General features: G+C 45.2%; 1 long non-coding RNA gene across 2 annotated transcripts in view; it reads right to left on the bottom strand.

The window, feature by feature from the left end:
- Positions 1 to 142,718: 142,718 nt before the first annotated feature.
- The window catches only part of LOC128346960 (uncharacterized), a 26,753-nt gene continuing 25,292 nt past the window's right edge, over positions 142,719 to 144,179 (bottom strand). For both annotated transcript variants that reach the window (XR_008317319.1, XR_008317320.1), the window contains one exon: positions 142,719 to 142,837. This is a non-coding gene — a long non-coding RNA (uncharacterized LOC128346960). The remainder of the gene's footprint in view (positions 142,838 to 144,179) is intronic.

Raw genomic sequence — 144,179 nt, 5'->3', positions numbered from 1 at the left:
AAGCACCAGCTTCAGATTCCCTCCATATCTCAGGCTGGGGGAACCTCAGGTTTCATGTTATGTCTAAATTCAGCTAATGGAATGAGAAAATGGTTATGTTATGGACTATGCTTGATGGAGAAGACTGGGTTGTTGATTTAGGTAACTCTGTATAATTTAGGTCTACTCTGCATCACTGCAGCTGGAAGGGAACCTCTAGTTTTCAGGCTTAGTTATCCGATCCTTCACCACCCTGGAGATTTGTGTGCATCTCAAAAGCACTTTAGATGATTGACTGTTAAAGGACTCATATCTTGGGATGAACCAGGCATACAGATTATCTGTCCATGTGATTGTTTGTTTAATTCACTGGCTTATTTGCCTTTAATTTGCTCCCTGAACCACCTATAGCTCAGCAGAATGTGCCATTTTAATTTTTTTAACATATAGGAAAAAATTATATAATCTAGGTTATCCAGTCAGTATATATATAAACATACAGGTAACTAGTGCTAGAGGAAATAAAACATATGAAGTATAGATATTTGTATGGAAAGTCCATATTAATAAAGCTGTTTCATCCCATACCAGTGAGATATGGCGTCCATATACATGTGCATAAACTTATTCTCTGGCTGTTTCTCTATTCACTGTTCACTGCTAGTGTTGTCAACCTTCCAGGAACTACTGAAAGCAAGCCTGGGGATTTTAATGGCTTGATATTGTGAAAAATATTAAAGTGGAGTGGGGGGGGCTCCATACAATAGGCAACCCTATTCCCTACTAGGATCTTACTACAGCTTAAAATCCTTTCCCCACCAAGGATCAGAATAGATGGCAAGTGCAGGAGGGAGCAATTGTGGGCTTTATATGACCACAAACAGCTGATACTGAATAAGCAATATCAGCGGGGGAAATATGCAGCCTAAGGCACACATGTATTTTCTTAACTTGTGAACTTCCACAAGGAGACCAGAGAGAGAGAGAGAGAGAGAGAGAGAGAGAGGAGACCCTCAGAAGCCTAACAGTGATCTTTAATAGTCCCAGTGTGTTTCAATTCTAAACCCAACATCTGTAACCAACTTCAAATGCAAAAGAATCTGGATATATTATATCACGAGAGAAGATTCTATAGTTCCTTACAAAAAGGATTTATTCCACGTCTTCTAAAGTTTTTTCAACATGGTCAGTGCACATGTGTGGTGGCCTCCAAAATGGCCACCACCAGTGCAGAGAGGCCCAGAATGAACCATTTTAAGACTGAGGGGGGAGGCCAGTAAGGGGAGAGGGAACCACTGGAGACTCACCCCCCCACCCACAGCCATAGCAGCAACCCCTCTGAGGCAGGAAATGTTTTAAAAAAACATATTTTTTTCACGTTAGAAGCCCTAAACTGACTTGCATTCGAGCTGGGCAGTGGGGGTGGTCTGTTCGGGGGTAGGGGGACTGAACATGCCTGGTTCTATTCGAGTCCAGTTTGGGCTTGAACCGAACCGTGTAAACCAGTTTTGCGCACACTCCTACTATGTAGGTATTTTCTGATTAGATGTTATTTAGCATATCTCACGTTCTATTAGTTGGTGTTTTTTTTAACTTTGTATGGTTAATTATTAGTACTATTTCTGTATGAGTCTATGAATAATACAGTCAAAGCTCAATATATTTCATTTATCATGCGATTTTAGTATTTATTATATCATTGGATTTGTGGGTTGTGATTTGAATTCTTAGTTTCAGATCCTTTTACGCTAATTGTGTGGGGCAGACTATGCTGACATTGACAGGTTTGGGCAACATAACCAATGTTGGCGTTTTGCTTCTCCCCACCAGAAGTCAGGCCCACTGCTGAGGTCCAGGAACTGGTGGCTCACTGTTTCTCATGCTATCTAAATCCAACCATGGTCTGACCTGAAGTCCTTCCCCTTAAAGTCAGGGTTCTGGTAGGGACCCCGGAAGTTTTACTTATGTCCCTTTTGCATTGTCAAAGCATGTCTTAAATACACAGTCTTTGCCCATAATCCCACATGTTTAGTTCTGAATGATAAGCACCGGGTAATAATACACCCTCTTCTCTAGGCTGATAATGGAGGGGAGAGGAGGAAATCACACTGAAGTTCTTATCTACTGCTCTGGGCTTACTGGTTCATTGGGCACATTTCTGTTTCAATATACTTCCATTGGTTGCCCCTAGAATTTTTCAGCTCTTTACAAATTTCTCTACATTTTAAACTTATGAATAAGGAAAAGGAGCATAATTATTTCCACTCTGCCCTATGAGTAATGGCTGCATGTGTGTTTTACCACAATGACCTTTTCAGTATGTTGCACTTTGATTTGCTGTCTGCTGTTTTTATTCAACAACATTGTCGTCCTCACCTAAGGGGGAGGAGTGCAGTGACAAGCCAATCAAATGACAGAATACTGAAAAGGTCAAAGCACTAGTAAAGCATGATAATGAAATTTACCCAGTAAACGCAGAAGAGGACACTGTAATAATGGCAGTTTTCAGAGCGAGGATTTCAAAGAGAGCTTGAAGGATCAGGGCAAGGGCCTACAAATCTAAAAAAAACACCCAAAGTAGTATTTAGTTAAAATGTTTTTGTCCTGCCTCTCCCAGGCTCAAGGCAGCTCATAAAATTAAACCCAATAAAACACACACAGTTCATCCATACAATAAAAATATAGTAGCAGCATGAACTGCAATAAGAGCAGCAAGAGCAGCAGCCCTCTGCTTTTCAAAGGAAAGAAACAAGGAAGGAGTAGCTCAGCACCTCCTCAGGCCCTTGGAGCAACTGCAGCAAAGGCCATACTTCTTGCAACTGATGTTCTGATCTATGGAAGAAAGGCACCACAAAACAAAAGTGTAGCATTAAGGATGAAGGCTCTTGAGAGCATGTGGCACTTTAATGGCAAGCATCAGTACCTTGGAGCTGACGCAGAAGCAAGTTGGCAGCCAGTACAATTTTTGTTGCACACACACATTCCCTCCCTCTCCCTCTCTCTCTCTACACACACACACACACACACACACAATGTGCACGAAGATCTTCAGTGCCGGCGGAGGTACTACTTTAAGGGTGGGGGAGGGTGTACTCACCCCTCCCTCCGTATTCCCCCCGCCAGCGCTCTGTTATTTTTAAGCCCCTCGGGGTGGCAGCGTTCCTCCCTGCCCTGTTCCCCCCATCGGCCGGAAGTGGCCGGAAGTAGCAAGCGTGCATGCGCCTGTTGCAAGTGTGTGCATACCCGTCTGCCGTCCGCACGTGCATGCACGACGGGCACATGTGCGCTCACTACTTCTGGCCACTTCCAGCCGATGGGGGGAACAGGGCGGCAGGGAAGAACGTTGCCGCAAAAATAACAGAGCGCCAGTACGGGAAATGTGGCGGGGGGTTGAGTACACCCTCCCCCGCCCTTAAAGTACTACCCCCGTCGGCACATAAACGCCGAAACACCCCACACACTCACACCAACGAAACATTTCGGAGGCCTTCATAATGGCCTCCGAAACATTTCAGGCACATGCCTAACACACACACCTGAATATACTCTCACCTGTTGACATTCATCAGGAGGCAAGAAATTGAATGTTGGGATCTCCTGTTGCTTCATGTTCAGACTCCTTTCCAAGGACAGCCCTATGTAGCACACTTTATGGTAGTATGGTAGTCCATCCTAGAGGTTACAAAAGCATGGCTAGCTATAGAAAGAGAGACCGTCTCTCCAAGAAGAGGTGGAGACTGTACAATACATGCGTTGATTAAAAAAACTTGGGTTTATGTTACACAGAGTGGTTCTCAATGAAGTGCAGGTATAAAATTGCTTTGAAGTATCAGATCCTTGGTTCAACAAGCCCAATATTGCCTTCTCTGACTCGCAGCTGCTCTCCTGGATCTCAAGCAATCGACTCTCATAGAACACGCAATAACTTTTAAATTGCATATACAGTATGGGAGACTGAACCTAGGACCTTGTGCATGCAAAGTCTGTGCTATATTACTGAACCATCCTCAATACAATAGGCCAAAGAGGCTGAGATCTTTACAGATGTCATAAGCAGTGGAACCAGTTGTTGATGAACTGTTTTGTAGGGTGTGTCTATTAGGATATTGGTAAGTAAAGTTTTCTCCCTGCTGAGCAAAGAGGCACCTTTTAAAGTGGTATTTCTCTTATATTTAGCAAGGGGAGAGCAACTGTTTCTATACAGCCCCAACAGAGCATCCCTCCAGTGGCTGTTGCTGGTATCGACCTGATGTTTCTTTTTGGATTATTATTATTATTTATTATTATATTTTTAATTCAATTTTTATACCGCCCTTCCAAAACTGGCTCAGGGCGGTTTACACAGAGAAACAATAAATAAATAAGATGGATCCCTGTCCTCAAAAGGCTCACAATCTAAAAAGGATAAGGAAACATCTTGCTTTTTTATTATTTGTTTTTCTATATAAACCATTTTGAAGACTTTTGTTGCAAACAGTACATAAGTATTCATAGTCACAGTAAAATTCGAATTCACTATAGCACAATCCACATGTTATGCTCAATATACATACAATGAGGTTATTTACCCAGGTTTGGGAGCTGTCTGTGTTAGGGATGTGTGAGCCAGCTTAGTTTGAGCAGGTCTTGACATCGAACCAGCTCATTTCAACAGGTTTGGAGTTGAACCGGACCAAACGAGGTCAGTCTGAGTTCAAACTGAACCGGGCCTGGTTCAAACTGAACTGGTTTGGAGCTCTGTTGGTAAAGGGCAATCTGGTGAAGATTCACTTTTACCAGTAAAGGGACAGGGGAGCTTCCCTAAGACTAGAGGGGGTGGGAGGGGAGTGCATTACTATTTACAAGTCCCATATGTTATGGTGGTGGCTGCAGGGGAGGCAGCCTCAGGGGTGGTGGTGGCTTCCCCCCACCCCCTCCGGCCTTCCCCAGAGTAGCCCAAGCTGGCTGTTTTGGGCCTTCTTTGGCCCAGTTCAGGCCTCTGTGCACATGTGGGGGCTATTTTAGTAACCTCTGTGCATATACAGAGGCCATTTGCATGACCATGGCCTCTTCTTTAAACAAAAAAAATTCACTAAATGGTTTACAGGCACTATGCTGCACTGGAATTGTTACACAATATTATTCACACAATAAGGTCATTCACATGGCCAAAGTGGCTGGGCTGGGAGGGCCTACCTGCCTTCCCTCAGTGGTGGCCACTGAGGGCAGTGCCAGGGGGACTGTGAGAGGTACGTCTAATAAGTAATTACCAGCGGCAACACCAGCACCTGCAAGCCGCCACGAGCAGCAGCACTCCACCTGACATCCCACACAGAGGCTATTGTGGTCCTGACACTCACCTGGCCTCTGTGCCAGGTGTTGCTGACTACACAGATGGCTTCCGCACATGTGCAGAACCACAATAGCCTCCGTGTGGGATGCTAGATGGGGCATCACTGTTCGTGGCAGCTTGCAGGTGTCAGCAGTGCCGCCAGTAATCACTTATTAAATCTCTCTCTCTCTCTCTCTCTCTCTCTCTCTCTCTCTCTCTCTCTCTCTCTCTCTCTCTCTCTCACACACACACACACACACACACACACACAGCACTACCCTTACCTGCCGGCACTGCCACAAACCCTGTAGTGTGAGTACAAACAATGGAATGAGGCATTATTATGACAGCGGTGTGTGTTTCTCTTTTCTCTCCTATGGCCAATGGCTTTTTAAAGGTTGACTTTAGAGGTGCCAGAGGTCTGCCCTTGTTCAGCGTAGGGCAGTGCAATGACAGCAGAGACCCTCTTACCCCTGGACTTTGGGGCCGAAGTCCAGAACCTCCACAGCCACTGGGGCCCCCCATATTCTCTTTAGTCTGTCCTGGGTGGTGTGGTTGCCTGGCAGAGCATGATGGTGCTTAATTTGCAAGGGGGGGGGGTGTCCAAAGGCCTTTAGGTCCAGGCTCCAAAATTACCTAGGTGCACCTCTGAATGGCAGTAGCGCATGTGGCTCCTCTCACATGCCCCTGTTCTTGGCCTGGAACAAGCACTTGATAGCAAGGGCAGCTGGCAGCAGCGGTAATGTGGGGAGGGCAGTATGAGGAGCCCCACAGACAAGTGGAGACAGTGAGCTGGTGCAACACGTCTTGAGAAGGTTCTGGGCAAAGCTGCAATAATAAAGCAGCATTTGCGTACACCAGCAAGTGCTGAAATCATGAGAGAATGAATGAAAGTCGCAGCATCACACAGAGCATGACAGGCCATTCTTGAGAGGTGGCTCATTCAATGGGCCGAGGCTCTCGCTCTGTAAAAGCAAGCTCACCACTCTTGCAGATCTAAGCACAACAGCATGCAGTGGATAAAGATTGAATTTAGATAAATTCATCCCTGAAATAAGATGCAATTTCCTAGCAATGGGGATAATTAAGTAGTAGAATATATTGCCAAAGAGATGGCTGACATACTTTATCTCGGAATCTTTATAATTAGATTACCCAGCTTTATGAAAGATGCACTTGAGTCCAGTCCAGCTGGGCTGAATTCCACAGACTCTTCAGGCAGGAGGTCAGGCTATGAAATCACAACACAGAATCGCTAAAGACAGGAAGCAATACAGTTATGAAATGGCTAAGAGGAACAAACCTCCAAGCCTGAAGTGTAATCCAGGGCCGTCCTTAGGGTGGGGCGACCGGGGCCATTGCCCCCAGCCCTGCATTGGGACAGGCCCTGCACTGCAGCAGCCTGCCCTGCAGAAATTTATCTTCCTTCCCCAGCCCAGGTGACCAGTTCTGCTGCAGGAGCTGTGGGCAGGCTTGCCTGCTGTTGAAAGGCTCCCTGCAGGCTGCTACAGCTCCCTATCCACCAGGACTATCAGCTGCTTGGCGGTGGGCAGGGCTTCCAGAGAGAGGCCTCTTTGCCGGACTCCATGAAGCCCTCCAGTGCAGAAGTTCTCCATGGGGTGGGGGTGGGGTGACAGAGTCCCATCTCCAGGCCCTCGAAAAGAGCCGAGAGAGAGAGAGAGAGAGAGAGAGAGAGAGAGAGAGAGAGAGAGTCATACCTGTGAAAAGGGAAGAACGGCACATCATTCTGAGGGAGCAAGTGAGGGCTCTGCACTGCACTACTTGCAAAGCAATTCATGTGCTGCTGAGCTCCTGTTGATTTCCCCCCATCTCCAGTAATCCAGTCTTTCACAGGCTCGGAAAAAACCCTGGATTTGCATGGGAGGGAGGAGGAAGGGAGGGGTGAAAGCACCTTGATTTTTCCTGTCCCTCACTCTCAATCTTCCCAAAGTTTAGAGCAAGCATGGAGCTGGCGGGGTGTTTGGAGCAAGCAGGGAGCTAGTGGGGTGTGAGGAAAGACCATTTGTCCTTTATGCATTCAAGGATTTCTGAGAACTCTGCTACAGCTAGAGGTTCCTAATCTTCAGAAATGCGGATCCCTCTGGATTTTTCCACCTGTCCTTCTCCACTGCCTCTCTTTTCAAATCCAGCCTTTTGCAAGTTAAAGTGTACAATAGAGTTTTGGGTGAGAGAAAAACTGTCTAATGAAAATAAAGTCTAATTAAAATAAAGTATTATTATCATATTAGAAAACAGCAATTCAAAAAAATTTGTCTTTTAATAACCCTTCCCATACTTCCCAACTTTGAAAACAATGTTTTTACTAATTTTTTTGACATTCTAGTCATTGCTTTTGCTTCACATATATATGTGGTACAGTATATGCAACCTATCATATATCTGCTGTTTTTAATGTCCTCACTATTGCTTTGGCATTACTGTGTAAGGTGTTGAATGTGAGTCTGCAGTTTACTGTCAAGTGCATAGAGCATGGATATGCAAAACCGGTGAAAATTATTGCCTCAGTCCAGAGTTCTGCTCATACAGATCCTGCCTTGTTCAATTCAATATTATGGAAATCCTCATATGTTGGTATTTGTGCGTGTAGCTTTCCATGACATCCATGTGAATGGGGGTAATCCAAGCTCACATGGAGTTCCTTATATACACCAGAGCCCCTAAATGTGGAATAGTGTGTTTGAAGAGTCTCAGTGCACAGTTCTACTCAGAAATACAGAGCCAGAGAAACACAGAGCAACTGCAGCTCTACCTTGCAAGTCCACCCACTAAGTCCACCCTGAGCAGAACACAGCTTCAGCTCTAGATCCAGTGAATAGGTTTTATAGCATATGGCTATTAAAAGTGTTTTATGGGAAGTTTAGCAACTTAACTAGCCACAAGAAATTATGGAATCCGGCTGATAAGAAAACATCTCTTCCTCCAAGGAAAACATTTTCTTTAAATCTAAAATCCAGACATCTTCCACATCTGGTTATCTGAGTCAACCACTTTTCTACTTTAATAGGAGCAAATAGTGGGTTAATGAATGCAAGGGATGTAAATCCTGGGCCCACCTGGATTTAATGTATTTCAAAGGGGAGACATAATTTGTACAGTTTAAGTCAAACTTTAATCAGTCTTTTTTTTTAATACAACCACTGGTGAATGCACAATAGAAAATATGTTAGCAGCAACTAAAATGCTTGCTGCTCAAGGAAGGAAGGATGTGCATTTATTGCCTCTGTGTTGGAAGAATGGTTTGCAAAGGTTTGGAGGGCAGCAGAGATTGTCCAAGCTGACTCTGTCCATTTGAGGGTTGGTAAAGAAGCTGAAGTTCAAAGCAAGGAAGCAACCATGCAGTGAGAGGAGCAGATTAGCAGCACTTCCAGACTAACTGCACTGGTGCAACAGGGAAGCAGGAATTTTTTATTACTTCCTCTTCCCCAGGATGCCCTTTGTGCCACCCAAATATATGTCCCCAAGGGCTACACAACCCACAGGGACATATTTTGAGTGGCACAGAGAGCTTCCTGGGAAAGTCGAGGTCATCAAAAATCACCCATTCCCAACTACATGAGTGTAGTTGATCTGGAAGTGCTTCTGGTCTGCTACTCTCACTGTACTGGCACTTCCTTGCTCTGAACATCAGCCAAACAAGAACATAAGAACAGCCCTGCTGGATCAGGCCCACGGCCCATCTAGTCCAGCATCCTGTTTCACACAGTAGCCCACCAGATGCCACTGGAAGCCACAGGCAGGAGTTGAGGGCATGTCCTCTCTCCTGCTATTACTCCCCTACAACCGGTACTAAGAGGCATCCTGCCTTTGAGGCTGGAGGTGGCCTATAGCCCTCCGACTAGTAGCTGTTGATAGACCTCTTCTACAGTGCCAGTACAGTGAGATAATTTTAGGACTGCATGGCCACTTTTAATTGAGTTTATAAAGGATATATACAAGTTGGAGGTGGTCAGGTAGAAGAGTTTCTCTTTAGTATGATTTCTTTTTAAGTGTATTTAGTGTATGCAGTCTGATTATTTTTTGTATGTATTACATTTTGTAATATTACATTGCTCCACCTTAAAAACTCTGTGGCTCTTAAGGACTCTCTTGAAGACCAGTATTATCACTATTATCAACATAAAAACAGTAGTGTGGTTCTCACTACCCTAAACAGGGTCTGAGGAGTGCCCAGCCAGGATAGGAGAGCCATACACGCTCCTGATTGGTGATCATTTGTTTGCAAAGAACAAAGTAGCAAGAAGGGAGAGTGATCTTGTGGGAATCAGGAGCTGGGTAGGACTGCTTTTTGTCCACCCTCAATAAAATACTGGGCACAAAATGTGGGTTTGCTACACCCATCCTACCCAGCTCCTGGCTACCACACAATCACACAGCTGTCAATCAGGAGCACACATGGCTCTCCTGCCTTGGCTGGGCACTCCTCCTACCCTGATTTTGATTGTGAGAAGGAGCCCAGTGAATGTCTGTGTTGATGATAGCAATAATAACAGAGCAGGCAAGCGAAACTGTGTTACTGCTGAAGTCTGAAAGTAATGTAGAAAAGGACCCTACAAATGTGGATGCCTCTACATTCAACATGGCAGCTATTGCAGTAGAGAGGAGTTATTTAGAGCTGCTTTCAGTGTAACATTTGGTGTTCACAGGACGCTTTTTTAAAAGCTATCCCGTGAACATATTCACAGAGAGAGAATGGTGAGAAAATAGATATTGTAATTAAATATTATTGTTGGAGAATATGTAGGTGAGCTTCTAAGAACCCTGTCTCAGAGAGGGCTCTTTGATTTGAATGTAGAGTAGGTTTGCTGGCGTGACTTTACCACTTCATTTTCACCTAGGGAGGCATGTGTGAGAAATAACCCCCCAATGTGAGAAATTCCAACATGTCAGAGAAAACACTAATTTTCAAGTGTTTTCTCTGAAGTTGTAGCTTATGAGTTTTTCACATGGATGCTAGTTCACAGAAATGACTCCCCACATGAAAATGAGGTGCTTATTGTCACTATGTGTGGATTGTACAACCTGAAAAACAACAGTGTGAAGTGGGCGTTATTTGAGCTTTTCTCCTTGAAGTCCCTGTTGTGGTGGTTGCTCTTCTGAAACCTCAGAGTCTTAGATATTGTACTGGCTGGCTGTACCTTGCCCACTGATAGCTTTTTGCTATGGTCCCCATAATCCCTTGATCTTAAGCGGTATTCTACCCAGACAGAGTTTAGCAATGCATCACCAATCTCTTCTATTTCCTCATCCCTTTTGGGGAGCTATCCACTTCAGAGCCTTGCTAATTTCCATTCAACATCAATCCTAAGAAATCACCCCGTTCCCTTTGGGCATCTTATATTATTGCTTGTGTTCAATCTTTTCCTCCTTAAACTGCTCGCCAATGTATTCAGACAGTTCCTTGCATATCCAGCAGCTCTGGCTCTGCTCCATATTGCATTCTGGGCTTGGCAACACACATTGCAAAGTAGCGTTTTATCCACCCCCATGGATTCCAGTTTACAGCCTTCCTCAGTCAATAGCAAATAGAGTAAGTTTTTCAAAAGCAACGGTGGACAGAAATGAAATGGTGGTGTACTTTCTGCTTTGTGTTTCCAGTACTGCTGCCTGTTGTTGTTTCTGTTGCCAGGTTCACTTCAAGCTCGTGCTTTTAGGCATATCTTCCCTTTGTTGGCTCCAGAGCTATTCTTTGTAGCATGGGCACGGACATTTCAAAGAAGTGAAATTTGAAGTGAATGTTAGGGCTCCCCTCAAGGCAAAATGTTTGAGAATTTTCAAGCGAAGCCAAATGAATTTCTGTATGACAAGTGAAATTTCTCAGAGGGGTTCTTCACACACCTCTCTTGTAGAAACACCACAAAAAGTTAAATGTCTATGACAAAAGATTAAGATGTTGACTGTTGACAAGGTCTGTCTCGTGTTTTTCTCAAGTCTCATATCCCCTAAGTCATTTCCTGTCCCTTTTTTTCCTGTGGTCTATTCCGTCTCAGAGGTTGTATGGAGTGCCACCTATATGGAGGCTAAGTTCATTCACAGAACCTCCCAGGTGAACTCTTTAACTGACTCACAGAGCTTCTGCCAGCCTGAGCTCTCATTGGTAACTGCCCCCTCATCATTGGCCAGTCTCTTTTTATATACAGTAGCTCTTGGCAATCACAGCAACTCTCGCAAGAGCTCAGGCCAGAATTTGGGAGATGTCGGGAAATCTCAGGAGAGTCCCTGCAGATCATCCAAGGCCCTAGTCCTGGCCACACTTGTGGTCATCCCTCTCTGTTTGGGTCGGTTTGGACCATCAGGGGTACCATTTCCCCCATGTCAGGACAGTGGCTGAGGCACACAATGGGCTAATTGGGCTCTCCCCAACAATGGCGTAAGTGTCTGTGTCTCTTCTCACCCACAACCCCCATCTACCAACAGTTATGTTCTGTATTACTATCTCTGTATAATAAAGGATGTTTTGATTTTCTGGAGAGGAAAGGGGACTTTCAGAGGGCAGTGATGGATGTAATCAGACTCTTTAGGGTATCATCAACCCAAGTCATGGACGGAGGTGGCCTTTCTACCCATTCTCGAGGTTGCTGCTCATATGTCCCAGTTTTTGTTTGAAAATGGAGTTAATAGTTCTCATAGTTATTGTAGCTTTTCTGATGGTCTTCCAGACTCATTTTCCAATCTTTTAAGGAAAAAATGGAAGAGACTTTGTTGCCTGGATTGCATGAACATCTGTCCTATTCCTGAGCAATGAACTGTTCATTCAGATCCGTCCTTAGAGATCTAAGGCTGAAATTTCTTACAGACTGTTTTGTGGGGTATGCCCCATTGAACTCAGCTTCACACTTGTCCATTCTATATACCTGCAAACATACAAGGTAAAGGATATGCAGAGGGAGCTTACTTGTGTACAGCCTACATGAATGACATTTCTATGCAGAGATTCAAATCAAAACATGGAAGTCTAATGCAGGGGTGTGGATCCCCTCTTAAGCATTTGAGGAATTCCCCCCTCATATTAGTGAACTCTCCTGCCAAACTTTACATCCCATATCTCTTCTACAAAAGTGCCTTTCCTTCCACCCCAGCCCCCACCCCACCTGCCAAAAAAATTAAGCGAGGAGTGGCTCCTCAAACTTTCCTTCTGTCGGCACTTCTGGTCTGACAACAGGGCCAGTGGATGTGATATTGTGCCCTTTGCCCCAGCCACACTTTGATTAAACACAAATACGTTGCCTGTGTTGCCCACACAGGGCTCTTCTCTTGTCTGACCAGTTTCTCTTTCTTGTGGATCTCAGAACACCCACCTTGCAGCTGAAGAAGTTTGAGATCCATGCTGGGTGCCTCAGTCCACTTATCTAAAAACAATTTATGAAGTCAAAATTGTGATGAGGCAGAAGGAATAAAGGGAATTTCTTTCTCATACATTTTAAATGGCACTCATTTCCTTTATATAGAGCAGGGTGGGAGAAAGCCTGCAAAAGAGTAGCACTGAAGCTCCAAATTAATGCCCATCTTTTGTACTCTGGGTAATGAAATGCTCATAGCCCATCATTAAGTGTACTTCCAATCTATCTTGCAGGCACCCCATTCAGAAACACTTGCTGCATCAAATCCTCTCTATAAAAAGAAGGTGAAGACTGAAGAGGCTATCCTGAAATCTGAATTCATCACTTTAGTAAAACAAAACAGTGGTTCTGCAGTATTGCAAGCATGATGGAGGGGCTTTCATAGAAACGTAAGTTCAGCCCTGATGGATCAGGCCCAAGGCCCATCTAGTCCAGCATCCTGTGGCACATAGTGGCCCACCAGATACCTCTGAGAAGCCCACAGGCAAGAGGTGACAACATGCCTCCTCTCTTGCTGTTGCTCCCCTGCAACTGGTATTTAGAGGCAACATGCCTCTTATCCCGGAGGTGGCCTATAGCCCTCAGACTAATAGCCATTGATAGACTTGTCCTCCATGAATTTATCTAAGCCCTTCCCACATTTTGAGGCAGAGAATTCCATAGGTTAATTATGTGTTGTGTGAAAAAGTACTTCCTTTCTTGGCAATCAGTTTCATGGGATGACCCCTGGTTCTAGTGTTATGTGAGAAGGAGAAAAAATTATCTCCTTTAACTTTCTCCACACCATGCATGATTTTATAGACCTCTATCATGTTGTCCCTCAGTGGTCTTTTTTCCTAAACTAAAAAGCCCCAGGTATTGTAGCCTTACCTCGTAAGGAAGGTTCTCTAGGCCCCTGATCATTTTGGTTGCCCTCTTGTTCACCTTCTCCAGTTCTATAATTTGTTGTTGTTGTTGTTTATTCCATTTCTATACCACCTTTCCAAAAATGGCTCAGGGCAGTTTACACAGAGAAATAATACATAAATAAGATGGATCCCTGTCCCCAAAGGTCTCACAATCTAAAAAGCAACCTCAGATAGACACCAGCAACAGTCACTGGAGGTACTATGCTGGGGGTGAATAGGGCCAGTTACTCTCTCCCTGCTAAATAAAGAGAATCACCATGTTAAAAGGTGCTTCTTTGCCAAGTTAGCAGGGGGTTTTGAGGCATGGTGATCAGAACTGAACATATAACTCCAAATGTGGCTGCACCATAGATTTCTATAAGGGCATTCTGATATTAACAGTTTTATTTTCAATCCCCTTCCTAAAGATTCTAAGCATGGAATTTGACTTTTTCACAGCTGAAAAGGTGTCGGCACATTGTATTGGCACTTTCAATGAGCTGTTCACTACGACCTCAAGATCCATCACCTGGTCAGTCACCAACAACTTAAACCCCATATGTGAAGCTGGGTTTATTTGCCCCAATATGCATCACTTTATGCTTGCCAACTGAACTGAATCTGCCATTTTGTTGCCCCTTCACCCAGTTTGGAGAAATCATTTTGGAGCTCCTTGCAATCTGTTTTGAATTTCAGTACCCTAAATAGTTTGGTGTCATCTGCTTACCCCTACTTCTAGATCATTTATGAATAAATTACAAAGTACTGGTCCCAGTATCTGAGGGACCCCACTTCTTACTTCCCTCCATTTAGAGGACGCTCAATTTAAACCTACCCTCTATTTCCTATCCTTCAACCAGTTACCAATCCACACATGAACCTGTTTCTTTATCCCATGTCTGCTAGGTTTTCTCAAGAGTCTTTGATGAGGAACTTTGTCAAAAGCTTTTTGAAAGTCCAAGTATCCTGTGACAACTGGATCACCTTTATCCACATGTCTAATGACACTCTCAAAGAACTCCAAAAGGTAAGTTCTTGGTGAGGCAAGATTTACCTTTTCAGAAGCCGTGCTGGTTCTCCTTCAGCAGGGCCTATTCTTCTATAAGCTTAACAATTTTATCTTTGAGAATAATTTCCATCAATTTGCCTGGCACAGATGTTAAACTAACCATCCAGTAATTTCCCAGATCCCCTCTAGATCCCTTTTTGAAAATCAGTGTTACATTGGCTACTTTCCTTTCCTCTGGTACAATCCCTCTGATTGTAGGGATGAGTTACATATTTTTGCAAGGAGGTTGAAAATTCCATATTTCCATTCTTTAAGCACTCTCAGATGGATGTCATCTGGCCCTGGCAATTTGTTAATTTTTAATTTTTCCAGACAATTTAGAACATCATCACTCGTCACCTCGATCTGACTCAGTTCTTTAGCCTCTGTCCCTGAAAAGCTCGGTTCAGGCACAGGCAAATGCTCTGTATCCTCTGTCATAAAGACAGATGCGAAGAACATATTTACCTTCTCTGCAATCTCCATATCCTCCTCAATATCCCTTTCATTTTCTCATCATCTAACAGACCAACCACCTCGCTGGCAGGTTTCCTGCTTCTGATCTATTTAAATACCTTGATGCTTTTAGCTAAATCTTCCTCAAACTCTCTTTTAACCTCAGAACCCACTTCTGTATTGCATCTTTAAGAGGGCAGCTCTGATGAAAAAGCTATGTAAGTGAATGGAAAGAAACAATATTCCAGGTTATAGGACAAGCCTGTGTTAGTGGTTTCACATATATGACCTCCTTAGGGGCCTGGACAGACCTAGACTCAGATGAAACAGGAGCTTAGAGACACACCTCAGATAATTTGTGAATGTAGCCCCACCAACAACTCTTAAGTTTTATACAGTAGGTGTTTCCAGTGAGCTGTGAGCAATAGATATTGAATTATTTTAATCATTTATTAAAAGAGGTTTCGCTGCGCTGCTGTTCTCACATATCTAACAAAATATATGATGCTCTTAAGAGAGAGTTTACAACTGACATTCCTAGAGTGAGTCTAACAGTAATCTAACTGTGAGACTCATTCCTAACAGCTCCTAACATTTAATGTAGGAATATTGGAAGTCCTGACAAGATGTGGGTGCATGGAACCTCATTTCTAAAGCCAGCATAATATAGGGGACTGTACAAAGTCTTTACAGCTTCTATGGTGCGGACATTACGATGGAAACCTTAACTTGTAATTTCCATGCTTTTTAGAGCATGTAAGCCCATCTTAACTCTCATCTTAAATGGGAAGTTTTTTAAAATTATTACTACTGAACACCAATAGTTTGATTAAATATTTCACAAGGAATGTGGAGAAACCATGTGAGAAAATTTATTCTGGGGAAATCCCTGAAATTCTGAGATAATTTCTACTTTGGAGAAATGTCTTCATAGCAACATAATACCAGTGGGAAGGAGGTACCTATAATTCCTTATTCAGAGCTGCTAATGCCTGTTGACATTGATAGCTCCTTGCCATGCACCTGGCAGTAGTCCTCTGAACCCAATTTATATCTTTTGAACCAATTTTTCTAGTCAGAATGGGGAATATATGAAGCACATATTTAGTATGAATAAAGTGGAAACTGTATTGATTATTTAGTGCAGGAGTTCCCAACCAGTAGTACTCCAGATTTTATTTATTTATTTGTTTGTTTGTATTTTTTTTATACTGCCCTTCCGAAAAGGCTCAGGGCAGTTTACAATTAAAACAGAAACCATTAAAACCAACAACAATTAAAACAGAAATATAAATATAAACACCAATTAACCTGTTGCTGACAGGGGCGTAACTATAATAGGGCAAGGGGAGACAGTTGTCTGGGGGCCCACTGCCTTGGGCCCCCCCCAGAGGCAAGTCACATGACTGACTCCCCCAGCCACGAACCCGCCTGGGCTTCCTTCAGTTGTATCCAACCTCCCAAATTGATGTGAGTCTTAAGACCTGGAGCTACCAGAACAGCATGTCTTTCTCTAGTACCATTAAATGACTTTCATCATCCACAATTTACAAAACCTTTTTAAAAAAAAATTTAGGATGTTGCTTTTTGTTACCACTATTCAGCCTCATTTAAGATTTCTTTACTTCATGAGCTGAGCTTCGGGGGGGGGGGATTTTTAAAAGCTTATCTCTGGGCCCACTCCAACCTTGCTACGCCCCTGGTTGCTGAACTACATGTTGCTGAAATACAACCCCCATCATCCCCAGTCACAATAAATTGGAGCTGGGGAAGATGGGTGCTGTAGTTTAGCAACATCTGGAATTTAGTGACCAGTATTGCAAGGCTGCTGTAAAAGTTACAGCAGACCTCACAATTCCTTCATTTCTTGCCACCTGCTTTGCAGGGAGAGTGGGACACAGGCAGAGGAAGAAGTTAGAAAACCTAGGAGGACTGGAGTCCTCCACAGAAACCTGTGAGTGACAATACAACGCCTGAAGGGAAATGTCCTACTGGGGATGTGCTATCTCCGTCTGGATCAAAACTTTGACAGTGACTGGGAGTTGCAGCAGGAAATCAGGGAGGCGTCCAGGAGAGGCAGGGCTGTAATCATGAGTGACTTCACTTACCCACACATAGCCTGAGTAGATTCACAGTCAGGTCATGACAAAGAGGTCAAATTTCTAGATACGCTAAATGACTGTGCCCTAGAACAGTTGGTCTTGGAACCAACCAGAGAGAAGGCGACCTTGGAATTAATTCTGAGTGGCACCCAGGATCTGGTGCAGGATGTCAGTGTCATCAACCCTTTAGGGAACAGTGACCATAATGCAATCAAATTCAGCATACATGTGGGGAGAGAATCACCAAGGAAGCCTAACACAGACATTTTGAATTTCAGAAGAGGAAACTTCTCTAAAATGAGGAGTATGGTGAAAAGGAAGCTGAAAGGGAAAATCAGGAGAGTCACTTCGCTCCAGAATGCATGGAGTTTACTCAAAACCACAGTACTAGAAGCCCAGTTAGATTGTATACCCAAAAAGAGGAAAGGTACCACTAAGTCCAGGAAGATGCCAGCATGACTAACAGGTACGGTCAAGGAAGCCATAAAAAGGAAGAAGATTTCCTTACGAAATTGGAAGGCCTACCTAAATGAAGAGAACAGAAAGGAACACAAACTCTGGCAAAAGAAATGCAAGGTGACAATAAGGGAGCCAAGAGGAGAGTTTGAGAAACATTTAGCTAAAAGCATCAAGGAGAATAACAAAAACTTCTTTAAATACATCAGATGCAGGGAGCCTGCCAGGGAGGCAGCTGGACCATTAGACAATGAAGGAGTGAAAGGTATTATTAAGGAGTATATGGAGGTTGCAGAAAAGCTAAATGAGTTATTTGCATCTGTCTTCACGGCAGAGGATGCTTGCTGAGCATATACCTGTTCCTGAACCAGGATTTTTGGGGATGGAGGATAAAGAACTGAGACAGATGGAAGTGACACGAGATTATGTTCTAAACCATCCGGAAAAGTTAAAAACTAGCTAATGGCCAGACAGCATCCACCCAAGAGTACTCAAAGAACTCAAATGTGAAATTGCTGACCACTTTGCAAAAAATATCGTATCCCTACAATCAGGCTCTGTACTGGAGGACTGGAAAGTAGCAAATGTAACACCAATTTTCAAAAAGAGAGCCAGGGGCGATCCGAGAAATTACAGGACAGTTAGCTTCATGTCTGTTCCAGGCAAATTGATGGAAAGGATTCTCAAGGATAAGCCCTTAGAACAAAAGGCCCTGCTGGAGGAGAACGAGCATGGGTTTGGCAAAGGGAAGTCTTACCTCATGAACCTTTTGGAGTTCTTTGAGAGTGTCAACAGGTATGTGGATAAAGGTGATCCAATTGACATAGTATACCTGGGAACTATTCTGACGATCAGTGGAAAGTGGGCTAAGGGTGCTTAGCCCGCTTTCCACTGATCGTGAGACTCACTAGGCTCGCAGCCGAGCCCGGTTGAGTCAAAGCGGGTCACCGGCTTACGTAGCCCTCCCCTAAGCCCGGGTTAGCAGAGCAAGCGCTCCACTAACCTGGGCTTCCCGATTGTGAGTTGCTGCGACACCGTGCAGCGCCACGGCTTTTCCTGAGTAGACCCCCGGAGGGGAGGTGAAATGCCACCTCCCGACTCCAGGGGTCTTTCCAGCATGCCCTGCTTGCTTGCACAGGGCTTGCTGGAGCTTCTGGGGTCCGATCAGCCCCCACTCCTCCCAGCACTCGCTGGCTCTGTTACGGAGCCGGCAGATGAGTGGGCAGCCGGTTCAGCAGCCCAGAGCAGACTGTCTGCTTGTGTGCTAAGCCAGGCTGTTCTTATGTTCTTAAGCAACAGAGACAGAGAAGCACACCACACCCCCTGCCCACCATCTAATGAGGCAGGAGGTATGTTGGCTGTACGTGGACTCACATTTCATATTTGAGGTGGCTGATTCACACATACCATTTATTGCTTAATTTGTAGGGAACTTACGTGTGTAGGAAGAAACTTGCTTTGCAGGAAGAAACTTGGGCAATATCCAACCCATTGATTCTGTGCTTTACACCAAGACAGCCCTATTGAAGCCATGTCAATAGGAGTACACTGGTATAAGTGCTTACTGAATTGCTTTCAAATGATGAAGAGTGTTTCTGTTCTATGGTGCCATTGTTAAAGCAAATGCGCTGGGCTTTTTGCTGCCCTCCCGGGTCATTTCCTGCTGGGTAAAAATGGCTGGCAACCAATCAGATAGCCAATATTGTCGTGTCAGTTCTGTAATGAATACTGCTGCAAACTTCGTTTATTGTGATTTAATTAGTAATGCTGCAATAATGTGACCACCTGAGCACAGGGTTGCTAATTTATATAAATAGCTACGTTAATGTTCTTTAGAACCAAGTATTAAATGTGTGAGTTGGGTTAGTGGCTGGGATATTTTTTTAAAAACCCACAGCATTTTGCTTGATGATTTTCTTTTAAAAGTAATTTTTGATCTCCTGCTTGTTGTTTTTAAATAGGAAAGAGAGGCAGCCATGTAAGGACTGGAGGGATTTGAGTAATATAAGCCAGCTGTATTTGAGATTCAAATCTCCCCCTCCCCCCGCCGCCCTTGGATCAGCGGTTGGAGTCTTGGATTTTTTTTAATTTATTCCGTTCTTCTAAATAAATAAATAAATAAATCTGAGCAGGTTTGCATCAGCAGTTCCAATTTGCCACAAAGGGAAGCTGTACACATGAGAGATCCCCTGTGTAGCCAGCAAGCATTTTATTTTGAAATCTGGAATTGAAGCGGGTTGAGCAGGGGGAGGAATAATACCAAAGGGTCCAGGGAAGCACAAGAGGGATTTACATACATCAGGCTTCTGTGTGCAGATCAAGGCATCTGCTTTGACTTAAGGTTTGGATGTGCAGTACCAGGAAAGAGCAATTACATTGAGCCACATAACTGCTGCATGCATAAAATTCATCCTTCCTTGCACTAGTGGTGACTCTGATAAGGATAAGATGACAAGCGGCACTCTGGGCATGTTAATGGAGATGGGGCCTAGCTTGGTGGTAAAGCATTTGCTTTGCATACAGGAGGTCCCAGTTTCAATCCCTGGTAGCTCCAGGTAGGGCTTAGAGAGACTCCTGCCTGAAACCTTGGAAAGCGGCTGCCAGTCAGTTCAGACAACACTAAACTAAATGGACCAGTGGTCTGACTCAGTATCAGGCAGCTTCCCAAGTAACATATGTTGCTGCCTTACACCATCAGTCTATCTAGCCCAGTAACGTCACTTTAATGGGGTCTCAAGGAGAGGTCTTCCTCAGCCCTGGTACCCGAGATCCTTTACCTGGAGATAGCGGGGACTGAAGCTGAGTAGTTTTCATGCAAAGCCTGTGCTCTACCAGTGATCTACAACCATCCCTTCCTCCCACTGTATCAGGACTTCACAGCCTCCATTCATTTCATCAGGATTTGCTCTGGTGCTACCAACGCAACCCCTACTGAAATGGTATGGTAAGGAACAGCTATATGTGATGGAGCTGCCACCCTCCACTCTTCTTCTACCAGGGCTTGGTATTGAGAGTTATTGAGCAGCTGTTTTATGAGCTTCTTTTAAATATAGTTATATGTATATATATATGTGTGTGTGTGTGTGTGTGTGTGTATGTGTGTGTGTGTGTATAAATAAATAAAATGTGTGTGTGTGTTTATGTGTACTGCTGTTTGTTTTATAAGTTGCTCTTTAATGATTATGATTAATCTTTTATAGCTAATCTGATCTTGTATTTTAAACTGTTTGTTATTTTTAATGGGTTTGGGGGGTTTTTTTGGGGGGGTATATTGGTGTACTGCTTTGGGCACTTCGCAGAAAATAGACCATAAACAAATCAATATGCAGAAGTATGTAAAGGACCAGGCAAAGAAGAAGGAAAGGACCATTCAAATGGAGGATTATTTGCCACTTTCTGATGTGTCACGTGAACCATACAACAAACTCTACATTTGCTCACATTGTTCATTGCTCACAGTGAACGTGTGAAGATACGTTATGCTGAGCCAGATCGTTAATCCATCTGTGGTCTACACCGACTGGCATGGCTCTCCAGGGTCTTGGTCAGGGGTCCTTCCTCAGCCCTACCTGACAATTTCAGGCAGGTCAAAGTGTTTGTTCTACCACTGAGCTACAGATTCTCTCCAGTGGAACTAGAAGTAAGGGGCGCCATATTAAACACTCATGTTTATATCTGTGTATAGCCTGTTATCTGTTAAAGACTCAGTAGGTAGGAGGATTCCAAGCATGTAGAGAGTATATCTCCCTGCCCAGAAGCCTTACATAATCAAGACAAAAAGCATAGGGTTTTGAAGAAAAAGATAAATCAGCACAAAAAATGGCCCTTTCCACTAATGCCATGGTATAATTCTTTACTATGGATTTACTATGGTTGTTTGGATCAGAAGTAGACTATTGGATATGTCTGTTTGGGATAGGGATGTGCATGAACTGCGGTTTGAACCACGATTTGAGCTTTAAGAAAAAGGAGATCAGGTCCTTACCTGCTCTCTGCCACCCCATACAGCGCATCCCAAGAAGCCCCACCATAGTGCTAGCACACACATGGTGCCTGTGCATATATGGGCGCCATTTGCATGGCAAGCATGGTGTGGCTGACCATGGAAATGGCATGCATAGACACCATGCAGGGCTTCTTGGGACATGCACTGCCCCTGCAGGTAAGGACCTGCTCTCCTCTTTCTTAAAGCTCCTGCACTGTGCTCAAACTGAGGTATGAACTGTGGTCCATGCAAATTCCTATCCCAAACCCGCCAAAGCCCTCGGATAAAAGGATCTGTCAGTGCTCATCAAGGGGGTTAACATTTGATTTTGGAAGCCAGAGCCCTGGCAAAAAAACATGTCAACAATGAATGAAGAAAGCAAAATAACCTCTTCATTGGTGGGAATAGTTTCATCACTACAAACCTAAAGGAAAAATACTGGACAGGTATTAAAGTCTCAAGCGACAATTGAAGAAAAAGTTACATTCCTTTCTTTGGATCCCAGCCAGAGAGTGAAACTTATAAATTGCCTTCGTCTCCCAGGCAAAGCAAAATAAAATTGGTATATGGGATACTGCATTGTTGATGAAGGCACACATGGTAGCATTAACTCCAATGCAGCGGGCTTAACACAAGATTAGAGAAATATCTTAATAGGCACTGCAGCTCTTTTGGGTAACCTTGAAGAAAACGACTGTTCCCAAAAGCTGCAGGAACATGAAAAGAAATCAAGATTTGATTCTTCCGCTGGCAAATCTGATGTGTGAAGCTTTCCCTAACGGGCTCATGAATGGTGAAGCAGGGGATCAGGATATATGGTGGTATATAAATGGTAGCACCGTGAGGAGTTGCGACCAAGTCCTAGAGCCTTTTCCTCCAGATGTATTTATGGCCTCTAATCTTCCTCTGGCTGCAATCCCTGTTCAAACTCTATTTCAATCCACAGCCTATGCAGGCTCATTTCAGTAGGCTTTCTTTTCTTGTAGCTATACCAATGATCAACAGTTATATATGTGTCTGTTTAGCAATTCAGCCCCTGAGCTGAGCTGCTTCTCAAACAAGTGCCAGAACTGGGGACTGCTGGGAAGAAACTGGGTTTGATGTGCTGATTATACTAGACATTTACTGAAGTGCTAGTTCCTCTTATGGCTCCACAGATTCCACCATAGGCACTGAAGAGCACATGCGTCCACACTTGGTCTTAATTCACATCATTTCTGCTTGTAGAGAAGGCTCTGTGCACAATATCACTTCACAGTTCATTCTGAAAAGCTATTCAATGCAGCAGATACAGAGGTGCTACTTCCACCGATTTGCCCATGTTGAAGTTGCACATTATGACCATCATTCAACCATAGTATCTCATGGGGGGTGGAGAGAGAGAGAAAAAACATTGGTAGGGCAGCTACAGGAGTATGGTTGTATCACTCCAACATGCTTTGTGTATCTGTTTTCTGTTTCAAAGTAAAAGCCAAGCTGTGTTGAACCATTCACAAGATCAGAGTAAGGCATGAGTCAGTAAGGCTATTCTCACGATGCGGGAAACCGGGCTAAAGAATCCTAGCCCAATTTTCCCCCATTGTGAGAGGCACCGGGCTTGCAGGTGAGCCCAGTGGTTCTCTGGCTGCTAGCCTGCCCAAGAAGACCTTCCCTTAACCCAGGTTAGGAGAGTGAGCTAACCCAGGTTTTCTGATTGTGTGCCGCCGCAGCGTGGCTCCATGCGGTGGCGGCACACGAAAAGACCCCTGCCAGGAGGCTGAAACAAGCCTTCTGGTCCTGGGGGTCTCCTGCACTCGCACGGGGCATCCTGGGACTTCCAGAGGCCGGGCAGCCCTTGATCCCCACCACCCCAACCAGCTCTGTGACAGAGCCAGCAATCTTGTGGTTGGCTGATCGGCCACCTAGCGATGGCTCGGCGATTGACTGTGGGGAGGGGTAAGTTAACCCGCTCTCCCTGCAGACCAGCCAGAAGCTCTTCTTACTGATCGTGAGAAGAGCTTCAGTAACAGCTAGACCTGGTTTCTAATCCTATTATGGATTCACTAGGTGGGCAGATTGTTATTTCCTATCCTTTAATCTTCATAATAAGACTATTAAGAACTTTCTCACAAGACATTCAAGAGGATAAGAGCTCTAAAATACCTTGTATATAAATAGTGTTGGAGCTAGGACCCTGGCAGCATTAGCTCTCAGCTGTAATGTCTCATAGTGACCACTGGGGGGGGGCAGATTTAGAGTCATGGATAAAGGTGCTGAATTCCTCCCCTCTTTGTTCTTCCAGTGTTAGTCTCCATTTTGTTTCTCCAGAGGTTGCTGTTTGTTTGGTCTCTCTCTTCAGCCATGAGTTACTGCTGAAATTAAACTGCAGGCTTTTTCACATTTGTTTGTAACTTTTTCTTTAAATCAAGCCGTGTTGTTCTTCAAACTTAAAGAACTGTCTCCAGATCTCTTGCTTGGCTGAATTCTCCCCAAACTGGCTTTGCTCTACTAATGGGAGTTGAACTGCCATTCTTCTCCTATAAATAGTGCCTATATAAATGATTACTACTACTGCCAATCCAGTCAACCTGAATGAAAAAGCCAACACCATTAAAAACAACAACCCAGACCTTAACGAATAAGGGCATCTCTATACCACAACTGGTTGTATAGTTATTTTCTCTTCATAGAGAATCTTGTGAATTGTAGTTCTGTGAGAGGAGTGAGTTCTCTAACAATTCTAGTGAGCTCTCAGTTCTCACACCAAACTACATTTCCCAGGATTATTTGGAAGAATCTATAACAGTGTTTTATAAAGCCAGTATAAGTGTGTAATGCATCTATGACCTAACAGTCTTTTGCGGGGGTCCAAAAAAAAAGATCAAATTATATTTGTTAATCACATATTCCTGAAAATCTGCACTTCTTCCCTGGAAGCTGCACTTCTGTTGCAGGAATCTAGATCTTCTGATTGCTAAAACTTTATAGGTTACAACCTATAAAACTCTAAACAGCTTGGGCCCTGGGTGTTTAAGAGAACATCTTCTTCACTATGAACCACACTGCCCACTGAGATCATCAGGAGAGGTTTGTCTGGGCTTTTCCCAGATTGCATGCTGCCATGTGTCCCATAAGTGCTCCTCCATTGTTTTGTCTGTGTATTGCCAGTGTTTTGACGTCACGCTCGCTGTGCTGTCAGCAGGGTGCCGTCCATATTTCCAATGCCTTGTTACGAATTTTAATGATGCATTATGGCTCTATAATGTGCTAATCGCATTGCAGGAAAGTAGCTGTATTATTCCATGGTAGGGAGGCTTGCAACGGAGTTTATGCATTGCAGCGTATTGCAGTATGGGCAGTATACTCCCCCCCCCGTTCTTGCTTCCTCCCCCCCTTTGCCACGGGGAGAGAAACTCGGCTTTCCCCTCCTTTTCTCCCCACAGATCCCAAACCCCACGCCTCCCTCATCCACTGTTCCCTCTAAGGCGTGCGCACACTCGCAAGTTTTCGGATGCCCTCGCAATTCAATTTAGATCCCGCTCAGGTTGAATCAGGAAGGCCCCATTCTGAATGCAGGTGTGCACACACTGCCTTGATACTGCCACCCAGAACAAAACTCATTCTGCACAGAGATGAAAAAAAAATAGAAGGACCACTGCCCTCATCATCTGCTTGTTTCCAAATATAAGAAGCTTGTCAACACAGAAGGGGAGGGGAGTACAGCTTAGCAGATTTCTGAATCCAACCCTTTCTCATGCACTTTTTACTGAAGAGGAAGCCCATTGAACTAAATCATTTACTTCTGTGCAATCCCACTTGCTTACTACAAGGCAAAGAGCAGGGGGAGAGAGCAGTCACTTACTAAAAGAAAGCTCATTGAACTGAATCATGATTCATTTACCTCTGTGCAATCCCACAGCCCTCACAGCCTTCCCCCTCCCTCCCATTTATTTATTTATTTCTCTGGAGGTGCACCAGTTCCTGTCTTTCTCCCTTCCTGGCTTGCCACAGGATTTCCTTTCTCTCCCCGCTCCAATAAGCAGTCCCCTTGTTTTGTCACTCCAAAAGATCTCCTCACGCACCCCACTCCCCCTCTTTTCTTTTTTAAATTTCCCCCTGGTTTTCCTTACACAAAACTGGAATGATGCAAGACAAAGTTAGATTTTTTGTTTTGGAACAGCGCTTCCCCCCTACTAGCAGATTTGCGCAAGGCAGCAGATAAGTTAAAAAAAAAATTCACATCACCCCCCCCCTCTGGCCCACACCGCAGCTCTGTTGGCCCAAATGGAACAGGAGGAGGGGCAGATAAATGCATTTCAAGGGGAATATGGACAATCCTGCCTTGAAAACACATTGCAATGGATGGAAAATATGAATGGCCACCAGACTACAGCAAAGCATTGAATAACGCTTTACTCTCGGTTTTAAACCATTGCACTATTCCATCACACTTTGTAATGCTTTAACTGTTGCAAATCTCATAGTCTGGAAAACGCCGTGCAGTTGCCATCAGCTCAGGCCTTCTCCATTGCTGCCCCAAAGTTTTGGAACACGCTCCCTGCTGAAATAAGAGCCTCCCCATCTCTTACAACTTTTAAAAAGGCAGTCAAGACACATTTGTTCACCCAGGCTTTTAATAAGATACTGTATTAATAGTTTGATTATTTTTAATAGTTTTAACATTGTTTTAAGTTTCACATTGTTGTAATGTGTTAACCTTTTTACTTCTTGTTTTTATTGTTTTTTTGTAAACCGCCCGGAGGCTTGCATTTGGGGCGGTATACAAATATGTTAAATAAATAAATAAAACCACAATATTTTATGCCTGGAAAAATGTAATACTAATGCCCCTTTGCCTGCATTCGATAATATCTCAATAATGAATTTGCCCCCTCTACCAAATTAAAAACAAAGACAAAAACATCAGGTTCTCAAATTACACATCACAATAAACTTTTGACTTAAAAAAGCAAACTTGCACCTGTAACTATGGCTGAGTGGAAGGCTCTTATTTGAGAAATTTTGGCTCTAATTTTGCGGGCAGTAAATCTGCCCCACTTTCTTTTCTTTTCTTTTTTGCTGTGGCCTTCTTTGCAGTAGCAGCACTTCTCTGGGCTGTCTCCAGCTGGCTGCCATCCCCTCCCCCTCTAAAGTCCCCAGAATGGTACTACATGAGGACATTGTTTTGCTTTGATTGGAGGCTTGGCGGGGGCCGGGGGGGGGGGAAATGGGGAGCCACAATTCTTTTCTCAGAAGTCCCCATCAGAACAACTCTGTGCCATCATGTAGCAACATCCTGGGAGCTTTGATGTGGGAGAGGAAAATAGCTGCCAGCTGCCAGGAGGGCTGCCACTGCTGTGCTCCCTGCCCCATTGCACAAATGCCTCCCATTTCACCACCTGCAAATGGGGCGGAGAAATGGTGGGTGGCATTTCAGCACAGCACCCTAACTACAAGCTATGTTGTAATGAGTAAAGCAAACTCTACCACTACAATGTCTTCAGTCCCCGCGGCACACAGACGGTCTTACAAAAAATAATACCCAGTACACATACGTATACAATATATCAATTGCAAGTCTCTAGCCACCAGATAAGTGCCCTCCTCCATTCTTGCCCCTTTTCTCAGTGCTTGGCTGTACTGTGTAACTCTGATGCCCCCCTCCCCTTACCGGTCAGACTTGCAAACAAATTAACAGGAATCCCAATTAGAAGTTCCAGGCTGCAGACCCAGCTCTTTTCTGCGCAATTCTCCCTTGTGCTGGGTTGACTTCGGAGTTTGCCCTTTACAGTGGAAGAAAAGGGTAGGCGATTGGGGAATGCCTCTGATGGGGCAACTTTATGCATTGCTCATCTACTCGCTGCAGACTGATCAGAGGCATTTCCCCAATCTCCTGCCCCCTCTGTGTTTATACAGAAACGAACTCTTCACTATTTGTATTAAAGTGACAGTAACATGGAATAGACATATGGATGAGTGATGCTACTGTTTTCACTGGCTTAGGGTTTGCAGTACAGTAGTTTGATGCAAAAAGAGAGTTGCAGTTGAGACAAGGCACATTATGTCTGACCATTCTGAAGGGTCCCCAAATATTTTGTTACCTGACATGAACAGGCCTAGAAAGCACAACACGTTAGAAGGAAGAAATGCCACCTAGTGGCAACCTTGCAAAACAAACACACAGTCAGATATTAAAATCGGAGGCAAAGTCTGCCTGAAGAAGAGTGGGATGACAATCAGTTCAGTCACATGGCATTCCTAGGCATACGTATTTCTAGATCCATCCAAGTCAATGACCATCCCTAATCACTTCTAGCCTAGGAGGCTAAAGCGGTTACAGACCAACAGTATTGTGATATTTATCCTTCAGGATGCCTACAGATCCTTTTTATGGCCTTCCAATCAATGTGGTACAGCCAGTAGAAAAAAACACATCTTGTTTGGAGTTGCTATCTTGGCATCTCCCCCCACCGCCATGGCCAACCTTTTTTTTTTTTTTTTTTGGTTTGCCTGTTTTAAAATATCTGATTTTTTAACAGGGATATGCACAGGTGTTCCACATGTGTTCCAGCTATGTGTTCCACAGTTTTGTAAGAGTTTGCATGGTACAAATATCAGGGCTTCTATCTATCTATCTATCTATCTATCTATCTATTTATATAAATAAATAAAATAATCTTCCGCTCGCTGCCACTTCCTGAACCGACAACACTCCACCCAGCTATCTTCACATGCCTTCAGTACTCTCCTCCAGCTGCCCCCGAATGACACCAGCATGCACATGGCATCTGCACTTGCGCAGCGGCCCTTTGCATGGTCAGCATTGTTGCTGATCATGCAAATGGCTGCCATGCATGTGCGGAGGCCATTTGTGTACTGGCATCATTTAGGGGCAGCTGGGGAAGAGTGCCAAAGGCATGTGAAGATAGCTGGGAGGAGCACCGCCGATTCAGGAAGTGGCAGCGAGTGGAAGAGGAGCAGGTATGCACCTGCTCTCTTCCATTTTAAAGGTGCAGGGGATGTGTTGCGCATCATGCTCCAAATCGCGATTCACACATTTCCCTACTTTGTAGGAGCCCTGATACTTGTACCATGGAAACTCTTACAAAAATGTGGAACACATAGCTGTTGATCACGATTCGCACATTTCCCTCCTTTTAGAAGCCCTGATTCTTGTACCACCGAAACTCTTACAAAAGTGTGGAACACATAGCTGTTGATTGTGAGCTGCACTCTTTCCAGAGCTTACAAAGTCGTTGACATACTGCATAATACAAGATGGGTGGCAGGAGCTCCCCCTACACACACACACACACACACACACACACACACACACACACACACACCTGCATCAGTGTAAATACTGTCAACAGAGTTGCACACCAGGGCAGCTCTACCCCAGCATAATGTCACACAAACACAGTTGCATAATGGTACACTCATTATTTCCAGTGGGCATCCTGTTGCACAACTGCATTTGCCCAACATTGCACTGGAATGGCACTGCTCTGGTGCATAATTCTATTGATGGGGTTGACAGTGAAGCAGCCACATGGGCAGGGCTCCTTCCACCCATGTTGCACCGGGTGCAATAGAGGCACCTATGAGCCACTATGCCCAACTTCCTATGACTTTTCCTGTTCAATGGTCAGGTTTCCTGATTCATTTGTAAGAAGCTCTTAAATTCTGGACTTCAGACTGCAGGGGCTTAGATGATAGAATAAAAAAGAACTGCTGAACATAGAAAACTAGCATGTTAGGGAAGGATCCTGCTAGGATGGAATCCTTCTCTCTGATAGCTAGGTATTTTATCTGCAGGGATTTCTTTTTGTATGATGGGAAGAAGGATTTAGTTATGTTTAATATGCCCCAGCTGCAGTATCCCAATTGCAACCTGCTTTGACAACAATCTTCTCCACTAATATCACCTGTTATGTGAAATAAAATGATTGAGGTCTTATGATGAACAACAGGGTACTGAAATTTCAAATCAGCAAAATTCAGAATAAATGTCAGGGTTCCTCCAAAGGGGAAATATCCATCTGATAATTTTTAAGGGGAAATAAACGAGTTTCCATAAAACAAGCGAATTTTCTCAGGAGGTTTCTGCACCTCCCTATGACAGACTGGAATTATGGCTTATTTTAATTAGGACTAAAAAGACGATGGGACAGTCAGGACAGAACAGAAAAGGCCGTGGCTGAAAGAGAGACAGAGAGAGATCACGTACAGCAAAAGAAACACTTTAAAGAGCGGTAAGTTGTTCCTCTTCATATTGGCACTGCAGTGTTTGCAGCAGGGCTTAGCATGCCTCATCCTGTTAAATAAATATTGTGACAGTTCTAATCCTAGCAAGCGGGGATGTAACCAGAACTTGGATTTTCACTGAGGGCAAACAGTAATGGGTGCACTTTTAAGTATTTCAAATAAGCATCTAATTTAGATCTACAAAGTCAGTGCTGTTAGTTAAATAAATACCCAAGTCATCTGGTACAAGGCCAATAGCCATGGTTAAGGAAGATGTAGCAAACTAACAGATATTTAATTCCACTGTTGGGTGAGCCCGCTCAAGTATCCCAGGAAGCAGCTTTTTAAATTTCATTTCAAGCAACAGCCATGGCAACCAGCAAACAAAAACAGGACCATTCCCCCCTCCCTCTTTAGTTAAGGCAATCCCTCCTTCAGGATTTTGAAGGCAATCAAAAGAGACAGCTCCAGCACGGCAAGGGAATTAGGTATCATTTAATTGCTGAAAGGCAAATGACAAATGCTGGTTCATAACTAACACGCTACAGCCACTTTGTAAAATGTTAATTGGAATACCTTGCACTTCTCCAAGGCCTTTAATGAATTAATGGTGATGCCACTCTCTATTTATGGGCCAGTTAATTCCAAGGCAAATCCATTTACCTCTTGTATATTATTATTAAACTTCATATGTCTGTTACATAATCAATAAGCAGCCCTTTCATTAATCTAAATGAAGGCCTTCCAGGAGACCATTATGTGAAGCTGGAGCCCCTCTCCACAAGGGTTTATCACACTTTTGGTTTTGTAGAGCTGCTGGGTTCCTCTTTTGTCTGCTAACTTAACAGTCGGCAATTATAATTTTATTTTCGTTTTAATTTTACAACAAGTAAAACAAGTTTTATTGCAGGGAAATTTGTCAGCATCTTTTTTTCTTAAAAAAGTAAACATCTCCAGATGGCTGGGCTGCTGTAGAAACATGGAGTTTTATTGTTTGCTATGCTCCAGATCCCTCTCAATTTGATCTGGTTGCATGCATCTTTCCCATTCCAGGTAGTCAGGAGGGTGATTTAATTTCTTTGGAAGTAATTTTTAGAAGCTTGCCAGGGATGTCTGGGAGGGAAAGCGCATTCCACAGACAAATGCTGTAACTGTGATCAGAGTGGGCGTGAGGCTTCTGATGCTGAATTCAAGTACAGAGTTCCCCGGTTTTTTAAATATCTGAAGAGGGCTAGTATGTACAATGGATGTGTGGAAAGGGTGTTGGTTTCATGCCCACTGGCTGTGTGCCATGTGTTCATCAGAACTTCTGAACAAAACGTATGTGCATATAAACACTGGCCGCATTCTCACTTAATGGGGATATGGAGTTGCAGGGAGCTGTGGTTTCCTTACCATTACATCCGATGCCTGCAACTCCAGTCCCATCCATTGTGCAATCCAAGGTTGCACTCTGGAGACTTCAATTTTAACCCTCAGTTTGTAGTGAGATTCACTGCTACAAACCAAGGGTAAATGAGGCCTCCATTCTGTCTGAATGCAGCGCTGGAAACTGCATTCAGCCGGATTGGAGTTGAAGAAGGAAGCTCCTCCTTCTCTCCCTCCTTGATTGGCTGTGTGGGCTGTCCTTCAAGCAAGAAGAAAGCCCACACAGCCATGGAAACATAGGAAGCTACCATATACTAAGTCAGACCATAGGTCCATCTAGCTCAGTATCCTGTACACAGATTGGCAGCGGCTTCTCCAAGGTTGCAGGCAGGAATCTCTCTCAGCCCTATCTTGGAGATGCCAGGGAGGGAACTTGGAACCTTCTGCTCTTCCCAGAGCGGCTTCATCCCCTGAGGGGAGTATCTTACATTGCTTATACATCAAGTCTCCCATTCATATGCAACCAGGGCAGACCCTGCTTAGCTAAGGGGACTTGCTACCACAAGACCAGTTCTCCTCTGAGAGGATGCTCCCCCTGTTGTCCTAATGTGGGCAGGAAAGCAGGAAGTGGGGGGAGCAGAACCATGGGTCTGTTGGACTCACAGTTCTGCATGATGTTTGAATGCAGCTTGTATGTCTGTGAGCTCTGTCCTTTGACACAGTCTATGTGGTAGCAGATTGTGTGAACAGAGTCTATGCTTCTACAGTTTGTCTGCCCAAAGACTGTTGAAAAGTGATGAATAAGGAGATGCGGGGCATGTGCCCCTGGTGGCGCAGTGGTAAAACTGCCGCCCTGTAATCAGAAGGTTGCAAGTTCGATCCTGACCGGGGCTCAAGGTTGACTCAGCCTTCCATCCTTCCGAGGTCGGTAAAATGAGTACCCAGAATGTTGGGGGCAATATGCTAAAATCATTGTAAACCGCTTAGAGAGCTCCGGCTATAAAGCGGTATATAAATGTAAGTGCTATTGCTATTGCTATTGCTATTGCTATGTGGGTGCAGTCCTACCCCCCTGCCACATACTGAGTCCTTCCTCACAATTGGCAAGAAAGTGCTTCAGGATGAGTGGGGAGGAAACCTTGAAATGCTTACCTCCATGCAGACGATCCTGGCTGCTGGTCTGGGCTCAAAGATTGGGCTCCCAGACATGCAGCTGCCCTCTCAGGCAGTGTGGAGGGTCAGAAGCCGGGGTGTGTCACTCTCCCCCCTTCACGAACTCCTATAATGCATTGTGAGAGTGGGAATCCACCTGATGCCAGCTGGAGCTCCACAGTCTGGCAGATGATCCAAAAAATTAGGTTAAGGGGGTGCTTGCTTCCTTAATCTCATTTTGGAGGTGGGCTCCGGAGGCGGGCTTGCCGCCACAGTGCCTCTGGGATCTGAGTGGCTCCCGGTGGTTCTCACACACAGGGGAAACTGGGCTGGGCTTCCTTAGCCCAGGTTCCCCTTAACGTGAGATCAGCCTCGTTCATTCTACATGCCATATTGTATGGACCGTATTAGAGAGAGACGAAAGGAGAGACCCTGTCATCTCATTTGAAGAGCCAACAAATCTAGGTTTTCAGAAATTATATACAGTTTTACAGATGATTGAACTCCTTATTCTTGACAGTCATTCTCTGATCAATACACAGTTTTCCTCTTCATTTACTTGACCTAAAGAGATAAGATTTACACGCCATATATATCAGATGACATCCTTCTATTTTGGCTTCATACAGAGGGCTATTAGAGCCCACAATAGGTATGAGTTTTGTCAGGCCCTCAGCAGAATTTTGCTTGTACTGCCCTAGGTTCAAAAGGTCATGTTGAACTGAATTACTGCTATTGAATGCACGCTGATGTCAGCTGGGATTGACTGCTGGCACCCAACAGCAACTGTTCCTAAAGATTAAGATTGCAGCTCTAACTTCTCCCACTTCATTGACTCTGAAGGATATAGGGTGGCACAGCCCACAAGGAAATATTTTTTAATCCAAAAAGGGCTTGGAGGGGTGAAAGAGTAGTGAAAAATGCTCCCTCCACCCATATCTGTCTGCTTGAGAACACTCAGGGAAGAGCTCTGATTTCTGCATACAAACTGCTCTTTTTCGCCTTACTAATGCCTTTACTAGGGAATCGACAGAGGGAGTGTGACTCTGTTGGTTCTTTTGGATCTCTCAGCGGCGTTCAGTACCATCAAACATGGTAGATTGCTTGAGGGAGTTGGGGATAGGAGGCACTGCTTTGCTGTGGTTCTGGTCCTATATCTCAGGCAGATTCAAGATAGTGGAGCTTGGTGACGGTTGCTCTTCGAAACAGGAGAAACAGTTGCTCTTCGAAACCAATGCTTTTTAATATATTCATGAAACCACTGGGTGAGGTCATCAGGAGATTTGGTGCAGGTTGTTATCAGTATGCTGATGACACCCACATCTATTTCTCCTCCTCAGGAAATTACATTTACTCCCTAAATGCCTGCCGACAGGCAGTAATGAGCTGGATGAGAGATAACCAATTGAATCTGAATCCAAGCAAGATGGAGGTGCTCATTGTGAGGGATCGGAATTTGAGTGATGAGTTAGATCTTCCTGTGCTGGATGGGGTTACACTACCTCAGAAGGAACACAGCTTGGGAGTGCTCTTGGATCCTGGCCTCACCCTGGTATCTCAGGTGGAGGCTATGGCCAGGAGTGCTTTCTATCAGCTTCGGCTTATTCGACAGCTGTGTCCATTCCTTGAAGAGAACGATCTCAAAACAGTGGTGCATCAGCTGGTAATCTCCAGGCTTGACTATTGCAATGTACTCTATGTGGGGCTGCCTTTGTAAGTAGTTCGGAAACTTCAGTTAGTCCAAAATCTGGCAGCCAGACTGGTCTCTGGGGTAACCCGGAGAGACCTTATTATGTCTATTTGTTACAGTTGTGCTGGCTGCCAATATGTTTCCGGGCAAAATACAAGGTGGAACATAGGAAACTGTTCTTCAAGGTTTGCAGGTTCAGGGTTCAAGGTTTCTCCAAGGTTGCAGGCAGGAATGTTTCAGCCCTGTCTTGGAGATGCCAGGAAGGGAACCTGGAACCTAGATGCTCTTCCCAGAGTGGCCCCATCCCCTGAGGTGAATATCTTACAGTGCTCACACTTCAAGTTTCCCATCCATAAGCAATCAGGGTTAGGGTTAGTTTTAGGGTTAGGATTGGGGTTAGGGTCTGCTTAGCTAAGGGGACAAATCATGCTTGCTACCACAAGACCAGCTCTCCTCTCCCAAGGGGCTGGTTATTACCTTTAAAGCTCTGAATGGCTTGGCTACCTTAGAAAGGTAGCCAAGCTACCTTAGAAAGTGCCTTATTATGTATGATCCCCATCACACATTGAGGTCATCTGGAAAGGTCCGTCTCCAGTTACCATTGGTACGTCTGGTGGTGACTCAGAACTGGGTCTTCTCTGTAGCTGTTCCTGGTCTATGGAAGGCACTCCAAGCAGATATCCATAGTTTAGGCTCACTGTCAGCCTTTAAGAGTGCCCTAAAAACTTACTTGTTTGGCCTGGCCTTCCAAAGTTTTTAAATTGTTTTAGGGTATTTTACTTGGTTTTAAATGGTTTACATTGTTTTAAAATTGTTTTTATATTGTTTTAAGCAGTGTGTTTCTAGATGGTGTTTGTTTTATCTCTTTTTAAACTTGTTGTGCACCACCTGGAGCCTTTGGATGGGCGGTCTATAACTGTGTGTGTGTGTGTGTGTGTGTGTGTGTGTGAGAGAGAGAGAGAGAGAGAGAGAGAGAGAGAGAGAGAGAGAAATAATGCTGTACATAATGTGAAATCTGATTATTTTATTTATTTGCTGCTGTGCAATAGAAATGTTTTCAAACAGATTACTTAGGAAAGAAAATAAGAAAATGGTTCCCTGTTCCACAAAGGCTCATAGTCGAAAGACTCACTAATATGAATAAGCCACAATTTGCATATATTGAAAGGGTGGGGAAAGCTCTAATTAAATATCCCCATTAGGACTCTTTGCACATTCCTCTCCCCATACGCTCACTGAACATGCAGAGGGAGTTTGCCACCACCTAGGGACGTGGAGAAACCGTCTGAAAAAATGCTCCAACATATCTTGGGGGGGGGGGAGAAATTTGGGGGAATTTCAGTCTCTGCTTGGGGAGCCCTGAAAACTCTTAAATTTGGGATCAATTTCGGTTTTGGAGGAATTGGTCCTGTGAGGGCAAAGCCACGTCTGCTGGTGTCACTCCCCTGATGTCCACACATCCAGCATCAGTATGAAGGGACTCAGTGTTCATACAGCTGTATTTGCATAGAACCCCTCTCACAGTAATGTCGAATGCAGAGATGTCAGTGGGTGAAGCCAGCAGGCGCGCCCAGCAGGCAGGGCAGCAGGTGCAGTCCAGCTCACAGCTTTACATATTCAGTGAATGCATGGAGGGAACGTGTGAAGATCCTTATTATGAACATGGCAGGGTTGTTAAAGGGTGTCAAAGGGGAACTAATGGATGTTAAGATATTGGTTGTTATTTTTTTTTAAATGTACTTTGCAATACTTGTTTGTGTTGGCTATTTTAAAAATGTGCTGAATTTACTAGTGCTGAAGCTGAAATTAAATAAGTAAATCCATAAAAGCACCAGGCAGGCAGATTTAAAACAAATGCATTGGAAATGCTACCATGAATCCTGTTTCAACTTTCCTTATTGTTTTGCAGACTCCCCATTTCCCTGAGCAGTGAAATGTTTCAGGGGCAGCACTACTAGGATTTTGTCTTCCTTAGGAGGAAAGATCACCAGAGGCTTAGGGTGGCTTTGTAATATTTTGTTTATTTACACATATTTATACTGAGAATTATGTGGAGCTGGATAGCAGTGTGCCATCCAAAAGCAAGAACAGCTTACAGCAGATTCCCAGACAATAAACCTTGTACCCAAATGTGCCATTAAGCATCAGCTGTGTCTCTCTTCACTTCTTCATCTCTGTCTGCCTCATTCAGAAACTGCCTATGATATCTGCCATTTCTTTGCACTTCTCATACACACATCCTAGGCTGGGATGGCAGGGAGCAGGAAGCATGAGTCGGCTTTTTTTGGCTTAGCCACCACGCCCCCCCTGCCCAAATTGGCCAAAACTTAGGCCTGTGTGCACAGCCCAAAATGTCAGGATTCCAACCTGACCTGATACACAACACTGGCAACACAGTTAGATCATGTCTGCAGAGAGCTGCTCTAGTGGTAGCAAACATGAATTGTCCCCTTTGCTAAGCAGGGTCTGCCCTGGTTTGCATTTGAATGGAGACTACATGTGTGAGCACAGTAAAATATTCCCTTTAGGGGATGGGACCACTTTGGGAAGGGCATCTGCATGCTTGCATGCAGAAGGGTCCATGGCAGCATCTCCACGATAGGGCTGAGAAAGACTCCTGCCTGCAATCTTGGAGAAGCCACTACCAGTCTGTGTAGACAATACTGAGCTAGATGGACCAATGGTCTGACTCAGTATATGGCAGCTTCCTATGTAACTCTGATATTCAGTCAGACCCCCTGAGCCACTACTGCCTCCTTTCTCCTCCTCCCCCTCCCCCCCTTTATACTGGATGAAGGCAGGGGCAAACTCCAGAGGCAGGCAAGGACAACCAGAGGCTTCATTTTGAATATTCCCCCTACCCCACAGCTGTGCTTCTATGTGCCTGAGTATGTCCCTCAGGGCCACTCAGGGTCCTAGAAAAAAAGCTGTCCTGTGAGGTTCTCAAATGGCCCATCTGCTTCTGAATTACCTAGATGGACAGCAAAGGAAAAGGGTCACTTTAAACAATGAAGCTTCTGGTTGTGTGTTACCTCCAGAGCCAAGAGGAAGCAATGCAGTGTGTCCTTTCCCCCTCCCTAGTTCCAGGTAAGGAGTAGAAGGAGGGGGAAAAGGACGCACCAGGGTAGCAGGGATATTCCTAAAGATATATCTTTGAGTGCTGGAACAACAGCAAAGCTCTGAGTTGGAGTTTGGACTCTCAGAGACCCCTGCTGTCATTGAGGGAGTTTTCCTCTGATAGCCCCCCAAAGAGGGGTGTCAGCTTCAACATGTCTGTTGAGCTGATAGGACTGCTCAGCCCTACCAAAAAAAAAAATACATGCACTACATAGATGGTTAACACCCAATAAATGGAAACTGGGTTGCATCTAATGTTCTTTCCAGATTTTTGCAGAGCTATTACTGAGCTCCATTTCCTACCCAACCACTAACTTGCCCACTTGCTTCAAACCAGGGTCCAAGCCTGGTTAAAATGGAATCCCTGGTGAGCTTTCACTGTGGCTAGCAATGGTGCTGATGGATGGTAGAGCCATGGCTAAGGCTGACAGGCAATGGAAGGGAGAATTGGTGCTGCAGCAAATATAAGGGAGGGGACAGATGTACATTCCAAGGCTAGCTCCTGATTTGCATGCGACGGTAGGAAGCACATGGGTGAATACTCTTGACTATTTACCAAGTGGGAATCTACTGTTAGCTGCACATAACCACATGGTGAGCTGCTGTCTGTGTTGGCCTGCCAAGTGATGAGGAAATTCTTACCACATTTCTGCACTTGAACAGAAATTCAGGGAAGTGGGGTGGGGCAGGGGTAAGATTTCTCTCCAATTTAGCAAGACACTGGCTGACATCTTAACTAAGCATGTGCTCACACTGCAGAGCACTTCACTTAGTTGCACATTGCCGGGCATATGGTGGCGGGCGGGGGGGGGGGAGTGAATTTCACCAATCTCATCTTCCCCTGGAAGTGGCCTGTGCATCACACAGATATGTAACAAAATTAGAGCCTAAGAACATAAAAACATAAGAACAACCCTGCTGGATCAGGCTCAAGGTCCACCAGATGCCTCTGGGAAGCCCACAGGCAAGAGGTGCTGTTGCTCCCCTGCAACTGGTTTTGAGAGGCATCTTGCCTCTGAGGCTGGAGGTGGCCTATAGTCTTCAGATTAGTAACCATTGATAGTCCTCCATGAATTTATCTACACCCCACTGAAAGCCATCTAGGCTGGTGGGTGGCTGAATGGGGATTTGAACTCAGGTCTCCCCGGTCCTAGTCCAGCACTCTAACCATTACACCACGCTGGCTCTGGCAGATCCCATCAGCGTTTATGTGAAGTGGGGGTTTTTACCTCAGTATGCTTCACTTTGCACTTGCTAACATTGAACTGCATTTGCCATGTTGTTTTGCCCACTCCCCCAGTTTGGAGAGATCCTTTTGGAGCTCCTCGCAATCTCTTTTGGATTTCACTGCCCTAAATAGTTTGGTGTCATCTGCAGTTTTGGCCACCTCGCTGCTTACTCCAACTTCTAGATCATTTATGAATAAATTAAAAAGCACTGTTCCTAGTACAGATCCCTGGGGGACCCTACTTCTTACTTCCCTCCATTGAGAGCCAGCGTGGTGTAGTGGTTAGAGTGCTAGACAAGGACCGGGGAGACCCAAATCCCCATTTAGCCATGATACTAGCTGGGTGACTCTGGGCCAATCACTTCTCTCTCAGCCTAACCTACTTCACAGGGTTGTTGTGAGGAGAAACTCAAGTATGTAGTACACCGCTCTGGGCTCCTTGGAGGAAGAGCGGGATATAAATGTAAAAATAATAATAATAAATAATTGTGAAAACTGTTCATTTATTCCTATCCTCTGTTTCCTGTCCTTCAACCAATTAGCAATCCACACATGTATTTGTCCCTTTATCCTATGACTGCCAAGTTTTCTCAAGGGTCTTTGATGAGGAACTTTGTCAAAAGCTTTCTGAAAGTCCAGGTATACTATGACAACTGGATCACCTTTATCCACACGCCTGTTGACACTCTCAAAGAATTCCAAAATGTTGGTGAGACAAGATTTACCTTTGCAGAAGCCATGCTGGTTCTTCCTCAGCAGGGCCTGTTCTTCTATATGCTTAACAATTTTATCCTTGAGGATGCTTTCCATCAATTTGCCTGGAACAGATGTTAAGCTAACCTTGCTGGGTCCCTTTTTGAAAATTGGTGCAAAGAGTGCTCCAGTGGAGAAGAAATTGGCAAAATTCACCGCTCCTCGCACAAGCACCCTCATACAAGGGAGGATAAGGTTGCTGTGCTTTTAACAGATGTGTAGAAAAGAAGATTTTGAGGAGTGTTACTTAATTATTTTTAGGGAGTGTGACAAAGAGACTCTTCTACATTACTACTGAAGAAACAAATATTTTATCCTATGTAAAATGGAGGAACTCAAATGCAATCATTATTTCAAAGAATATGCACAACAGCCAATGACCAGTAAACTGCAAGTATCCTGAGAGCCATAGACCTCACTGAATTGTATGAACTAGTTTGAATGAATAAATTAATCAATACAGTTAAAGGGCTGGTGAATGTAGTGACTTGATTTCAGATTTGAAACAGAGTTCTGATTAATCAGAACCAGCCATCTGGGCTCCCTTGCTGCTGCTGTCGTGAGTGGATGTCCTGTCTCATCATCTCTCTCTCTCTCTCTCTCTCTCTCTCTCTCTCTCTCTCTCTCTCTCTCTCTCTCTCTCTCTCACACACACACACACACACACACACACACACACACACACACACACACACACACACACACATCAATGTGCATATATTCCCTAGCTTTTGCATTTGGGACATGTCATTTTAGCAGAGTGATCCACATCTCCACATCCCCCTCAAAAACAATTGCAAAAGCCCTAGTGGTTATTGCGAGTGAGATTTTTCAGAGTTCTTTTAGGTTGCTTGTAGGATGTCTCTCTTCCCCAAATTTGGTACCTCAAATTACTACTCTGGTGATGAAAACAGCCTATCATATGTCTCTCTAAGAATTATTTAAAGGAGGGCACCAATTTGGGAGTGGGGATACAGTACCTCAAACAAAGACTTTGCATGCTGCATTCTCCATCACTGTCCCAGTTTGTTTGTACGTTTGTTTGTTTCTGTGAGATCAGCAAATTTTCTCTACATTCACAAAACATTCCATCCCTCCCCCCCTCTGCTAACAAACGTCAAATATGTTTTTGCAAAAGGAAAACTATATTTTCCAATTAGGCTGTGTGCGCATTGTTTGCAAAATAAATAGTTCTCCAGAACTTTGAAAGATGTCATGGTATGATGCCATTTCCTCCCCTGTCTCTTTCTCTCCCATCTCTGTGATCCCCCCACCCCACTCCTCCCCACTATGTTTTTGACAGAGGACTTTGCACATTAGTTTCTTTTCCAGAGACTTGAGATAAACCTCTGGCTGCAATTACAAGTGAAAATGAATTTATAGTCCTCACCCTCCTCATACGTCTACACCAATTCAGGCTGATGATGCAAGTGAAAATGAATTTGCCATTTTTGCCTTTCTTTTTTCTTTTTCTTTTTGTTTGTTTGCACCAATAAACCATTGTGCAATTTGGCACAGTTTGTTGTGACTGGAAGGTTCCTGCTTAGAAGATACTCAGAGCAGAGCAGCAGAAGACAATTTTGTGGATCATGCCACTAACTTTGCCTGTGGGTATAGGTGAGTTTAGGGGATGGGACAGGTTTCCAGTGCTATCTTGTCATTTAACAACATGAGAATACTGCATGTCAGAATTGTAATTTTTCAGTGTTTGTGGTTAGCACTGAATGGATAATACTCTGATATAGATGGATATACATTTATATCAGCATGCTCATCCAGGATAACCTCATGGATGGCTGTGGTCTTTGTGGTCAAAGACCCCATCCATCCAGGAGATTATCCTGGATGAGCACGCTGATCTGGTGGGCATTACGGAGACCTGGTTGGATGAGAAAAGGTAAAGGTAAAGTGTGCCGTCGAGTTGGAAGGGGCATGTAAATTTCTCCCAGCTGTGCTCCCCTACGGTTTCCAGGTGCAGCATCAGCCAAGGTGGGGTGGGTAGGGAGGTGGGGTTGCCTGGTTCATCGAGAGACCATCCCCCTTACCAGATGCACTTTCCACCATTCAGACCAGTATGAGTGCCTGCATGCAGTGCTTGGACCACGAGACGTTGTTGGGATTCTGTTGGTAAACTGCCCACCCTGCTGTCTAACAGTCTCCCTGCCTGAGGTGCTCAAGCTTGTCTCAAATGTGGTGTTGAGGATCCTATGACTGTTAGTCTTGGGGGACTTTAATGTCCATGCTGAGGCCATCTTGTATGGTGCACTTTGGGACTTCATGTCCTCCATGATGACCATGGGTTTGCCTCAACTGATTTCTGGTCCTCCACATGTGGCAGGCCATACACTTGACTTGTTCTTTGGGTCAACACTGGACAGAGGTGCTCGGTGGATAGTCCAGGGGGCCTAAATACCACTGAAGATTAGACTGAGAGTGGACCCAATCAGGGCCAGTGCTAGGGGTTCTGGTACCCCCCTGCAACTTATAAATCAGTGCCTCCCTCCCTCATCAGTTTTAACGGTAGGCTATACCCCCTTAACCCCAAACTCCTTTACGAACTCTCAGTTTTTTGTTCAAATTGAATGTTGTAATAAGAAAATTGCAGTGAAAGGGTGAATGCATAGTCAGAATAAAAAACAAGTACTGAGCAGTAAATACTTAGCATTGTATGAAAAGGCTGTCATAGTCTGAGAGTTAATATGGGTGTTCCAGAGGCATCCGCTTGACTACTGTACAAAATAAACTGCTGGACTTGGTGAACCGAGTGGCGGATTTAAGGAAAAGCACAGTAGGCACTTGCCTACGGCAGCAAAATTTGAGGGGCAGCAAATTTTGCTGCTCCTCAAATTTTACCGCACCTCTCTGGGGGCGGCAGCGGCTAGAGTGAGTAGCGGGGAAAGCTGCCCCCCTTTACATTCATTTAGCTGTGGCATGGCACCAGTGGGATGGGGCAGCAGCAGCTGTAGCAGGGAGGGGAAGGTTCCCCCTTTTAGCAATACCCTCTGTGGTCTGGAGTGATGGGGCGGCAAGGGCAGTGAGGGAGAACTCCTTCCATCTCCCCTCCTTCCTCCAAAATGACTTCATACCCCAGCTGCAGTCCATTATGGGCTTTAAAGGTTGTTGTTTTTTTAAAGGAAGGACTAACAACACTCGCTAAGAAGAGAAATATTAACAGTAGGGGTGTGCATGGAACCAGCTGGTCCAGTTCGGATAGAGTCTGGACCGGACCTGAACCGTACTGGGCCAGTTTGGTCCGGCACCCCCTCAACACACACACCCCTGGTCCAGGGGTTTTTTGCAAACATTTTTTTTTAATTACTTACCCCCTTTGGGGGAGTTGGAGGTGGTAGGGGGGTCTGTGGAGGTTCCCACTCCCCCCGCTGGCCTCCCTTCATGTCCATACCAGCCATTGGGCCAGCTCTTCAGACCTTCCCCCTCTGGCACAGTGGCCATTTTGGAGGCTGCCGCACATGTGTGACCTCTGTGTTACCCAGGCTGGTATGGGCATGAAGGGAGCCTGGCGAGGGGAGGCGGAACCTCCGCGGACTCCCCTGCTGCCTCCAACAACTACTCCGAAGAGGGTAGGTTTTAAAAAAAATATATATATTTATATTTATTTATTAATTAAATGTCTGAACCCCCTGAACAGTCAGGTGGTGTTTGGTCCTGGGTCGGACTGAACAGGGGATGGTTCAGTTTGACCTCGAATGGTTGAACCGAACCGGTTTGATGTTGAACCAGTTCGATGTTGAACACCTTCAACATCAAACCTAATTAACAACCTTTATTTGTTTATATTTATTGGCCTCTTTTCTGCCCAAAGGTCCCTGCAAAATGGCTTTAAATTACAACCAATTAAAACATTATTCCACATAAAATTCAGTACAATAAAGTTAAGTATGCAATAAATAAAACCTTACCAAAAAAATTCCTCAGACTAAAACCAAAAACGACACACCGCTATTCAAAGACAATAGCAAATATCTTGACAGCAATCCAGCAAGGGAAAAGACAACTATTAACTCTCAAAGGTGCATCAAAATAACATACTCTTTACCAGATTATGAAAAGCTGATAGTGAAGTAGCCAGACCTGCTAATTGTGACAGGGACTGCTTAGTTCCTCTGATCCATGAATCACTTAGGGAGAGTCCAATGTAGTAAGTACCTCCAGTACCTCCAGTGACTGTTGCTGGTGTCTAGCTGATGTTTCTGTTTAGATTGTGAGCCCTTTGGGGACAGGGATCCATCTTATTTATTTATTCTTTCTTTGTTTAAACAGCCCTGAGCCATTTTTGGAAGGGCGGTATAGAAATAATAATAATAATAATAATAATAAGAAGAAGAAGAAGAAGAAGAAGAAGAAGAAGAAGAAGAAGGCACTACCTTGACCCCCAGTGAGGCACTACCTTGACGTGGTTGTGGGGCTTGTGTGCTCTGATGAAGGTGAGAGCTATGCCAGAGGTCCAACCATACTGGACAGGTCTCACCAGAGGAGCCAGACAAAGAGTGCCTCTCCCATCAACATTATGGTGAGACGTAACTTTAATAAATCTATACGGAATCGGTCGTCGCCCGTGTCAACAAGGACCACGCCAGGTGCTATAGTCCCTGGACATCTGGTGGCAAGTGGGCTACAGGACTCAGGATCTTCAGTTGAGCAACCAGGGCTGGAGACAGCAAAGCTACTGGAAGAAACGTCGCTTAACCGAAAAAAATATACAAAAAATGCCAACAAGGAAATAATGATCTGCTATTACAAGTCTAGTCCAACTAGAAGAGGTTATTTAAAAAGAATGTACCAAATTTGGAAAGAGAAGCATCCAGATACAGAAATAACAGAACAAAGGCTAGCAGACCAGAGAAGATTCATAATAAGAAATAAAGTATTCACAGGAGTTGAGCTGGAAGAACTGCAAAGAGCAACACAGGCTCAAGATATGGAAGAAGAATTACCACCAACTGAAGCAGTTGCTCAGGTGCAGGTGGAGGAGGTGTTGGAAATAGAGGATACCACCGTTGCTGAACTGTTTCAAAATCAAAACCAGGCAACCTCCCCTTTTCCTTCACCTCAAAAACCCAAATGCCATTTAACAGAAAAGCAACAAGAACTAAAGCAAAAAATAACTGAGCACATGAACCAAACAACCACCAGGGTTCAACTTCCCGCTCTAAAAACAGTTGCCAAAAAACAACTTCCTCAGTCATTAAAAGATGTCAATGCTGCACTTGCAGAGATAACAACCAAGAATTTGCAAGAAACAAACCAACTAATGTACAGTGCAGCAACAATAACAACACAAGAGCTCGGATATAAGATCAGTGCAACTGTAAAAAAAGAAAGCAGTACATCACCTAAATGGAAGATTAGATTAGAAAATAAAATCTCCAGTCTTAGATCAGATGCTATTAAATTGAAAGATATGAAAGACAAGAAGCTGAAGAATGAAAACACCAAACAGTATCTGATCCAAAAATACCACCTAGATTCAAGGAAAATTAGAGAAGTCCTGGAAATAATAAAGCAGCAAATAACAGCAGTGTCAAAGAAGATTAGCAGATATGAAGCCAGAACTACACAACACAGGCAGAATCTCCAATTCCAGTCGAATCAGAGACATTTCTACCAAAGCATAGAAGGAGAAACTGCAAGAAATGTAGAAACACCAAATAAAGAAGAAACAGTGCAATTCTGGGGGAAATTATGGGACAATCCAATAGATTATAATAAAAAAGCAGGCTGGATGAAAGAGGTCAAAAAATGTAACCAACAAATGCAAGATCTAATAATAACACCAGAATTAATAAGTGAAAGAGCAAAGAAAATTAAAAAGAGAACTGCTCCAGGCGACAATGAACTGCATGGCTTTTGGCTTAAACACCTTACAAGCCTTCATAAACAACTAGCAAAACAGTTCAATCACATTTTGCAAGGAGGTGATATTGAACAATGGCTAACAACTGGGAAAACTCATCACATCATGAAAGACCCAGCAAAAGGTGCAGTTCCAAGTAATTATAGACCGATAACCTGTCTGCCAACCATGTTCAAATTATTAACTGGAATAATAGCAGATGAAGTGATGCAACACTAAACAGCTTCCAGTTGAACAGAAAGGAAATTGCCCGGACACCAGAGGCACAAAAGACCAGCTGCTGATTGACAAAAAGATTTTAGAAAATTGCAAGAGAAGATAAAACCAATCTAAGTGTTGCATGGATTGACTACAAGAAAGCCTTCGATTCATTGCCTCACACATGGATACTAAAATGTTTAGAAACAACTGGTGTCAGCAAAAACATCCAGATATTTATAAAAAAAGCAATGAGCATGTGGAGTACACAGTTAACAATCAATGGCGAGACACTTGGACAGGTTAGCATTAGAAGAGGTATTTTCCAAGGGGACTCACTATCTCCTCTGTTGTTTGTAATCGCCATGACCCCACTGTCACAAATACTAAACAAAACAGGCCTCGGATACCAAAGATCTAAAACATCAAATCAAATCAACCATCTGCTGTACATGGACGATCTGAAGTTGTATGGAAAGTCCCAGTCAGAAATCGAATCACTGCTAAACACTGTCCGTATATTCAGTAGCGATATAGCAATGGAGTTTGGACTAGACAAGTGTGCTGCATTAATAATGAACAGAGGGAAAATAACAAAAACAGAAGGAATAGAACTGCCCAATGGAAGCAACATCAACAACCTGGAAGAGACAGAACCTTACAAATACTTGGGCATTCTCCAGGCTGATAACATCGCACACACTGAAGTTAAAAGAAAAATTGGAAGTGAATACATCAGGAGAGTTAGAAAAATCCTCAAGTCCAAACTCAATGGCGGGAACACCATACAAGCCATAAACACCTGGGCTATACCTATTATCAGATACGCTGCAGGAATAATAGACTGGACCCAGGCAGAGCTAGAGACACTAGATCGTAAGACCAGGAAAATCATGACCATCAATCATGCTCTGCACCCCCGCAGTGATGTCGATAGGCTCTACCTCCCTCGCAGCTCAGGTGGAAGAGGAATGCTGCAAGTCCATCAAACAGTAGAGGAGGAGAAAAGAGGCCTTGAAGAATATATCAAGGACAGTGAAGAAGATGCCCTTCAAATGGTCAAAAATGCAATACTATTCAACACCAATGAAAGAAAGCAGGCCTACAAGAAAGAACAAGTCAAGAACCGAGCAGAAAAATGGAGAAAGAAGCCACTGCATGTTCAATATTTGCACAATATAAGTGGAAAATCAGACATCACCAAGACCTGGCAATGGCTTAAGAATGGCAACTTGAAGAAAGAAACAGAGGGTTTAATACTGGCTGCACAAGAACAGGCACTAAGAACAAATGCAATAAGAGCAAATGTCGAAAAATCCACCACAAACAGCAAGTGCCCCCCTTGTAAAGAAGCAGATGAAACAGTGGACCACCTAATCAGCTGTTGTAAAAAGATCGCACAGACTGACTACAAACAAAGGCATGACAAAGTAGCATGGATGATAAACTGGAACATCTGCAAAAAATACAAGCTACCTGTAGCCAAAAATTGGTGGGACCATAAAATTGAAAAAGTGGTAGAAAATGAAGATGTAAAAATATTATGGGACTTTCGACCACAAACGGACAAACATCTGCCACACAATACACCAGATATAACTGTCGTCGAGAAGAAAGAAAAACAAGTCAAAATAATCGACATAGCAATACCAGGGGAAAAGCAGAATAGAAGAAAAAGAAATAGAAAAAATCACCAAATACAAAGATCTACAAATTGAAATTGAAAGGCTGTGGCAGAAAAAGACCCCAATACTCCCAGTGGTAATTGGCGCCCTGGGTGCAGTTCCAAAAGACCTTGAAGAGTACCTCAACACCATAGGGGCCACAGAAATCATCAGCCAATTACAAAAAGCAGCTTTACTGGGAACAGCCTATATTCTGCGACGATATCTATAACAATTGACAATAAAATTCTGGCATCCCAGGTCCTTGGGAAGGACTCGATGTCTGGATAAAACAAACCAGTCAATAACACCTGTCTGACTGTGTAAATAAATATAAATAAATAAATAAATTGTAAGAAGAAGAGGAGGAAGAAGAAGGCAGGACAGGACCTCCAGAAACCCTAGAGAGACAACGTTGGGATAGACTCTCCCACTCTGACTGCAGCGTGGATGTGAGAGCCTATTGCAAAGCTAAGGGTACGCCAGTGGTGCACTAGGCAATTTTGAAGCCTGGACATAAAGGCTTTTGGAGGCTCCCCACCATCACTGCAAAAGAAGCTACAATGCACTGTTTCTTACATCAGAACATTTTGCATGAACAAATCAGCCACTTAAATTAGCTGAATGCGCTTTTTACACCAGAATACTCCACAGCCTTCCATTCTGAGTGAGGAAAGAAACACCTCCTTTTCAAAAGAAGAGATTTTTTTTTTTACAAGGCTAAAATATGTATAAAATAAAACTGTACTGAAAGGTGTTTTTTTTTTAAAGTGCATTTTATATGGCTCTAACACCCCCCTCTCCATGCCCCCCCCACTTCAAAAATCAGCAAGTCCCTTTGCTAGCCTGCTTAAAGAATGTTATTGGGCGTCAAAAAAGAAAATCCTGTGGAGGATATTCTTGATTACCTGAGTGGAAAAGTTGTGTTTTTTACAGTAGAGGAAAGCAAAGCAAAATAATACCGAATGAGTCTAAGGAGAGGAAAGGGGTGGGGATAGGGGAGAGAAGGATGGGGCAGCTTCCAAACAGACAGCAGTGCTCTTGTGTTTTGTCTGGGTAGAAACTTCTCTCCACTGCTGCTTGGGACACAGGCTACACATGAGCAGAAGGATTGCACTTAGTTTTGTGTCGCTGCCCTGAGACCTTGGGGCGGAGGGGAGAGGGAGGGCGGGCTGTTCCAGTACCTGCTTGGCTGTTAACGCAGCATATATTTCTTCGTTCCATGCTAACCCTCACCCCGATAATCTGCTTTGGGGGAAACTGGGTACATCTCTGTGGAGGCAGCCTCGCCTTGTGTGCTGTGCTTGCGCCTTCAGGAGAGCCTCCTCCACTCCATTTCCTCTTGCTGTCTGTTGCCTCGTAGTGTGTGCATGTTGTGCTCACAGTGACACTGCACAGGCGTGCCTGAAGCCAGTAAGTGGGTAGGTGGGCTGCTGCTTTGGCCTGGCCTCACCCGGGCCAAAGGGCTCTTTCCCTCCCTTGCAGGAGGAAGCCGCATCACTCTTGAGAGGCAAGATCAGGTAACTCCGAGCTGGACTTACCCAATCTTGCCTTGCAAGGGTGACATGGTGGTGGGTGAACAAGTGATAGGGGGAAAGTGGCACAGTGGGGAGATGGGAGAAGCACGTGCCCTCTCAACATCAGTGCCCTGCTGCGATGCGGTCCTAACTTACCATGTTGTGCCAGCCCTGGACCCAATACACCTCTGCAGGGGTGGGGAACCAGTTAGGATGGTGCACCATCAAAGGCTTATGGATCCTAATGGATTCCTGATGGCTCTGGAAGATTTTCCTGCTGAGAGTGTGGATGATCCTGTTGATGCCCTGGTCTCCCTCTGGTATGAGGAGTGGGCTGGGTGATTTATTTATTTATAAAATTTGTACACCGCCCCAAACTTTCATCTCTGGGCAGTTGGCATGGTCATGCCTAGGCATCCTCTCCAAACTTGTCGAGTCCAAGTGACTCTATGGTATCCCAAGGTGAATTGTGGACAATGAAGCAAGCTGGTAGATGGCTTGAGCATCGTTGGTGGAAAACTCAGAATGAATGTGACAGAACACAGGCTAGAGCCTTATTAGGGCCTATTTGATGGTGGCAAATCTATTTTTCTGTCACCATCGTGTCTACTCAACTTCATCCAATGGAGCTTTTTTGAGTGGTTCGAGGCCTCCTATGTGAGGGCCCCAAAGACAATCAAACAGAACCCTCGACATGCCGCTGTGATCAATTTGCCTTACATTGTGCGGATAAAATTGCTTATATCCATTCTGACATGGATGCTAAGGTTTTTGCAGCACTAGGACTGAACGTTGCCAGTACACCATCTGGTCTTGTTATATTGGATGGTTTTCAATTGGACAGGTTGTTTGGAAGACTGAGGCCTACTGCATGCATGCCCGGCCCTTGCCCTCCATGGTTGGTGATCCCTGCCTTTATTGGAGAGCATGGTGGCATCTCAGTTCCAGGCAGTCCCGGATGAATCTGATTACTTAGATCTTTTCCAATCTGGCTTCTGACCTGGACATGGGACAGAAACTGCCTTGGTTGCCCTGGTGGATGACCTACACAGGGAGATAGACAGAGGGAGTGTGACTGTTGATTCTCCTGGACCTCTCAGCCGTTTTCAATACCATCAACCTTCTCCAGGTTGGGACTTGGGGTCATGGTTATACAGTGGCTCCACTCCTAACTGGAGGGTCATACTCAGAAGGTGGTGCTGGGGGACCATCTGCTCCATCTCTTGGCCTTATCTATTCTGACCCCTATGCTGCTTAACATCTACATGAAAACTCTGGGAGATGTCATTTGTGGGTGTGGGCTGAGGTACCATTAATATGCTGATGACACCCAGCTCTACCTATCTTTTAAGTTAACAGAAACCAGGGAGGCAGTGGATGATCTAAACTAGGGTTTGGAGGCTGTTCTGGGCTGGATGGGGGCAAACAAGCTGAAACTTAATCCAGATAAGATGGAAGTGTTCTGGGTTGGTAAAACTGATCATCCGAGTAATGAGATAAATCTGGTCTTGGACGATCACATTCTGGTTACATTCTTCCTGGAAGACAAAGAGGCTCTTCTCACGATCACAGAGAAGAGCCTCTATGGGGTTTGCAAGGAGAGCAAGCTGAGCCCGCTCTCCTCACAGACAACCAGCCAGTCTGCTCTGGGCAGCCGCAGCAGCTGCCCACACGACTGCCAGCTCCGTGATGGAGCCGGCGGGGGCTGGGAGGATCGGGGATTGCAGGGCATACTGGAGAGACCCCCGGAGCCGGCAGGCAGCTTTTCGCCACCCCTCTGGGGGCCTACTCATGAGTAGCCACAGCGTGGAGCTGCACTGTGGCTACTCCAGATTTTTAAAAACGGGTTTGTGGAGCACTCGCTCCGCAAACGCGGTTTAAGGGGAGGGGTTGTTTGGCGGGTTAACCGTCAGGAGGCAACCAGGCTTGCCTGAGAGCCCAGTGGCTCCCATGATCAGCCAAAATTGGGCTAGGCTCCCCTAACCCAATTTCAGCTGATCGTGGGAATAGCCTCTAAGTCTGCAGCTTGGGGGTGCTTCTGGACCTGACACTGTCCTTGGAGGCACAGGCAGTGGTGTGCAGGGGTGCTTTTTACCAGCTATGGCTGGTTCCCCAGCTGCGACTGTACTTGGAGAAGTTGGACCTGACCTCAGTCACTCATGCTTTGGTAACATCCAGATTGAACTACTGCAATGTGCTCTATATGGGGCTGCCCTTAAAGACAGTTTGGAAGCTTCAGTTAGTCCAGAATGCTGCTGCAAGGATGCTTATGGGTGCAAGTCATTTCAAGAGTGTCACACCCATCCTGAAGCAGCTTCATTGGTTACTAGTCTTCTTCCAGGCTAGATTCAAGGTGCTGGTCTTGACTTTTAAAGCTCTACATGGCTTGGGGGCAGGGTACCAGTTGGACCACATTCGCCCACATGAACCTGCCAGGGCCCTCCACTTGGCATCTCAACCCTGCCCATGGCCCACCACTAACAGATATCTGATTGGTGAAGACTACAGACAGGGTCTTTTCTATTGTGGCCCCTTAGCTCCCCCTGAAGAGCTTCACCATGCTCAGTGTTTTTTTAAAAAAAACAATTAATTTAAAGAGGCTTTTTCATGTTTTATCTGTTGCTTATATCTAATTTGAAACCTTTTTTTTTTAAGTGTGATTTTAAATGTGGTTTTAGGCTGGCCTTTTAACTTGTTTTATTTCATTAATCTTTTACTTAACACTGGATCTATTTTATTAATGTTGTGAGCCACCCGCAAGAAGTAGTGTGCTGGAGGGGAGGGGGATAGATAGATAGATAGATAGATAGATATTCTATGATTCTAGGCACCCAGTCTTGAAACAGCAGATCTTCCCGATCACATGGCCAGGCTACAGGCTGTCCTTTGAAAAAGCAATGCTTCCAATAGAACCTCCTTTCCAAGCCTGCTGTTCATTTGGCTAGCTTGTCTGCTATTGCTTGGCTGAGGATTACAGGTTGAGCAGCATGCGAAAGAGCCAACATCACATTCCTGCCAAGGAACAAGGCTCCCAACCAGTGAAACCACGCAAGGATCCCACCAGTTCCTTTTGCTAAGCATGAGGGAAACCTGGTTAGCAAAGTTATCTCTCTGCTTCTTTGAGAATGTCTTTGATTTTCTACTCCAGCACCTCCTCTGCTCTTGGACATGCTCCTCCTGATACAGAAGGCATTTCTTAACAACCAGATATGAGACCAAATCTGTCCAAGCAAACAATGGCCTTTATCAAGCTGCTGGTGCTGCTTCCATTGATATCACTGGAGTCCATTTCCGAGCTGATTTTAAGCAATGAGTCAAACATTGCTCCTTAAACCGTTATCTGTTGCCTTGAGATCTCTGTGTTGGAAAGGCCTAATGTTCCAGCTGAACACAAATGTTCCGCAGGACTGGTTGATTTGTTTTTGGTAGCTTGTAGATGCTAAAGCTCGATCTCCAAGAAACAAAAGACCTCCCCCCCCAAATCAGCAAGTATCTGTTCAGAATGTCAACACATGTGGCAAAGGTCCACTTCAATTACCATGTGTGGATCCTATTCCAGTGTATGTATGTATGTATGTATGTATGTATGTATATACTTATTTCTTGTAGATGGGCCATGCGCGGCGACGTGGTAGGAAGGAGGCAATTGGCTGAGTTTGCAAGCAGAAGCACCTGATTGGGCAGTGGGGATTCCATATGTAGATAGGGAGAAGGAGCCTGTGAGAGCAGAAGCACCATGGTGATTGGGCAGTGGGGATTCCCTAGGCAGATAAGGAGGAGGGGCCTGTGATGGTTAAGGTCAGTTGGAATGCAGCTGTTACTGGTCGGAAGATGTTCTTGATATAAAAGGATAGCAGGCAGGGGTCTGCAAAAAGACAGGTCGTGAGGGAGGAAAGAGCCCCTTCAGGAGAAGGAGGATGCTGTTGTGTAAATGATCAAAATCTGTTAACTCAGGGAGGGAGGAAGAAAAAACATGAAGGGAGGGGGAAGGAAGAGTGAAGAAGAGCGAGTGGAGGAGAGAGAAAAAGAAAAAGAAGGGAGGGGGAAGAGAGACAGAAGGAAGGGCAGGGGATGGGCCTGAGCCTGTCAGCAGCCTGAGGAGAATGAGTGGCCATGGCAGCACTGGCAGCAAGGAAGGGTCCAGGCAACCACTGCTGCTGTTTGGGGCTACTGAGGTCATTGTAAGAGGGAGGCAGGCAGGCAAGGGATGGGCCTGGGCCGGTCAGCGGCCTGAGGGGAACGCGCGGCCATGGTGGTGGCAGAAGCGAGGAATGGCCCGGTCAACTACTGCGGCTGCTCCTGAAGGGAGGAGCAGGAGCGGGGCTCAGGTGAGGGTGAGGAGGTCTCTGGGGATAGGGGGCTGCAGCTTGGCCAATAGATGCCAGCAACGAAGCAGCCGCAACCAAGAAGGGTGAGGGGGATGGAAGCAACAGAATGGAGGAGGAGCAGGAGTGCTGCTCAGGTGAGGGTGGGGAGATCTCTGAGTTAAGGGGAGCAATCAAGTACTAATGCTCAGATGCTTTAGAGCGTGCAAGAGTTCCAGCAATGAAGCAGAGAGAAATAATGGCACCGGTCAGGATGCAGAGGTGGAGGGCTGGCAATCGAAGCCCCTCCAGCCAGAAGAGGTGGGTGGATGGTGGGCGAAGCCCCGCCGGCCGGAAGAGGAGGCGGTGGCGGGGAGAAATGATGGAGGTGGTGAGGAGGTGGGCAGACGGCAGGCAAAGCCCTACCAGCCAGGAGGAGAAGGTGGGAGGTGGTGGTGGGATGGCCTGGCCCTGGCCCTCCCAATGGGGAGAGCTGGGGGGGATGAGCTAGTGAGCTGCGGGGGGGGGGAGAGCAAGCAAGCTGTGGGGGGAGAGCAAGCTAGAGAGCTGCGGAGGAGAGTGAGCAAGCGAGCTGCGGGGGGAGAGCAAGTGAGTGAGCTTCGGGGGGAGAGCGAGCGAGTGAGCTTCGGGGGGAGAGCAAGCGAGTGAGCTTCGGGGGGAGAGCGAGCAAGCTGCAGGGGGAGAGCGAGCAAGCTGCGGGGAGGAGAGTGAGGAGAGAGAGCTGCGGGGGGAGAGCGAGGAGAGAGAGCTGCAGGGGGAGAGCGAGCGAGCTGCGGGGGGAGAGCGAGCGAGCGAGCTGTGGGGGAGAGTAAGCGAGCTGCAGGATGGAGAGTGAGTGAGCTGCGGGGGGGGGAGTGCGAGCAAGTGAGCTGTGGGGGGGACAGCGAGCTGCAGGGGATGTCACAGGCTCAGTACACAACACTGCACAGATGCTCTGTACGGGGTCAGCTAGTTTTTATTTATTTATTTATTTATTTATTTATTTATTTATTTAATTTATATACTTCCCTTCCATAAAGGCTCGGGGTGGTTTACATTAAAAATAACAACAATTAAAATCAATTAACAGTTAAAATCAAAACTATAAAAACAGCTTAAAACTAATTTATAGTTAAAACATATAAACAGTTAAAAACCCTGGAGAACCAGGCCCAACACTTACAGCAGTTAAAAACAATTTACAACAAATTAAAAACCCTGGAAGGTCAGGCCAAGCAGCTCTCCTGAAGGCCAGCAATGAAGTCAGATTACAGATGTCTGCCGGGAGTGCATTCCACAGCCCCAGGGCAGCTACAGAGAAGGCCCGCCTCTGAGTCACCACCAGACGAACCAGTGGTAACTGGAGATGGACCTCCTCAGATGACCTAACGTGCAGTGGGGATCATGTAGAAGGCGCTCTCTGAGATATATAGATAGAGGGACATTGTATGATAGCTTTAAATAGTTTGGCTCTTATGGCCTTGAGCTACCTCAGTTCTTTCTCCCCTGTCCATTTGTTCAATGCTGGGCAAGAAGGAAGACACAGAAGCTGTTCTCACGTGCAGGCAAAACTGGGCTAAGGAAGCCCAGCCTGGTTTTGCCTGTGCATGAGAACTGCTGGGGGCCACAGACAGCAACCCCTCTGGCTGCTTGCAGCCAGGACTTGGAGACTGCAGGGCTCCTGGCTGGTGCTGGAGGGCGATCCCCATAATGTACCGCACACTTGCATGGCACATCATAGGAGTTCCTGGGGACTCTTGCCAACCCCCATCTCCCTGCCACCAGCAGAAGCTGGCAATCGTCTAGGCGGTCAATCTGCCCACCCACCAAGGTGCCAAGGATAGGTAAGTAAGCATTTTAAGGCATCTTCCCCACTCTCCCTGGAGCCCTTTCTCTGCAATCGTGAGAAAGGGCTGATAATGTTATCAGGAATTGAACCTAGGACCTTCTGTACACTGATCCATTGCCCTCCCCCGAAGCACTTACGCTTCCTATGGCCTTAACTCTTTTCCTTTGGGACTCCCATGATGTGTTGACTTGTCAGGGTTCTGAAGATGAGGCTATAAACCCCCTTTCCTTATCTTCCCCATTCCTTTATTCAAACCTGTCTTCTCCCTTTGCCTTGTCCTCCGAAGCACTGGTACAGACGTTACTTCAGCTGGCTTAGCCCTACCAATAACTGCTTATATATACGATCTGTTCAAATCATCTTTATTATTATGTGGTACCCTTAAAGTGTACCAAGCACTGTACAATAAATAAAAAATCTACAGCAGTCCCTGCCCTCAGGCTAACAATCTAATAAAATTGAGACAAAAGGGACAGGCAAAGGGATCAAATAGGAGAGACTCAATTTTGGCTGAAGACTAAAGTCGGAAAGCTAAGATATCAATAACTGTACAAGAACAATGCTACTGGAAAAGCAACATAAAAAGATAGGCTTTTAAATGATGAGACTGAGCTGGCAAACAAATGTTAAGAGGGGAGAGTCCCGTAGGTACAGTGCAGCAAGAGAGAGAAAACACAAGACTGAGGCCAAGAAATAGGAGGTTTGACAAGTCTGTTAGTGTTGGGAAGGAGAACAAAGGTATGGACTAGAGAGGAGAACAGAGAAAAATCAAAGCACAGAGATAATAGGCACAACTTAAACTCTGAGCAGCCCAACATTAGAAATGCAAATTGACATGAAATCGCCTTGGCGCACACACACCGGAAAATTGCAAGTTGTGGTGCTTCTTTGTGAAGCAGGTTGCAATGTTGCTGTTCACATAGACAAAGAAGGAGCCACAATCTCAGATGAGTTTGTTCTTCCAGCATGACAATGTTCACAGAAATAGACCACTCTTGTGGGAAGTTATTATAGAGGTTAGCTGACAGAAGTAACAGCTGCACACAACCATTATAGTTCCAGAGTAAGTTGCTTTTTGTTTTTGTTTGTTTTTTGTTTTACGTCATCCATACTGAGAACCATATGTGGATCGTATGTGCATGCCATGAGTTCAATGAATTTTGGCTTTAAGATCAAGCCCCGCTTTTCAAATATCCAAGATCTGCATTAGGGGTATGCATGGAACCGGCTGGCCCGGTTCAGTTCGAGTACATACCAGACTCGAACCAGACTGGGCCAGTTCGGTCTGGCACTCCCTCGAACCCCCTCCCCCCGGTTTGGTTCAGTCTGGGGGTGGGGAAGTTTCATGGACATTTTTTTTTTTAAAAAATGTTAATTACATACCCCCTTTGGGGGAGTTGTTGGAGGTGGCGGGTGTGTGTGTCTGCAGAGCTTCCCCCTCCCTCCGCAGGCCTCCCTTTTTGCAACCACCGGCCATTTGGCCGAATCTTTGGCCCATTCAGGCCTTCCTGAACAACAAGGGGGTTACTTTTTGCTGGAGCTTTCATTAGCTGTGAAAAGTGCCTTCTTTCTGCACTTGGAGACCTCCCAATAGGTGAGAAAACATCCACCCATTCACAGAGTGAAGGCAGAAAGGATAGCCCTCACTGTGAATTGGCTTTGAGATGTTGTCGTGTTGCAAAATCTCATTTGACACATGGTTTCCCCTTCAGAATGAGAGCAAGAAACTTGTTCTAACATTGACTTTGTGGCATAGAGACCCCTGCTGAGCAAAGAGGCACCTTTTAAAGTGGTAATTCTCCTATGTTTAGCAGGGGAAGAGTTAGCTGGGGTTAACCCTAACCCCAGCACAGTATACTTCCAGTGGTTGTTGCTGTTGAAGTTATTCTGACAATCACCAGAATGCGGGCTAAGGGAGCCTAGCCTGCTTCCTGGTGATCGTCAGAACCACTGGGCGAGCCCATTGGTTCCAAGGCAGCTAGCCCACCTAATTCCCCCTCCCCTTAAACAAGGTTAATGGAGTGAGTGCTCCGTTAAGCTTGTTTTTCTGCTTGTGTGCCACCATGGCACATGGTGACATAAGAGTAGACCTCTGCCTGGGAGGCTACAAGCAGCCTCCTGGGCTCGGGGGTCCCCCCAGAATGCACAGGGCATCCTGGGACTTCCAGGGGCTGAGCGGTCTCCGATCCCTGCAGCCCCACCAGCAACGTGATGGAGCCGGCAGTCATGTGAAAGACCTCCACCTTGGAGAGCTTCGATATAGACCAATGCTCTTACTCAGTAAAAGGCAGCTTTGTCTGGTTACATGGTGCTGCTGTGTTGTCATGTTCATTATGCAATCTTAGGTTGGCTAGCTATGGATCACTGGGTGTAGGTGAGGCTTGATGGGGGAAATGGCGGTGGAAATGGTTTCAAAGCAGCAGAGAGAGGAAACAACAGCTGTGAACACAGCAACAGCCGCAGCACACACACACACACACACACACACACACACACACACACACACACACACACACAGAGTTCATGCCAAAGATATGTGCAGGTGAATATATGGTGGAACACTCTTTTTCATATTTTGAACTATTCCATGGCACCGTTGGAAACCATTTCTAACAGTCGCTTCAAGGGTACTGCTCACGGCTCCCATGTGGCTGGACCAATCTAATGTAGACAGGAGTTAAGACATTTTCCAGCTAACAGAAGGAAAATGAACTTCTTTCAATTTGCTTGCCTGGCTAAAAGGAAATTAAGATTTTTACCAAGTTCTCTTTGGATCCTTCTGCCAGCTTTATCCATAACCTGTGTGGAAATCCAGCTTCTGCTAGTGGCAATCCTGCTTTTCATAGATAAATTAATTATAGCTTTTGGAAACAGTGCAACAGCTATTATCATGGCTTTATAAATAGCCTTTCAAGGTTTGCAGATTAACAGATTTTGTCTATTCCTCAGCTATCTCTGATCTTGCTCCAACCTGTGTGCTATTTCTAAGATGTACCATCTCTGATACCCTTCTACAATTATATGTTTCACACAAAGTTCTATTTGGTATTCAACTTTTGTGAATGTAATGTAACTTACTGCAGTGCAGAAAGACCAGCAGCCATTTTAGATAAACACAAATAGAAGCAGAAGCCTCCAAGGGGAGACAGTCCTTCCTTTATTTAACTCCGCCTCTTAACATGCTTAACCCTTTAAGTGTTAAATCCTGAGTGCAGGGGCGTAGCAAGGTTGGAGTGGGCCCAGAGACAAGATTTTAAAATGCCGCCCCCCCCCCACAAATTCCAGGGCCTCCGCACACCCCAGGCCCCCAAGGATTTAAGTCTGATATTCCAAAATAAGTATGCTGCCTGCAAATACATTTCACTGAATACACACACACACACGTCACAATATATAGTGATATACATTGAGTACTATACATTTGTATTACTTTTAATGCCTAGAACACACTAGAAAGATGAATTATTAAAATGGGCCCCTCGCTGCAGATTAGCAAAGGAGACTTTCCACCATGCAGGGTGAACCTATGTTTGTTTTCTCAGAATTCTGAACAAATTCAGTCAAGTTTGATTGCAGGAGGTTTTTCACAGGAGGCTTTTAAAGCCCTTTAAGACACATCTCCTCTGGAATGGAGGTGCTGCATTCACATGTTGGCCAGATTTACCCTGAAGTCCCTGCAAGTTATTGGGGAGCAGTGCACACACAAGAAAAATAAAATAAAAGCACCACACATGCTTCACAGTTCTCAGAGTGCATTTATAAATGAATGAATGAATGAATAAATAAAATTAATAAAATACTGTTCCAGAAGTTTTTGCAATTTTCTGCCATGAAACAAGCCACTTATAGGACTTTTTAGATAGTTTTTTTAAGTCAGCAAATTTTCCAAGCTGTTTCAAAATAAATATTCAGAGACTTCTCGGTCCCTCCCCCCCTCCCAATATCCAAGCCCTATGGCAAGCAGATCCCTATATATCCAGGGCGGGGGGGTGGGAAAGGTAACCACAAAAAGGAGTTCACACACTACCTGGCAAATGCTGGTCTGGGTTAAGCAGGGCAGCAAGGGGTCTTCTGCTACAGAGAACACTCTGGCTGCCTCCTCCTTCCTGGCTTGCTTGGGCCCTACTCGAGTTCAGGCTTCACTGCGGCCTACATGGAGGCCTCCGTGGAAGCCCCGCCCACCTACCGATCAGCTGAGAGGCGGGAGAAAAGGAGCTCTTTGCAGCTTGCCTGCTGCTTCGATTGCGGGCCAGCAGAACAAGCAGGAGAGACGGCGAAGAGGGCAAGTGGCTGAGAGGCTATGGGGCTGGGCAGGGGGCAATGGGGAGTCACATGAGGTGCCCCTGGGGTGCCCCTCCAGGCAGTGGGGCCCCCAGACAACTGTCTCCCCTTGCCCTATCATTGTTACGCACCTGCCTGAGTGGCACCCAGGACCTGGTGTGTGATGTCAGTGCCATCGACCCTTTAGGGATCACAGTGCAATCAAATTCAGCGGGTTTAGCCGACACGTTGCCACCAGGATTAGGCCCGATCCTGGTGGTTCACATGCATTTGCAAAACCGGGCTGGGCTCCCTTAGCCTGGTTTTGCATGCGTGTGTGGATAGCCTCGCCCTGTATAGAACTATGAATGGGATCACTCAATAAGAAATTATGAATTGGAGACTGGGAAAGAGTCACATGGCTGGTAGGAGTCTTCAGTACCACTGGACTGACATCACCCTAGCAGTCCTGTACACTTAGGAAGTGGATTGTCTAAATCTGTGCACTCCTGAGCACTTCCTTAACCAAGACAACATATTCTCGGATCCAGGTTATTTCTGGGTCAGCCATAACTGAAACAAATATTCCTCCTGCTGAACCAGACATTGAGGCTATTCAAAAAATGGGACGAAATCGGGCTAACCTCCACGAGCCTGATTAAGTCCCACCGTGGGAACCACTGGGCTCGGCTGGGAGCCAGGTGGTTTCTTAGTGGGTAACTCACTCAAGTAGCCTGCGAGCGCTCTGAAAACCCGGTTTTTGGGATCGTGAGTAGCCACAGCTACTTACGAGTAGACCCCTGGCGGGAGGCTGAAAAGCAGTCTTCCGGCTTGGGGGTCTCTCCAGTATGCCCTGTGCGCTCGCGCAGGGTATACAGGAGCTTCCGAGGGCCGCATGGCCCCGAACTCCCCAGCCCCTGCTGGTTCCGTCATGGAGCCTGTTGGAAGTGAAGGACTTTGCGCTGTCTCTTGTCTCAAAGACAGTGGAGGACAGACTAGTGAATCAGAGGCCTAGAGGGTCAAGACATTGGTCATCCCTTCTCTACTGCTCTGACAGTATCCCTTTGGAATGTAGATTGCTAATCTCAGGGTCACTTCCTTCCTCTCTCTCTTCTCTTCCTGTTCCTACTACCTTGCAACATGGCAAGCTCCTCTCCCTGCACCATGTGTGCAGAGAAGATGCAGAATCCATCTGCATCCAGCCAGCTAGATAGATTAGAGATCCTAACTCCTCACTTTCCCATCTAGAATGGAGTTCTCTAATAATATTGATTTGAAACTATGAATTGGCTCCAGGTTACTTTACTCTCAGCATACACGCATGCCTAAGTAAATTCTGCTGTGTTGTGCCTCTGTGCACTCTGCTATAATTGAAAAAGGGTTTCTCTACCAGAGAGAATTCTCAACAGAGCCGGCTGCCCAAGCAAGTCTGCCCGATCGTGAGACCTGCCTCATTGTCTAGCAATGCTTGCTGAGTTCTCAGATTTCTGGTCCTATGCTCCTAACTGGCCACTCAAACTCCATGTTCATGTCCAGCACCGTGTCCACTGGTCTACACAGCCTCTCACATGGGCACATGGCTGACTCTGTAAGTATAGCTTACCCGATGCTCTGTGTTACCCCATCATTGTCTTCCCTTTGAAGCCCAACATTAATCTGAATAATTTCTCATGCTCTGAAGCTGGGTTCTCACAGATGGCATGCTTTCCATTCTCTCGCTTGTGCTTGAGCGAGGGTGAATGTCAGCAATTGCACTGTTGGTTAGATCTGCACAAACACTGCTTAATAACAGGGTTTCAAGACTGTGGGTAAACGAAGAGTAGGAATTAGGGATTGCAGCAACAGATTGTGGGGGTGGGTCCCCACAGCTGGCACACTCCAGAGCTCTCATGTGGTGACTGCATGCGCCAAATCCCAGAGTGTCAAGCCGTCACCTTGCCTCCTTGCCTGTCCGTCTCCCCCAATACTCTTTCACTCTAAAGTTGCCACTCACTTCTTTCATCTTCCGCTGCTTGATTTCAAACAGAAGAAGGGGAGCAAAGAATACAAGATAGAGTTTATCCAAGCATCTTTGAGTATTGCTTCCTTTCATTTGGATTCCTTTTGTTATTGGATATATTTCCTCATCCCGAGGGGAACCTGTACTTGCAATAGCTTGGATAAAACCTGCAGCTGTGCAATTTTCGTGACATGATCACTATCATGTCTCACAAATTAAAAGCAGGCTGTGACGAGGTCAGTGCCTGGACAGGAGATTTTTCAAAGACTGAAAAATTGCTGCCAGATCATGGTTGTGTGTTTGTCTGAATCCTATTACAGGATTTAGTATGATAACATATGTGACCTTAATGTCTCATTTCCCCATAATTACTTGCATTTAGTTATGTTTGTGGAAACCCAGCAATTTGCTAAGCCTTGCTGCTTGCTAATGTTTTTAATTTAAACATTTGTTTTGTGCTTCTCAGTCAAGGTTTGACAGGGTGGCATTTTAAAACAACAAACATCTTAAAATCCCCAATGTTTAAAACAATACAATACGCCACTAAAACAGTGAAGCAGAGTAAATATATGAATATGAATATGATGAATATTTTTATATAGCTTTTCAACAAAAGTTTCCAAAGCGGTTTACAAAGTGTGTGGGGGGGCTATTCTGACGATCGGGGGAAATCGGGCTAGGAAAGCCTAGCCCGAATTTTCCCATTCGTCAGAACCACAAGGCTTGGCTGCGAGCCTGGTGGTTCTAGAGCGGGTAACCCACTCAAGAACCCCTACCCCCAAACCAGGTTTGCAGAGTGAGTGCTCCATAAACCTGGTTTTAATTATTGTGAGTAGCCACGGCACGGCTTCACACTGCGCCTACTCACAAGGAGACCCCCAGAGGGGAGGTGAAAAGCCACCTCCCAGCTCCAGGGGGTCTCGCCAGCATGCCCTGCACACTCACGCAGGGCATGCTGGAGCCCCTGCTCCCCCCAGCCCCCACCAGCTCCGTCTCGGAGCCGGCAATCATGTGGGCAGCCAATCCGGCCATCCAGGGCTCCCTCCCCGCTCATGAGCAGGGAGAGCGGGCTTAGCCCACTCTTTCTGCTCACTGCAACAAACTGGGTCTCACTGATTATGAGACCTGGTCCAGAGAGAGAGAGAGAGAGAGAGAGAATGCCTGCCCTGTAAGTGCAGTTAAGGTGGATGTCTGAAGAACTGCTGGTGTTAGAGAGTTCCAAAGGTGAGGTACCATGACTGAAAAGGCTCTAGTTTTTTTATTGCCATCCACCAAGCCTTAAAAGGTGGGCTCATCCTAAGTAGGGCTCTCTCTGAAGAGGATCTTAGCGGTCAGACAGGCTGATATAGAAATAGGCGGCCTTTTCAAGTACCCCAAGCCACGGTCATTCCGGAGTTTAAAGACCAAGACTAGCATTTTAATCTGTGCCCAGAAAACGGAAAACTTCAGCTCTGAGAGGAGCTCTAAAGGAGCCCAGCCCAGTTTTCCCCCATTTTGAGAACCACCGGGCTCATGGGCAAGCCCGGTGGTTCTCTGGCGGCTAGTTCGTCAAAGTAGTCCTCCCTTTAAATGACGTTAGCAGAGCGAGCACTCTGCTAACCTCATTTTGGCAACCGTGAGTCTCCACGGCATAGCTCCGTGCCACAGTGACTCACAAGGAGACCCCCGACGGGAGGCTAAAACAAGCTTCCCAGTCTCAGACATCTCTCCAGGATGCCCCACACACTCGTGCAGGGCATCCTTGGACTTTTTGGGGCTGAGTGGCCCCAAATTCCCAGAGTCCCTACCGGCTCCATGCCGGTAGTTGTGTGGGCGTCCAATCCGGCAGTGCGGGGTTAGGTGTTTGATCGTGTTTGGGGAGAGTGGGCTTAACCCACTCTCCCTACACAAGCCCTGCAGGCTCTCCACACTGCTCGTGTGGAGAGCCAGTGTGTTCGTTGAAACTCATTTGACAGCCTCACTGCTGTGGTTTAGACCTGCATTTTGCTTGCACTTGCTTTCCCCTTGTTTAAATATTTCTCTACCAGAAACATAAACTGTAGCCCTCTTTAGGCTTTTCCCCCTAAAAGGATGGTGAGCTCATTTACATCATCCAAAGCAGCTTTAGAAGTCCTTCCCCCAGGCATGCCACTCATCCCCTTAACTCCCCTTCTGCACTGCTCATGGTTACAGCCTTTGAAGAAGAAAATGCCATAAGCGTGATCAGGCTTCTGTGGTTGGGCACCCCAGCCTCCTGATCACAGAAATGCCCGCTATCATGCTTATGGTGTTCACCTCTGACAACAACCAAGAAGAATATTTATATACCGCCTTTCAACAAAAAGTTCCCAAAGTGGTTTACATAGATGTAAATAAATAAATAAATAAATAAATAAATAAAGATGGCTCCCTCTCCCCAAAGTGCTCGCAATCTAAAAAAGAAACATAAGATAGACACCAGCAACAGCCACTGGAGGGGTGCTGTGCTGGGGATGGACAGGGCCAGGTGCCCCCCCCAATAAATATAAGACAATCACCACTTTTAAAAGATGCCTCTTTGCTCACTTCGCAGAAAACATAGCCGTGATGAATGCCATAACTGTGAGCAGTGCAGGTGGGGAAGTGGGGAGTGGGGGGATTTAAGAGGAGTGAGTGATGTGCCTGGTGGAGGAACTTCTGGACCTGCTTTGGATGGCATACACGAGCATACTGTCCTTTATTTAAAATGTCTGAAGAGAGCTGGTGAGATTAGTGATGTAGACTAGAACCAATGGGTGGAAATTACAAGGAAGCAGATTTAGGGTAGGCATAAAGAGGGATTTCCTGGCTGTAAAAGCTTGTTTCAAGTGGAGCAGTCTGTTTCTCACAGTGATGAGCTCTTCTCTGGAGGTGTCTAAACAAAGGCTAGAGAGCCATTTGCTCAGGGACGCTGAAGCAGTTTCCAGCTCTGGGCTAGGGGTGTGTCCGAACCGGTCTGGAGGCCATTCTAAAGGCCTCCGAACTTCCAGACCGGTTCGGACTTGGCCAGTCCGGGTCCGGGTGGGGGGTCTTCCTTTAAGGGCGGGAGGGCTTGCTTACCCCTCCCGCCTCTTTGCCCCCTCCAGTGCCCGTATTCCATTGTATAATTGGGGTGCTGGAAACCAGCTGCCCCAGCCGCCTCCGCCACCCCACCCCCCCGCGAGCGGATTAGGGGCAAAGAAAAGCTACAAAGAACAGAGCTCCTCTCTTGCCAAAGTCTCCGGCCCAACTGGGGCCTTGGGCGCGCGCGCACGCACGATAGAACTCCTTAGCTAACAGAACTTTCGCCGGAGGCCCGGTCTACCCGCCGGGAAGAAGCCGGGTAGACCGGGTCTCCGGCGAAAGTTCTGTTAGCTAAGGAGTTCTATCGTGCGTGCGCGCGCGCCCAAGGCCCCAGTTGGGCCGGAGACTTTGGCAAGAGAGGAGCTCTGTTCGCGAGCTCCTCTCTATTTTCGGCAAACGTGGTGAGCACTCGGGGGGGCGGCGGGTGGGAGGGCGGGAGGACAGCAGTAGCCTTTCTTTGCCCCTAATCCGCTTGCGGGGGGGCGGCGGGGGCGGCTGGTTTCCAGCGCCCCAATTATACAATGGAATATGGGCGCGGGAGGGATAAGCAAGCCCTCCCCGCCCTAAAAGGAAGGACCCCCTTCGGTGCCGGTCCGGACTGCTCCGGACCATGCACATCCCTACTCTGGGCTAGGGGTGTGTACAAAACTGGCTGACCCAGTTTGGTTGAAGTCTGAACCAGCCTCGAACCCAACTGGGCCAGGTGCTCCAGCACTCCCTTGGACCTCCTCCCCCGGTTCGGTTCGGGTTTGTGGGGGAGGGGTTTGCGGACTGCAAATGGTTTGGTTTTTTTTTTAACCTTCTACTCCCCTCAGGGAAGTTCCTGGAGGCTGTGTGTGTGTGTGTGTGGGGGGGTGTTCCATGGAGATTCCCCCTCCCCCCGCTGGCCTTCTAAATCACCCCTTCGGCCCATTTTGGGCACTCTTCAGCTGGTTTTCGAACTTCACCCATCGGCTAGCAGCCATGTTGGGGGCTGGGCGCCTTTGTGGGCTGGGCGCCTTGGCCTCTGCGTGAGAGACTGGTGTTGGCTGTCTGTTGCTGTTGGTGTTGCTGCTGCTGCCGTTGAATACCTGCCTCCAGGAGAGGGAGAGGGAGAGGGAGAGGGAGAGGGTGAGACCATCTGCCAGCCCCCTGCCTGACTTGTGGGACTGTGGTCTCTGGCCTCAGTCTGTGGTCTCTAGATCCTCTCTGTGGCCTCTAGATCCTCTGCTTTGCAGGATCTAGGCCCAGGAGTGACTCAGCAGTCCTTGCTTTTACATCTGACCAGGGTGGTCATCTCTGGGCCTATAAAGAGACTCTGCTTATGGTGGCAGGCCCACCACCGGTCGCCCCTTTGGGGGACATTGAGGGCCAGGCCTTCTGGCCCAAGTATTTGTATGTGAGGGGAGCATTTAATAGTGGGGCTTCTGTTTTAATTAGTTCTGGGTGAGATTGTTTTAGAATGTGCCTGGGCTTACCTGGATATGGGGAGACAGGGGGCGTGCCCACTGACTATGGGCGGCAATTTCGGTGGTGGTGGGGAACAGAAGAAGTAACATTGGCAGGTCAGTGGGCCGTTACAGGGGAAGGGGATTTGGAAATCTAATAGCTGTTTCCTTTTCCAGCTGTCCTGCCAGCTCTTTGACCTTGTGGAGCAGTGCCGACCACGCTTGGAACCTTACCTTGCTCCTCTGTAATGCGAGGTCGGTCCAGAACAAATCAGAAACCATCCATGATTTGATTCTGGATGAAGGTGCCGACCTGGTATGTATTACAGAGACCAGGCTGGGGGCCCATTGTGGTCCCAGCTTCTTCCTCCAGGCTACTCTGCTGAGGAGCGGGTGAGGGACCGTGGGCGGGGAGGTGGAGTAGCTATGGTCTATAAGAATATAGACCTTTCCCTTACTAGGATCCCTGTTAGAGTGTTGGACCATATTCAACGTGTGTACTAAGTTTGGGGACCAGGGATAGACTGGGACGTCTGTTGGTGTACCGATCGCCCCGCTGCTCAACAGAGTCCCTAACTGAGCTGACGGACTTGGTCTCGGACTTGGTGTTGGAGTCCCCCAGGCTTGTGGTGCTGGGGGACTTCAATGTTCATTTTGGGACCAATTTGTCCGGGGCAGCTCAGGAGTTCATAGCGGCCATGACAACTACTATGGGCCTATCTCATGTGGTCTTGGGCCTGATGCACATTGATGGTCACATGCTTGATTTGGTCTTTCACTCTGATCAGGGTGGTGTTCCGTGGGTGGGGAATTCTGTGATTTCCCAATTGTCATGGACGGACCACCATCTGGTTAAGGTTGGACTCACAATCACTTCCCACCTTGGCAGGGGCAAGGATGGTCTGCCCGACCATCAGGGGCAGGATGGTCTGCCCGAGAAGGTTACTGGATCCAATAGGATTTCAAGAAGCCTTGGAGGGATTTAGTGTTGGCTCTGCCAGTGATCCTGTTGATGCCCTGGTGAAGAATTGGAACAGCAAACTCACTAGGTCAGTAGACATGATTGCTCCTAAGCATCTTCTCTGACCTGCTTCAAAACTGGCCTCTTGGTATATGGAAAAACTACAGGGGCTGAAGTGGTGAGGTAGACAACTGGAGCACAAGTGGAGAAAGAATTGGCTTGAATACGACAGATTCAATCATTTGAAGACCTACGCTCAGGCAATACGTGTGGCAAAGAAATGATTCTCTTCTGCCTGTATTGCATCTGCAAGTTCACGTCCAGCAGAGTTGTTCAGGGTTGTGAGAGGGCTAGTATGTGCCCCTCCTCCCTTGAATCAGAATCTGGAACCATCAATTACCCTCTGTGATGTGTTTAATGAATTATTTGTGGGGGAAATATCTCATATTCGGGCCGACTTAGACTCAATCTCCACAATTATTTCAGTGTTTGATGTGGGGCTTTCCAGCAACAACTCTTATGTGATTAGGTTGGATCAGTTCCAGTTTGTGATTCCTGAGGATGTGGACAAGCTGATTGGAACGATGTGGCCTACCACCAGTTCTATTGACCCTTGCCCGACATGGCTGTGTACAATCCTGGTCACCACATCTTAAAAAGGACATTGTAGAACTGGAAAAGGTACAGAAGAGGGCAACCAAGATGATCAGGGTCCTAGAGCACCTTTCTTACGAGGCAAGACTACAACACCTGGGGCTTTTTAGTTTAGAAAAAAGATGACTGCGGGGAGACATGATAGAGATCTATAAAATCATGCATGGTGTGGAGAAAGTGGAGAGAGAGAAATTCTTTTCCCTCTCACACAACACTAGAACCAGGGGTCACTCCATGAAATTGATTGTCAGGAGGTCTAGGACCAACAAACGGAAGTATTGTTTCACACAACATGTGATCCACTTGTGGAACTCTCTGCCACAGGATGTGGTGACAGCGAACAACCTGGATGGCTTTAAGAGGGGTTTGGATAAGTTCATGGAGGAGAGGTCTATCAATGGCTACTAGTCGGAGGGCTACAGGCCACCTCAAACCTCAAAGGCAGGATGCCTCTGAGTACCAGTTGTGGGGGAGTAACAGCAGGAGAGAAGGCATGCCCTCAACTCCTGCCTGTGGCTTCTGGTGGCATCTGAAGGGCCACTGTGCAAAACAAGATGCTGCAATAGATGGGCTTTGGGCCTGATCCACCAGGGCTGTTCTCATGTTCTTATGTTCTTATGGCTTATATTATCTGACAGTGGAGTTGTTGTAGAAGGCCTGGTAGAGATTATAAATGCATCTCTGAAGGAGGCAATTATTAGACCATTTCTGAAGAAGTCTACCTTGGATCCCTCAGAGTTTAGCAACTATAGGCCTGTCTCCAACCTTTCATGGCTGGGCAAGGTAACTGAGAGCGTGGTGGCCTCCCAGTTCCAGACAGTCTTGGAGGAAACTGATTATATTGATGCATTTCAAACTGGCTATGGGGTGGAGACTGCCTTGGTCAGCTTGATGTATGATCTCCGATTGGGAATTGACAGAGGAAGTGTGACTCTGTTGGTCCTTTTGGACCTCTTGGCAGCTTTCGATACTATCAACCATAGTATCCTTCTGGAGCGTCTGAGGGAGTTGGAGGAACTACTTTGCAGTAGTTCCGCTCCTACCTCTCAGGCAGGTTCCAGTAGGGATATGCAAACTAGCTTAACGTCGAACCAGTTTGATGGTTCGGTTTGATGGTTCGGGGTCGAACCAAACCACCCCATGTTCGGTCCAACCACAAACCAAACACCGCCTGACAGTTTGGGGGTTTGCGGACCTTCTTTTTTAAAAAGAATTTTTGGGGTACCTTTTCCCCCTTCGGGGAGTTCCTGGAGGCAGCGGTGGGGATGGGGGTCTGCAGAGGTTCCCCCTCCAAAATGGCCACTGTGCCGAGGAGAGAAGGCCGAAAACCAGCTGAAAAGCGGCTAAAGAGCCAGCCAGACCGGCCATAGGGAGGGCTGGTGGGGGGAGGGGGGACCTCCCTGGACCCCCCCCTCACTGCCTCCGGGAACTCTCCCAAGGGGGATAAGGTACAAAAATATTTTCCCTTAAAAAAACCCATTTCGAACCACCTGGACTGAACCAAGCCGGGGGTGGGTGGGTTAGAGGGGATGCCAGACCAAATTGGCCCAGTCGGGTTCAAGTCTGGTCCAGATTCAAACCAAACCAGGCCAGCCAGTTCCGTGGACATCCCAAGGTTCCAGATGGTGTCCCTTGGAGACTGCTTTCCTTCAAAATCTGAACTTTTGTATGGTATACCTCAGGGCTCCATATTGTCTCCAATGTTATTTAACATCTACATGAAACCGCTGGCAGAGATCATTAGGAGATTTGTTGCAGGGTGCTATCAGTATACTGATGACACCCAAATCTATTTCTCCATGTCAGCATCATCAGGAGAGGGCATAACCTCCCTAAATGCCTGCCTGAAGTCAGTGATGGGCTGGATGAGGGATAACAAACTGAGACTGAATCCATATAAGATGGAGGTACTCATTGTGTGGGGTCGAAAGCCTGAAGGAACAGGTATGCAGTCTAGGGGTGCTTCTGGATCCAAGCCTTTCCCTGGTGTCCCAGGTTGAGGCAGTGGCCAGAGGTGCCTTCTATCAGCTTCAGCTGATACGCCAGCTGTGTCCATTTCTTGAGATGAACTACCTCAAAACAGTGGTACATCTGCTGGTAACCTCCAGACTGGGTTACCGCAATGTGCTCTATGTGGGGCTGCCCTTTTATGTAGTCTGGAAACTACAGTTGGTCCAGAATGTGGCAGCCAGTTTGGTCCCTGGGTCATCTCGGAAAGAACATATTACTCCCGTATTGAAGGAGTTACACTGGCTGCCGATATGTTTCCAGGCAAAATACAAGGTGTTGGTTATAACATATAAGGCCCTAAACAGCTTGGGCCCTGGGTATTTAAGAAAACGTCTAGATCATCAGGAGAGGTCCATCTGAATTTGCTACTGTCTTGTCTGGTGTCCACTCAGGGACGGGCCTTCTCCGCTGCTGCCCTGAGGCTTTGGAATGCGCTCCCTAGTTAAATAAGAGCCTCCCCATCTCTGACAGCTTTTAAAAAGTCTTTAAAGATGCATCTGTTCACCCAGGCTTTTAATTAATATTGTTTTAATGGTTTTAATGCTGTTTTAAAATATTGTTTTAAAATTTTTAAATTGTTGTCTTTTAAACTTTTTTTTTTGTTTTAACTATTTTTTTACTTTCTGTTTTTATTTTGTTGTAAACCACCCAGAGACGTACATTTTGGGAAGTATAAAAATATGTTAAATAAAATAAATAATAAATAAATCATCTCATACTGTACGGGAGATAGCAACGATAAACCTCTCCTGTATTGTACCAAAGAAAACCACATGGCTCTGTGGTCGCCAGGAGTTGGCACCAACTCGACAGCACAACTTTACCTTACTAGAGAGTAAGTCCCATTGAACAGAGTGAGACTTACTTCTGAGTAAGCATGCATAGAATTGTGCTTTTAGTTCACTTGATGGAGGTGAATTTTAATTGGCAGTCTGCAAGTTAAGGACATAGTTGTGTATTGTTTGCACCAAATTTGCCCCCCCACTTAATATTGAGTGACTGCTTTGTAGTGCAATCCTATGCACAAAGTAACTCCTGCTGTGTTCCATGGGGCCCACTCTCTAGTTAGGACTGCAGCCTTTCTTCATTAAACTGCAAATGATCTCAAATTTCCTTCAGTATCTGAAAAGAAATCTGTATTAGAATGTTAGTTATATGCAAATTCATTTTAATTGATTGATCAGTCAAAACGCAGATGACTAATCAGCTAAATCAATTATTATATTAGTCTTTTTTTGAACCCAGCTGTACTTCTGTCTCTTAATAATGTTTCCTTTTCTATTTTAAATATTTGTGTGTGTTAATTTCACAGAGTGCCTTGTCGTTCTAGGACAATACAAGACAGTGTTCATTATTCACTTTCCCCTAACCATTTATCAACTTAAGGCAACTGTCCCATCACAGCAAGAGCCATCTTTTCCTGATGAAAAATCCAAATCTTCTTTGGGTCCCTGGATGGGAAAGCTTCCATATATTCCTGACCTATTTGCTGTTATCGTTGCATCATTTTCAGTCTTACTGTAACTGTTTTTAAGCTCAGGTGATCAATACATAACAGCCTTTATACCTTGCTTGGGGGGGGAAGAGAGAGAGAATGTGTGTGTTTTCTTCAAGATTAAACTTATTTGCTTTCCAATCTCAGTCACTCACCAGCTTTGTTTGGAACCAAACTACATGTCATGCTAGACATATAGGCCACCTCTGGACTTAACGCGAAACCATGGGTCCAATGGATTCAGACAAAATTGAGAGCTCCCTCTCTGCAGACAGCAAGACTTCAGAGAGGCGGGGGAGCTGGCTGTGTGGGCTTTCATAAAGGACAGCTCTTGCAGCTGGAGTGAGGGAGGCTCATTGGGGTAAAGGCTAACAGCAGTGCCAGTGTTCGGACGTAAAGCTGGCACTGCTAAACTGGAGGAAGAGGCAGCAAAACCAAGAGATGACCTAAGATACAAAACACAGTTCGGGGAAGGAAGCAGTGGGTCCATTTTTGACATTCACTTTGGTTGCCCACATTTGGACATGGAGTTTGCAGAGGTGAAGCAGCTACCTCTGGTTTTGTGTTATGTGTGAATGTGGCCATAATTTGCCCTGCATTTTTTTCATGAATTAAATACAGCCACAGGTGCTGGGGTATCCTTCCATGAGGCAAGGTGAGGTGGCTGCCTCTAGCAGCAGATTACTGGGGCAGCAATATGTCCTCTGTCACCGCACCTGCCTCCTCCTCTGCCACCTCTTAGGAACATAGGAAGCTGCCATATACTGAGTCAGACCATTAGTCCATCTAGCTCAGTATTGTCTACACAGACTGGCAGCAGCTTCTCCAAGGTTGCAGGCAGGAATATCTCTCAGCCCTATTCTGGAGATGCCAGGGAGGGAACTTGGAACATAGATGCTCTTCCCAGAGTGGCTCCATCCCTTAAGGGGAAAATCTTACAGTTCTCACACTTGTAGTCTCCCTTTCATATGCAACCAGGGCAGACCCTGCTTAGCTAAGGGAACAAGTCATGCTTGCTACCCCAAGACCAGCTCTCCTCCCAAAGACATCTTTCTCCCCCAAGCAACACTTTGCCAATTGGTGGTACAGCCACCACTTGACAAAGAGCCTCTCTTTATTGCTGATGGGACACTTGTGTGCATTACCTTCTCTGCCTCCTCCCTTGTTTGCCACTTGGCTGATTATGAGGAGGAGGAGGAAGCAGAAGAGGAAAGAGTGGGAAAGCATTAGAGTTCTGTAGACACTCTATATAGCATCTACCAGCAGTGACCTCTGTGTGCCTGAGGGAAAGCACCAGTACACACACTCTGCCCCCCTTTTTTATAAAGCAGGGATAGGAGGGTATCTCGCTACCTGGCACCCCAATAATCTGCTACCTGAGGTGACTGCCTCACCTCGCCTAATGGAAGGTGAGCTTTAAACATGGCATATACAATACTCTTATGCTCTTTCCTCATTTTCTGTTCAGCTTATTCCCTCTTCTCATAACCAGCCCAGCAGCAAATACATGCTGCACATCATTGGCACCGGAGGAGGCAGGAGTGTATTCCTGTATTTGAAAAAAGGCAAAGGGCAAGGGGAGGATCTGCATGTGATATGGGGCAGCATTTGGCACTCTGTCTTAGGCACAAAGCAGTCTTGGGCTGCTTCTTCATGAGGAGACTCAATCAGGACCATGACTATGGTGTGCATGGTTGAGATATTTAGCCTTTTTCTCCTGGGATCACAATGAAAATTGGACCCTCGAATCTGCTATTAGCCCTGACAGGAAGCTCCCATTGGCAAGGGGAAACGGTTAAATATACCACTTCACCACATCCCCAGTCTTAACTGGGATCCCATGTGGCTCCTATTCTTTAAAAAAATAGTAATAACCCTGAAGATACAAGTCCAAATGGTAGCCATTATCCAGACATGTTGCACCTGCCTGTACACTATACATGTGAAAAGCGGTACCTACACACTATCTCTGTATACTTTACACAGATTGTACAAGTGTTGAACATAATGAAGCTATTCTCACGATCACTGGAAAGCAGGCTAAGGGAGCTTAGCCCATTTTCCAGGGATCATGGAAACCACTGGGCTTGCAGGCAAGCACGGTGCTCCCAAGGCGGCTAGCCTGCCTAAAACACCCTCCCCTAAGACGAGGTTAATGGAGCAAGTGCTCCATTAACCTCATATCTTTGCTTGTGTGTTGCCGTGGCATGCAGCGACACACGAGTAGACCTCTGACTGGGAGGCTGTATGCAGCCTCACGGGCTGAGGGGTCTCTCCAGAATGCCCCGCGCACTTGTGCAGGGCATCCTGGAACTTCCAGGGGCCGTGTGGCCCCTGATTCCTGCCGCCCCCACCAGCTCCGCAACAGAGCTGGCAGTCATGTGGGCAGCCGACCTGGCTGCCCAGCTATGAGCGTCTGCTTGCCTGCAGGGAGAGTGGGCTAAGCCCACTCTCCCTGCAGTTAGCCCCAAAGCTCTTCTCACTGATCATGAGCAGAGCTTCATTATGTGACTGTGGCTTGTGCATTTTAACATAATAGAAAGTTTGCCCCTAATTCTGTAAGGGCAGCTTTAAATGACATTGCTGTAGGAAAGCAAATCAGCTGTTTCTGAATATTACTGAAGTGTTGGAGAAGACAAGACCCTAAAGGGAATACCGGGGGGGGGGGAGATGAAGGGCAGTGTCGAAAAATTTGCATTGCTATTGCCCACGTTGTCCCTTTATAGTCACTAAGTAAGCAGAGAGCCCTAAGTAAGAGCTGTCCTACTCTTTTCTCCCAGGGGCTTCCAGTGAAATTGATGGCCATGTTTAGTCCACAGTTTCTTCCTCTCATCAGTAACTTGTCTTATTTTTTAAAAAACAAAGATGTTAGCAAACCCATAAATATTTCCCATCACCAGAAAGCCATTTCACTTTGGCTCTGCCTCGAAAAGTTGTGGCCTGTGCCGCATCACGCAGTGTAACACTTTCATAGCTCCTAAGGGATGGTCAGGCAATCCACACACCATAAATTCCTATCACGTCAAGCGAACGCATTCACATCACTCAAAAGTAAAGTCTACTTACTACAAAGAAATATGGGATGTAAAAGCAGTCCACAGGTACCCTAATGGGAAGACTCACTAAATAATTATGTACAGTTCCTGAAGCGGGGATGGGGGCGGGGAGAGGAGAAGGGATATCTGTCAGTCATGGCTGGGTGCTTAGAGCAAAGCAGTGCAGTGAGATTTGTGCACACAAAAACCATTTCAGATGAGTGCTTTTAGAAAGGGCAACTAGCACCAATGAGTGCAATAATAGTAGTAGCAGCAGTAGTAGTAAGTATGATGAGTGAAGCCCAACTCACACTTTACTTGATAAAGGCATAAAAGCCCTATGCAGACAGTTTTCTTTCACCACCGTATACAGCGAATGCATTAGCACAAAATGAGAGCGTGCCAGCTAGCCACACCTCCACTGCCAACACGCATGCTGGTCATATCCCTGGGCATCCATGCATTTGGCATTTGTTTGGGGTAAGTGGCACGTGTGGATGTAAGGATGATTTGGAACCCAGAAACTCCCAGGATTTCAAACAAATGTGGAGAAACCCTTCCAATGCTCAGTGCTGTCCTTTTCAGACAAATGCCAGATGCCCCAATACCTAGGGGCATGGCCAGCAGGTCAGTTGGCAGCAAGGGGGTGAGGCTAGTTAATAGGGCTTTGTGAAGCTCCAAGAGACTATTTGGGTTCAGTCTGCTTTGATACTCTTTGACCCCCTTCGGGCTAAAGCAAAATGTTGAGCTGGGTCTCACGATCAGTTTGCGAAGTTTTGCGATTTGCGAAGTTGAGCACACGAGCAAGCAGGAGCCCTGGGTGGCCAGATCGGCCACCCACACAATTGCCAGCTCCATGATGGAGCCGGCGGGGGCTGAGGAGCTCAGGGGCCACACGGCCCCCGGAAGCTCCAGTATGCCCTGTGCGAGTGCACAGGGCATACTGGGGAGACCCCCGGAGCCAAGAGGAGACTTTTTGCCTCCCCTCCAGGGGTCTCCTCGTGAGTAGGTGCAGTGCAGAGCTGAGCCGTGGCTACTCACAATCTTGCAAACCTGGTTTTAGGGGAGGGGTACTTGAGCGGGTTACCCGCTCTAGAACCACCAGGCTTGCAGCTGAGCACGGTGGTTCTCACAATTACAGAAAATCGGGCTAGCGGAGGCTAGTCTGATTTTCTGCAATCATGAAAATAGCCTCATTGTTGTGGGTGATGAGCACAGTGGGGTTGAAACTAAGCAAACCAGACCAAACCCTGCAGCCATTGCTGCAGCCTCAGGGGAAATAACACCCTACAAATTCCAGGGGCATCCACACCATTCCTTCCATAGGAAAGGGGGGGGGGGAGATGTCATTTTAAAAGTCAAGCTGTGGAAGGTGGCTGTTTGCTCCCTCATGGAGCCCTGCCAAATGGCAATTTTACTTTGGAAATTTTTGCTTTGGCATACATTCACATATTGTCCAGATTTATGTTGAAGTCCCTGAGAGCTCTATACATGATTTAGGTTTTTTACTGCACATTGAAGCTTAGTCCAATTTATGTCTGGGGCAAAAAATTCAACTTTTTGCATCAGGACTTTGGGCAAATTCAAAATATGTGATATGCCCCATAACTCACAGAATTGCATCCCTCTTAATCCCACGGTAAAATCTGCCATCTGGGAAAGGCCATGGTGGGAAGTGAAGAGGAAGGATAGAGGCTTTTCTCCTGGCCCCTGCCAATTCTAGTAAGTCATTTTAGAGGTGGGGGTCAGGGGTTTTAAGGTTCAGCTTGAAGCAATGTGGGCCCTCTTGAAAGGGACTAGAGGGGACTGAGGCATAGGAGACCCTTTGGAAGATCTAAAGTGGTCCCTGAAGCAAAGTGGAGATGCTTCATACTAATCAGTGTATTCCTGTTTCCCCCTAACTCATTTAATGTACATTGGTGGGAAGAACTTCTGAATAGGCTATAGTGAGAAGGGAAAACATTCATCCTCAAACACTTGGGAACATGTGGTAGAGATGCCCTGGGGATGGAGAACTGCAATTGGCTACGTGCTGTGACATATGTTCCTTGTGTGTGTGTGGAGATGTGCCTCTCTCCTTCACACTAGGGGTGTGCATTTTGGAATTTTCTTGTTTCGATTTGTATCCGAATCAAAACACCCCCGTTTTGTTTTGTACCCAAATGTTCTGAATCTGAATCAGCCCTGTTTTGTTTTGTAGCCGAATTTTCCAAATCCGAATCTGAATCGATTTGGATTTTTAAAAAGGGTCCCAGGGCAGAAAGAGTGGGTGGTGGTGGTAGTGTCCAATGGGTGGAAACTACCGCCCAAATTTCAAAGGAAATAGGCAAAGGGCTGATTTTTTGTGAATTTTTAAAGAATTTTCTTTAAGAATTTTTTTCTTTAAGAATTTTTAAGAATTCATCTTTAAGAATTTTCCCATAGGGAATAATGGGGATTCCAGCAAATATACTGCTTCAAATCAAGGGGAAAGGGATGACACAGAGCAGAGTGTGGTGGGTGGTAGTGCCCAATGGGGCCAAAGAAACTTCCAGAATTATCTCAAAAGAATTAGGAACATAGGAAACTGCCATATACTGAGTCAGACCATTGGTCTATCTAGCTGAGTATTGTCTTCACAGACTGGCAGCGGCTTCTCCAAGGTTGCAGGCAGGAATCTCTCTCAGCCCTATCTTGGAGAAGCCAGGGAGGGAACTTGAAACCTTCTGCTCTTCCCAGAGCGGCTTCATCCCCGGAGGGGAAGATCTTGCAGTGCTCCCACATCAAGTCTCCCATTCATATGCAACCAGGGCAGATCCTGCTTAGCTATGGAGACATGTCATGCTCAACCACAAGACCAGTTCTCGCCATTGGGCAAAGGGCTGATCTTTTGTGAATTGTTGAAGTTTATGTGTCTTTTAAGATTTCTCCCATAGGGAATAATGGAGGTTTCAGCATCTCCATAATTCCACTTGGGGGGGCACTGGGATTTCCCAGAGTGAGGGGTTATGTAGTTCACATAGGGTGCCAACCACTTCCATACCCACAAGCCCTTGGGGTACTGTGTTTTGTGTTTCTGAGGTGTTCATTGTAGATTCTCTGGTAGCATATGAGATTTTCAGTGAAAAACAAGAATCCACTCTCATATGCTACCAGAGAATCTACACTCAGAACACCACAGAAACAACAGAACCCAGCACCCCATGGGTTAGCAACCCTTCCCCTGGCCAATGTGGGGTCAGTAAAGAGTGGCAAGAAGCAAAAGAGCCCATGGGAAACAAGGAGGGAATTGTCAGCAGGTCAGCCCATGATTTAGGTAACCGATCAGAAGGCTGGAAAGGTGGGAAATTCAAAGAGATGTCAAACACAAAATGGAGACTCACTCAGAGATCACCACAAAATGGAGGTCCGAAATAACAAAATGTTTTGTAGCCGAAACAGGGATGTTTTGTTTTGTATACAAAACTTTTGGATCTGGAAACAGGCTGTTTTGGGTACAAAACGTTTTGTATCTGAAACGTTTCGCACATCCCTACTTCACACTTGAAAGTGTTCACTGCAGCAAACACACGCCCAACACTGGTATATTCATGCAGTGCCATGCAGAATGAATCAAGCCTGACTTTTGCATAAGAATGAGGTGGAATGTGGAGGTAGAGTTCTGAGCTGGTAGAACGGTACAGGGACCATGCCAAAAAAGGGGCTAGCAGTCTTATTTCTGAGCCTCTCCATGAGTCTCTGCTTGGTCACCAGGAATGCTTTTATTCTCCACAAGCGTTCTTCTCATTCTACTTGGAGGGTAGGGTTGCCAGCTTTTCCACTGCCCTCTACAGCTGTGTCTTTACAGCTGCTTGACATGGAGGAATTACCAAATTAAGCATTTCATGGATTGAGATAAATGTAAAGTGCCTGCTAAGTTGTTTTTAAAGGCATAATTGCAGAGGCCCGTTGAGAAGTTGGCAACCCTGCTTGGGAACCACCACTAAAAGCAAAAATGTAAAGTCTGCACAGACTGGTATAAACAAGCAACAACAGCCTAGCATCCTTGTACCACGTTCTACCCCTCCACCTCCCCTCCCCAGTCATGGTTCACCTCTCTGCCCCTTTTATGCCAAACAAAAATGGCACTTGCAATAATAACATGCTTGATTTCTTCCGAAGTACTGAGACGTGGCCAATCACATGGAAGAGCTGAGTGAGCTGCTTGTCTCACTAGTGACATCTGTCCAAAAGGGGAAATTAGAGTTCAAGGCAAAAACGAGCTCTTTAGAAAAGGGGCAAGGATGAGCACTATTAAGCAAACTCCAGAATGCTAGAGGGCGGGCCTTGGGGTTTTGCCACTGATAGAAACCAGAATTTGGGTGCACTGAAAGTGTGACCCAGATCTATTCATGTTTATAAGAGGGTATAAAGGCCTCAAAGGTTGGGCTCAAAATACATGCGCAGGGAGTAATTTGTTTCCCTCTTGGTCTCTATTACTCCAATGAAAAGAGGTCATATCCATAAAACCAAATAAAAACACTCTAACCTTTGAGTCTGCACAACTAAAGGCAATCTGTGAACAGCTCCCATGTATATAAGCAATTTGGAGAGGTGGGTTTCATAAGTACCGCTATATATTGGTTTCTCCTTCCATGGGCTTCCTTGGTGGGAGACTGACCCTGTATATTGCTTTTCTTACTGGAGCCCTGCATTTTCTTTCTCTGTGGAGTGGTGCATCTAAACTGGAGATGGACATGCTCTGCCATAATCTGCTTCCAGCTGGAGAGGGTCATTCATATGACATGGGGATCACTAAGTACTGGGGATGGGGTGGAGTCAGGAGTACCAGAGGGGTTCCAATGATTGTGTGGAGACACAGTAAGGTTCTCCACACAAGCAGTGCGGAGAGCCTGAACGGGGTTTGCAGGGAGAGCAGGCTTGAGCTGCTCTCCCCGCACATGAACAGGAAGCCCTCCCTTGGAGGCCAGATTGGCTGCCCAGATGATTGGCCACCCGGGCGGTGGGATTGGCCACCCCGGGCAAGTGCTCTCCTAACCCCATTTTTGTGATCGTCTGCCGGCTGTGGCTGCTTGTGGCCAGGGCTGGCTGACTTTGGGGCTTCGGGGAGGGGAGGAGGGATCCCCACAATGCACCACACACTCATGTAGTGCATTATGGGAGCTCTGGGGTGGGGCAACACAAAGCAATGCATCCAGCACCCAGACCCTCTGAGTTACTGGCCGGAGCCAGTAATGGTGTGGGAAGGCGATCCATCTGCCCAAGAGGGAGCCCTCAGTCATCTGCTTGGAGGTAAGCTTCCAAGTTCCCACTAGCCCTCTTGGCCTTTCTCACTGCTCGTGAGGAAAGGCTCATAGATTTCTTCATCTGCTACATCTACTAAGGGAGAGAGAGGAAAAACAAGCTAAGAGCCCACCCCATCCTCCTCTAAGAAAAATTTACTAGCCGCCCCCTTTCTGTGATCCCCCCCCCCGATAGTGTGCTCTATTTAGCTTCAGCTTCAGGCAGTAGATGCAGTCTTGCTGTGACCTGAGTTCTCTTCTAGCTGAACTGCTTTTTGATATCACAGAAGCTCAGAAAAGGTCTGAAAAGGTGTTGTTCCATTTAAGTCTTGACTCAAGTCTGTGTGACGCCAGTAAATGTCTTAAGATCATATCCCCGGCCTTTATCTGAGCTTCTGTGACATTGCAGCAGCTCAGCCAGATGGTTAGCTGACTCATAGTCAGCCTGTATTTTCTGTATTCAGGTGAGTGGATTTGGTTTACTATCAGAAAAGTTACATGGGTAAGCCGCGGGGGGTGGGATACCTGTACTAAGAGGGAGTTCATATATGAAGCCACAACAAATAGTTGGGAAACTGGGATTGTCAGTCAGGAACTGGAAGATGGAGGCACTACAAGAAGCAGCCCAAATTAAGACTTCACTTCCGTGGACATGCCTCACCATTCTCTCCACTACATATCCCCATGATACTACATTCTATGGATCAGCAGCCGGATCATAGAATATTTAGGGAGGACCTATATATATATTGAATGTGGATCTGCATTTTGACCCTGAAAACTCTGACCTTTCAAGTAACGTACCGACCATGTGTTCTTGGTGAACATCTTAATGATCTCCTGTAGAGATGTGCAAACAGGTTCAACGTCGAACGTGTTCAGTGTCGAACTGGTTTGGTTCAATCGTTTGGGATTGAACCGAACCATATAATTTTTTTACTTACCCCCTCCAGGGGAGTTGTTGGAGGCAGTGCGTGTGGGGGTGTTTGTGGAGGTTCCCACTCCCCCACTGGCCTCCCTTCATGCCCATACCGGCTATTCAGCCGTCTCTTCGGCCCGTTCCCCCTCCAGTGCGCCGGCCACTTTGGAAGCCACCGTGCATGCGCAATTGGCCTCTGCGTGGCCTGGGTCATGCAGAGGCCAATTGCACAGGTGCGGTGGCCTCCAAAATGGCCGGCGCACTGGAGGGGGAAGGCCCGAATGGGCTGAAGAGATGGCCGAATGGCTGGTATGGGCATGAAGGGCGTCCGGCGGGGGGAGGGGGAACTTCCACAGACACCCCCACCCCTACCTCCAACAACTCCCCTGGAGGGGGTAAGTAAAACAATTTTTTTAAATGAAAAAAAATGTTTGCGAGCCTCCCCGGACCGAACCGAACCAGTGGGGATTCGAGGGGGTACCAGACCGAACTGGCCAGGTCCAGTTCAGGTCTAGTCTGGACTTGAACCGAACTGGACCGGCCGGTTCCATGCACACTTCTATTCTCCTGTACTGATGCAGGATCAAACTTATACAAGGTAAAAAAACAAAAACCAATGTTATTAGTTAATCTTAATTAAATAGAGGATTCTTCCTCCATGGTTTCTGTCCCAGTTTTGGTAGCATAGTCCATTATAATGTGAAGATAATTGGTTAGGACACGGTGAGGTGTCTTGGATTACTAAGAACTCTCTGGCTCAGTATATATAAGAACATAAGAACAGCCCTGCTGGATCAGGCCCAAGGCCCATCTAGCCCAGCATCCCATTTCGCACAGTAGCCCACCAGATGCTGCTGGAAGCCACAGGCAGGAGTTGAGGGCATGCCCTCTCTCCTGCTGTTACTCCCCCGCAACTGGTACCCAGGGCCACTCTGCCGTCAAAGCTGGAGGTGGCCTACAGCCCTCCAACAAGTAGCTGTCAATAGACCTCTCCTCCATGAAGTTATCCAAACCCCTCTTAAAGCCATCCAGGTCGTTGGCTGGCACCACATCTCGTGGCAGAGAATTCCACAAGTTGATTATGCGTTGTGTGAAAAAGTACTTCCATTTGTTGGTCCTAGATTTCCTGGCAATAAATTTCATGGGATGACCCCTGGTTCTAGCGTTATGGGAGAGGGAGAAGGATTTCTCTCTATCCACTTTCTCCACACCATGCATGATTTTATAGACCTCTATCATGGCTCCCTGCAGTCGTCTTTTATCTGAACGAAATAGCCCCAGGTGTTGTAGCCTAGCCTCATAAGAATGGTGCTCTAGGCCCTTGATCATCTTGGTTGCCCTCTTCTTCTGCACCTTTTCCAGTTCTACAATGTCCTTTTTTAGATGTGGTGACCAGAATTGTATACAGTACTCCAGGTGTGGCCACACCATAGTTTTGTCTAAGGGCATTATAATATTAGCCGTTTTATTTTCAATCCCCTTCCTAATGATCCCTAGATTGGAATTGGCCTTTTTCACAGCTGCCGCACATTGAGTCAATACTTTCAACAAGCTGTCCACCATGACTCCAAGATCCCTTTCCTGGTCAGTCACCGACAGCTCAGATCCCATCAGCATATACTTGAAGCTGGGGTTCTTCGTCCCAATGTGCATCACTTTACACTTGCCAACACTGAACCACATTTGCCACTTTTTCACCCACTCACCCAGTTTGGAGAGATCCCTTTGGAGCTCTTCACAATCCGTTTTGGATTTCACTACCCGGAAGAGTTTGGTATCATCTGCAAATTTGGCCACCTCACTGCTTACCCCTGCTTCTAGATCATTTATGAATAAATTAAAAAGCACCGTTCCCAGTACAGATCCCTGGGGGACCCCACTTCTTACTTCCCTCCATTGCGAAAACTCTTCATTTATACCTACCCTCTGTTTTCTGTCTTTCAACCAGTTAGCAATTCATACATGTTCTTGTCCCCTTATCCCATGACCGCTAAGTTTGCTCAGGAGTCGTTGAAGAGGAACTTTGTCAAAAGCTTTTTGGAAGTCCAGGTATACAATGTCAACTGGATCACCTTGATCCACACACTTGTTGACACTCTCAAAGAACTCCAAAAGGTTGGTCAGGCAAGATTTACCTTTGTGGAACCCATGCTGGTTCACTCCCAGCAGGGCCTGTTTTTCTATGTGCTTTACAATTTTATCCTTGAGGATGCTTTCCATTAATTTGCCTGGAACGGATGTTAAGCTAACTGGCCTGTAACTTCCCGGATCACCCCTGGATCCCTTCTTGAAAATCGGTGTTACATTTGCTACTCTCCAGGCCTCTGGTACAGAACCTGATTGCAGGGATAAGTTATATATTTTAGTAAGGAGGTCAACAATTTCACATTTGAGTTCTTTGAGGACTCTTGGATGGATGCCATCCGGCCCTGGTGATTGGTTAGTTTTCAGTTTTTCCAGACAGTTTAGAACATCATCTCTCATCACTTCTATCTGGCTCAGTTCTTTAGCTGCCATCCCTGAAAACCCTGGTTCAGGAACAGGTATATGATCAGTATCCTCTGCCGTGAAGACGGATGCAAAGAACTCATTTAGCTTCTTTGCAACCTCCATATCCTCCTTAATAATCCCTTTCACTCCCTCATTGTCTAATGGTCCAGCTGCCTCCCTGACAGGTTTCCTGCTTCTGATGTATTTAAAGAAGTTTTTGTTATTCTCCTTGATGCTTTTACAGTAGCTAAATGTTCCTCAAACTCTCTTTTTGCCTCCCTTATTGTCACCTTGCATTTCTTTTGCCAGAGTTTGTGTTCCTTTCTGTTCTCTTCATTTGGACAGGCCTTCCAATTTCAGAACGAAGTCTTCTTACCTTTTATGGCTTCCTTGACAGTACCCGTTAGCCATGCTGGCATCTTCCTGGACTTAGTGGTACCTTTCCTCTTTTTGGGTATACAATCTAACTGGGCTTCTAGTACTGTGGTTTTGAGTACACTCCATGCACTTGAGAGCGAAGTGACTCTCCTGATTTTCCCTTTCAGCTTCCTTTTCACCATACTCCTCATTTTAGAGAAGTTTCCTCTTCTGAAATTCAAAATGTCTGTGTTAGGCTTCCTTGGTGATTCTCTTCCCACATGTATGCTGAATTTGATGGCACTATGGTCACTGTTCCCTAAAGGGTCAATGGCACTGACATCCCACACCAGATCCTGGGTGCTACTCAGGTTTAAGTCCAAGGTTGCCTTCTCTCTGGTCGGTTCCAAGACCAACTGTTCTAGGGCACAGTCATTTAGCGTATCTAGAAATTTGACCTCTTTGTCATGACCTGACTGTGAATCTACTCAGTCTATGTGTGGGTGATTGAAGTCACTCATGATTACAGCCCTGCCTCTCCTTGATGCCTCCCTGATTTCCTGCTGCAACTCCCAGTCACTGTCAGAGTTTTGATCCAGATGGCGATAGCACGTCCCCAGTAGCACGTATATCCTGACATGCTCAAGTTCCAATGCTAGTCTTGGATATTACTAGCAGTGTTTCCCTGAAACAGGGAATCCCAGATACTGTTGACTACAACTCCCATCACCCCCAGCTAAAGGCCATTGCTGCTGGGAATGATGATAGTCAACAACATCTGGAAATCCCTGTTAACGGGGAACACTGCTTCCTAGGTTAGTTCAGGGTCTTCGAACCTTGTGTTCTCAGATGTTGTTGATCTACAATTCCCATCATTTCCCTCCACAATGGCTGAGCCAAGAAGTTAACTCAGATGCCCTGAGGCAAAGTCCAATATCCTCTCCTCTGCTTTATGCATTTGTCACCTGTGGAGCACATGCTTCCTCCCAATTCCTTTATATTCCAGACATAAAAGGAAGGTGTCATTTTGCTGGATTTAATGGTCTTTAATTATTACATTGCTGTGAACAGTTCATCTCCTTCAGTGAATTATTTTTACCCAGCCTCATCACCATTATGTTGAAGTCAGACGTGAAATATTTGTCTTCTTCCTGTGTGCCTGTGGGAGTTTTGCGGCAGTTGTTCATGATGCATTGCTGAACCATAAGCAGGGTCGTCCTTGCCTGGCTGTTGGTTGTAGCCAAAGACACAGCTTGATGATTATAACGTGAAGGCAACACTTCTGATCTCACCCTTGCCCTGTACAGCCCAAACACAAACACTCTTGACACAGACTGTGATACTCGCTTGACCTGTGTTGTCCAAGGGGAATGCTCCTTTGCCTCTCAACAGCAACGAAAGACATATTTGCTGCAAGTATTAACTAGCTGTATCAAAATGTATGCATTACAAACTGACAAACATTTAGTCAGAAAGACTCTTCTAGGTCAGAGTAAAGCCATCATTATGTGCGGTATTTATTATCCTGGCATGTTGTCTCATTTACCTTGTCCTACATCTGTTTCTTTCCCTCTTATTTTCTTGCTCTCATCAAATATAAGCCTGCAAAGTCATTCAGTCAAAGAGTTTTTAAATATTTATTGCATTACTGCTCTTATGGCATTCCATCGCTGAGCCACATCCAGTGTGTTGACCCAAACCATTTCAGTGTCTGAGGCAGACAATCCAAGTCCAAAACACAATAATACATTAAATAAAGGGCAACTTGGACTCTTGAATACTGCTCAGGTGCTGCTGCCTCGCTGAAGCAGCCACCTCACGTTACCTAATGGTAAGGCTGGCATGGAGCTGTCCCAAAGCACATCGTGGCAAAACTACGTGCAGTAGTGGCCAAGTAGCACCAGACCCAGAAGTAATCAGGAGGTAGAGAAAGGCTTCATATGAAAGGCTTCATAGGGAGATTTGCTTCATATGATTATATTTTATCCACTCAGACATTTTAATTAAGCTGAGATATTTTATTTATATTATTATTATTTCTTGTTTACGCAGTCAGACAGGTGTTATTGACTGGTTTGTTTTATCCAGACATTGAGTCCTTCCCAAGGACCTGGAATGGCTGAATTTTATCATCAGTACTGTGGGTTATTATAGATATCGTCGCAGAATATAGGCTGTTCCCAGTAAAACTGCTTTTTGTAATTGGCTGATGGTGATTTCCGTGGCCCCCTATGGTGTTGAGGTGCTCTTCAAGGTCTTTTGGAACTGCACCCAGGGCGCCAATGACCACTGGGATTATTTGGGTCTTTTTCTGCCACAGCCTTTCCATTTCAATTTGTAGATCTTTGTATTTGGTGATTTTTTCTATTTCTTTTTCTTCTATTCCGCTATCCCCTGGTATTGCTATGTCGATTATTTTGACTTGTTTTTCTTTCTTCTCGACGACAGTTATATCTGGTGTATTGTATGGCAGATGTTTGTCTGTTTGTCGTCAGGAGTCCCATAATATTTTTGCATCTTCATTTTCTACAACTTTTTCATTTTTATGGTCCCACCAATTTTTGGCTACAGGTAGCTTGTATTTTTTGCAGATGTTCCAGTGTATCATCCCTGCTATCTTGTCATGCCTTGTTTTGTAGTCAGTCTGTGTGATCTTTTTACAACAGCTGATTAGGTGGTTCACTGTTTCATCTGCTTCTTTACAAAGGCGGCACTTGCTGTTTGTTGTAGACTTTTCTACTTTTGCTCTTATTGCATTTGTTCTTAGTGCCTGTTCTTGTGCAGCCAATATTAAACCCTCTGTTTCTTTCTTCAAGTTGCCATTCTTAAGCCATTGCCAGGTCTTGGTGATGTCTGATTTTAAACTTATATTGTGCAAATATTGACCATGCAGGGGCTTATTTCTCCATTTTTCTGCTCGGTTCTTGACTTGTTCTTTCTTGTAGGCCTGCTTTGTTTCATTGGTGTTGAATAGTTTCTCATTATTGACCATTTGAAGTCCATCTTCTTCACTGTCCTTTATATATTCTTCAAGGCCTCTTTTCTCCTCCTCTGCTGTTTGGTGGACTTGCAGCATTCCTCTTCCATCTGAGCTGCGAGGGAGCTATAGCCTATCTACATCACTGCGGGGGTGCAGAGCATGATTGATGGTCATGATTTTCCTGGTCTTACGATCTAGCGTCTCTAGCTCTGCCTGGGTCCAGTCTATTATTCCTGCAGTGTATCTGATAACAGGTATAGCCCAGGTGTTTATGGTTTGTATGGTGTTCCCGCCATTGAGTTTGGACTTGAGGATTTTTCTAACTCTCCTGATGTATTCACTTCCCATTTTTCTTTTAACTTCAGCGTGTGCAATGTTATCAGCCTGGAGTATGCCCAGGTATTTGTAATGTTTTTTCTCTTCCAGGTTCTTGATCTTGCTTCCATTGGGCAGTTCTATTCCTTCTGTTTTTCTTATTCTTCCTCTGTCCATTATTAATGCAGCACACTTGTCTAGTCCAAACTCCATTGCTATATCGCTACTGAATATACGGACAGTGTTTAGCAGTGATTTGATTTCTGACTGGGACTTTCCATACAACTTCAGATCATCCAAGTACAGCAGATGGTTGATTTTACTTGATGTTTTAGATGTTTGGTATCCAAGGCCATTTGTGAAAGTGGAGTCATGGCGATTACAAACAACAGAGGGGATAGTGAGTCCCTTGGAAAATACCTCTTCTAATGCTAACCTGTCCAAGTGTCTCGCCATTGATTGTTAACTGTGTACTCCACATGCTCATTGCTTTTTTTATAAATATCTGAATGTTTATGCTCACACTAGTTGTTTCTAAACATTTTAGTATCCATGTGTGAGGCAATGAGTCAAAGGCTTTCTTTTAGTCAATCCATGCAACACTTAGATTGGTTTTTCTTCTCTTGCAATTTTCTAAAATTATTTTGTCAATCAGCAGCTGGTCTTTTGTGCCTCTGGTGTTCGGGCAATTTCCTTTCTGTTCAACTGGAAGCTGTTTGTTAATTAATAAGTGTTGCATTACTTCATCTGCTATTATTCCAGTTAATAATTTGAACATGTTTGGCAGGCAGGTTATTCGGTCTATAATTACTTGGAACTGCACCTTTTGCTGGGTCTTTCATGATGAGATGAGTTTTCCCAGTTGTTAGCCATTGTTCAATATCAACTCCTTGCAAAATGTGATTGAACTGTTTTGCTAGTTCTTTATGAAGGCTTGTTAGGTGTATAAGCCAAAAGCCATGGAGTTCATCATCGCCTGGTGCAGTCCAAATTTTAATTTTCTTTGCTCTTTCACTTATTAATTCTGGTGTTATTATTAGATCTTGCATTTGTTGGTTACATTTTTGACCTCTTTCACCCAGCCTGCTTTTTTATTATTATCTATTGGATTGTCCCATAATTTTCCCCAGAATGGCACTGTTTCTTCTTTATTTAGTGTTTCTACATTTCTTGCAGTTTCTCCTTCTATGCTTTGGTAGAAACGTCTCTGATTCGACTGGAATTGGAGATTCTGCCTGTGTTGTGTAATTCTGGCTTCGTATCTGCTAATCTTCTTTGACACTGCTGTTATTTGCTGCTTTATTATTTCCAGGACTTCTCTAATTTTCCTTGAATCTAGGTGGTATTTTTGGCTCAGATACTGTTCCAAGTATCTCTTTTCAGATACTTGAAGTTGCTTTCATTCTTAAGCTTCTTTTCTTTCATATCTTTCTATTTACTAGCATCTAATCTAAGTCTGTACTACTACTACTACTAATAATAATAATAATAATAGTTGTTGTTGTTGTTGTTGTTGTTTACACAGTCAGACAGGTGTTATTGACTGGTTTGTTTTATCCAGACATCGAGTCCTTCCCAAGGACCTGGGATGCCAGAATTTTATTATCATTATTGTTGCTGTTATTATTATAGATATCGTCGCAGAATATAGGCTGTTCCCAGTAATGTTGCTTTTTGTAGTTGGCTGATGGTGATTTCTGTGGCCCTTATGGTGTGGAGGTGCTCTTCAAGGTGTTTCAGAATTGCACCTAGGGCACCAATTACTACTGGGATTATTTTGGTCTTCTTCTGCCACAGCCCTTCAATTTCAATTTGTAGATCTTTGTATTTTGTTATTTTTTTCTCCACCCCCCTTCTATTCTGCTATCCCCTGGTATTGCTATGTCAATTATTTTAACTTGTTTTTCGATTTCTGATTGGGAAGATGTCCATGTAGAGCAGATGGTTTATTTTACTTGATATTTTAGATGTTTGATGATGATGATGATGATGATGGTGATGGTGATGATCATAGGAACATAGGAACATTGGAAGCTGCCATATACTAAGTCAGACCATAGGTCCATCTAGCTCAATATTGTCTACACAGACTGGCAGCGGCTTCTCCAAGGTTGCAGGCAGGAATCTCTCTGAGCCCTATCTTGGAGATGCCAGGGAGGGAACTTGGAACCTTCTGCTCTTCCCAGAGTGGCTCCATCCCATGAAGGGAATATCTTACAGTGCTCACACATCAAGTCTCCCATTCAAATGCAACCAGGGCGGACCCGGCTTATCTTAGGGAACGTCATGCTTGCTTCCACAAGACCAGCTCTCCTCTCCCATCATCATTTATAAACCACCCCATCCAGAGGCTCTGGAATATATAATGAACTATATATTGTGTCTTGCTACTGAGTATCTTCCCAGACTTCCACAAGTACACGTGAGAGATGGTAGGTTGCCACTTTAGAACTAAAGCCTATTCGCTGCTTTTCTCTGCCTTTGCTCCCAGCTGCAAGGAAGCAGGCAGCCATTTTCTGTGGCTTGAGTTTTAAAATGACTTTGGGGGCTGCTTCTTTCCTTGCTGCAGCTTCAGAAAAGACTACGCATCTCAGGAACACCCGCACAATTCCCAGGACTCCAAGTGTGAAGGGTGGGGGTTCATTTTAAAGGTTAAAGGTTAAACTGCAGGAACAGCTGCCTGCTCCCTTGCAGATGGGAGGGTAGACAGAGAAAAGCAGATTGTCACCTACCTACTGCCTGGTTCACATAAATAGTTTTAGAGGGCGTGACACGAGTGCCAAAGCTTTGCAGGGTTTGGCTGAAGTCATAGTGAAACCCCAACTCCAAACTGGGGCCAAAGGAAATAAGGGACCCTCCAAAGTTCCAAGCCCACTGCTGAAGCAAAGTAGGACTGCCTTGCACAGCCATACTCAGATCGGGCCAAGTTGGATTCCACAGTTACTACAGAGTCTACTGTGGAGGTGCCCAGCCTCTTATGGGATTAGATTGGATCACTTTCAGTTTGTGACTCCTGAGGAAGTGGACAAACTGCTTCGGACTGTGTGCCCTATAACCTGTTCTCTTGACCCTTGCTCAACTTGGCTTGTCGCATTGGATAATCATATTATCCGGGAGGGTCTAGTTAATATTATTAATGCTTCTCTGAGGGAGGGCAGGATGCCTCCTTGTCTTAAGGAGGCTATTATTAGACCACTCTCGAAGAAAGTTATGCTGGAGCCCTCAGTTAGCTAATTACAGACCTGTTTTTAATCTTCCATGGTTGGGCAAGGTGGTGGCCTCTCAGCTCCTGGCAGTTTTGGATGATGCAGATCATCTAGACACATTTCAAACTGGCTTTCATGTAGGCTATGGGTTCGACACTGCCTTGGTCAGCCTGATGGATGATCTCCAACTGGCTATCGACAGAGGGAGTATGACTCTGCTGGCCCTTTTGGATCTCTTTGCGGCTTTTGATACCATCGACCATGGTATCCTTCTGGACTGCCTGGGGGAGGTGGGATTGGGTGGCACTGTCTTACAGTAGTTCCGCTCCTTCCTCTCTGGCAGGTTCCAGATGGTGTCACTTGGAGACTGTTGTTCTGCTAAGCAAGAACTGAAGTGTGGTATCCCACAATACTCCATACTATCTCCAATGCTTTTTAACATCTACATGAAACCGCTGGGAGATATCATCAGGAGGTTTGGTGCTGGGTGTTACCAATATGCTGATGACACCCAGATTTACTTTTCCATGCCAACCTCATCAGGAAATGGCATATCTTCCCTAAATGCCTGCCTGGAGGCAGTAATGGGCTGGATGAGGGATAACAAACTGAAATTGAATCCAAATAAGATGGAGGTACCGACTGTGGGGGGTCAGGACCCAAGAGATGGCTTAGATCTGCCTGTTCTGGATGGGGTTACAGTTCCCTTGAAAGATCAGGTACATAGCTTGGTTGTGCTCCTGGATCCAAAGCTCTCCCTGGTTTCTCAGGTGGACGTGGTGGCTAGGAGCGCTTTTTATCAGGTTTGGTTGATACGTCAGCTATGTCCATTTCTAGAGGTGAATGACCTTAAAAACAGTGGTACATATGCTGGTAACCTGGGCTTGACTACTGTAATGCGCTCTATGTGGGGCTGCCTTTGTACATAGTCCAGAAACTACAATTGGTACAGAATGCAGCAATCAGGCTGGGAGAACCCGAAGGGACTTTGTAAAACTGATTTTAAAAGAACTGCACTTGCTGCTGATATGTTTCTGAGTTATTATCTATAAAGCCCTTAATGGCTTGGGTCCAGGCTATTTGGGAGAGCGCCTCTTTTGTCATAATCCCTGCCTGCTACAGTCTTCTGGAGAGGTCCGGTTATAGTTGCCACCAGCTCATTTGGTGGCGACCCAGGACCAGGTTTTTTCTATGGCTGCCCCAGGGCTCTGGAATAAGCTTCCTGCTGAAATAAGTGCACCTCTTTCTCTGTTTGTTTTCAGGAAGAACCTCAAAACCCTCCTGTTCTCTCAGGCTTTTAATTAGAATTAATTTTAATCATTTTAATAATTTTTTTAAAACTTGTTTGAATAATTTTATTCTGTTGTTTTTATAGTCATGTATTTTAATTTGTGACTTTTAAATATTTTAAATTTTGTACACCACCTAGAGATATACATATCAGGCAGTATAAAAATATGATAAATAAATTATGCTGGCCTTGGGCCGAAATAAACAAACAATGAAAATGATAAATAAATAAATAAATACTCCTGATTATCTGGATTTGAGGATATTGGAGACTATAGTACTCATCCTGGCAACATCTCCCCACCCCTCATTTTTTCATCCAAAGGATGTAAGAAGCCAGAGTAGACTCATGGATTAGAGATACATCTCTTCGTTCTCTTCTTCTTTCTCTCACTTCTCAAATTCTAACTCTTGAATGTATCAACAGAGGCAGCCATAGGGGCAACGTCTGAGCAGTGCATCAGCCTATCATCTGAATATTCTTCATTGCCGAGATTTATGGAAATATTTTGATATGTTCTAAGCAGGTGGCAGCTCCCAAAATCAGCAGTAAAGCAGTTAGATTTCTAGTTGTTTAGTTCAGAAGTCTCATGCTACTAGGAAGTTATACTATGTGAACAGCCCAGACTACAACTGTGTTGTATTCAGACAGAATGAATTAACTGCATCCTGTCTTCTTAAGAATAGCCCAGCCTCCAGACTTTCACCTCCCTCTCTTCCTTGGCCTAGGCTAGGGTAAACCCTGTTGCATTAAGAGCTCTGCCAGAAAGATGTAAATAACACTGTAGAGGAATCATTTTAGTTGCCAACACCTGAAGCCTGAATCCAATAGTCAAAATTCAACAACACAATGGATTTTATAGACTGCTGTACTGGAATCTATGCTGTATTCACAAATTGGATGCAGAGCAGGGCTTAAAGTCAGGGAAGGCCCTAGTCCCTTCCTAAGATTTTCAGGGAGAGCTAGGATCAGTGTTCCCTCCGTTAGCGGAGAGATTACTCCCTATATCCCGCTCGTCTCTTGGTTAGGTATTTCACCGAACCCCAGTATCAAAGTTTCAAACAAAGCTTTATTTCAGTGCTAGCAAAAGCTTTGGGGTGCGGCCGCCTGCCCAGTCTGGCAGACTACTCCCTTTTTATACCCTTTAGTAAACAACTTTCACACCTGCTCATCGCATACAAGCTAAAGTGTTACTTTAACCCCAAAGGTTCCGATTTGTTTATAAGTGTTATATTTTTCATTTACACTCTTAGGACATCTGGCTTGCGGCCTTGGTTTCCTCTCTCCGTTGAGACATACCTTTAAGCAGTGCCGTCATAAAATATCCTCAAGGTGTGGGGTTATCTACTAACAGCTGCAAGCATCATTGATAAGGCGTGTACCATATTTAGCTAAGTGCTGTGTAAACCAGACATGCTTTTTGGCTGTTGAGAGCTATTGCAAATAATATTCCAACACCTCTAACAGACGCATCCGTTCACCCAGGCTTTTAATTAAATATTGTTTTAATAGTTTTAATACTGTTTTAAAATATTATTTTAAAAAATTTAAATTATTGTAACGTTTTAACTTTTTGGTTTTGGGTTTTAACTAATGTTTTACTTTTTCTGTTTTTACTTTGTTGTAAACCGCCCGGAGATGTAAGTTTTGGGCGGTATAAAAATATGTTAAATAAATAAATAAATAAATAAATAACAGGGATTCCCAGATGTTGTTGACTACAACTCCCCGAATCCCCAGCTACAAAGGCTTTTGCTTGGGGATTATGGGAGTTGTAATCAACAACATCTGGGATTCCCTGTTAGAGGGAACACTGGCTAGGATGTATGACTTGTGAAATGGGTCATTCTTATTTATATCCATTGCAAATGGGGGTTGGGGAAAAGTTAGTCTGGGCAGGGTTATTATGACGTTAGCTTCCAGGGACGCTCCCAAAGATATTTCAAATTTAGCTTGAATCCCAATATGTACTTTTGAATGAGCAAGCAACAGTATACTTTTGAGTACTTATCTTACTATTTTAGTTCAGTTTCTCAGTAAAGTTGTTTTCTATAAGCTTACTGAATGTTTGTTGCCATTTGTGTAAGCTGGCTCAACAGTTTGGCTTATTTGGTATTGAAATTCATCAATAGCCCAAGTAAGACATTATGCTGTATGTGTGTACACTGATACATGTGTTTGTGTGAATGCACCTGTGTTCATGTTAAACATCAGCCTGGATACAGGCCCTTCAAATGCATGATACAGATAGTAAGTGTACTTCTATACCTGAGTTCAACATAACATGTGAGCGACTGTATATGTTGTGCAAATCTGTGCCTGTGTATACTGTACACTCATTGTACAAGTGTTCATCGTAACGTGTGAATGGGTCTAATGTCAGTTTAGAATGTTGTGAAAGAGAATTGCTGCATGTTGGGGTCTCTTTAATGAGCTCTCAGTTATTTATTAACCTCAATTTTTTTTACAAAATGTTTAGTTTCCCACTGTCTCCTTTTGCTTTTTAGGAATTCAGAGCATAGCTACTGTATCTGTATACTTGGAAACACTCCTCTGGCCTTCATCTCCCCTTTCTGCACACACATTTGGATCAGTCAAGAAGAGAAGTATTGGATGGAGAATCACTTTGCCTTAGGGGAGTTATTGCCAGTAAATGTATTCTTGTGGCCGTTTCTAGGAAAGAGGGTTGGATATGTAATCTTGCAGTTGTTTCTGCCAGTCAGCTGAGGGAGTACCACATGGAAAACAACCCCCATCCCTCTTTAGCCATCAAAATTGGTCATGGAGTGCTGGAGATCCTTGTTTTTGTAAATATATATGGTGGCCTGAAGCTTTTTCTCTTTTCCTCTTCAACGGTATCTCAGACAGAGTCCTTAGTTCCAGGCTATAACCCTGTGAGAGAGATGCTTGTGGTTTCTTCCATCCCACACAGACCATGAATGATAACTGCCATGGGAAGAGGCCCTCTGGCCACCCAGTACTATAAATTTATTATAAGGCAATAAAATATGAAATAGCAAAGGCACCTTAGGAAATAAGTTTGCTTTACAAAGACTTTTCTCTCCTCTCAAAATGGTTGAACTTTAGATTAAGACTCCACTTATAAAGTGTTAATGAATGATTAATAGCTGCTGCGAACAAGATATAGACATGTAGAGCATATTTTATAGATGGCTAAGTATGTCAGCAGCTATCCATAAGCATTGGCAGTGAATAATCAAACTTTGCCACTAACTAGCAATTTACTAATGACTGGTTTGCATATGCAGCTGGGTTAGCAAACGTATCCCTATGTGATTGTCATCTTGCTCATTTGTGTCTGTGTGAGGATAGTCCTGTGTGAACTGGAAGTGCACACATGCTATGGCTTATTAGTCCTGTGTGAATTGGAAGTGTACACATGAAAGTGCAAACATGAAACTGAAGCAATACCTCCAATCCTGGAACCACTGGTGCTACTGATGGTGGAGCTAGATGTTACAAGAGGAAAAGAGCTGCCCCACCACTTCCTGTATAACAGTAGTAGTATAACCAAATGCATGATATAACATCATGCTATGCATTTTACTGCCCAGTAGTTTTGAGCAGCAAAACAGCTGGTGAGAAAGGGGTAAGTGCCTCCTCACCCAAGTTGCTTCTCTATTCAAAATCACACCCAAGGCTGATTTTTTTTAAAGCATCAAAAACAAAACAGAGCTTCATCACATGACTTTGTATGGGAGGAAGCTGGGACCAAGCAAGGATTATAACTTCCTTGCCTTCTGCTCTCAGACATTTATCTGTTAAAATTATAACAATGGCAAAGACTGTATTATTATTATTATTATTATTATTATTATTATTATAATAAATAATTCGATTTCTATACCGCCCTTCCAAAAATGGCTCAGGGCGGTTTACACAGAGAAATAACAAACAAATAAGATGGAACCCTGTCCCCAAAGGGCTAACATTCTAAAAAGAAACATAAGATATAAATTGCCACCACTCCAAATGTTTAATAGTTAATACTTAGTACTTTTCTTTTTGCCCTCTAGGCAGATTGGAGGTGCTTTAGTTTCTCCTGTGAAACTCAAATATTTGTGGACCAGCAGCATATAGCACAACAGTAGTTAAGCATAAAGGTCAATAAAGAAGTTTCAGAACTAGAGACGTTAGTGTGATTGATACAAAATTAATGTCTTCATATGAAATCAGAACACTGGTAATTATGTCTAAGTGTAAAGCGATGCACATTGGGGCTAGGGGTGTTCAAACCAGTTCAACCCAGACCTTGGTTCAAGTCAAACTGGCCTGGTTTGATTGGTCCAAGTTCAAACCAGACTGCCCCCCACCCAAAAAAGAGGATCCTGCTCTGAGTTTGAACCAGACTGGCCCAGTTTGAACAGGACTGGTCTGAACCAGTTCAGGGAAATGCTTGTAAAGGGGAATCTACTGAGGATTGTGGGGAGGGGGAGGGGGAATTACCTTCCCAGTGGTCGCGGGTACGGTGGTGGTGGGATAGTGGGGGGGGGGCTCCTCCTGAAGGCCTTCCCAATAGCTTCTTGGCAACCACACCTCCCCCCCCATGCCGTTTTTATGCAGAGCTACACCATGATGTTGTTTCTGGGGAATATCATGTCATACAAGTATATGCTGATATTGTATACTGAGCCAGACCATTTGGTTGGAATCAAAATTTCTCCAGAGTGAAATCTGAAAGAGAATTTCAGGTTCCAAGGAGAAACATTTATTTGTTTGTTTGTTTGTTTGTTTATTGTTACATTTATATACCGCCTTTCGTTAAAAGACAACCCCAAGGCGGTTTACAAAAATTAAAACATACAATAAAAAGACAATAAAAATATTAAGCTAAAAAAATATAAAAACAAACCAAATTTTAAAATCTATAAAATACAAGCACAAAAACTATACAACAGGTAAAAATAGATAGAAGCAGCAGTAAAAATGATTATGTAAAAGCCTGGATAAAAAGCCAAGTTTTAACAAGCTTTTTAAAAGCTGTGATGGAGTCCGAGGAGCGAATGGCCACTGGGAGAGCATTCCAAAGTCTGGGGGCAGCAACAGAGAAGGCCCTGTCCTGAGTGCACGACAGCCGGGCCTCTCTCATTGTCGGCACCGGGAGCAGGGTCCCCTCAGATGTCCTCGTCAAGCGGGCAGCAACCCTTGGGAGCAGGCAGTCCCTCAAGTACCCCAGGCCCAAACCGTTAAGGGCTTTAAAGGTCAAAACCAGCACCTTGAATTGGACCTGGAAACAAACTGGCAGCCAGTGCAGCTCTTTCAGAATAGGCGTGATGTGCTCCCAACGGGCAGCTCTGAATAAAAACCTAGCTGCCGCGTTTTGCACTTGCTGCAGTTTCCGGATATTCTTCAAGGGCAGCCCCACGTAGAGCGCGTTACAGTAATCCAGCCACGACGTGACTAAGGCATGGGTAACAGTGGCCAGATCTGCCTTCCCGAGAAAGGGACGCAGATGGCGCACCAGCCGAAGCCGTGCAAAGGCACCCCTGGCCACCGCCTCCACCTGAGCTTCCAAAAGCAGAGCTGGGTCCAGTAGTACCCCCAAGCTGCGTACTTGCTCCTTCAAGGGGAGTGCAACCCCATCCAGAACCGGTAAAATCTCCTCATCCCGATTGGCTCTCCTACTGACCAACAGTACCTCCATCTTGTCCGGATTCAATTTCAGTTTATTAGCCCACATCCAACCCATCACGGCCTCCAGCCCCCGATTCAGGACATCCACCGCCTCCCTAGGATCAGATGACAAGGAGAGATGGAGCTGAGTGTCATCCGCATATTGCTGACAACTCAGTCCAAGTCCCCGGATGACCTCTCCCAGCGGCTTCATGTAGATGTTAAAAAAAATGGGGGATAGGACCGATCCCTGTGGGACCCCACAAGCCAATGGCCACGGGTCAAACAGTAGTCCCCCAGCACCACCTTCTGGACACTCCCCCAAGAAAGGACCGGAACCACTGCAACGCAGTACCTCCGATTCCCATACTCGAGAGGCAGCCCAGAAGGATACCATGGTCGATGGTATTGAACGCTGCCGAGAGGTCCAGCAGAACCAACAGGGACGCACTCCCCCTGTCTAGTTCCCGGCGTAGGTAATCCACTAGAGCGACCAAGGCAGTCTCAGTCCTATACCCGGGGCGGAAGCCAGATTGAAAAGGGTCCAGATAATCCGTATCATCCAAGACCCTCTGCAGCTAGGACGCCACCACACGCTCCATCACCTTGCCCAAAAAGGGAAGGTTAGACACAGGTCTATAGTTATCCAGGTTAGAGGGATCAAGGGAGGGCTTTTTTAATAGTGGTCTTACCACCACCTCCTTGAGGCGCGATGGCATCCTGCCCTCCCTTAATGAAGCATTAATGATCACCTCCAACTATCTGCCTGTCCCCTCCCTGGCAGCTTTTATTAGCCATGAAGGGCAAGGATCAAGAGTGCACGAAGTCGCCCGCACACTGCCCAGGATCTTGTCCACATCTTCAGGCCGAACCAACTGAAAAGAATCCAACACAACGGGACCAGATGGTACCAGAGGCACATCTGCTGGAACTGCCAAAACTCTGGTGTCCAGGTCAGCACAGATGCGAGCGACTTTATCTGCAAAGTGACAGTCAAACTGATCACAAAGAGCTGTAGATGACTCCTCCCCCATTGTCTGGGGGGATGTGTGGAGCAAGGTTTTTACCACACGAAACAGCTCCGTTTGTCTGCACTGAGCAGACGCAATGGAGGTGGAGAAAAAGCATTTCTTTGCCGCCCACACTGCCACGGGCTCTAGCCCGTGTTCAGTCGGATTCATCACGACTCTTCCTCCAGCGTCGTTCCAGCCATCGTCCGAGTTGCTTCATCACCCTAAGCTCCGAGGAAAACCAAGGAGCAGATCGGGCTCCACCAAGCTGGAGAGGGTGTTTATGAGCAACCGTGTCAACAGCCGGGCCATCTCTCCATTCCAGAGATCAACCAGGGCCTCGACAGGGTCACCTGCTCTGGACACTGGAAATTCCTCGAGGGCTGTCTGGAATCCAAGTGGATCCATAAGCCTCTGGGGGCAGACCATCCTAATTGGCCCACCACCCCTGCAGAGGGCAGACAGAGCAGTCAAACTAAACCCCACCAGACGATGACAAAGGAGTCGTCTCAAATTCCCCCACATCCAGATCATTTATTTCCCGGTCGGCAAAAACCAGATCCAGAGTGTGTCTTGCCACGTGGGTAGGGCCCGATACCAATTGAGACAGGCCCATGGTTGCCATGGAGGCCATGAAATCCTGAGCCGCACCCACTAGGGGGCCTCAGCGTGGACATTGAAATCCCCAAAACAATAAGCCTGGGGGAACCCAAGGCCACCTCCGAGACCACTCCCGACAGCTCAGGTAGGGAGACTAAAGTGCAGCGGGGTGAACAGTACACCAGCAGAATACCCAGCCTATCTCGGAGGCCCACCCTCAAGGACAAACACTCAAAATTCTGAGATTGCCTGATCACCTGGAAACGGGGAGGGTCTCTCGAAAGATTACTGCAACGCCTACTCCCCAACCCTCGAGGCGGGGCTGCTGCACGATCTGGAAACCTGGAGGACAGAGCTGAGAGAGACCAACCCCACCCAGCCCATCCAACCAGGTCTCCGTCACACATACCAGGTCAGCACACTCATCCACAATCAAATCGTGCATGAGAGAAGTTTTTGCATTAACTGACCTGGCATGCAGCAGCAGTAGCACCCTAATCCTTGAAGGAGTGTTCTCAGAGCTCCCTGGGGTCAGAGGTTGGGAGAAGGGCCGGAAAAAGGAACAGGCCTCAATTGCCTGGACCGTTTCCCCCTGTAACGGCCTGCCCAACTCCCACCGCCATACTTCCCTCTGCCCGCTACCTGTGATATTGCTGCCCCCACTCCATACCCACTTTTTCACTCTCCCAGACACATCTCCCCAGACTAACCCACCACAGCTTCTTGGCTTGATAAAAACCAGAACCAGACTTATGCAATCTCTTGCTGACTTCTGGGCTGCAAGGAGAAAGGTCTTCTGGGCCCCAGGCAGCTCGCCCCACAGCTGAGAGTCACAAGGACGAGAGCCCTTGGGCCAGCTGCCCTATATAGGAGCAGGGCCCCAGCCACAGCAGCAGCAACAGCCCAAGGAGATCCTACACACCTGAGGAAAGGTGGGGCAGAGGCAAAGACAGGACAGTCAGTGCCCCACCCAAGCTGTTCCCTTCTTTCTTCTTCCCCCCATGGGATAATTTTCTCAGACTTCTCCACATCCTTGGGTCTATCTAGCACTGTCTACATCACTAACAGGAAGCAGCTATCTGTGGTTTACCTGTACTACCACTAGTAAGCTCTCCCTCCACAATGTTTTACCCCATTTTACCTTCCCCCTTCCACTCACCACCTGCATATGCGTTGGTGAAAGTTGGGGCGGGCATTTTGCATCAGTTGTAAAAGGTAGTATTTCTTTGCACAACTCACGATCAATTTATGGACTTCACTGTAACAAGATGTAGCAATAGCCCTGGCATAAGTGGCTTTAAGAGGAGATTACACATATTCATGGAAACAAGATCTGCCAGTGGCTGTGGGTCATGATGAAAACCCCAAGTTCAGAAGCAGCATGCCATTGAATACCAGTTGCTGGGGGAAACAGCAGAAAAGGCCTTTGCCTTCATGTTCTGCTCGTGGACTTTCCAGAGGCATCTGGTTGACCATTATTTATTTAGAATATTTATTTACCACTTTCCCAAAAAAAGTTCTTAAAGTGATTTGCCTAGCTAAAGGAATGAGAAGATTTTTCCCAGTCTCAGAGGGGCTCATGGTCGAAAAAGATGGACCCCTAGTACTAGGAACATAGGAAGCTGCCTTACAACTAATTAAACCATTGGTCCATCTAGCTGGCAGCAGCTCCTCAAGGTTTCAGGCAGGAATCTTTCCCAGATCTAGCTGGAGATGCCAGGGATTGAGTTTGGGACCTTCTGTATGCAAAGCAGATGCTCTGCCATTAAGCTCCAGTCCACCCCTGCTGGACATGAGTCCATCAGGGTTCCCTAGAAGTCTAGCAGGTGTCCTTATGTAGTGAAAATATGGGCAAAAATGATATATTTATTAAGATATCTCTGTATCCTGTATGTGTAGAGTTCATTCTTGTGTTAGGATTCTAAAGTCAAAGACATTCCCAGAGTCAAGGGCCTAGGATACAGATAGCTAGATTCCCTCACCAAGGTGTCCACCAGCACCACCAACAACATGGGACATCAGAATCACTAACTGAAGTTCCAAAAGAATCCCCCAGGAAACTGCAGTCCCTTTAATTGGAAGGGAGGGAACCCCTTCCAGACTGAGTTAAAGGGCCTTCATCCCTTGTTTTGTAAACAAAACAAAACAATGAAGCTATTCTCATGAGTGTGCAAAACCAGGCTAAGGGAGCCCAGCCCATTTTTGCACGCTCGTGAGCACCACCAGGCTTGAGGGCAAGCCCGGTGTCTCCACAGCGGCATGCCTGCCTAAATATCCACCCTCTTAAATGAGGTTAGAGGTTACCCTTACCCTCATTTTTTTGATCATGTGTCAAAAGCAAAACAACCACCTGGGGGGAAGGGAGCTCCCAATAATGCATCACACACTTGTGTGATGCATTATTGAGGCTCTGCGGGGCAGAGTGCCTTGCGGCAGTGCTTCCCTGAGCCTGACCTCCAGAGCGGCTGAGCAAGGTGCAGGCTGAGCAAGGAGAGCTGCCGCTCATCTGGGCAGGCGATCCACCTGCCCAGGGAACCGCTTCGGATTGTCTGTGGGGAAGGCAAGTAAAACCCTCCTCGTGTGAAGAGCTTCAATATCTTGCAAGTTTTTAGAGACTGCAAAAGAGGCAGCTTTTGAGAAACCAGTCGCAGAAGTTAGTCTATGCTAAGCTTTCCATTTTCCATGCTAATGAAGGTGGAGTTATACTAAGCATTCTTGAACCATTAGCTTATCAAAGAAGTATCCAATTTGTAATTCACATCTCCACATCATCAGTTTCCTCTAGAGCCTTTTTTGAACACTTAAGGATGCCTGGGCAACTGTTAATTAGGCAACAGGAAAATGGAGGAAAGCTGATTTGTTTGTTTGTTGCCTAAATGACAAAGAAATACACATGACCAAGAAAAATAGCCTAGCTTTACTGGGCAACATCCAGTTTAAGTTAGTCATGACTAAGTCCCATATGGAACTTAAGTTAGTTATGTCTGACTTGTCTCATTGATTTCAATGGTGCATAGTAGGCCTGAACAAATTCGGATTTAAAATTTTTATTCAAAATTGCCCCCAAATCAGTAAAAACAGTAAAATCTGAATCTGAATCTGATTTCCCCTTGAAAATCAGATTGGTAAAGTCAGAATTAATTCAAAAATATTTATTATTTATTATTATTTATTTAACATATTTATACCCTGCCCCTCCAGTGCACTATCAAAATATCAAAATTAATTTAGGAAAGATTTCAGACTTTCAGAATTCACAAAATGTCATCATTTCCCCCCACAGAGATGAATGATGAAATTGAAAGAAAATCACCCAAAATAACGTTGGTCCTAGAGCCTGGAAACTGATTTTTGGTGATTTTCTCAAATTTTGTTTTTTAAAAAAGGCTACAATTTATGAAATTTGGCTTGTTTCAAGCTATAACTTTATGAAAACATCTGGATCTGAAGCCCCTCCTTGGACCATCATTCCACTCCCATGTGGAAGAATCTGCCCTGTCCTTTGCCTTCATGAAAAGTGGTAATACCATGCCCCTTTTGCTCCCCCTTTTAAAATCTCCCAAACAGATGGGCATACAGTCATGAAATCTGGCACACATGAAGTCCACTTTGGTAGGACTCTGTGTTGTCCCCAGACCCCAGCCCAAGAAGACACGGAGACATTTTTTATGGATGAAAGGGCCACAATTTTATTAACAAAACAATAGGCATGGTGGACTGGAACACCAGGTGATTAATCACCCACATAGAACAGTGCGGGCCCCTAGGCATGGGCTAGGACTCAAACGTCCTACCCATCACCTGACTGGGCGACACACCCTGGATCAGGAAACAGGCAGGTACGCCCCGCCTAATTCCTTCAAAGCCAACCACCCCCTTTAGAAGAGGGGATCTGGATACTTCAAGGTCTTCACCCACCCCGGACCGCACAGCCCAAAGGTTGGTGAAGTCCTAAAGCAGGTTTCATGGCAATCCATTCTCCCTGTGCCGCACAGGCCACAAAGGAGCGATTAACCAATCAACCTTTAAATATCCAAGGGTGCTCACCGATATTCTATACCTCAATTTACCCCTCAGCTCGCACTGTTACTGCCACACAGGGAGGTTAGCCATTGCTTGACCTCCCTGCCCCATAACCCTCCAGAAATTCAGCAAGCCCCCTCTGGATGTTACGCAAGTACAGGTCACAGCCAATTTCCGAAAGGTGAACGCCATCAGGGCAAAACAACTCAGGGAAGCGCGCAGCCAGACCCGGCTGCCGCACAACTTCCCCGCCCGCCACCTTCACCAGATTACCTATTGCCGCCGAGGCTTTACGCCGGGCTTTCTCAATGCCCAACCCATTATGAACACCCCGCCAAACTCTGCGTTGAAGCCAATTGACCCAGAGTATACGGACCCCGGGCATCCAATCACACAAAACCGCCAAGTCAGAGGAGGCTTGCTGAACAATGGAAAGGCCAGTCCGCCGGCCTGAGTCGTTTTCATCCAAATGAAGGATAACAACATTGGGCACAGGAAAACTAACTAAATGGTTCCAGATGGCGGGAAGCAGCTGGCTCCACAGCATACCGCGCATGCCCAACCAATACACAGAGGCCCTCCTTCTGAAACCCAACTGAGTGCCCCACTGGGAGGTGCTGGTCCGCTTGAAGGCCCAGAAGACCAGCGAATGGCCACACACCAGGACCTGGACCGGAGCTGCTGCTCCACCAGCACCTGCCAAGAAAAAACAAAAACATCAATGGCAATGGATGTTGCCCGCTGTCAGCGCACATAGCGCCTGACCACCACGGACTTCCAATGCCCTATCCTCTGGACGACGTCCTCACGCAGACCCAAGCGGGTAGCAGTGGTAGCCGCCCCGATCCGAAAGGAGTGCAAAGTAAGCCCCTCCAGCGGGACCCCGGCAGCACTCAGGACCTTTCAAATGACTGCTAGAAATTGGTACTGGGTAAGAGGAGTCTGATTCTCGTGTACAAACAAACACCCCCCCGGGGCGGGCCCCAACTCCGCGTAGCGCCGTAAGGCGGTTACCGGACACAGCAGCGGGCCAGTAGCTGCTGCCAGTCGAATGACCTGACCCTTACCGCATTGGTCAGTTTTAGAATGGCGGAGGAACAGCCGAGCCTCCCCTTCGGTGAAGGACAGATCAGGGAAAAACAACAAACCCGAGGGCTAAAGCCCTCAAAGAGCCGAGCCCACGCCGCGACAAGGTAGGAGGCCGGAGGCCGGAGGCTGATCCGGGCCGGGCACCACTGCAGCTGCCGTTGCCGTTGCCGTAGCCTCTTCCTCCGTGCTCCCCGCGACGGTCCTGAAGGCCCCGCCGATCGTCCACTTCTCCCGCTCTCGGGCGAACCCACCCCAACCACTAACAGGAAGGAGCTCGCGCTGAGAGCTCCTTCTATGACGATTGCCAAGGCCGGACTGAGAGTCTGGGGCGTGGATCGGCCGAATGCGGCCGAAGCCACACACCCAATTTGAAAAGGGCCGATCAGGCCGCTTCTTGGGCCTTGTGCGGAGCCAGGCTGGGACAAACTCCCTCCCCTCTGCATGAGGCCAAGGGGAGGGGGATTATTGTTATTTTTTTCAAGGCTATGGGTATCTCCTCTGATTTTGGGTGATTTTTTTGAAAACAGGACTAAAACTGGATTGTTTCAAGCCAGAACTTTACAAAAAGGTTCTGGATCTAAAGCCCCCCCAGGATCATCACTCCACCCCCATGTGGAGGAAAAAGAACACTCCTTTGATTTTATTTTAATTTATGTCTTTCCCATTTCAGAAGCACACAGTCAGTAAAAGTGAAAGTACTATGAATGTTTTTGTGATTAGAAAGAATTTTCCCTTCTAGCCAGTAAGGAATTAAAAGGTTTGAAGTCCTTTTAATCCCTTTTAAAAGGTCTGCCTGTTCCTGCAATGGAAAGAAAAGAATAAATATAAAATTAATGGAATGTCCTTTTCCTCCAGATGTGGGTGGAATGATGGTCCAAGGAGGGGCATCAGATCCAGAACCTTTTGTAAAGTTCTGGTTTGAAACAAGTCAGAAATCTGAATTTAAGTTGGAATTTGGATTCTGAATCCTATCCAATATCTGACATTGCCAGAGCCCATAGAATCCAAACCAGAAATTGTTGATCAGGTCAAATCCAAATCCAAATCCAAATCTGAATTTTCTGAATGTCTTTTTCATGACGAACTACTCTGGATGTTGCCCACTGACTCCCAAAATGTTTTGTCCTTTTAAAATGAAAGCCAGTGATATCAAGCTGGTCAGACCTTAGCAATCATAGCCAATAAAAGTTAGGTTCTAACCATTATTGCCCTTCAGTATTCTTTTGAATCTGTCTTTTGTACTCGAAAGATGCAATGTGAAATATAGGTCTAATGTGGCATGAATCCCTTATTATAAGTTCCAGGACAGAACTTCTATAGAATTTAATCCAGAAGAGATCAGAGAAACACTTGGGTTGACGTGGAAACCCCCAACAGAGCATCTAACTCAGGCCTGCTCAACTCTGGCCCTCCTGCAGATGTTGGCCTACAACTCCCATAATTTGGAGAAGAGAGCTGGTCTGGTGGTAGCAAGCATGACTTGTCCCCATAGCTAAGCAGGGTCTGCCCTGGTTGCATATGAATGGGAGACTTGATGTGTGAGCACTGCAAGATCTTCCCCTCAGGGGAAGAAGCCGCTCTGGGAAGAGCAGAAGGTTTCAAGTTCCCTCCCTGGCATCTCCAAGATAGGGCTGAGAGAGATTCCTGCCTGCAACCTTGGAGAAACCGCTGCCAGTCTGTGACGACAATACTGAGCTAGATAGACCAATGGTCTGACTCAGTATATGGTAGTTTTCTATGTTCCTATGTTCCCTGGCTATTGGCCACTATGGCTGGGTATTATGGGAGTTGTAGTCCAAAAACAGCTGGGGGGCCAAAGTGGAGCAGGCCTGATCTAACTAAATAAAATGACAGAGACCTGTGACAGGAACTCTCATCTCTAATATTTAGCAAATAGCAGCTGTAAGTGGGGGAAGATCTTGATGGGCCCACAGTGCTGGCGCTGAGGAGGAGAGGCTAATGGTACCCTTTCCTTGAACTCCAGTCCTGGTTCAAATTACCCTCCCACCAGAAGCTGCTATTTGCCCTTAAGATAATATTTAAAATATTGTCCCAGCATAGCAGCTGTGCTGAGTAAATTATGACTTTCTGGGATTTTCAGTCTGGCCCTTACTTTCATTCAAAATGACGTTCTCATTCATATCAGTAGGACTTATTTCCAAGTAAGCATTTCTAGGAATGAAGCCTTTCCTTCCATTCCCTCTCAATAGTTTCCAGAGCAAACTTAATGAAGCTTGTGAAAAGATCAAGCTACATTTTTAATGCCTATTGCACCTTCCCTAAAGAACCTGCAGCTATCAAGTCAATCATACGTGAAGATCAGAATCTAGCTTCCTCTCCCTTAGCTGTGTCATCTCTGAAAGGATATAATGATGATTAAATGATATCTTTTTTGCTGAAAACATAAGCAAATGTGATTCAAAAAACACATAGGGACCAGATGCATCCAGTTAGAAGGGGTTATTTTTGAAGTTAAATAATTACTTTTCTGATTATGATGCCATTTTAAATGCATTCCCAAGGACAGATTTATACATTTATATTTAAGGTTATGCATATATATGTGTGCTGAAAATGAAAATGTCTCTTAAATATACATATGCATGTATTTATATTTTGTATACACATATGCGCATGCAAACAAGAACATTTCTCTCTGTACTAGAGAGTGAGGGCTTGAAATCGACCATCTTTTGGAGCTCCACTTTTTATAGGCATGCAATTTTCTTGTGTGGGTGTTTTTGAATAAACAAGACTCCCCCCTGAGTTGTCTTGAATACTTTTAATAGAAAGAGGACGTATATAAACAAACAAACTGAAATAGTTCCATTGCAATATGACACAACACTCCAGCTGACTATAATTCCATCAGTCCTAAAGGGTCAATCCATATGAAATCTTGAGTTTTATTAACCTACTTAATAGTAGCAGCATATCTACAAGAACCTTAAAGCAAACTCTTTGCACCAACCCAGACATAGCTGCCCTGGACAAGAGATACAAAATCCTTGCTTGCTTCTATGGAAGGCGCAGTTTGTGTATTTTAAGACTGCTAGGGGTGTGTGTGTGTGTGTGTGTGTGTGTGGTTCCCTCCCCCCACCCCCCGCATTGCCTTGGGCTTTTAAGAAAAGGCAACAGATACAGCTAATAAGCAAACAAGAAAGTGTGCATGTAAGTAAGTAATATGAAAGAGGGGGAGGGGGGAGGGAGAGAGAGAGGCTGTGTCACCACACCGTATGCTGCTCATACATAGATGCTCCCTGAGGAGTGTGGATAGAGCAGTGGCATACCCTCTAACATTCACAGATGAAAATAAGGAACCCTGTGTGTATACCCCGATCCTCACACCTATGATTACCACCTGAGTGCCCCTCAACATTCAATGACATGTTGCTGAAAGCTCTCTTCTGCCTCCCACATATTTTGTATTCATTTACCCCATAAGAACTTGTTTTGCACTGGCTTCTGAAGCAGTACAGGTACTATATTGGCAGCACCCCCTGCCCCTTATAAATACATTTGAGAATGTTTTATAAAATATTTAATCTTACAGTGGATCTGCTTCTACTCATTACAGAACAGCTGCAACTCAGACACTATCTGGATAGGAAGTTCTAGGGGTGGGAGGTAGTAGGGAAAACTAGTGCACTCTATTGCATCAGGCTGACATCCAGACTAATGAAGCACCAGTGCTACAGGAGGAGGACTAGTGCTTCTAAGGAGTTCAGCTAACTCAGCTTTACTGCTCGTGCAGTGGGGCATGGGGTGGGGGCAGGCAAATTTTGACAACCTCCTGTTTCCCTGGAAATGCTCTGTGCCACCCAAAAATATGTCCCTGAGGGCTATGCAGCTCTCAGAGACATATATTCCAGGTGGCATCAAGTGATTCTGGGGGATGGGAAGGTTGCTGAAATTTGCTCTTCCCCCTGTACAAGCACCAGGGCAACATTAAGTCCAGAGCTCTTCAGAAGCAGCGGTGCTACACTGGTGCTTCTCCTGTAGCACTAGTGCTTCGTTGGTATGAATATCAGCCACAGTTTAAAAAATAAATAAATCTAAATCTCCCCAACAGGCAAAATCTATGCTCATAAATTCAATACTGATTGTGCCCTTCACTATCAGAAGCATGGTGGGGTGGGGAAATGAGTCAGAGCTTTGTCAACTGTGGTGCTAACCGTCCCTAGAGATAAGCTGTATCCCAAGCCTTACATACCAAGTCATCCCTCAGGACCATACTAGAGATCATCATCTAACATAATTATCTAATTTGAGGTTTATTTTTATTTTAGAACAGCAGCCATGTATGGGCCATATCTAGATTGACCATAACACAGAATAGTAACCCCTTTGCATTTGTGCTGTTTTCCCACAGAGTCTGGCCAAAGGTGTCATTGCAACAAATGGCACCTTTGGTGGCCCAAGGTACCTTTAAGGAGGATTTTCAGCAGAGGAAGTTGCCTTATACTGAGCCAGACCATTGGTCCATCCAATGCAGGATTGTCTACCAGCTTCAGCTCAGCTTCAGCCCTCCTGCAGATATTGGCCTACAACTCCCATAATCCCTGGCTATTGGCTGCTATGGCTAGGGATTATGGAAGTTGTAGTCCAAAAACAGCTGGGGGCCCAAAGTTGAGCAGGCCTGGCTGAAAGGCAGGAGATCCCCAGCATGTCATATAGAGTTTTTTTTCCCCTTTTCTCAGCCCCACTTGGGGGTACCAGGGATTGAAACTGGAACCCTCTGCATGCTACTGCCCATCCCCAAATTAGTGCAGGAAAGAAGCAGGAAAACAGTGCAGAGTACAGAGGTTGAAGGTTACACATCCCTTACTTCTGTGCCATGCCATGTTGTGGGTGTTCATCTGAATCTGCCCACACATGGCTGCTGTTCTAAAATAAAAATAAACCTCAGCCTAGGTAATAACGTGTTTAATATCACATCTAGGCTGGCCCTCACTTATCAAGTTCAGAAGGCTATGATGGTATCAAGGACTGCCGACACTAGGATTTATCTGTGGGTCATTGACAGCTTGAGGCAATTTGTCATACAGCTGGCCTGCATGTTTGTACTGGCAATTGTTAAAATGCTCAAAGTGTGTGTTTTGTATTAAAAAGGGAAGAGTCGCAAGGATGATGAAAATTAAGTAGTCCAGGAACATCCAGGAATAAGCAAATGCATATGGGCTCCGAAAGCCCTTTTAATAAGCCCTCTGACAACTTTTTAAAAGCACTTGAAAACCCACCTCTTCAGCCAAGCTTTATCAGCTTTTTAAGTTTTTAAGTTTTAATCTTTTTTTTTACTTTTAGATTGTCTAAATTGTTTTAAGATTTTTGTGTGTATTTTAACTTGTTTTATGTTATTGTTAACCACCCAGAGACAGAAGTTTGGGGAGGTGTACAAATCTGACAAATCAATTAAAAAAAATAATATTGGAAGGAGCTGATGATGAGATAGACATTCTGTACAATCACTGCAAACCAATCAAACAAGATAACCTGTAGGGCAGAAATGGTCTCTTACTTCTTTCCTGTTTACATAGCCCACCCACTCTTGGTCTAGGGGTTGTAAGCTTTTTATATCCTTCCCACAGTCCCCTTTCTCCTTTGTGTACTAGACTTGATATCAAACTGTTATAAGAACATAAGAAAGGTTCTGCTGGAACAGACCAAAAGGTCCACCTTGAGCAGCATCCTGTTCCCACGGTGGCCAGCTAGATGCTTCTAAGAAGCCCAGAAGCAGGACATAAAGACAAATAGCCCTCTGGTGCTGTCATTTCCCAGCAGCTGGTATTCGGAGGCAAATTGTCTCAGTCATCATCCATCTGCCCATTGGTGGCTGTTCACCTCCCTTGTCAGAAACAAACTCACGCTGTAGTCAGGAGAGCTCCCTAGAGCAGGTATTTCCAACCGTGGTCCCCCAGATGTTGCTGGACTACAACTCCCATCATCCTCAGACACAATGTGTGATCATGGGAGGTGTGATCATGGGAGGTGATCATGGGAGGTGTGATTCTCCCCCCTCACAATGGTCATGGGAGATGTGATCCAACAACATCTGGGGGACCACAGTTGGAAACAGTTGCTCTAGAGCTTTTAGCGATCCTGTTCTGTAGGGACAGTCACTATTCCTGCCTGTTATCTTTTTCTAAGGGTCAAGCGTGACTCAGTTTGGGTTCTCCTGGTGAAGAATGCACTGTTTCCAAGGCTTCCTGTGTGGTATTAGGATCAGGCTCTTATTATACAGCTAGTAAGTGTTATCAGTGAATTTAGCTAGCAGAGCTAGAATAATTAAAATAAATTCCCCTGCCAGTATCAATACATCATTCGCAAGCAGCCACTGAAGAGCTAAGGCAAAAATACTTCTGTTCATTTCCTGAGAATTCTATGCTCCTGATGGTTATTATTAAATCAGCCTACAAAATAGTTATGGGTAAGGGCCAGTCCATAGTTTAGAGGCAGAATTCATGCTTTTCATGCAAAAGCTTCCAGGTTCAAACCTTGGCTTCTCCGGGTAGGGCTGGGAAGGGTCCCAGCCTGCAACCTTGGAGAAGCCCTTGCCAGTCTGAATAGACAGTGCTGAGCTAGAGGGGCCAATGGCCTTCCTTAGTATAGAGCAGTTCCATGTCAGACTTCCTTCTAGAACACAGGACCAACTGAATTGCTGAGCTACATGCATATTATTCCTTCCCACACATCAAGAGAATCCCCGAATTGCTCAATGATACAACATTATCTTTAAATAGGAGGGGAAGGGAACATACTAGCAGCATTTCTGAGTGTAGTATACCAGGCCAGTCTCGACGTGATGGGCAAGATCTCTGATGGAATTTCCTGACACCTTTTTCCTTTGAAAAAGGAGGCACAAGAGACCCCAGTTTGGATTGGAGCCATGGTATGGGAGAGATAGGTTTAAACGTTTCCCCCACCCCCATGCCAATTCCATAATTTGAAACAACTCCTAGAGATACTTTGAACGCAGAGGAAGAAACATACTGGAACTTAACATTTTCCTTCTTTGAGTAACAGCAGCCTGCGGAGGTGGCGATGAACATTGGTGAATCGGTGTGGGAAGCAACGGTTTTTGCCTGCCAAACAAGGTTGTCCGAGGGGTCTTTGCTCTGTGTGCTGACGTTGAGAGAGGCTAAATTGTCATGCACCGTGGGACAGGGCCTTCTCTGTTGTTGCCCCCAGGCTCTTGAATGCTCTCCCAATGAATGACTACTTTTTGACATCTGTGGCTTCTTTTAAAAAACAACAGCAATTAAAGACCTTTTTATTTGTTCAGGCTTTCACCCCTTAGAGGCTGCTGGGTCTCTCAGCTTTCCTGCTTCTGTGTTTGTTTGTTTTTAATGATTTCTATGTGTTTTATGCTTTTGACTGTTTAACTGGTTTTAAGATGTTATTTTTATGGTGTTTTATTGTATTTTAACTTTTGTAAACTACCTTGGGATGCCTTATGAAAGGCAGTATAAAAACTGAACAATTGAATGAACAAGCAAAGGGTTAACCTCCTTTTCCATAATGCAGCCCCAGTACAAACTGGGGACTTCATGGCTGCTTTTTGTAAAAGAAAAAGATGTCAGGAGACTCAATCATGGATTACTTGCCTCGTGTTTTGTTTGGCCCTTAGTGGCATGTAGTGCTTGGAAAGATTTGACTGTAGATGACATCTGTGTTGTTAGTATCTGATTGTGGAAAACCCCAAAAGAAAACCACTGTGCCAGGCCCCTAAAAACATAAATTGTTCCGTTTTTCATGTCTTTACTATTGGCAGTTTGGTTGTATGTCTGGTTGATTTTTTTGGGAGGGGGTTTGGTTGGTGGAAGAGTTGGCTATTGAATGTGTATTAAAAATAGTTCTCACTGTTTTTCCATATTAGTACACTACAGATATAGCTCACAGCCAGTATTACTCTGTAGGCCCCTACAAAACCAGCCTTTTCTAGTCAGTATACAAATTGTCTTTAGAAGTTAATGTCTGATATATACTGAGATCATAGCATTCCCTAACAACAAGGGATCAGAGATGCTCTTTCTCTTTTTCATCTTAGTAAATCAGCCCTCAGATCCACATATCTCTGAAGTCTTTCTTCATCATGGCCACATTCTTACACAAGACCTTTTGACATACTTAAGCATATAAACACAACTTGCAGTGTCTCCAGAAAAATTTCTCTAGATTTCAGAACAGAAAGAAGGATGATTCTCTCCGCCTTGGTATTTAATTGCAGCAATGGTTCTTCTTCTTTTTAACCTGCTACATTTTACAGTATAGAGATGGAAAAGAAAAATAATTTAATAATAATAAATAACAGGGCAGGATAAATTGCAGCACAGATCTAACAAGTCCAAAAATCTATTCAAGGGTGCTTGGTCTCAAACATCTTACAGTGTTCAAGACACATGAACAACTGCCATGAACTCAAGACACATGAACAACTTATCAGGAACCCAAAGAAGTCACTGATCCAAAAGCCATGTATTATTGATCAAAAAGAGCACAGGGGCTGCATGAAAAGTATGAGAGATATGAGTTTTACTCCCTGCTGCTTTCCATGCTTTTTACATCAGCAAATTTCTCATTGAAAGATTTATAGAGAAAAAAGTTACATCTCAATTATTTTCTATTATACATACATTACCTAGATGCACTTCCATTTAATACACTCAGCATCAAGTTATTCAGCATCCAATTTGCCATGTTTTTCAATGAGAACGTTGATTCTAAATCCATCTTTGCCTTTGACCTCTATCAGCCCTGTGCTGAAAGTCGTATAAAGTAGCAACGCTAGATTAGTATAGGTAGTACGCTTCTAAAAATCATCTCCAGTTTGACCACTGTGGGAAACAGAATAGTGGACTAGATAGGCCTTGGCCAGCTCCAGCAAGAATTTTCTTACATTCTTAGGCAAGGGTTAACATTTGAATCTTCCAAAACAGCAGTACTCTATGCTGGGCCTAGCTTGTGACCTAGAGACAGAGCACAGACCAGACACAGGCCACCTTTGCACATCCGAATGTGTGAAACCATGGTTTTGTTACAAGGGTGACTCAAAGTTTCCCTTCCCAAACTGTAATTTGAACCTTCAGTTTGTAATGGGTTTCACTGCTTGACCCTCAAGTATGTAGGTGACATCGTGTTGTCCAAATTCTGCTGCCATTGTAATCTGGGTCTTGTGCTGTGGCTGCTCCTGAAAACATAGAGAGGCCGGCTCAGACCAGCCCAGAAATGTGTCAGCTCTATGTCTGCTGTGCGTGCTTCTTGCTGGCTACATCTCAGATGAGTTGCTCTGCTCTCCGGAGTCTCTGTACTCCTCCTGCCATTGCCTGGAAAGAGGAAGGCCCCATTGTAAGCCTCATGTAAAGGGAGAGACCCACATGGGGAGGGGCCCACTTTCTAATGTGCCTTGTTGCCCCTTTTCCCAATCCACACAAAGAAAGGATGGGATGACAAGACAGGCACAGAGGGAGAGGTCCTCACAAAGCAAGGGCTACAGAAGTATTTGCACAAGCACATGGAGTCCTGCTGACACTAGGAACTGGGCAGCTCAGTAGTTCCCCCAACAAAGATCACACGTGCCACAGGAGCGATATCTGAAATTTGGGTGAAAAGACGGCCCCTGCCATTATTGAGTGGTGCTGCTCTATTTTTTGCACAAGTTTATCAGGGAAGGGAGGCCCAGCCCCTTCCCCTTGGGTGCAAGCATGTAGTCTCAGCCATTCCTCATGAGCGGGAATGTCCTGGGTTAAACCAGGATGATGTTGGAACAGGATTGAGTCCCCTTCTCCCAAGGACTGCTTTCTCATGAGAGTGACAGGCTATAGAGACACACATGCAGGCCAGAGGGTTGTTCTAGCCAAGCTCATTTGCTAGATCCCCACAAGCCCTGGCAAGGGGTATCTCTACAACTCCTTTCCTGGTCTCCATGAGTGGTGGACAGCAGGATTCAAAGTGCTTCCTCTTGCAGTCTTGTTGCCCCATAGCATACATGCAGCCTTCTTTGCCCAGCATGACCACACGGCTTGGAAGAGTTTGCTGAAAACAGTGGATCCCCTCACTCAGGATTCCTCACAGCAGCTGATCTTCATTATTTATTTGTTTGTTTATCTATCTATCTATCTATCTATCTATCTATCTATCTATCTATCTATTTGATTTCTATACTGCCCTCCCAAAAATGGCTCAGGGCAGTTTACACAGAAAAATAATAAATAAGTAAGATGGATCCCTGTCCCCAAAGGGCTCACAATCGAAAAAGAAACATAAGATAGACACCAGCAACAGTCACTGGAGGTACTGTGCTGGGGGTGGATAGGGCCAGTTACTCTCCCCCTGCATATGCCACAACACTGGTCCCAGCCTGGGAATTTTGAACGTGTATTAGGGCACATCCTCGCTGTCACCCAACTCTGGCCACCTGGGAGTGCTTGGGCACACAGAGTGGCCCAGACTGTAAGGGTTGCGTGGAGAAGGGAAGGCTTGGAGTATGAGTTCTACTGTTAAACAGAGGTATCAGGGGCCCCACTTCAGTGGGGCCTCCTATAGTTAGATGGGCTATCCCATGAGAGTGCAGTCCAATAGAGACCCAAAGCCAATCAGATCTGCAGTACTGGCAGGAAGGGAAGAAGCAGCAAATCCAAATGCCTGCAGGCTTTACACACAGGGCTTCTGCCCCAAATCTCCTTCAGAGTGTGTGTGTTCACACACCAGCCAAAATTACCTCAAAGTTCCTTTGATATCTTTGGACCTACTCCACACACAAACCGGGCTTTGTGATGTGAATTCTAGCTTATCTCGATGTTAGTCTGGTCTTTTGAAATGCTGGCTTTAAGCTACTTTTTCTGAAAACGCCAGAGCAAATAGGGAGAGGCACTGATGCACAGTCATTAATATGATAAGAGGGATCCTCTCTTTAGAAATGCAGATATAGCTCTTTAAAAATCTCTCTCTCCCCCCCTGCCCCATTGGCTAAAAGGAAAACATGGAGGCATGCGATGTGAACCTGTGCCAAAAGAAAACCCGAGAGCAGAGGGGAGGGGCTGCATACCTCAATGCCACAAGTATAATTCAAAGTGGTTTCGCTCAACCTTTACCCTGAAGCCTGAAGCCAAGTGCGAATAACTCCTTGGAGAGCTTCTTCAGATAGCCTTGGGAGCTATCTCATGGTCATCCATGGTCAGTTTGTACTGGCCCTTGTTCAGGCATTTTGGGCCTCACTTTCAGCACTGGTGAACTGAGCTTGTGAGCAGAATCGCACCCAACAAAATTCCTGTGGCCACAACACTGCAGGGAAAGTTCAGTCACGATAAGCAACTTTTGTTCCAGATAACCTTGCCCCACCTCCCATCACTGATAATGTCAGTGAGTTCCTTGCAACGCATGACCTAGGGGAGGGCTAGGCAATGTGCCGATCTCCAGATGTTGCCAAACTACAACTCCCATCACCCCCAGCCGGGGGTAATGGGAGTTTTAGTTTGACAACATCTGGAGAGCCACACATAGAGGCTATTCACATGTGTGTGAAAAACTGGGCTAAAGGAGCCCAGCCTGGTTTTACACGTCCATGTGAACTGCCAGGCTCAGGCTGATTCCGGCAACACCACAGCGGCAGACCCACCTAAGTAGCCACCCTTTAAAACGAGGTTAAGGGAGTGAGCGTTCCCTTAACTGTGGTTTTTTTTAATTGTCTGGCAGCCACGGCAGGGAGCCCAGGGAGGGGGAGGGGAATCCTCATGATGCACCACACACTTGTGTGGTGCATTATGATATTTCCAGGGGCCAGGACAACAATCCCAGCCCTCAGCCCTCCCTGCTGCCTGGGCACGTGGGGAATCATTTGGGCACCCAGCACAGGAGGAGCGGTCATCTGCAGGGAAGGTAAGTCTAACCCGCCTTCCCCACAGCCAGCTCTGGAGCTGTTCTCATTGGTTGTGAGAAGAGACTTGTTGCCTACCTCTGATCTCGGGTAACAGCAAGACAACAGCCAAAAACTCTTCATATCTCAGTTGTTGAGATATGGCCATTTTTAGTCAGTTCTGCTAATATTTCATCAGTACTGGAATCGGGAGATAGTGGGGTTGTGGAGGATATCATGGGGACTTCAAGTGCTCGGCATAGAGCTGCCTGATGTAACCTCTTTCTGGAGATTTTCTCCCCACCATTTTGCACAGTGTCAAGCCATCACAATCTCCAAGTTTTCTTTCAATAGTCATCTTTCAGTTCCTTTCAGTCTTTTCCAGAGACTGATGCCAATTCCTGGAGACTCCAGGCCGATCCTGGATGGCCAGCAACCTAGCTCAAATTGAAGTTATTCTGTGCCTTGGTTTGGATGTGGAATTACCTACTATCCTCTGCAGTGGCGGAGACCTGTGGTTGGGAGAGGGGCAATATATGGGAGCCTATATCTGTGCTCCTCCCAAGCAAAGTAGCGTGAGCACAAGCCCTGGGAGAGTCAAGTGACAGCAAAGTGTGTAGTGGAGAAGGGGAAATCATATTGCTTTGACTAGTCTGTTTGTTTTTGCAGCCACGGCTGCATTTTTAGAATTATGACCCAGACACCGGGCATACATTCTTGTACTGTCCAGATGAAAGACAGATGGCAACCCTACCTCCCTCCCCCTCCGGCCACCGCCCCCAACTCTTTGGAGATGGCACTTGAAAATGTAGCTTTCACAGTGTAAGGCCATTAACAGCTTTCTGAACTTTAGATTACTGGAAAATATTGTATTCCACCTGTTATTTCCCTTTAGCCAGTTGTGTGCACTCAGTCATTCACCACTGGAAATGAAAGTGGGAAATAGCTAAATAAGAACTCCATTTAATTATATTTTTATCTCAATTTGTCTTGGTATTTATGAGTAGCACAAGTGCTTTTATTAAAGCAAGAGGCTAATGAACAAGGTCTGAGTGGATCAATTAACCCAACACTGGGCTGGCAAGCCTGGAAATACATTGGAGAGGTACACACAGTCACACACGGATAACAAAGAAACTGGTAAAATGGGTTGCATGAAGCAATTTAGCATTTTAAAAACAAATATAATTTGCTTGATTTGATCTCCCCCCCCCCCCCACTAATGGTAAAATCATTTTGGAACAAAATGTTGTGCCTAGCATAGCATTAGCTTTTAAAATAACCAATATGCTCTCGTTCTCATTTATTGAATTTTAATTAAATTTTCATTCAGCATTTCTAATCCATCCATCGCTAGCTTCTGGTGTTGGTGCCCATCACCACAGTACATGTGCACATCAGCAACAATGCAGTTTTATCCTGATGTTAGAATTGTTACCTTTACTCAGTTTCTTGATGAAATATTCAAAGTGGACTTTAACAGCAACTAGAGTTAGGAACTGCACATATGGAATGCAAATTGGACAATTCTGATTGGTTCTGACATATAACAAAGTGCTATATTACAAAAGGAAAAAACCAGCATTCAGCTGCATAGCACTTGCTTAAAGTACTGTAATGTAAAGCCTGACTCTTACTTCAAGGTTTAGGGTTTCCACCATTTGTTTTCCTGTCAGGGCTGTATTTAACATGTGCATATCAGAAATAATTCAGCAGCTGAAGCATTCCCTATTAGGGCTGGATCTGCAGGCCTGGAAAATCCGCACCTTTTGATTTTCTGTCTGTCACACAGACATTAAAGGCACAGTATCCCTCCCAGAAAATAATGTTGGCATCTTATATAGGACACCAGTAGAAACAAACAATAGTGTTTGACTTATATATTCTTATTGACCTGCATCTGGCAAGATATCTTGAAACAACTGTAAGTCCACACCTCCTTTGTCATTCATTTTTTTAAAATTCTGAAAGGTATTTTAATCTTTGGGCCTGATTCTGAGAGGTGCTGCTCAGGTAAACAGTCAAAAGACCAGCTCTGTTCTAATTGAAATGTTCAGCAGTATTGTAAGTCTTTTGATTTCAAAAAGATTGTAATGAATACACATTATTATGCTGACATATTGCACAAAAACAGCACCATTCCGGACTGGGAATAAATGATGTGAACATTTTGGAATGAATGTTAAGTATTTCTAAAATGGGCTTTCATGTATTTATAGGAGGGGAAATGGCTATTAGGACACGTAGTCTCTGAATGACACATTGACGGCATTTTCACATTGCCTTGGTTGTGTGTTTGAAGCAGTTGGACTGTTTTCTAAATTGAATTAAGGTGTGTGGGGATGAGCCATAGATTTGGGAGCTATGTGGTAACATCTGAGCATGCTCCATTTGCTCCTGGGAGAACAGTGTATTCATGAAGATGCAAGCAATGACCCAATTATTGAAACAGCACCTGGATGCTATATCCTTGTGGACTGGTTTCCATCTTGTACTGAGAGTGTTTTTTTCAGGGACTTGTGCACTCTCATGACTTTATGTTAAGAAGGAATTCATAAATGAAAACATATTTCCTGCTGGTTTTCTCCATCCTTTGAGATGCTGACATTTATTTTCTAGTGGATTCCAACAGTTTCTTTCCCATTCCACCCATTAAAAAAACACACAACAGTTTTCTTTCTAACCCTGTTTGGCTGTTGAAAGAGGCATTTCAATCATTCTTTTACTGACTAGCAGCAACTAAAGCAGCCAAACAGTGCACAGAATTGCCGTCAAAGAGCAGAAACAAATGATCAAAGCACTCTTACTGGATCATACAATTTCAAACTGCAAATGGGAGATGGCATGTATGAATGCTTTCCCATCTGTAACTGGGAACATGCTGAGTTGGAGAAGTGACAAGTGGGGAAAGGGTTAAGCCCTCCTGCCACATCCATCTCCAAATCTCCCCCAGAGAAAACAGTTTATTCTATTCTAAAATGGCTACCAGGGTCTCCTCATTTATTTACTGATTGACTAATTGCTTGATTAAAAGAATGGGTTCAAGGCAACTCAGAACATTTAATACAATAAAAGAAAATCAGTAGTATCAAACACTAGAGGCAAAAACAACAAATAAAACAACATTTACATAAACCCTAACAACTTAAAAATCAATGTGTCCAGGAGAGTAAAAACCATTATAAGCATTTCTGTGTAATGCGGGCATCATAGGCCAGGAGATAAAGTTCTAGTTTTATTCTAGACATTTCCTGAATCTGCCATTTTGTATGTGCAAGGAGGTTTTATATATATTTGTGAGGGAAGGAGGGATAGATTGACAGCTTTCAAAATGGACAAAGGGTACCCAACTTGTGGGTGTTGATGCAGTAGCTGCTATTCAGAGGAAGCACAGAACAAAAGGGCTCCGTTTTCAATCTGCATAACTGATTTGGGGACTGTGTGGGTTCTCTCTTCTTCAGGGTGTTTTGGATGCCACCACTCAGATCTAATCTGGCAGGATCTGAGATCAGAAATCCACCCCCCCCCCGTCACCCCTTGGCTTGTCTGTGTAGTCGTGTGAGGGTCTTTCTTTTGATGTTGTGAGAGAGGAAAATATAATGTCCTCATGCCGTGATGAAACTATAATAGCAAGGTGTATTTTTTAAACACAGGCAGTTAAAAGTGTAATGGTTACAGATGTGATGTGATATCTTATTTCTTATAACTTAAAGCTTCCTGTACTGTATTTCCCAAATGTAACACAGTTAAGCTTCTTTCTTTCCTTTATTCTTCTCCTGCAGTTGGGAAGTGACGCCGGGCCAGGAGGCAGGCTCGGCATCGCTCTGCGGCCTGCACTCTGTCCTCAGCGGGCGATCCGCCACCGCCGCTCGGGCTGTGCTACAGCATCGCCGCCATGCCAGCCACCAACCACTGCCGCACTCGGCGGGCCGCGGGTGACCCACCGCCGCCCGCCAGCGCCAAATCGCCACCGCACGCCTGCCGCCACACTCGGCGGGCGACCCGTCGCCACACTCGGACGACCCGCCGCCGCACGCCACTGCCGAATCGTCGCCACCGCCGGCGATCTGCTGCCTGGGCTCCACCGCGCCCTCACAGGTATGTGGGGGCCGGGGGGGCGGGGGCCGGGGGGGCGGGGGGCACCATTTCAGGGAGCTTGCCCTGGGCGCCGTTTCCCCCCGATACGCCACTGACTCTCTGCCTTCACTAGAGGAACTTAAGTCCTGGGATGATTGACTGCTTGAGCCAGATGCCCGCTGAGATGCTGGTTTAGTCCAACATTCAAAGTTCTCCCTATGGTATCTCACTCAGGAAAAACAGATCCACTTCACAGTACTTTCTCAACCTCACCAACACACCATTAAGGAAGGCATTTACCAGTGTATGTTTTCAACCATGCCCCCAGCATATCTTGGGGGCAGATTTCACAAAGTCCTCATGGAACACTGCCTCTGCCCCTGTGGCCAGGGGTAAGTGGAGGACAATAAAATTGGCTGCTTTCGCACATAACACCAAACTGGAGGCAAACTAGTCCAAATGCGTGAAACCACAGTTTCGTTATGAGAGTGACCCGAGGTTTCCCTCCCCAAACTGTAATTTGAACCTTAGGTTTGTAGTGAGTTTTGCGGTTCAAACCTCAGGATTGAATGTGGCAGTGTGGCAACTGAATTCCATCACTATCGTAACCTGTATTTCGTGCTGTGTCTGCTCCTGAAACCATAGAGAGGCTCAGATCTGCCCATAAATGCATCTTCTCGCAGGCCACCTCTTGGAGCCAGCACTTTGCCCCCTGCCTTCTCCTCCCACTGCTGTCTGGCAACAGGGATGATGCATCCCTCCAGTCACAGCATTTCAAGAGATACAAGTGCCTGTGACCATGTCTATAACCATGGTCGGGTGGCTGGCAAGCGGATTTCCCCTAGGAAGAGTCCCCTTGTTGCTGTCAGGGTCCCATCAAATGGTGGGGGATCAGCACAGGGATCACAGGAGAGGGAGATCTCCCTGCACTGCTCCTGGCATCGTGGATCTCTGGAGGCCTCTAGGAATCCCTAAATGCACTAGGGATGTGCAGGGTCCCACTGCCTCCAAAATGGCTACCACGTCAGGGAATAGGCCTGGAAAGTGCCAAAGACACCCCAACTGGGTGAAATTTAAAGGAAGAAAGGCTGGTGGAGGGAAGGGAAACCTCCGCAGACCCCACCACCACCTTGGCAAAGCACCCCAGAGGGGGTAAGTTTTTTTAAAAAAATTAAAGGCTCAACGGACACCCCCCCCCCCGACCAAACTGAACTGGGGGGGGGGGAGTTGAAGGGGGCCAAAACCAAAGTGGCCCAGTCTGGTTCGAGTTCGGTTCATACTTGAATCAAACTGGACCAGGTGGTTTTGTGCACATCCCTAGTGCATTTAGGGATTCCTAGAGGCCTCCAGAGATCCATGATGCCGGGAGCAGTGCAGATCATGTGGGCATGTGAGCAGTGCGTCCCACACAAGGAATGAGATCATCTGGGGGTAAGGTAAGCTGGATCTTGCCTTCCCCGCGCACCCTTCTCACCCGTCAAAAATGGTTGTGTGCATGACCTTATTATGTTTTTTTTACTGTCTTGTGTCTTATCTGGTTTTCTTTAAGCATGATGTATTACATATTATGTTTTATGGTGTTTTATTATGCTTTAATATGTCTGTTATGACCTATGGTTACAACAATAAACTTACTTATTTACTTACACACCAAGTCATGTTCAGCTTCAGCAAGTTGGCTGTATCATGCCCCTTAGACACATCTGGAAGGTGTCCCCGAAAGGTGTCTGAAGAGGCTAAGCGCTCTCCAGTCTCACATGCTTTTAACACTTCTTTTGTTGTGTCAGGAACTCAGGCTTACTCAAGGGTGTACATGATTCAGTGGGGCAGGAGTACGACCCTTCCTAGGCATCTGTTGCCCTGGTTTAGTTCTGCATGACATGGCTGCTTGATCCAAGCAGAGGCCAATTTCCTCTAAGGAACCGAGTGCCTATCTATGCTATGGTGTCCTTGCATGAAGACATAGTTTCCAAATGGATGTGGAGGGAAAGAGGCTATTTGCTAACAATTGGTTGCCAACTCACTTCCATGTAGGGTTTTCACACTGTAAGGATTGACCTGGATAGTCCAGAAAACAGATACCCTGTCCAGAATGTAGAAAAATGTCATCCTGGACATGTCCAGGAATTTGAGAGGGAAGATTGCTTTAATGAACTTTCCCCAGTTTTCTGAGGCAGCTCTCTAGGCATTGTAGCTACATGGTAACAATATTTAAAAGCTCCATATTTTTATCCTTACTCTGACACCAGTGCTGCCAACTGTCTAGACAGGCTCTCTCTCTATAGGCACTGGAAAGCTAGAACCATCCTAGCTTTCTGCATTGATGCATGATATCCCAGACCTTTACTAGTTCCCAGACGAGCCTTCTGATTAGCTCCTGAGACCAAGCAGTCCCATTCCTGGACACTGTGTTGCTAGCCTGCAGTGACAAAGTCAGTCAGGACTTCCTGTCTCAACCTCCCTGTAGGGATGCGAACCAGTTCCGCCAGTTTGAAGGTGGGGGGCATAACTTTAAGGGTGGGGGAGGGTGCCCTTACCCCTCCCATAATGTTTCCCCTGCTGGTGCACCATTTAAGAAGTCTCCGTCAGGGTGGCAGTGTGTCTCCCTCCTGCCCTGGTGTCCTCAGATGGAAGTAATAGAAGTAAAAGGAAGTACCTGGCACACGTGCATATGCCTGGTGCGTATTCGCACATGTGTGCCTGCCCAGCATGCGCACGCGCACCGCGTACTACCTTTTACTTCCAGCTGAGGAGGACACCGGGGTGGCAGGGTTGTACGCTGCTGCCCTGATGGAGACTTTTTAAATGGAGCGCTGGCAGGGGACAAGCCACTTGGCAAAGAGGCACCTTTTACCGTGGTGATTCCCTTTATTTAGCAGGGGGAGAATAACAGGCCCTATCCACCCCCAGCACAGTACCTCCAGTGACTGTTGCTGGTGTCTATCTTGTGTTTCTTTTTAGATTGTGAGCCCTTTGGGGACAGGGAGCCATCTTATTTGTTATTTCTCTGTGTAAACCGCCCTGAGCCATTTTTGGAAGGGTGGTATAGAAATCGAATGAATGAACGAATGAATGAATGACAGGAGGGGTAAGGGCACCTTCCCCACCCTTAAAGGTATGTCCCCTGCCTTCGAACCACCATTCCTGCTGGTTCTGTGCACATCCCTACCTTCCTGAGCCTTCTGCTCCAACACTTAGCCTTGTCCTCTTTCTGAGCTACTTTACCATGCTTTAGATGTGTTCCCTAAATCAAAGATCATTGATCATATTTGTATGGCCACAAAACATGCCTCATCATCTTTAAAGCAATTCTAAGAAGGAAGTCCATTGGCCCGTTCTCATTGACAGCTTCCATTGTGTTACTTTCCCATCTGTCCTCCTATATCTTAAGAGCCAGAGACCCTCTCCATTTGAGAAAGACTCTCATAAGGATGTCCGGAAAGAGAACATAATGCTACCATATAGGTCACTTTTAAATCTGGAAGGGAGGGAGTGGGAGAATAAATCCTTATGTTTCAAAGGACCTACTTTCTTCCTAACAAAGCTGTCTGTACTTTGCCTTTTGTGCCAGAGAATGATTCCTTTCGGTCCCTAATTTCCACAGGTAAGACCGTACTATTCAATCTGCTTTTAACTTGTTCAAAAAGAAAGGAACTTCTTAAGGCAAGGTCACTCCCAGCAAAGGCTTTTAAAGCCTCTTTTATATCTTCCAGGGACGTCACAGCACACATTTTTCAGACTACAGTGCAAATTCAGTTGTTTGCAAAGCTGTCCCTTTTCTGGTCCCACTGGCTGCCTCTTATTGCAATGCCTGTAATGATATACAAGAGCCATTGCAGAATCTTAATCTTTGAGATACTGTGATAGGCAGAGAGTAGCCTTGTGTTACCTTAATGTCCTCACTGTGCTGTTTGCTGCAGCATATTGGTATGGACCATGCTAGTTATTTCCCCCCTCTGTTGTGTTAATAAATCACTCCAACTTGAGGTGGGTTAAGAGAATGGGCTGTAAGCCAATAAAAAACAACAATGAATGCTATGATATATCATTTTCATTTACTGTGCCAGGATCAAGTGTTGTCTCAGATTAATTTGGATGCATCTTCTGTCTGGATGGCAAGAAACCATGTCTTTTACCCTCTGAGCATTATTAATCATTTATAGAGCACTTTGAATGTGAAAATTGCCTATCTCATTCATTCGCACAACAGTCATGGGAGCTGCTAGGTAATTATTATTTCTTTTCTAAAACTGGGGAACAGAGGGTGAGAGCTGAGCTGAAATTGAAATTTTGCACAAATTTGAAATTGGGCAAAATTTCAAAACTTGAATTGGGATGTTTAAACCTTAAATAAATGTGACTATGCAAAGACATGTGGCTTTAAAGGGAAAAAAGAGATCTTACATACTGCAGATATTGCTCAGTGATAGATCATGCTTTGTATCTAGAAGGTCCCAGATTCAGCTCCTGGTATCTCAGTTTAAAGGGTTCTCAGGTAGCAAGCATCTTGGCCTGAGGCAGGGGTTCTCAGACTTGGGTCCCCAGTTGGAGTACAATTCTCATCATCCCTGGGAATTTTGGGAGTTGCAGTCCAACAGCATCTGGGGACCCCTGGCTTGAGGCCTTGGAGAGCGGATGCCAGGCAAAGTGGACCATGCTGGATGGACCCATGGTATGCCTTGTTATAAGGTAGCTTCAAATGCTAATGAAACAGTGTTGATGAATTAGTGCTAATGCCAATTTCAATGCTTATACACCTGCATCACGACTCAGCTAATGTTAAACATGACTTTCACTGGGACTTAGAGCCAAACTGTATATACATTAACCCTTCATTAACAGAATGTCTTAAAACCAAAGGGGTCTCTTCTTTCACAAAAAAGCAGCGATGGAAAGGGGCAGAGGGAATGCAAATCAGGGCTATGGCACAGGGAAGGGAGTGAGTACTTTCTCCTACACCATTTTCCCATTGAAAATTGTCCCCTTGAAGTGGCCATTTGTCTCCAAAGCAGCTATTTGCAGCCAACAGCTGTTCCAGGGGGCAATTTTTTGCATACCCCCCACCAACAGCTGCTTTTTGTGATGAAAGGATAGGTTTCTGGTTTTAAGCTAATCTCTTAATGAAAGGCTCAACATAATAGGGCAGTTCACACGATCAATACTAGGGTAGGAGAAGCCTCCTACCCTAATTTGTAGCTTGAGAATGCTCCTGATTTTCAATTGCGTGTTAAATAGCTTCTGGATAAGCTTCCCAGCTTATGGACAAGGTAGGCAGGGAAACTGGCCAACGTAGCTGGAGCTTGACTGACAGTTGAGCTTCCCTCCTGTGACCTTGTTTTTATCTAACACAGAATTGATTGAAAATCAGGAGCATGCCCAGCTCCCAAATTAGGGTAGGAGGCTTCTCTGTCCTAATGTTGATCGTGTGAACTGCCTTCACATGTAGCTTAGTTCTTAGTCACAACTAACTAGATCTAGATAATGGTCCTCAGTTTGTTTATTCTTCTAAAATCTCTACATCAGACAGCATCAGTAATTGGGAACGTTAGGGAGAAAATAGTAAAGTACAAATTTGTAGTTAAGTTGAGTTAGGTGTTTGTTTTAAATGAACATTTGTTTCAGCTTGAGATGAGAAAATAAGTTGGTCACAGCCAGCCAATGTGTCATTGTGGGTCAATGCGACGGACAAGAGTGTTAGATGAACAGATGAACTGGTGAGATTGCAGATTACTACCTGCTTCTTCAGGTGCAGTTCATATGCAGTTCAGGTGCAGTTCACTTGAGTTTTGGGCAGTATTGAAATGTGATGAATAAAATAAATAAATAGATAGATAGATAGATAGATAGATAGATAGATAGATAGATAGATATTTGGCTGCACATTGCTGACAAAAACTGCTTCCTCATGGCACGAGGGGCTCCTGATGCTGGTTAGTCCTAACGAGTTGGGGGCTCCCAATGCATCATCTGCTGCTGTTTCCACACTAATCTCAGCAGCCCACAAGGCATTGTGACACTGATGCTGGGATATTCTCTGCATGATTAAGCAGAATTAAGTGAAGAAGAATTCCTAGGTTTCCAATAGTAGATAGCTTGGACCATGCTGAAGCAGTTTCCAGTAGCCACCATACTGCTGTGGGTATCTGTGAATGTAGCCTCAGAAACATGTCAACAGGAGGCAAGGCATGAATACATCACCACTTATTTGTATTGTGTCTGTGTTAGAGCATTCATGCAAGCATTCTCTACAAATCTGTCTTTATTAGCTTCACCTCAGTCACAGCACTCCACTTGATGGTACCCTAGGTGGGTCAATAGACTTAGGTCTTAGTCCAACATGCCATTCAGTTGGCCAACTTATTTTCCCAGAAGGCAATTTCCTCCCCCAGGTTCCTACCAAACTGCATCTGACAGGGCTGATCAAAATCTGAAACCTTTTGATTACAATCAGAAGCAGAGTCAATGGGGGAGCATGCACATACAAAATCCCCGCTTAGCTTAAGCCAGGGTTCTCAACTGGGGTGGGGGAGGGTGGGCTACTAATATCCTGAGGGGTCCTTGGAGCGCTCCCTCCCAGGGATACTCTGAGTCCTCCTGTTCATCTTTGCTATTTGTTACCCATCTGAGGATCACTGTCTTGAAGCTAAGTGTCCTTAGTAGAAGTGCAGGGAGGACAGTGAAGAGAGACCCTCCTCCTCTGCTCCCGATTGGCTGGCTATATAGTGAAGCTCAGTATAACCCTACACTCAGCCTGACTGACAGATTTCAGGAAATTAGCACTGAGTACTCCCATTGAAATTAATAAAACAAGTACACTTGTTCCATTAAATTTCAGCGAGAGTGCTCATGAATAACAGAGTCTGACTGTATGTAGGCCAGTGACTGCAGAGTCCTGTCTCAAAACAGTAACATTTAAATTTCTCTGTGAGTGTGCGCACATGTGTATCTGAGAGAGTGTGAACTCTAAGCTCTATGGGGTTTGTGACAGAAAGGGTACTGTTTAAAAAGATTGGGAAACCCTGGATTAAGCTATTGCTCCAGGAATGGGAAGCACCTGACCTACTTATATTGAAGCCCGAAGTTCTGTGGCTCTGTTGTCTGCATCTGGGAACTCGGCAATGCCTATAATGGATAGTTTGTGCACAGTAAATGTAAGTAAACAGAGTGACATCTCATCTGCTGTGTGTGCACTCCAATGAAACTGCCTTGTAAAAGCACTCTCTGGATTCAGCCAATTGTGCTGTGTAATACAAACACCAGGGAGCTGAAAAAATACTCTAGGCAATGCATATGGTGAGCTCTCTGGCGGTTCTCACTTAAAGGAGAACTTCAGATGCTTCTCAGTGTGTGCGCACCTATGTGTGCCTGTGTGCATCTGTAATGTGGTGGGTAGGGGCAGAGTAAGGGTGATTTTGTCATGAACCTGTGTGGCATAAACTGACAAGAAGACCGTTTCATGGATAAGATTCATGGATAAGAATCTAAAAAATCAGATTAGATTCCGTGGCAATATTCATTCAAAATAACCAAGCAAAGTTAGCTTTTGTGACAGACTTTATTTCCAGACCATTTCCTCTCCATGCAGTTTGTTTAGCAAAGATAGCAATGATGCAAAACATCGTGGTTTTCTTCCTCGGTCCATGAAGTGGCAGTGGTCTGCAGACAACAGTGGGGTTTGGAACAGCTGAGGAATCAGTGGGATATATCACCTTGCAGGTCAGGTGACTGGAGCTCAGTTCCAGGCCTCGGATACTCTTTATAAATCCTTGCTCAAGATGCTGAAGCAAGCAAAGCCAATGAGTATCATGGCAATTTATCTACCTGGCAATTAATCCCAGAGCTGTCACATGACCTTGGAATTCAGATATAGCTCTCTCCCCAGCTGCAGGAGGTGGAACCAACACAGGATGAAAAAGTGGTCATTTGCTACATGCAAATTACTGTGCAATGGCTCCCTAATGCTTTCTGTATCCTCTTCAGGCTATTTGCCGTTGTGTCAAAAGCATTCGATGCCCCTCAATACGTGGCTTCACTTCTCATTCACCTTCTTGTTTCTTCATCCTTCTTGTGGACCTCTGTGCAAGCTCATCTGCTTCTTATTTACTGTGGGCTCCCTTTCCGCAGTCCCATCTTTGTGTCTTCTGTCAGGCCATTATCTGTGCTTGAAATAGGCTCCTTTGATACCTTTCCCAGAATCTGGCATATGAAGAATAAGTTATCCTACATCTGAATAAGGTGTCAGGGGTAAATTTCAAAGGCAATGGGTACTCTCTTGGGACTGAGTCATTACTTTCCAACTAACTTTGAACATCTATAGACATTAGGTGCCTACAGGTCATTTAAACTTCTTTTTCAGCCTGTAAGTGAATGGTGCCATTTCTCCATGTGAACTAATTTTTTTTTTTAATGAGGGTAATAGCACTTTCCTAATTCAGAAGTGCTGTGAGAAGTGAGTCATGGTTACTCATTGGAAGTTAGAGGGGAGGAAGATGACTGTGACTGTCTGTAATGAATCCTGATGAGGACACTACTGGATGACTTGATTTCCACCCACCCACGCCACACAGACACACCCATCATGTAATTCACAGTGTGATGTAAATGGCCCTTTGAATCCAAGAAAGCAAAGCACCTCTTCAGCTAAAGGGGAGGTAATGGCCATTATGAGAAAACAGTAGAGCTGGAACTTCAAATGAAATTCAAAAGAGAATTTCAGGGCTCCTCCCATAGGGGTATGTTCTCAGTTAGTTTCTCCACAAATTTTACCATCCTTAGACAACAGTGGGAAAGGGGGCAAGAGGTACACCCCAGCAATAAAGAAGAATCACATATCCCTCCACTTCCATGTAGACCCAACAGAAGAAAGATCATACATACAAACTGAATCATAGCCTAGCAAGTGTAGCATCACAAGTAACCTAGGAAAGTTGGGTCATGTCATGGACTCAGACTTGCACTGAGGCAAACTCTCTGCTGTAAATCTAAAATGAAGCCCTACAGTAGGCCATGTTTTCCCTCATAGTCCATAGGAAGAGGAACTTTCTTGGGCAGAGTCCTGATATGTCTCCAACTACACAAATCTCTGCCTTCACTGATGAGGCTTCTTCTAGGCCTCCCTGGGAACAGGACAATGTGGAAACACACAAGAAACAGTGAAGTAAACAATTTTGCTAAGGAAACTGCACTCTTGGTGTCACTAGTCAGCATCGTTGAAGAAAAGTGTACAACAGCCATAAAATAATGCAATTTGGGCGGGGGGAGCCATTCAGTGACAACTTACCATATTCTGGTCCATTTATCACGATTATTTTGATATGATGGGCCACAACATACTCTACCCTAACAGAGAAACACAGTGCAAGACATCCTGAATGTAACTATGATATATGCTGTAGATACATAAATAAAATGCTGCAAGCTTTCTGAAGTCTGTAGCCAAAGAGCTGCTGATTCTTCTCCATCACCACCAACCACAAAGAAATTTTACCATCTTTACAATAAGAGGCAGGAGAGGACACCCCTGTGATAGAGCATATAGTTTTATGTGATAAAAATCCTAGGTGTAGTTTCGCACCACCATTAAAGGATATAGGCAGCAATGGGTTTTTTTAAAAGATACATCCACTTACAGTTAAACTGTCATCAGCTATAGACAGTATGATTGGTTTGTCTTAGTAGGTGACGTTCCCATCTGTTCTATCTGTTTGTTAAAATATCACAGTCTTTACTCTCATTGCCATGAATATAAACAATCTCCATCACATACAACATGTGAAAGAGGCATTGGATTAACGGTGTACCACAAGCAACTGCCTACCCCACCCGGTTAAATCTACATTTTGCCATATATGCATGGCAGCTGGTAATACCTCTGGAGATATCTTCTGCCCCCTTTTTTCCAGATGGTGATGGACTGGTGGTCATGGCTCTGGTTTCCTGAGCTGGATGACAGAAGGAGCATTCCATGTCCATTGTTTGGGGGCCTTTGCTTTTGTGAATTTATTTTAATATTGAGAGCTTCCAGGTTGCCCATCTGGCAGCGCTACCGCAGAGACACCTTTCACTGTGTCACACAGCAGCTAAGTACTTTTGTCACATTCAGCCTTGTGTGGACTTGATTGCTCATTAGGAAAAAAAATGGAGAAGAAGATGCAGGCAAGAGCCTCTCCTTTTCTCTCTATAAACTCTCCGAGGCAGTGGAGGGGGGAAAATAGCTTCTATGCACCTGTTCACTGGGTGTGACAATAGATCAAAGAGCATCCACCTGGAAGCACAGTAGTAGCACTTGGTACCTTGTAAAGTCTTTACCTTCCAGTTCATTAGGCGAATGCTTGTTGGAAAATGCCCTAAGAGATACATCAAGCATGCTGGTAGAGGACTTTGCCTTCAGATGATCCCTCAGATTGTAGAGTCAATTGAAAGTGAGGGGTGTGTGTGTGTGTGCGTGCGTGCGTGCGTGTGTGTGTGTGTGTGTGTATATATATATATATATATATATATATATATATATATATATATATATATGAGATAACTTAATATCTGAGAGGTAAGTGTTAGTAATTAGTCTGAAACACTTTGATCATTAATGCATGCAATCAAATTATCATCAAGAACGTTTCACAGTCAGCCCCTCCTTCTCCTCCTCTCCCTCCCTCCTTCCCCTGACATTAAAAAAAAGAAGAAGAAGCTGTTGGCAGACTGCAAAGGCAACCACTATGCGGGGGAGGATTCTTGCAAAGGAAGCTGCTGCTCCCTAGCGTCCAACGGATTCAAAGCTGAAGCCAAAAGACCTCAGCCGAGAGCAGGAAGGCCTCTGAAAGAGAGGCCGAGCAATAAACTAAACGGTCCTGGGCAGTCTTCCACCCCCATGTGCCAGCCCTTTTGTTATCTGCTCAGATATTGATTGCCATCCCAATGGATATAGCTCAGGTTTTCCTGCTCTGAGTTCTTAAGTGAAATTAAAAGCGTTCCATTTATTACAGCCCTCACTCTCTACCTTCTCCTCCCCACTCTCTCGGATCTTTTGGCTGGTCGCCGATCACTGACAGCCAATTACACCCACGGGATTAGCCAGCTTTTTCTTTCCTTTCACATTCCCATGTACTCAATGTCCTCAGGAAGGAGGAGGGATAAACCACATGATGTGGTGCAGGGAAGCGATATCTCAGGAGCCAGCTGCACAGGCGCTGCCTTTCTGAATCTATCAGTTCATTCATCTCTTAATCATCAGTCCAATATCAATGTTTGGCTACCAAAATCTTAAGAATGATAAAATATTAATATATTCCCCTTTCCCAAGGGCACAGTGAGAATTACAACATTTACACACATGTGAGCTGAGGGCAGTGTCATATAGTGGTTAGTGTCATTATGGACCAGGGCTGGAGAGACCAGGTTCAGATCTCCCCACTGCGATGATCCTCACTGGGTGAATTTAGCCTGCTCATTTTCTCGCTCTGTCTCCACCACACACACACACCCCGCCACTCTGGTAACATACCTCACAGGATTGCTGTAAAACTGACAGGGGGAGAACTATGTACACCATTTTGAACTTCTGAGAGAAAGAGCAAAATGTAAATGTAATAAATCACAATAAGACAGGTGTATCTCCTTGAAGAACTTGTGATTTGAGTCAAAAGTGAAGCACCCAAGAATGGGCAGCAAAGAGTGTAAAGGGAATGAAAGAAGTGGGAGGAAATTCAAAATATTGTCTATAAAATATGAATATCTGACACATTCCTTCCCCATAAATGTTTGGACCAGCAGTGGTCGGCTAGTTGCTCTCTGACCAGGTTTGCACCCCTGACATTTTACTTGACAATACTACAGAATTTTAATCAAGGTGTGGTTCAGAGTTCCATTTGTAAGGAAAAGAAAAATGTTACAAGCAATAGAGGTATTTCACAATTTAATCTTACATTTCTGTTTGAGATTCTCTTGGAGCTTGTAATGGTTAGAGAATAGACTAGAGCCAAGGAGATCTCATGAGAACATGATCAGAGACATATTACCAATACCAAGTTCTTCTTAAACATTACTCTTACACTAATCCCCAGCTTTTGCTGTTGCCACCAGCCTACACAGATAGTGCATTGAAGCATGGAGAACCTAGTCAAATTGTTTCCATGGTTATGATTTTGTAGGCCAGTACAATATCTGTTTGGGCATCAGATCTCATGCCCTCATGGTGAGAACATAATGGACCATCCAACTTTCTCATTTTCTGGAGCTCAGTTGGAGCTGCTACGCCCATAACAATCCTGAATACCAAAGGGTTTCCCCCACTCTTTCCCCTTAATGGAATAGGAATTATGGATTAGGGGTGTGCAGAACGTTCCAAATGTGGAATGTTCCAACTTAAAACAGGCCATTTCAAGTGTCCTGAGCTCAAAACAGAATGCCCTTCAAATGAAGGGCCTGTTTCGAGCTTGGAAATGAACAACCCCGTTCCGAATCAGGACGTTTTGAGTGTTCCAAGTGGTGCCAGGGTGGGTGGCGAGGGGTGGTAGGAAGTACTTTTAACAATCATTACCTGGTTACCCGCTTGCAGCTGCCAGTCCCTGTGAGCAGCGGCTCTCTGCCCAGCATCTCACACCGAGACTGCCCTGCCTACTGTGCTCTTTTGACATCTGTGCATGCAAATGGCTGCCGCGCATGCGCAGAGGCCAGAAAAGCGCTGTAGACAGGGCAGCCTCGGAGCAAGATACCTGGCAGGACGCTGGTATTAGGTAATGATTTTTAAAGGTTCCTCCCACCCACCCACCCCACTTGTAACACTTGAAACCTGAGCTTGGTCCATCAGAATGTTCTAAGGGTTTCAGTTACATTCTGAGCTTGTAATGGAATGCAAATCCCATTCCACGTACATCCCTACTATGGATGCTGCTTTGAGTTCCTTGGAGAAAAGGTGGGCTATAAATGTAAAATAAACTAGATGTACTCCATAACTGTGAAGCCTTTATTGCTTGATAGCACCAACTTTATTATGAAGCCTGACCATTTGTGGAGTGGTCAGTTTGTCTGGCAAAATGCACTTCCAGTCCCCATGAACAGGTTCTGGGAAACAAAGAGGCTCCCAAGCACACAAAAGGTGGACAACCCTGTTCCAGACAATGCATCTTCTCAACCTACAGAATATATAAGATGACCATCCTTGTTCCAGACAATTCATCTTCTCAACCTCTCGTCCCTGAGAAATGGAAACTGTTGGCTATCCTAGTGCTTTACATAGGCACATCTTCATGAGAAAACCCTCCTCTGCCCAACTCATTTCTACCACCATCAAGGTTTATATGCATAAGCATGGCATGGGGAGTATATACATATAGATTCCTTGTTCACTGTTCTCTTGGGTTTGTATTTACATGATACACATGCAACTAGAGACAGGAGTTGTGAGCCAGAACATTATGAACACACACAGCTCTTGTTCATTCCAAAACCAGGTCCAGGAAAGCCTCACTTATACGCATGGGCCCATCTGGCTGGATTGTGACCATTTTGCACATGTATTGCCTAGTCAGAGTCCATTTACAAACCCCAACTTGTGTTGCAAATGTAGGCTGAGGACATCTATACAGTGTTTAGCATGTGCAGAAATGGCTGTAAGGTTGCTTCAACATATGGCTGTCTCCCAGCTTAAGCCACATTCAGTGGATTTATGGTGATGGTAAATTGATTATTGATTGATTGATTGATTAAGTGCCATCAAGTTGGTGTCAACTCTTAGCAACCACATAGATAGATTTTCTCCAGGATGATCTGTCTTCAAGGTCTCTCTCAGTGGTGCATTCATTACTCGATTGTAATTGAGTCCATCTACCCTGCTGCTGACTGTCATCTTCTCTTTCCTTCAACATTTCCCAGCATTATGGACTTCTCAAGGGCAGGGGCGCACCAAGGTAATTTGGGTGCCCGGACCACCCAGCCGTGAGGTGCCCCCACCACACAATCCCCCCAAACCTCCTTTGGGGGGCCCACCCCATCAAAGCTCCGCTTTCTTTTTTTAAGTCTTACCACGGCCAAGGGCTGGCTGTGGGGGGTGGAGTGGAACAGTCATTTTCCCTTCTCCCCCCCCCTCCCCTGGTGGCGGTGGGGTGGGAGCAGGAGAGACACTGGCCCCATCAGTTCGGGTCAGCATCTTTAAACAACTGTGAGGCACGCCTGTGCAGTTTAGAGATCGTCGCAAGCCCACGACGTCACCCCTTGGCCACAGTAAGTCTTTTAAAATGAATGAATGAATGAATGAATGAATGAATGAATGAAGCAGAGCTTTGGTGTGGTGGGCGCGGGGTGGTCCTCATCCCTGGCCATTTGGAGGCCCCCTCAGACCTTGGAGGACCTGACTGGGTCCCCAAGGTCTGGGGGTTAGTGCGCCTCTGCTCAAGGGTGCTGTGTTTTCACATAAAGTGTCCCAAGTATGATAGTTTGAGCCTGGTCATTTGTGCCTTGAGTGAAAATTCTGGATTGATATGTTCTGTGATCCATTTGCTTGTTTTCCTGGCTGTCCACGGTATCCTCAAAAATCTTTTCCAGCACCAAGTCAGTACTTTTTCTATCCTGCTTCTTCAAAGTCCAGCTTTCACATCCATAGAGTGTCACAGAAAAAACCATAGTCCAGACAATTCTAATCTTTGTAGGTATAGACAGGTCATGGCATCTAAATATTCTTTCCAAGGCTTTCATTGCAACCCTACCAAGTGCTAGTCTGCGGCATATTTCTTGACTGCTGGATCCTTTACTGCTGATGGTCGATCCTAAAAGGCAGAAACCATTCACCATTTCAATGTCTTCATTATAAATCCTGAGGCTGGTTGCTATACCTGTTGTCACTAGTTTAGTTTTCTTTACATTTAGTTGTAGTCACAATCTTTCACTGTGCTCCTTGACTTTCATTACTAGAGCTTGCAGAGCCACAGTCTCGTGTATAGGTTTCTCATGAGAACATCGAGATGTTCTGGGATGCCCATTTTCCAAAGGATATTCCACAACTTGACATGGTCGACGCAATCAAAGGCTTTTCTGTAGTCAATAAAGCACATATTGAGGCTATTCACACAAGTGCACAAAACCAGGCTAAGGGAGCCCAGCCTGGTTTTGCATGCAGGTGTGAACCACCGGGATTGGGATCGATCCCGGGGGCTACACGGCAGCAAACCCACCAAAGTAGTCTCCTGATAAAATGAGATTAAGGAGTGAGCGATCCCTTGACCTCATTTTTTTTATCATATGTCTGCCACAACTGCTTGCAGACTCGTTGGGCACACTCATGGGGTGAGGGGGGATCCCAGTAATGTTGTGCGGTGCATTATTTGGGCATTATTTATGCTTTCCAACAAAAAGTTCTCGAAGTGGTTTATGTAGACAAAGATAATAATATAGGCTGTTCCCAGTAAAGTTGCTTTTTGTCACCATCAGCCAATTACAAAAAGCAACTTTACCGGGAACAGCCTATATTCTGTGATGATACCTATATTAATAACCACAACAATATTGATAATAAAATTCAGCCATCCCAGGTCCTTGGGAAGGACTTGATGTCTGGATAAAACAAACCAGTCAATAACACTTGTCTGACTGTGTAAACAAGAAATAATAATAATTAATAGTTACCTGTCACCAAAGAGCTCAGTGTCTAAAAAGACACACAACATAAACATCAGCAACAGCCACTGGAAGGATGCTGTGCTGAGGGTTGGACAAGGCCAGTTGCTCTCTTCCAGTTAAATACAGGAATACAAAGAAATACAAGTGAAGCCCCACTTTAAAAGGTGTCTCTTTGTTTTGAGTTCAAAATAAGCAAAAGTATTCCGAATATGCAGAAGTATTCAAACAACTGCTGTATGGCTCTTCTGAACCCATATCCAGACAATGTTCTTGTGTGAATGGGTCCTCGGGCATCACTGAGTTCAAGATGATAAAAAAGAAGTTTGATTTCTAAGCTCATCAGCCATATGACTAATCACTGTGTATTCTATTGCTCCCTAAAAATGGAGATGAGGGGGTCAGGGAGAAATTGTCACATGCTTCTGGCTACCAATTTGCCCCTACCAATTTATTTGCATAAATACATGTGATCTTCCATCACATTTTTCTTCCTTACCACCTTCAGTTTCCTTGCCTTAATAAGCTGTATTTTGCTATCCTTCTACCCCAGGCTCCAGTATACCTTGTTTCCTTAGAGAGGAATATTCTCTTTCCTGCTGAGTCCAGATACTGGCACCTGACTTCTGGAGACTCAGATGTTTCTTAGGATATTCTGTGTGGCTTTCTTGCCTCCTTTTGAAGCTGCAAGTGGCTCCAAGGTGCCACCCAGAGTTCCCCCACCCCTTTTTAATGCCGGTTCTCAGCAGGAGTTAAAAGGAAAAGCATTCCTGAGGAAAGTATATATTCTTGACAGGCCATAGTACTGGGTGTATTACTATGACTATAGCAAAAGGACATAGCCAACATAATTCTAGATGCTATACAGAATTAGGGCTGCGTTTAATTTGGGCATGGTAAAATGCATTTCATGAACATGTTTGCTGCCTGTGAATTGTGCTCCTCTTTCAGTCAATTTTTTTTTGGGCGGGGGGGTATGCAGGGTGAGGGCCTGAAGAATAGTCTTTATTTTGAATTGGCTTTAGGACCTTGCCATGTAGTCAAAGTTGATTTTAAAACAGAACAGAAGAACAGAACAGAAGTTAGACAGTTTTATACTTCCATTCAGAGCCATTGCAAGAAAGCTTTTCATAAGGAGCAGGGCTGAATTTATGATGCTGCCTTGTACCAAATCAGATCATTCATCTTTCTGATTCAGTACTATCTACACTGACTGGCAGGGGCTCTCTAGGGTTTCAGATATAACATAATTAATCTATGGAATTCTCTGCCACAGGATGTGGTGATGGGCACCAGCTCAGATGGCTTTAAGTGAGGCTTAGACAAATTCATGGAGGTCAGGTCTCTATAGTGACTAGTCTTGATGACTATGGGCTGTCTTCAGGCTCGGAGGCAGATTGCCTCTGAATACCAGTTGCAGGGGATCAATAGCAGGACATGCCCTCACCTCTTGCCTGTAGGCTTCCCAGAGGCATCGGGTGAGCTACTGTGGGAAACAGGATGCTGGACTAGCTAGGCCTTGGGCCTGATTCAGCAGTGCTCTTCTTATATCCTTATACTTTTTTCTTTAACAAGCTCAAATTTACCTTGGGCATGCAGAACTTGCTGAACACTTTTCTAGCCCTTGACTATCCACTTTTCTTGCTTGTCTGACTTCATTTTGTATCTCCCATGTACCTCATCTGAAAATCCTCCCCCCATTTCTAATACAGCTCAGAATCCTTCCAATTTGGGACCTATTTGAAATAGGGCCACCCTTGTCCCTGTTGCTAATCATCCCACACTGCCAGTTCCCGCTACCTTCCCAAGCAGAAAAGCTTACAAACTGACATGGTCCGCAGCATTAAGAGGTGGAAGAGCTGTACCCTCACAGAGAGGCTGCTGTAGAACTCAGCCAAAAGTTTGTCTCACAGCCGAGTGCACATGGCGGGCACGGGGGGCGGGGTTTGTCTTCCAGAAACATGTGCCTGGGTGCTGTGTTCCTGGGAGCCAGAAAAATATTTTTGTAGGGAGGGGAGAGCAGCAAAAATGGTTCAGTCCTCCACCTTGGCTGTAGGAGGAGCCCTTGGCTGAATTCTGTGTGCGGCAGACTCTTTACAAGGATGCAGTTCTTTTAATGGTGAGGAACATGTGTGGACCATTGCTGATAAGGGGAAGGGGCAACCAGTGGTGTGAAGGGCTCACTAGAAACTGCAGCTCTCCTCGGCTGGAATTATGCTCTTGATCATGCTTAGGAGCATCATTTCCTGTTAGGGAGCATGGGATATGTAGTTTCCTCTGCCTTCCAATTTAGTTCAGGAGGCAGAGAAAACTACAAATCTTTGGTACACCAAATGAAAAGACACCTCTGAGCATGCCAATTGAGGAGAAGTGAAAATGCCCTGTGCTGTTTCTACTGAGCCCTCCTTACTACCAGTTAACAGCCAACTCCCCCACCCAAAGGTAAGATTATTCTGCTTGGAAGGAAGATGAGGGGACGAGGCACATCAAGCATATTTGTTTGTTTGTTTGTTTGTTTGTTTGTTTGTTTCTTCAAGGATAGCTGAAATGTTAAAGGTTTTTTTTAAGTATCCACAAAGAAACCTCGCAAAAACTAATTGTTTTACAAGCTGAGTCAAGGGAAATTTGTACATCATGAGTTGAGTCTGGGGCACATAAGTACAGTCTCATTAATTTGTTCCTGCAATGGCTCTGAATGGAAGTGTCATGATGTTTATTTTCATGCAGATTTTTTAAACAGGAGTGGGGGGAATCTTTTATTTCTTTTAGAAACCAGAGTCGGCTACATGGCAAAGCCACAAACCCTAGTCAAAGTTAGGGCAATTCTCCTTGCCCTTGTTCTGAATGGTCTCCTTAAAACTGACTGAAAGACAGGCACTTCTTTGATTTCAGATATTATCAAGTATGTCAAGAGGGAATTCTCATCCAAATGTCTCTTCATACTTCATTAGAATAGAATAAACTAAATTTGTTTACGCATCTAGTCTATTCCATCACTGGGTGAGTTGCAACCTTAAAAGCAAACAAGTGAACCAAAACAGCTTAAACCAAATCAAAACAAGTCTCTGGAATACTTTATGTGTACCATGTGTAAGTATTCACAGGTGTGTATGTTTTTATAGCAAGAAAGAGCCGTCATGTGGCACAAAAATCCATTTAGCAGAAGAATGTGATCATCCAGTATTTATTTTCTTCTGCAACTAGAAAACACTAGTTCTATTTTTTTTAAAAGGAGCTACTGAATGATCTAAACCAATAAGATATAATTGTATGCCAAGATGTGAGGAAGGATCTATATCTTTATCAGGTTTCTCTCACTTGGGAGATGAAAATCATATGGATGCCTGTTAGAAATTCGCTCTATCCAGTATATCTTTCAGAAATACATTGTAAAGCTGTTTGACAGTTTCCAAAGTGAATTACAGGCTCAGAGGCAGTTTTGTCCCCTTTCCTGTATAAACACAAACATTACAGCACACAGATGCATCTGCACAAATCTGTTGAATACTGATCAAGTTTCAGTTGTTTATATTTTAATTATGGTTTAATCATGCTGCTTCTCAGATCCCAGAACAGAAGGCGCTTCTACCTTGACCCATCCACTTCCTTCTTCTTGTTCTGGTTACAAAGAATTTTGCAGATGAATCTGAAAAAGGCAAATAAGACATTAAGTACCGGAGTCCTACAGTATAGGGAAACAGTGCACAGATATTGTGGTTTGATGCACCCATGACTGACCTTGCAACTCAGATATTTCCAAAAGGTCTTCCAGAACAAATTACAATACTTCCCTAAAAATAAAAAAAAAGTAAAAAGGACTTTTGCTTCACCTTTATATTAGTGGCCAGGGCTACTTCCATGGCCATAAGGGTGTTTCATTAGGATTCAATGATGTTCCTGCCTAAGGAACTTCCCCCTGGCTTTATGAAGTAGCAAGGAGTCCCCTAGAACTGGCTGTGGATTCAGATGCTTGATTTTCAGCAGGGACAGCTTTGACTTCTGAATCATACTGACGAAGTTCACTAGTACCATCCCCATTATTAACTTTAGGGCAATAAAACCCTAAACGGCTTAGGCCCTGGGTATTTAAGAGAGCGTCTTCTTCACTATGAGCCACACTGCCCATTGAGGTCATCTGAGGAGGTCCGTCTCCAGTTACCGCCGACTCATCTGGTGGCTACACAAAGACAGGCCTTCTCGGTTACTGCCCCGAGATTGTGGAATGCTCTCCCTGTTGAGATATGATCCTCCTCATCTCTGGCAGTTTTTAAAATTGTCTGTTTTAATTTTATGGTTGATTTTAAATTGTTGAACTGTTTAAACTTTTATATGTGTTTTAATTGTTTTATGTTAACCACCCAGAGACGAATGTTTGGGTGGTATAGAAGTTTGATTAAATAAATAAGAACTTCTCTGGAATTCTTTAGCCAATTCTCCCCAGAATTGTAAGCATGAACATATTGGCTTTGCCATTCAAACTCCATTTGCAGCAGTTATTGGGGTCGCAGCTCCCACGTCCCTATAATACCATTCTGTGCCACGTTCTGTACAGGCTTGCTTGCAGGCTTTCTTTCTCCCTGTCACAGAAAAATGTGCTTGCTTATTGTAAGGTCTATTGAAAATAACTAAATATATACATTTAAAACAACATTGCAGATGGACCACAATCCTGAAGAGAGCTGAGGATATTGTGAGGGGTGGGAAGAGATAATGTCCTTCAGACAATAAAGGAAAACAGCAGAGGGAGGCTTATCTGCCAGAACCCCCATTGCCTATTTAAACAATTATCTCCTTCAAAAATGTTGCTTGCCTGTTTATGTTTAAAATGCATACTATTCAGAGTGTTCGTGCGGCTTTTAATAGCCTGGATAATTTCCCATACAAGTAATTCCAGAAATATATTCCATTTTTGCAATGACAATTTGTAGCAGGGGCCATTCTCTGAAAGGAAGCGCTGCCCTGTGGGTTTGTGTCACCCCGGGACATTTTGTTTTGCAAACAAGCCATTTCTCAGTCAACAGAAATATGATTGAACTTCACTTCAGGGAGGGTTTGTGGTGAGTGAGCGAGTGCATACTTCCCCTGGTGCAGGCAGTGTTTCTCTTGCAGCATGACCAATCCCAAAAGGCCTTGCTCTGTTGTTACGCAGTCATGATTTAAAAGAAGCAGCAGCAGCAAAACATGTGTGATGTCAACCGAATAAAACTTACTAGGCTCTTGGACTGGCAATTCAGGAACAGCTGCCTGGTTCAGGCCCAAATGGAGTGCTTCCAGATTAGCAACTCCTAACATTACCATACCCCTAGTAGTCACATGCTTGATGTTCAATGCACGTACAATCTGTGTGCAATGCATGCACATACAGATCTGTACACACATGCAGCTATGTACACATATACATTATTCACACGTGTAGAGTGGTACAAAGGTACTGGCATTTGAGAGGATCTGTATCCAAGTTTACTTAAATGAATGCATGTACAGTCATTCACATGTGGACAGACACTGGCATGCATGTGTCTGAATAGGGCTCCTGTCATCATTGTTCTTCCAGGTAAGCTACGTTGCTATTGACTGTCTACACTTTGGAGGAAGGCCTATAAAGTTTCTGTGTGTATTTACATCCTGTTCTGTTTCATTCAAACTTGTGGATGTGACATAGCTATGTGGGTGGGGAAGGGACATTTCACCTGAGCATGCCATTGTTTAATCAATGTTTTTTGATAAATTTTAATTTATTTAATCAATTAATCAGAATTTGATCAATTTAATTTGATGCAATTTTAATTTGCAGTAAAGCATATTTTGTTTTTGCGCTATATTATGGATGGAGTCATAGCTCTGTGGTAGAGCATCTGCTTTGCATGCAGAAGATCCCAGATTCAATTCCTAGGACTAGGAGAGACTCCTGCTTGAAACCTTGGAAAGTTGCCACCAGTCAGTGTAGACAATCCTGAGTTAAATGGACCAGTTGTCTAACTCAAGATAAGGCAATGTCCTATATTCCTATGTATATTCCTATGTACTTCAATAACATATTTTAAAAGGGGAAGCTAATCTACAGTTAGTCCAGAATGCGGTAGCCAGGCTGGTCTCTGGGTCATCTAGGAGAGACCATATTACTCCCGTATTGAAGGAGTTACACTGGCTGCCAATATGTTTCCGGGCAAAATGCAAGGTGTTGGTCATAACCTATAAAGACCTAAACAGCTTGGGCCCTGGGTATCTAAGATAATGGCTTCTTCGTAATGAACCCCGCCGCCCATTGAGATCATCAGGAGAGGTCTGTCTGCATTTGCCACCGGCTCGTCTGGTGGCTACTCAAGGATGGGCCTTCTCCGTTGCTGCCCCGAGGCTTTGGAATGCGCTCCCTAGTGCAATAAGAGCCTCTCCATCTCTGACATCCTTTAAAAAGTCCTTAAAGATGCATTTCTTCACCTAGGCTTTTAACTGATATTGTTTTGATTGTTTTGAATGTTATTTTTAGAATATTTTTTTAAAAAAATTCAAATTGTGTTTTACATTTCTTGCTTTTAAATTTTTGTTTTGTTTTGTTTTTGTTTTTAATTAATGTTTTACTTTTTAATCTTGTTGTAAACCGCCCAAAGACGTAAGTTTTGGGCGGTGCAAAAATATGATCAATAAATAAATAAATAAATAATCATGCTTCAGCGTAGGAATGTGCAGAATCTTCTGGGGATGGAATGTTCCGCCTTGAAATGGACCTTTTTGAGTGTTACAAGCTGGAAACAGAACACCCTTTAAAAAGGGGGCCTGTTTCAAGCTCGGAATGGAATGACTCATTCCAAACACCATTTTTAAATCCAGTATGGCACCCGGACATGCACAGAGGCCAGAAGTGCACCATTATGGAATCCAAAAGGGTGTTCGGAACATTCAGTTCAGAACAGGGCCACCCAGTTGTTGCGACAGAATGATCCACGGATTTTACAAGCTTGGAACAGAACACAAAATTCATTTTGTGCACACCTCTACTTCAGCATTAACTAAAACATTGAGAGGAAAAGTAAACATGGTGTTGAATGGCACAGAGCAGAAATACAGCATGTCATTTCTCAATGTTTTAATCTGCAATAAAGCACTTGCCCACTTAAACATTATTGGGTAATTTAAAAAAAATTAAATCCACCTGAGGTATGATCTCCAACTGGGAATTGACAGAGGGAGGGTGACTCCGTTGGACCCTTTGAATCTCTTCACGGCTTTTGATACTATCGACCTTAGTATCCTTCTGGAACGTCTGAGAGTGTTGGGCGTGGGAGGCACTGTTTTACAATAGTTCCACTCCTACCTCTCAGACAGATTCCAGAGGGTGTCGATTTGGGACTGTTGCTCTTCGAAATCTGAGCTCATGTATGGTGTCTCTCAGGGCTCCATACTGTCTCCAATACTCTTTAACATCTACATGAAACTGCTGGGAGAGATCATCAGGGGATTTGGAGCGGGGTGTTATCAGTATGCTGATGACACCCAGATCTACTAGAGTGTAAGTGGAGGAAGATTTGACACGAATCTGACAGGTTGCAACACAGCGCACATTTGAAGATCTATGCTCTAGCAGTGCAGGTGCCAAAGAAGTGCTTATTTTCTGCCCACATTGCTTCCACAAATTCACAGCCAATGGAGTTGTTTAGGGTTGTGAGGGGGATAGTTTATGCCCCCTCACCCTTGAATTTGAACTTGGAACCATCAGTCACTCGCCATGACATCTTAAATGATTTTTTCATTGGTAAAATCTCTTGTGTTTGAGCCAAGCTGGATTCTACAGTTACTGCAGAGTCTATTATAGAAGTGTCTAGCAACTCCTCTTATAGGATTAGAATGGATCACATTCAGTTTGTGATTCCTGAGGATGTGGTCAAACTGCTTCAGACTGTGCGTCCTACAACCTGCACTCTTGACCCTTGCCCAACTTGGCTTATCTCATCTGATAATCTTATATATCAGAGAGGGTCTGGTAAATAATATAAATGCTCCTCTGCAGGAGGGCAGGATGCCTCTTGTCTTAAGGAGCCTCCTTAAAGTATTATCAATATTCTGATGACACCCAGATCAACTTCTCCATATCAACTTCATCAGGAAATGACATAACTTCCCTAAATGCCTTCCTGGAGGTGGTATTGGGTTGGATGAGGGATAAAAGGTGAAGTTGAATCCAAATAAGATGGAGGAACTGACTTTGGGGGGTCAAGACCCGAGAGATGGTTTGGATCTGCCTGTTTTAGATGGGGTTATGCTCCCCCTGAAAGATCAAGTAGGTAGCTCAGGAGTGTTCCTGGATCCAAAATTCTCTATCATTTCTTAGGTTGAGGCAGTGGCCAGGAACGCTTTTTATCAGTTTTGGCTGATACGTTAGCTATGTCCATTTCTGGAGGTAAATGACCCTAAAACACTGGTGTATATGCTGGTAACCTTCAAGCTTGACTACCGCAATGCACTCTTCTTGGGGTTGCCTTTGTATGTCGTCCAGAAACTACAATTGTTAGTAGTAGTAAATTTATTACGGTCCTTAGACCAGCTTAACATTTAAATTTTATAATTTACAAAATATTCAAATTGCTAATACAAGCTCTACGAAGTTTGGATGCAACAAAACAAAACTTGGCCACATTAATAGAGGTAACAGATTTAAAATATGACAGAAAAAATCCAGGTAAAATTGATCCATATGGCCAGGATGACTCTACAAGAGAGAAGCAATGAAATTAATACAAGCATCCCTATAAAATTGACAATACAGAACAACGTGAACAACTGACTCTATATCCCCTGAGCCACAAGGGCAACGACACAATGCATACAGGACTTGTTTATATTTCCTGTCTAAGAGTGCAGAAGGAAGGGCATTCAAGCGTGCAAGGGTCAATGCTCTCCTAAACTTAGGTAAAAACATATGATCTAAATATTCAGCCAGTTTGTGACTGAAATTTTGGGAGCCTATATACATTCCCTCTGGTAGTCGTTCACACTCCTCCTGCAGATCTATATCCAGTAATCGCTGCCTGACAAAACATATTGCCTGATCTAAACCCCTCCCTATAAGATTTTCTTGGGACGTGCCCAGATGATGCAATTTCATTTTCAGAGCTATTTCCCATTTAGATGTAAAGCTGTCAATTAGCACTAAAGGCACTAGACCGACTGAGAAGAAAACCAAATGGAGCCAGAATTTGATTATACAAAACCAGATTTTCATTTTCAAGGTGGTAACCCCAACCTCTCTACGAAGAGCCACATTAGCTGTGCCTCTGGGGGCTTGAAGGATGCCCCTTAAGAATTTAGTTCGAACTGCTTCTTTGTTACAGAATGCACTAAATACAGAATTGTTACAGAAGGCACTAAACTTCCCTATTGGAATCATTGGTGCAATTCAGGATGTTTCTAAAGCAACAGTAGGGGTTAAAGAAGCTATTGTCTCCCTCAGGGATCTTCAGGCCTTCTGATCGAAGACCCAAGGAGTATGTAGAACAGCTTTAGGGTCAGTGGACACTAATCACAACCTAACTAAAAACTTGATAAATTTAGAACCCAACAACTGTGCTTCTGATAGGAACGAGATTGCTCCTGTTGAGGCTCGCATGACAGAAGGCCCTGTGACAGAAGAAATTTCCGTTCCATTGACGAATATGTATACTATGCCTAAAATTGGCAAGAGCCCCCTTGCACCTGTACTGGATAACCCTGAAGTCTTAGGGGAATCAGAGGACAGGATTCTGGTGACCACTTTGTCTCAGTCAGTATGTGTGATCCCTCAAGTGCAATCAGATACAGAATTCTATTCATTAAATGTCGGTGGCAAGGATATGAATCAAATTGAGAGTCCAACACAGGGTGAGGAATAGGGACTCACCACAGCTGCTTGAGTATCCTGAGGAACCTGATCCTCTGGATTCCTCCTTGGCATTACCAGCGTTGGCCCTGTTCTCTCAGAAAGCAGATGAGATGCCAGGGCTTGGACCACAAGAGACAGTGGAGTTGGGGGATTGTCCTTGTGTTTCTCCTGTGACCTCTTCTCCAACCCAACA

This window comes from Hemicordylus capensis, chromosome 2, assembly GCF_027244095.1.
Source record: "Hemicordylus capensis ecotype Gifberg chromosome 2, rHemCap1.1.pri, whole genome shotgun sequence".
In the NCBI taxonomy this organism is placed as follows: Eukaryota; Metazoa; Chordata; class Lepidosauria; order Squamata; family Cordylidae; genus Hemicordylus; species Hemicordylus capensis.
The sequence above is the reverse complement of the archived record's forward strand: the minus strand, read 5'-3'. Positions and strand labels throughout refer to the sequence as shown.